Raw genomic sequence first — 121896 nt, 5'->3', positions numbered from 1 at the left:
TAACTTCGGGGCCCACTTACCTTTCTGGAGTCATGTTTCCTCAATATTTTTAGCTGCTAAATATTCCTCTTGTTTTTTTATGGATTTAAAAATAATGCATTTAATTATGAAAAGTTGCGTTTAATCTCAGAAGAGTGAACTTATATAGGAGATGTGAATCATGTAAAGAAGTTGTCAAAACCACATTGCAGTTATGGATTATTAATATTCAGGTATTTACTCACAAAAAGAAAAACTTTTATTTTCAGGAAAGAAAAAATTAGCCAACAACTCATATTGATAATTTTTAAAACTTTATAATGGCATTTGAAAATTCAGTTAAAACAATTGCATCATCCAGGAGTTATACAATATTGCATTGTCTCTCATTTCATGCGATTTATGATTCTAAAATGCCCATTATGCTCATATCTTCCAAACCAAAGATTATTTTCCCAACAAGTGAATGGTGTAATTTTACTTAATATATTTAGATAGATCACAAAGTTCTATAAAACATTGTACTAAAGTACAAAAATAAGTGCTTTATGCACACTTTTTAATACTGTCTTTGTCTCTTTTTTGGTACCTCAGCTAACTAACTTCACATAAATAAAAATAATAACAAAAAAGAAAAGAAGAAAGAGATTGCTTAACATCTGGAAACTATAAATGCATTTTGCTGACAGTTTGCTTTTCATTAAGATATAGGGAATAACAATATTGGGCTGTATTGCAGTCAGAAACATAGAAGAAAAGGAGAATTCTGTGAAGGAATAAGAATAAAAATTCCAATGGTTACATTAAATATTAAACCAGTGATAATGATGAATTGATTTAAATAGATTTATCTGTAGTCTGTGTGCCCAAAGATGTCTTAGGAATTATAAAGAAAATGCCAAGTTTCAAAATAAAATTCACATTTGTAAAAAGGTATATATACTTCATTGCAAATCATTTATTGCAAAGAAAGGCATGTCTAAGGCTTGTGATATAGATTTTAAAATTTTATAAACACAAGTATATTTAGAAAACAGAAATAGTTAATGGCCAAAATGTTTTCAAGTAAATAAAATGTATAGGTACCTGCTCATCAACATCACAAATCAGTATGTGAATTTTCAATTCCATGTTTTAATTCTCCTTCTAGACCTCTAACTAACCTTTTCCTCCTTCTTCGATTTTTTGCATAGTCCTTTATATTTCTCCTGGGGGAAGTCTTTGAAAATTCATTTTACTTAAATAACCATAATAGGTCAAGTGTTAAATTCACCTTTTAAAAGGCTTATTGTATCAGTCTAGAGCTTGGCAATAATAGTGGAAACTTAAGGTTTAGAACAGAGTTGATTTATTTTCAGAATTCTAAATGGCAAACCTATCAGGTGATGCAATTATATTCAATTTTGAAAAATGCAGAATGGGTCCATGAGACTGTGTGTCCCATTAAAGAGAGAAGTAGGAAATATATGTATTTGTATTCGCAGTTTCTGGTATAAGAGTAGATGCATAGTAAATATAGGCTGATCATATATTCTCTGAAGAATAGATTTGTGGGTTAATAACAATAGAGCCTGTAAAATTTGTTTAATTTCCAATGTTAGTAAAGAGAGTAGAGGGAGGGGAAAAGGGAAATTTTATGAAAAAGGAAAATAATCTGTCAATGTTATTTTCCATTAAAAATAATAAAACCTTTATGTGAAATGATGTGAGAATTTTTCGTGAAGAATGGTTGATGAACAATCATAATGATGAAATCAAATGCAAGGGAATTAGCGTTGGAGCAAATTTGTGAAGCAGAAGGAAAAAAGGCAATATGCTTTTTAAGGTGAAGGTTTACATAAGACCTGTCTGTTTTGGGATAAAAGTAACTTGACTCAAGGAAGAAAGAAACCAGTAAATGCTCTAATACCCTACTAGTGTCCTGTGGGTCTCTACAGACCAAGCAAGTGTTCCCAAGAGCTATCTTTTGTCTTGCCCCGCTGCCTAACCTGGCATAATAATGGCTAGCTTGCTCTGCCACATGAAGGCAGAACTCAGGACTCACAGCCCAGGAGTAATGAGAGGAAAATTAGGACCGAAAATGGGCTGGGTAGAGAGAGAGTTAGACAGAAAGTGGATTGATGGAGATTTCAGAGGAGGAGGTGATCCATTCTTCTCTGTTTACTATGACCCTGCTCAGTCAGAAAGAAGTAGCTGGGCTCTTTAGTTTAAGCTGTTATCTGCTTTGGAGAGGGCAAAGCCAATTCTACGAAATTAAAAACAAGAAAACAACAACCCATAAAGATGGTGGTGGTGTGTGTGTGTGTGTGCGCGTGTGTGTGTGTGTGTTGGGGGGCGAACACTGTATAATTTGTTGTCTAAACTGAGACACATTTGGAAATAAGAGGGACCATTGTTAATACTTATAGAAGGACAGTAGACCTAAGCCAGGACCGTCCTGGAAAATCAGGATGTATTATCACCTCAGAGAGACATTGCTAAGCCCTGAATGGCGCTGATATTTTTCAGTCTCCAAGAAGGCCTGTGGGTAGCTTACTTTATTTAAGGTACTGTTTCTTGGTATCTCCTATTCCCTTAGACAAAGTATTATTTGTGGAGAGAGAAAAATCTGTATTATTCTTCTTGAATTTCTCTCTCAAAATAGGAGAAAAGTCTGTAAGCGGGAGGTAGGTACAGAAGTATTCCATATTTTATTCCAGGCATGTTTAAATGAATGAGGTCTTTTGCTTTTCAGGTTATTTTCCCTTTCTAAATTGGTTATGAATTTCATTATTAGTGAGAGTACAAGTTTTTCTTTTAGCTTTCCTACAAAACCAAGGAGAACTGGGGGGCACATAAAGTTTGCAATCTCCCACAAATGAGCCTACATATACATTGCTATCTATATTAAACCTATACATTCTATTTTCTGTATAAACTTTGTTAGACAACATGGCTTTAAAAATATTGGACATTTGGAGGGTAATAGAGTATTCTGTACCAATTTTTCATTTAATAAAAAAAGTTTAAATATTTTACTGCTTAAATAAAGAGAAGGAATGAGAGTCAGAAAAATCTCATTTTCCTTAGTTTCACTCATTATAGCTCAACTTACTTTGTTTTTCTAATGTTGGCAGACACAAACATAGAGCCTGGTAGATACATTACATTTTCTATGAATATGTTCTAGCAAAATTCAGAGCATTTTCAAGATATTATTCGAGTAAACTAAAATTTCAAAATCAAATTTGACAATTTAGCAAAACCTATTTGACAATGGTTGCGTGTCAGGTAGGAATATTTACTGCCTAGTTTCTTTCTGTTTTCCAATAAGTATACACAAAATGTTAAGTTATCCTATTAATATTCTCTTTTTAAAAATATTTATCCAAAGTTTCCTTGTAGTCCTATGTTAGAAACTTAGCTTTATCTTTAACAGATGTATTTACAATATATGAAAGTGTATCTACAATATATGAAAGTATATCTACAATATATAAAAGTGCCAAGTTTCTAGTCTAATTTTTAGATACATTTTCATATTTTCATCCCCCTGGGAACTTTTATATGAATGCAAGAAGAGAATAATCATGACTTTATGTGACTATTGAGCACATTGTCCTTTTTTTTTTTTTTTTTGGTAAGTTTTTACTTTTAGGAAATCTTAGTGTTGGAGTAGTTCAATGATCATATACTTTATCAAACTTCATAGGTTAAAATGCAATGAAAATTTACCCCAAATAATAACTTGATTGCCCTTTATTCTACAAATGGCACACCTAAGAACATCCCTGTCTATGTGCATTCGAATTGTGGCCCAGTTATCCAAGACAGAATTATAAAACAGTCATTAGAATATAACAAAAATTAATGAAAATGGAAAATTATATTGATGCAATATTTTGCTAATCTATGCAATCAGAAGAATATTTTTTCTTAAAAAAACTTTTAAGTAAAATAAAAAACAATTTCCTGCACAGCTGTTATCAGTATATACTTATAGTTTAATTTCTATTCCACCTTGAAAAAGTTAAGAAACTGTGATTTGGAAACAGGTCCCTTTTTGTTAGATGTTTATTTTTGCTTGTTTTGAAGGCAGAGTGTTGCTCTGTCACCCAGGCTGGAGTGCAGCGATGTGAACATGGCTCACTGCAGCCTTGCCCTCTGGGGGCTCCAGCAATCCTCCTGCCTCAGCTTCCCAAGTAGCTGGGACCACAGGCCCACACCACACCTGGCCAATTAAATTTTTTTTTGGAGAGGTAGGCGTCTTTCCATGTTGCTCAGGCTGGTCTTGAACTCCTGGCCTCCAGCAATCCTCCTGCCTTGGCCTCCCAAACTACTGGGGTTATAGGCATGGGCCACTGTGCCAGGTATTTTTTGAAATCCATATTTTCTTGACATGAGGTAGCTTTTTAGCAGCATTTTGGGTGCTGTTCCCCAAACACAGTGTTGTTTGGCATGATACCAGATTGCAGGATATCCTAGTCAACTAGGAGAATTATATGTTGTTGCAGTTGCAGGTGCTGTTACTAATGCAGTAGGCGAGAAGTAAAGCAATTTGAAAAGAGGCAGATTTTTACAGGAAAGAAAATAGATACCCAATCTCATTGCTGATCAATTTCCTCCTACTTAAGCAACATTAAGGGGATTTTATTTATCAATAAGCTATTAATTACCAACATTTACAGAACCAATTCAAATTTACCGGATGCTCCTAAATTATTGTTTTGTTATTATCACCTGGTTAGCTGACTAATTTTAATTTTCTCCGTAAGGAATTAGGAAGCATTCAAATAAGAAATTATAGAAAAATTGATAGTGATGCAGAAGGTATGAAGGTATTAAATAGGTGCTACTATCTTAAGTCTAAAAATATAAACCTTATGCAGAATTAGCCTTTGGTTCTACCAGCAATTTAAAAAAACCTGTTGTCTTAACAGTTTTAAACTTACGGTAGCAGGACTTGCTTTATCTACTTAACTTGGGGAAAATAAAAATAAACATATCCATGGTAGATACATTAACACTTTCTATGAATTTATTTTAATGGAATTCAAAGTATTCCCTAGATATTACTAAAACAAGGTAAAATTTTAGCAAAAAAAACAAAACCACATCTACCTACTTGTAGAAAACTGGCTCCAAAGAGGTAAATGGTGTGATAACTTGAGATGGTGTTCCAGTGGTAATTTTCTCAATATTTTGGTATTATTGTATGTTTAGGTGTTTGCTCTTAATCTTGCAAAAAAGCAATTATGACTTTATCCAGAATGATGATTTTTTTCCCATAAAGAGATTCCTGTATTAACTAATCTTTTCATTTTGATTAAATTTAAAACTTCTTTAAATCAAACCTAATTTGCATTGACAACACAAAAAACCTTTGCTATTTATTTGCAAAGATTTTAAGGAAAATCAGAACTTTTGCTCCTAGAATTTGGAATGCTTTTTAGACGGAGTAGAAATTTTCCTGCTCCAATGGGTATTTGTTATGTCAATGTAATTACTGTCTTTGAGAATAAAAGCAGATCTGTAGGGGAGTGTAAATTTGGATCTAAGAATTGTTTTAGGACAAGGTTGTTTTACTTTCTCATTTTTAGAGTTAGTTTGAAGCCTACATAAGTTATATTTAAATTCATACTATTTAAGGGACAAATATGATTTGGCTATTTGTCTTAACTTAGATGATTTTTTAATTGCACTTTTTCTACTTAATAAAAGTGAAATAAAAAGGAAAAGAAATTAAGAGATAGAGTATAAATACAAGAATATAGCAATTCCCAAACCTAGGTGCACATTGAAATCACCTAGGGATCATTAAAAAATACTGATGCCAGGCACCCATCCAAAGAAATTCTAGTGTAAATGTTATGAGATATGATATTGGCATTAGCATTTTTAAAAGCTCTCCAGGAGATTCTAATGTACAACCTACTTTGGGGACTACTGTCCTAGAAAATATTAGAAGCTAAATGTAAAATAGAAAGCACAGGGCCTTTCAGAGTTTCAGCTGTAGACTTGGAGGCTTTGTTATCTCATTGGAGTTAGGACAACTGAAATGTTACAAGTACTTCTGATTGTGATTGAAATTTACCTGATTTTGATTAGAATCTTGCCTGCTTTTGGATTACAGAATTCTATTAAGGAGTTGACAAAATTTTCCATGTCTTTGTGTTTATGTTTTCCTTTGTGTTCTGTAAATTTTTGTTTAAGGGCCAAGGGATTTTTTTGTTTGTTTGTCTGTTTTTTGAGACGGAGTCTCGCTCTGCCGCCCAGGCTGGAGTGCAGTGGCGCTATCTCCACTCACTGCAATCTCCGCCTCCCGGGTTCACGCCATTCTCCTGCCTCAGCCTCCCGAGTAGCTGGGACTACAGGCGCCCGCCACCGCGCCGTGCTAATTTTTGTATTTTTGGTAGAGACGGGTTTCACCGTGTTAACAAGGATGGTCTCGATCTCCTGACCTCGTGATCCGCCCACCTTGGCCTCCCAAAGTGCTGGGATTACAGGCGTGAGCCACCGTGCCCGGCAGCCAAGGGATTTTAAAAAATGAAAATTCTAGTACTGTGTCTTAAACCACTAATGAGACTGATGTAGGAGTAACAGGTATTTGGTGTTGGACTTAGATTATTTATGTTTGAACAAAGCAATCATTTACAAGTATGGCAAGAAAGTAGTGCCTTCCCTTTACCTCAGTTCCGGGTTTTGTGGCGCCGTTGCCCTCCCCAACTTCATCATCAGATGTTCCTGGAGAAGAGGTCCAGGACTCTAGGGTGAATATCGTAAATAACACCCATGCTGATTGTCTGAAACAGTTTCTAATCAGCAATGATTGATGTAAGATTTTTCTGTGGCAGCTTCAAGACAAAAGGACTCAGGTATGGTGAAGCTGCCTGATACTTATTGAAACAAAAAGGAAGGAAAGTTAGAGGATTTCCTGGCAGATTTAAAATAAATGGGTTAGATAATTCAAAGCTAACCCCAAGTTAATATAACTGTCTCTGATTGCTAGTTGGTGGGGTGGATACTGCAACAATATCAAAGAAATGAGAGCAAATCTGCACTTCTCTCTTTAAAATGACTTTTCAGTCAATTTGCTGAAAGGAAGAAGTATCATAAATGATATTCTGTATATCTGATTTACTTTTTTATGATATTAGGTAGGAAAAAAATGAGTCTGAGATGATGAAAATCAATCACTATGAACAAGTCAAAAAATTTTAAATTAGAAAAGGTCATCTCATGTTGGCATGATTATTGGAAAAGGTAGGAGTTCTAGGGAAAAATAGGTGTGGACTAATGAGCTGAATAAACAATGGGGCCTGTATTTGTTTCGACCATATCTACAACATATCATATCTATTTCTAGGAAGTCCCCATGGGCTGCAGGGGACAGGAAGATCCTGATCTGTGACAAATGGACTGGATGGAATTTTCATGCTGAAGAGAAGTTGAACCCACAAAATCTTGGATAGTCTTTCATGAGCTCAGCCCTGCAATCACGCCCCATACAGTGAGCCATGGTGCATGCATTTTGAAAAGCAGCCTCCTCCCTTCCCTTTTCCTCTTTGTGACTTTGTGTATCACAAAAGCAGCTGTGAGCCAGAGGTAAGACTCTGGAGTTTACTTGGCTTCCCTTGATTGTTACTGACTGCCCAGGTCTGCTCCGTCCCTCCCAACTCTTGCCAGCTAAAAGATCTCTCTCCACTCTGGCAGGATTTGTAAACATGCTCCCCAAACACTCAGGAACATTGGAAGAACAACTTTTGGGGCAGTGGCTCTCCAGCTTTCTGTTAAACAAAATGCTCTTTAACATTTGATTTCATTTCAGAATAACGTTCTTACATTCTTCTGATTCTACAGTCGTGAACGCTCTTCACCATTCTACAATTGATATAAACTATACTGTCTCTGGAAAGGCATTTCTTTAGGAAAGATATTATTTATGATCATTGGGGGACCGAGTTAGAGGTTTTTTTTTTTTTTTTTTTTTTTTTTTTTTTTTTTTTTAATAGAGTTTTGTGTGTCTTATTCTTAAATTTAAAAAAGTATCTTCAGAAGGCGCCATATCCATCCCCTCGAGCAGTCACTGCAAAAGTTGGGTAGACCTCATAGGTTGTATATGCTGCTAAGTCTTGTCCAAGGGTTACCGCTTGCTTGAGCTGGGCAGCAGACACAGGTGCAGTTGCATTAGGGACAGCATATCCTGGAGGAAGAGGCAGAGAAAACTTCATGAAAGGAATTCACATTTGCTCCCTTTTGGCTTATTTGTCTTCTTTTAGACATACGAACTTTTAACATATTACTTAAAGCTAAAAGTTAATATGTATGTTTTAAAAAGTGCCCTTAAGGACACAATATGTGGACTCAGTGATTTTCAATCACATTCAAAAAGTCCTAGGACAATGTTCCCAAAAGTGGGATCAACCACCTGTGTCAGAATCACTTCATACTTAAGAGAATTAAAGATGCTTGGGATAGGGCCCAAGAAAGAGAAACTTAACAGGAGGTTGAGTTGATTAAAGCTTGTGATTTATAACTTTTTGAAGGTTTCCAAATTTATAAATGAGAAAAGGTGACTGAGGGGCTGGCCGGGCATGGTATGTGGGGAGGTGGGGCTCTGTGGGACCGGTTCTCCTGCAACCCCACACCTGCCTAAATGAAACATTTAAAACATTTGCCTTTACCCGAGAAGATGTGTAGAGACTGGGAGATCAGTAGGAGAAATACTGTAATGGTTAAGTGTAGTTCTCCATAATACCTTAAAAGCAAATGCCTAACCTGTCCATATTTAGATCTAACTATGAATGGCAGAAGACCTTCGTACCTCCCAAGCCCCTCATCAAGCCTGTGCTTGGTGTATTCAGAGGCCTTGATGCTGGTTCTCCCCCTCAGAGAACCAAAGTATCCAAGAATTAAAAAAAAAATCTATGCGCTTTCATGTTAGCATTGTGTCTAGTGGATGAACATTCACTTTTGAAGAAGAGAGCATGTTAGCTACCATCTAAAGCATTATTTCTCTGCATTGTTTTAGTCTAAAAACCTGAGTATTTCTGAGATGATCCAGAAATTATAAAAGATAACAAGAGAAAGACAGAAGTGTACTTAAGTACAAATGGACACCTGTTTTTCATTGTTGTTTTAAACCTCATTTGGTTTATGTGCGGTAGAAGCCTGCCCAACCCCAGACACATTGATTTTTTTCTGGTGGCTTCTCAGAAAGTGGTGGCAGGAAGCTGGTTGGATTATTTTGAACAAAAATTGAATCCATTCTTGGCGCATTCACTTTGGTCAGTAATGCTGATTAATGCACTAGAGAAGTTTGGTCCATTTTCCAAGGATAGGAGACATGTGTTAACAGTTACTTTCATAATTTTGGAAACAGTATTTCTAAACTAAGTGAGTAATATAATTGTGTGAGCGTGTGCACACATGCATGCATGTGTTCGTGGCACAGATTTTACCTTTAGGGATTTTGAATTTTGTTTTTCAACTTGGTCAATTTGTTAAGTGCCAGGGTGTTTAGGTTTCAAACCTATTCTTCCCTTGGAGCCTATTATTCTTTGCTTGACTCCACAGCAAAGTTATAAGAGAGGCTCTCAGATTCTTAGGCATTCCCCAGACAACACTCATACCCCAAATATTTTTAACTTTTCACAGAAGCCAATAGAAGTGAGAATAAGATAAAACATTCTTGGGTAAAAGCAAATCCTTTCCAACGTGAAAGCAAACTTTGAAATTCTTCTGACAGTGGCTCATTAGTTTAATAGTACATTTGTTAGATGTCTTTGGGGTGCAGCTTTCTGCAAGACAGGGGCTCAACTTTCTCTAAGAACTGAGAAGCCCTAGCAGGCGTCCTGAGTACATGGACATGTAAACACCCTGTTATGTGGAAAGCAAGCACCGGCTGCTGGCCCCGCACTGCCCAGGAAGGACCTTGTCCTCTGCAGTGTCAGCTATTACCTTGGTAACCTCCGAGGGACTCACCACAGAGCGTCTCCATGTTCTTACAGAGAAACAAAGCCAGAATTGAGGTCACTTTCAGATGTGAAATATCATTAATATTAGCCTCACTGACCAGAATGGAGGATATATTCACAACTTTTGAGAAAACAAAACAAAACAAAATGCTGAGAATGAGCCCCAGGTGCAGTGGGTGTGAGGAAAATATAAAATTTCTCACACCTACACATGACCAGTATATGAATTAATTAATCGATAAGAATGTCATGTTTCTAGGTATACTTAGAGCTCTAATTTGGACTTATGTGGAACATGCTGACACAATGACAAATCAAAATGATAGATTTCTTCAATAGAAATAATCTTTTACTAAAAAAAAAAAAAAAGGATAAAATTTTCATCTGAGAAAAAATTTTCTAAACAACTTTCTTCGTGGTCCCCTTCAGTCTCTAAAGGATTCATTTTTAATTGTTACCATTTGTTGTGGGTACATAATAAATGGGGACAAATCTTTTAACATGTGACCTCTGAACGCATTGTTGATCCACAGATAGGCTTTGCTTTAAGCAATCAGCATATGCCCCAGACCAAAATTATAGAACAAATAAGTTGAGTCCTGATTATTCACATATTGAAAGGCTCTCTGTCTGTCTCTCACTCTCACACACACAATTTTTGACTTTAAAAAATCTCTTTTGGAATCAAATTAATAAAAGTAGATTGAAGATTGGAGAGGGAGAAAAAAATTGCTGAAAAGCTAATTGCCATTGGCCAAATTACTTAATCTTTTCATACATGGGCTCTTCATTTGTGTACTGGACTTGCTGATGGAACCTAACTCTTGGTGGTATCATGAGCGTTACTAAGATATTATAATGCTTCCTGACCATTTAGGTGAGTGCCTAGCACACAGTAAGAGCTCCAGTAAACATCATATATCTACAGGTAGTTTCAAACTCTCTTACTAAAAGTAAAAACCAAAACAAACCAGACTCAGAGAGACTGACTCATTCAAGATCACACAGCAGTTTAAAGCTGAGCCGAGACCAGAACCCACTCTGTTGCCCAGCTTGATTTTCTTGCCTTGTGTTTTAATGAGTCACTCGTTTGGGAAACTCTTTTTGGTCCCAAGGTGGTGCAAGTCAGATTGCCGTAAGTGGGGTACACAAACATTTCTATGATTCAGTGGTACCAAAAAAGGGTTTCCCAAATACTCTCTGCAGGGCGCCATTTCTGGCACAATTTTCCCATACCTGGGAAAGCAGTAGCAGCAGTAGCCATGGTGCCAGCATCGCCTCCATCAGTGGGGATGCCCAGGGTCTGCAGGGTGTATTCGGCTGCGTACGTCTTTGCTTCATCCACATAGGCACTCAGCTTCGGAGGTGTGAAAGGGTGGCTGGAAAGCAAGTCAGTCAGGGTAGGCATTTTTAAACTGGTACAACTGAGTCAGGTGAAAACCTAAGGCACTATCAGTTTTGTAAAATGACTGGATGGTGGTTTTTTGAGTGGGTGTTTTACATTCTGTTTGCTATTAAAGCTTCTAAATATAGGTTGCATGTAGGAATATTTACAAATTGATCTAGAACATCAGTGGTTTATGACATTCCTGGGACATACAAATAATTCACTACATGCCTTTTCTAAAGCACAAGTGAAACAAATTGTTTCTAAAAGATATAGAAATGCAGGCTCATGGTAAAATTCAGGAGGTGATATCCGCTAACAGAGAGGTCATATATTTGGTCCCAAATTAAATGATGGGCCATTGTCTTATTATGTATAAAAATGGTAATTTCATATGCTTCAACTTAAACATTGCACAGATGAAATAATGGGCTATAGCTTTGTTTGTTTGAAATGGAGTCTCACTCTATTGCCCAGGTTGGAGTGCAGTGGCATGATCTCAGCAACCTCCACCTCCCAGGTTCAAGTGATTATCCTGTCTCAGCCTCCCTAATAACTACGACTACAGGCGCCTGCCACCACACCCGGCTAATTTTTGTATTTTTAGTAGAGATGGGGTTTCACCATGTTGGCCAGGCTGGTCTCAAACTCCTGACCTCAAGTGATCTACCTGCCTCAGCCTCCCAAAGTGCTGGGATTATAGGCATGAGCCACCGCGCCCAGCCAAGAATGGGCTATAGTTTTTATTTCTATTACATTTTACACTACTGACTGTTTTCCAATGGTTGGTGATACTACACAACCTTCATTGTGTATATGAAATTTGGGGGCCTTTATATGCCAGCTTCATGGCTGGCACATCCCAACTATACATTTCAATGCTTACATTTAATGACAAATGAGTAGGTAGTAGACCTCAGTATCTTGTTTAGATGGTGATTAAGTGCATTTAATTTACAAGCGTATCCTGCTCTAAAATGGTAAGGAATTTGGAGAAGTTACGCACATTGCAGGATTCTGGCTGGCTAGGGCAGGAATGGTTATTTTGTATAAGAATAGTTGTCTTTGGTCTTGTCCAATGGCAGAGTGCAGCTGGTACACTGGCTGTCCCCAGTTATTTTTCTGGCAAATCTCTTCTAATATCTACAAGAATAAAAAAAGTTATTTTCCCCTCAAATGACACATTCACATTATATCCCAAGTTTTCAGATTTTTAAACTCTAATTTTCAGAGTTCAAGCTAATATCAGAAGATATAAAATGCCACATGGTTTAATGACTCATAAAATTTAAGATGAACTCAATTTGAACTCCATTTAAAATGTTAGGTCTATTAGTTCATAAAATCACTTTCACACCATTTACTGTAATGTATTTTTAGTTTAGTCCATTAGCTGTAACTTTTTACCAAAAGCTTAATTTTATGATTTGTTTGGAATATTTGTTTTTGTAAAAACTGTTGCTCCAACACTGTGTGCATAGATTTGTATAGATTTACTCATTATTACCCTCAGTCTCTGTGTTTATAATCATTTAGAGATGATAACCTAAGAATATATTTTTATTTCATGTCATTTGCCATAGGGTTTTAATCTCACAATTTCATAAAAATAGAATTAAAAAGTTTAATGGATTGGTATTTACTGAGCATTCCTAGACGGGTGTTGACAGTGGTAATGTTTTTATTTGTTTGGTAAGACACTATTTCTGGCTTTTTTTTTTCTTTTGCTTAATGACAATATGCTTTTTAGCATCCTCCTGCACGTTGTTTTCTTCTGTAATTACTCCAAACTGAATATTTTCTAAAGATTCATAGTTTCTTTATTCTGAAGCAATTTTTGGTTGTCCAGAGGTCCTGACGCTCTCGTTAGTCAGCAGATTCAGTAGACTGTGGAAAGCAGGGCATAAGGCTGAGAAAATAACTCTGGAAGACAGAACAGTGCCTCAGGATGTGTCTCTGGGGTTTCTTACCTCATTTATGCTAACTAACCCAGCTGCAATAGCATGATATTTTCCAGTTTATTAATTTGTAGATTGTTCCTATTTTCTCTATTGACATTTTCTTTTTAATACTCTAGTTGTGTAGGATCTCTTGTCATCCTCAGAGCATTCTCTACAGTTCTTGGGCAATAATAATGGAGCTTTTGCTGGTAGATATGATGCCTGCCTGTTTATGCCAGGTGAGCAAACCCGGGTGGAAGGAACACCAGCTCTCACTGCTGACTTTGCAGGGCAGTATTTGTCTCTGCTTCTGGCTGGAAGTTCATAACTCTACTTTGGGGTTGTTTAGGCCCCATCTATATTGGTTGGTGGTGGTATGGTGTTCATTTCTAAGCCATAGTTGTAGAAGGTCAGAGAACAATATTATTAATTTGTCTTTTGTATAAGAATAGTTGTCTTTGGTCTTGTCCAATAGCAGAGTGCAGCGGGTACACTGGCTGTCCCCAGTTATTTTTCTGGGGACAGAGACACTTTTATTAATTGATAGAGATTATTACTGACATATTAATATAAGACATGATGAATTTCTAACTTGAGTTTGATGTGAAACGAAGAGATCTCTTTTCATACTATCACAGCTATCAGAACTGCTATTATACAGAATTTGTGTCTATTATTTTTTATTTTCTTAAAAGATTTCTAAGGATTCCAGTACTTTAATCAGGTTCTTGGTTTTGGGTTTTAACCCAAGAGAAACTGGGTGACTGGCTTTTATATTTTCTGAACAAACTTCATCATATCACTTCCAGATTTCATTATGGTTATATGTTTATGTGTCAGTTTTTTTCCCACTGGATTGCCATCTAATTTTTAGTGGTAAGGATTTCTTTATATTCACTTCTGCATCTCCAGCACCTAGTGCACTACATGGTGCATAAGAGAAGTTTACTAAATCTTTTGTGAACAAACAAATGATTGCTGTTTAGCACTCTGGTAGGCTTTCTTTTTTTTTTTTTTAATTCCCTGGGTGGGGCTAGCAGAAACCTTAGATAAGCTAATTTGTGCATAAAAGAAAGTCAGAAATCCCATTGAAAAATTACCCCAGATGAGCTTTTAGAAAACCAAGTTTTCTTCTGGATTGAAATTATAAGGGCTACTTCCATAAATGTGGGGCTATAAGCCCACCTTTGTCATGGGAATAGGGAAGTTTCCTTTAAGACACACAAACTGTAACTGATTATTCAGCCAAAATATATTTCAGAGAGATCAGCACCTATCACACTCCCACAGGGAACAGTCTCAGGGTTAGCATAGACCCTGTTTTGTTTTATTTTTAACCCTGGGAGTCAGTTTCCGTATTGAAACTTGTATAACTTTTAATTTTCCAATAATAAAAAACACAGGTTAATGTTGAAGTATGGAAACTTAGAACTCTTAAATGAACACAAAAAAACCCCTCTCTGTAATGCCACTGCCGCAATATAACTATGGAGGAAGAGTTAATTTGGTATGACTGACGACATCTCCTAGTTAGTAATTCACCTAGATATCATGGTGGAGTTTTCTCTTAGATACAGTATTTCCAAGCAAAGATGTCCTAAATGGTCTTTTCAGGGCTCTGCCATAATGCCCTTCATTTGCCAACCAACCTGGCTCACATACAATAGGCATTTATTCTGAGATGGGGTCTTTGCCTCATTTTATTTTCATTTAGGGTATGGGTTGATAATTCTTAATAGCTCTCAGATTCTTTGCATTTCAGTGGAATATTGTTCAAGGTGTTAAGCTTTAAGATTTTTTTAAAAAGAGAAAGGACCTATAATAGAATAACGGCACCTGATGCCCAGCATTCCCTCAAAGGGTGTGACATTGATTGAATGCTTTATATATTAAAAGAAAAAAAAAAACCCATAGCTTGAGTAGCGATCAAGTCAAATCATTTGGTAAAAGTGAATGATGCTCATTGGCACAACTTAAAGAAACTATTTCTGGAATAACATTACCTACCTGGGGAGCGAGTTTAATTCCTTGGGGTTTTAACGTGACAGGATTCATTGGCGTGAGCTCCATCCCAGGTAAAATGTCGTAGAGTTTGTCTTCTCTTTTGTCTCCTTTGGCCTGGTATCCTCGACCCAGGCCTGTGTATGCCAAATAGCCACGGCCGCCCAGTCCTCTCACTCCCGCAGCCCCTACAGGTACATTCATGTAAATTTCTAGGAATGTAAGAAGGCATTAAACTGAATCAAACCACCAGAAAATCACCCTGAATCTTACTGTAATGGAAAAGTTAGCCCAATTCACGTTGATTATTGCCCTGAAGATGGGTGGGAAACTCTAGGATTCTAATGTAATGAAACTCAACATAAGGTAAGGTTTAAGATAGATGTCTTTCTCTTTTTTGAAAAACTACCTTCAGAAGAAAGCCATGCCACTGATAAGTACAATACTGTTGATAAGTACATAAGCAACTTAAAAATGTTGGGAGAGAAATTTTGCAATTTTTGTCTTTAGGTTACCTTTTCTTGATATTTTCTAATATAGACTAATAAAGACTGGGAATGTATTTATTACAACATTCCAACATAATGCGACCACTTGTTTTGAAATCAGTCTTGCATAGAGACTGTCGCTGATCAGTATATTAGAAATAAATTCTGGCATCTCTAATTATCCCACCTCCAGTGACTTATTGGAAAACAAGCATTTAGAAAGCATGCTTTTAGGTTCACCATCCTCTCTCTGATGTTCGGTCAATGTGAGGCTTAAGTTTCCATTGAGTTTCATGCATAGATTCCTTTTGATTTTTGTTTTGCCATGTTGCTACTTTGATTTTATGTTGGTGGCATAGAGATACAAAATTAAATTGATTACCCTTCATCCATGAATATCATTCATTGATTCCTTTCTTGTTATAAGATAGGCATTTTTTTCCATTATAGTGGAGTTTGTTTTTTTCTACATCATAACTGGTTGACAATTTGTATTTAATGTATGGATTGGTTAATGATGTGATTTTTCATTATAAATGCATAATGTTACAATGATATAATTTATTGTCACATAGACAAGTTATCCTAAAGGAAATCCTGATTATTTAATTTGCATTAAAATTTTGGGGCAAGTAATTATGAGTATGAAACTTTTAAGGCCGTTGAAGACTAGAGCTCCTAGCATGATCAATTCAGTTATACTGAAAAATAGTAAAACATAGTAAGATAATTGTTTCCACAGTAATCTAGATTTGCCTCTTTGCTTCTAAGTCAAACCCAAGAATAGACCTAAATACACAGTTTATTTATCAAATTGCCCAGATTCATGTCGTATTTAGAGGACAGAACTGGGATTCAGTTAGCATTAGCCATATCCTAGAAAAACTAATCTGAAGGAGCCAAAAAGGCAGGGACAAGCTAGTTTCTTGGAAATAAAATAAAGGCTTTCTTTATCTTCTAGTTTCCTTGAAGAAATGGAGCTTGGAAAACTACTCAAACATTTAGAATTCTTACAGGATTCAAATGTGAAATGTTTATTGTTTTATTAGCAGTCTGAGGGTTTTTTTCTATTTGGTGTTTATTTAGTTCTCCATGTACTAAAGAAATACAGTAATTTCCTTAATAATTTGGTTTTTAAGAAAGTATAACACATATTTCTTGGAGGACGTCAGATGAGAACCTCTCGTGTGTCTGTTAGATTATATTTATAACAATTTGTGATTTGTATATTAAGACAATGCCACTGAGTCACCATCAAATACACACATGCCTTGAAAGGGTTTTGCTATTTGAGGTAATTGGTTTCCACTGGACTATACTAGTCTATTCCAGAAGTGTTGTAATGAGTCACAGATGACTGCACAATGGTGGACAAGTGATACAAAAGAAGCTAACAGTTATAGAACTAGGTTTTAGTTTGTGCAAATTTTATGGACCCATGTAAAGTTTGAATCTGTGCACTAGGCTCATTTGCACAATGTTCTGACCACGTTTTTTCAATAACCAGTTGTAATGTGAAAAAAGACTCCTATCAAAGGAAAACTATTGATATAATACTTGATTTTTAATAAAAAATTTTCAGTGCTTTTCTCCCAGTGGACCCATCCAATGTATCTAAGGCTACTGCAATTCGAGTCATTTGAAATCGTGGGATTACCCTAAAGCAAGATCTGACCGGAGTTACCTCTAATAGAAGGGGCTCGGATAATGGCTCTGTTGCTGAGGTGTCCTTTGGTGGCTGGGAAATGAAGACTGGGAATTGCTGCATAAGCCTGAGGGGCATAGAAGACAGGAGCTCCAAGGTAGGTTGTGGTGGGATCATAAACTTGGCCCAAAGAGTAGGTATACTCTCCTTGCAGCATGGTGCCCCTTCCACCTGTGCCTCGGGTGTACCTAACATAACTGTCCTTGTCCACTGGTTTTGCTAGGGTGACTTCAATGGGGGAACCGTCCAGCACCTGTTGTAGAGAGCAAAGAAAAATCAACATGAGATGATACAAAGATAACCAAGTGTGGCTGAGCCCTAATAACATGATTCCTTCTAAGTGTTAGACTACTTGCTGTAGGTTTATTGATTGTATCTTGTCATTTTATAGGTTTGTGTTTGTATGCCAGTTGAATTTTTTATGACCCATTTTGTTGGTAAGATGCATAAGATGCCAACAGGTTTGACAGTGACATATTGGCCGGTGTCCATTGACATATTCATTATAAATTTATAATCTGGTTACAGTCACTGAGACAGAAACTTATGTAATATTTTTATTAGGTCATATATGTGTTTTAAATTACATATCTATATAATTATATAACTACAATAAAATTTAGTTTTGTTATGGGTGGTATAAAATCTCCATTACCTAGCACAATAAGATGAAGGTGAAAGGAAACCAATAACGAAATCTTATCAATTATTAGCATTTAGCATGGGCAGCCAAATCAGGCCCATCCAGCTGATAGCCTACTAACTGCCTTGCTCCTTAAGTCAGCCGCACAAGTAAATTTTCACAGGAGAAGAAAGGCATACTGTGGCTCTACCAAAGGAAGAGGAATCTGGGAGGCTGTTGCATTGCCTGCCACAGGTTCTTCCTTGTGAAGCCACCTTTTGATCTGCTGAACAGTTGGGAACTAATAAACAGGGATGACAGTGGTCAGGAGTAGTTGGGAGTGAGAGTAGTATTGAGGTTCTCAGATCATGCACCGCTTAAAACTTGTCCTCAAAAATTATTGCCACAAATTTTGAGATTGTGAACAGCTCCAGATGTCGAAGATAATGAATGTATGTAGATCTACATGTGCTACTAACTTCTATGTATTGCTTACCTACACAAGAAACAAACATGGCTCTCAACAAATTCTTGATAGATTGATGTATTTATTATCAAAGGAACAAAGTATTGTCAGAAAGCATTTGTGGCTTTTTTTTTGAATAAGAATGTGATGATCCTCTGTTTTATATACAGAATACTTTTATTTAAAGTGTTTCTACAGAAATTCACATTCACAGCAGCTGAGTGTGCACCCTTACCCTCTGATTTCAACCGTGACTCAGTGGTTCCTGGATTATCGAAGTCTGCTGGACAAAGCTTGTGCTTCATGGTCATCCTGACCATTTTGTTCAGCCTGTGGGTCGGTTTGTCTCCAGTATTACGTATTTACCTTACTTTTTAGTAGCAGGAGCCAGTGTCAAATAAGTTAGATGGAATACTCTGATAGAATCCAGCTGATATTCAACAATCTTATATTGATGTTGATGTAATTAGAAAAAATAGAACTGGCATACTGAAAATAGGGGAGGACCTTGGGTATAAGATTATTTATATCTTCAGTCTGATCTTGAGGAAGATGAGAGACTCAAATAGGTCTCTGCTTATAGGCACTTCCATATCAAGATACATTTTGCATGGAATGATTCTTTGCTGCAAATTCAGATTTCTTGTAATAAATTTTGTTCTGCCTTCCTCTGTCCCATCCAAAAGCATTTTAAACTCAATATTGTATTTTAGTTATTTAGTTTAGATATTTCAAGAGCTAGGACAACATCTTATTAATCAGTATAACCCAAGCTTAGTAAAATTTCTTTCACTTCACAGACTTGGAATAAATGAATAATCATTCTGAAGCTCAATTCATTATTTTTCTCTCTGAATAGGCTTCCCTTCCTGAATTTCATAACAACCTCCCATATTGGAAGCTTATAATGACTTCTTCTTTTTCACCCCTATCTCCAATCAGTTCCTGGGTCCTTTGAATTTACCCCTACTGTTCTGTACATGGTTGTCTCCTGCATTCCATTCCTACCTAAGTTCAAGACCTTATTTTGTCCCATTTGGGTGACTATAATAGCTTTATAACTAGTTTCTATGACATGTTTCTCTCACCTGTATTAAAAAGGCAATTCTTACTAGGTTAATTTTCCTAAATTGTAAATGTGATAATTACTGCACAAAAAAATTCAAGATCTCACCTCATCTAATAAATTAAATATAAATTTCTATATATATGCTCAAAAACCATAGTTCCTAGGAAAACTTACTTTAGATTTTTCCATACCGTATTATAGTCAAGTATAATATTAAATATATATTTAACTAAATAATATGTGTAAATACTACTATAAAAATATCTAGCTGCAAAAATTGGGAATAATTTGAATATGTTTCCATTGTAATTATTCCAATGTAATTATTGGCATTTAATTTGTGATGGCTGTTCCTTCCCAGCAATCATCGTGTATACTCAGGAATGTTTCCATATAGAGAAAATCGAACTTATAGATTGTTTTCCAAGTAATAACACTTTATGATATTAAATGTGATAATCAATGAAGATGAAATAATGCTTTTCTTTATAGACATGTATTTAACTATGCATTAGTTTTTGCTTTGCAGTTGTCTTTTTTGTATTTCAGAGTGAATACATTCTCCACCCCACCCTCCAGCACTCAAATATTTTTGAGTTTGAGTGGGCCCTTGAGGAGCTAATATGCAAGAGGCTTCACAGTGTCTGAAGGGTCTAGGCTAAGAGATCCTCCCTTTGCCATCTGGATCCACTCCCTATGGAATTCACCACCTACCAGCTCCAGCCTGCTCTCTGCTCTGGGAGACTATTCTACATGGGGTCCTCTTTAGCCTTCTAGATTGTGATTGGATTTAGCCAATGGGGAATGCTGGTAGGAGGTTGGAGAAAGAGACAACAGTGAATTTGGGGCATTTATTCTGCTGGATCCCTCTTTGAAAGGTCACCTTGGGCTGACTGTGTCCTTTGACCAAAATCACTACTTCTTTCTGTTCTCTTTTCTTTTTTTCCTTAATGATGGGGTTGCACTCTGTTGTCCAGGCTGAAATGCAATGGCACAATCATAGATCACTGCAGTCTCAGCCTTCTGGGATCAAGAGATCCTCCCACCTCAGCCTCTGGAGTAGCTGGGACTACTATAGTAGTCCATGCCACCATGCTTGGCTAATTTTTTGTAGAGATGAGGTCTTGCCATCTTGTCCAGGCTGGTCTCGGAGTCCTGGGCTCAAGCAATCCTTCCACCTCAGCCTCCCAAAGTGCTGAGATTACAGGTGTGAGCCACTGCACCCAGCTACTTCTTGCAAAGAGATCTGCTCTACACAGTTCTCTCCGCTTTCAGGATTTCTATTAATTCTCCAGCCCCTTGTACCTTTGACTCCAGAATGCTGTGAGCCCCAAATTCTGACACTCTTTTTTTGATTTCCCTAGCCCCAACTCACACTTTTGTAATTAATTCCTTTGCTATTTGTTTTCTTTTGGGACCCTGGCTGATGCCAGATCCGATAGGTAAAACAGTCCCATGTGCATTATGTTCCAACCAAGTTACTCCACATTTTCCTGTTCTCCAATCTTGTCTTGCTCTTCTCAAATTCTGTGCCTCTGTCTAAGACTGCCTGTCTTTCCATATTTTGATTTTTGAAATTATACCCAATTTTCATGGCTTCTTTGAAATATTATCTTCTCATATCCATGAAGATGTTTTATTCTTTATGGCCCACTTCTTCCTTCGAACTTGCTCACCACGTTGATCTCTTTTTATGATATTTACTTGACTGTACTTTGCACGTGTTTGTGTAGTTGTCTTATTCCTCCAACCAACTTTTAACTGTTTGTTAAACATCTTTGATTCTTTTTGTATCCTAGCATGATAAGTGGTCTATAGAAGGTTTTAAATGTTTATTGGCTTGATACATAAATATTATATTGGTTTCTGTATACAACTCAGTAGTGAGGATATAGAAGCTTCCCCAGCCCCGACTCTTGGCAAGGTGAGAGACTCTAAGCTTTCCAAGTGGAAGATCAAACTATGAAGGCAGAATAACAGCTATCTTGACATGTTTTTAATTCATCAGCTTCTAAAATACTGCAATAAAATGATGATAATCTCTTTGAAGTAATGAGAGAAAACTGGAATTGTGAAAAACACCTTGAAATAATCTACTTCAATCTCCTCTTTCCATGGAAATTGAGTTTCAGTGCCTTGTCCAAATTAGAAAAAAAATAGAGCTAAAGTTGGATATATTAGGTACATCTCCAATTTCCATTGTATTTTCCATCATTTCTCTTTAGTACATCTTAAATGGACTGAGGCAGCCATGTCAGAGAAGGCTGGAGTGAGACAGACTCGCAGGACTGTGCTTTTGAATGTAATGTCCGCACCAAACTTGGATGGAATCTGCATATTTTTTTCTTTGTTCTACCTTACCTTGCCATTTAAAGCTTTCATAGCCTCAACTGCATCTTCTCGGTTACTGAAGTGCACAAAAGCATAGTCTCGAATTTTCTTCACCCTCTCCACAGCACCTGTAAAATAGAGTGAAAGTTGCCCCATTAACAAACTTAAGAGAGGCCTGAAAGTGATATATTTTAGCACCTAGCTGCAAAGAGTATTGGATTTTTTCATGGATATCTCATATTTAAGAAAGGATCTCATCAAGAACATTCAACTGAAGATTTTTTTTTGCAGTTTTAAAAATAAAATTTATATTCTGACTTATTATAATTTGTTATGGATTTGTGTTTTCCACTTCCTAGATTATAAGGTCTCTAAGGGTAGGAATTCCATCTTCCTTTGCATCTTATGTAATGTAAAAGATAGTACCTTTTGCATGGCAAAATATTTGTTGAGTTGAACTCAATTATTGATCATTTTACAAACGTATATTTAGGTGATTACTTTTTTAAGCTTTATGCTTTTCATCCCAGCAAAATGTCTTTATCTCTTTTGTCTTATATAATTAACTTTAATTTACTTTTTAAAACTTAAATATTAGGTAACTACAGTTCTGATAAGGTAACTGAGATTTAGAGTCCACACAGAGAGGAACTACAACTGTATTCCCTATATCCTTATCCATTAATCTTTAAATAGAAAAGCAAAAAGAAGAAAAAGAAAGTTGTTTCCATAAGAACATCTGGGAACCAAGATAAGTTGCCTGCCTTGCTGTCATGATAGCTAAAGACTGGAAACAATGTAAATATCTACTATTCTACTTTGAGGAATGTCTCATACAGAAACACTCACACACATGTACAAGAATCATGCATAAGAATATCAATTACACTACTGTTGAAAGAGCAAAAATAAAACAATTTAATGTCTATTTTCATGAGTGATTAAATCTGCTACATTTATACCAACACCAAGGAGTCTATACAGAAAATAGACCTGTATGTGATTACATGCAAAGATTAAAGACGTATACATATATTTTTTTCAGACAGAGTTTGCTCTTGTTGCCCAGGCTAGAGTGCAATGGCGCGATCTCAGCTCACTGCAACCTCCGCCACCCTGGTTCAAGCGATTCTTCTGCCTCAGTCTCCTGAGTAGCTGGGATTACAGGCATGTGCCACCATGTGCCTGGCTAATTTTGTATTTTTAGTAGAGAAGGAGTTTCACCATGTTGATCAGTCTGGTCTCGAACTCCGGACCTCAGGTAATCTGCCCACCTCGGCCTCCCAAAGTATTGGGATTACAGGCATGAGCCACTATGCCTGGCCCAAGATCTACTGTTAAGTTTTAAAAAGTTATAAAATAGTAAGTACAATATTATAGCATTTGTGTTTTTAATAATCCAAAACTGTATATATATATGCACAAAATTTAAATACACTTATACAGAAAGCAAACTGAAAAGATAGAGACCAAACTCTTAACAGGGGTTACTTCAGGAATGGGGAGAAAAGTTGGGAAGAATGAGGGGGATTTTCATATTGTAATTGATATATTTGGCATTTTACAAATATTTGCAAAATTTATTTATGTTATTTGTGTAGAAAACCCAAACAAACCATCTATTTTTATGTAAAGGAACTGCTGAACATGATAGCAACATATAAAAATGAAAAAGATAGTTGTACCGAGATAGTTGGATGTTGTATTTTTAAAATGTTGTTGCTTACTCAATTTTAAAAATAAACCTTTTGCTTAGAGTGAAGGTAAGGTGGAAATTTGTTTAACCACTGTTAGTTTAGCATGCCAATTATCTTCTTTTACCCTACACTCACTTGGGTGTACCTTGAGAGTCTAGGGAGACAACATAGGATGAGACATTATTCCAGGGAAAAGAAGAGGGGGAAGTCCTTTCTGTCCCTATCAAAGTTTCATTATCCTCTTAGATTCAAGGTAACAAAGGTAATTAGAGTTTTTACTCTCTCACATGGTTCAATGACTAAGAATTATCTTCCTTTGGAATAATAGTGAACCCGTAACATAAGGACAATTTAAAGACATTGTGATACTTCTCTTTACACTCCCTTCAACATTCGACCCTTGACTTCTTATGGCAATGGTTATACAGAGCAAAATCATCTGGCCAGGCTAAGGATAAATAAAGCTCTCTGAGACCATGAAGCATGGGACATATAATTAACTGAATATCCAATATAGTCTCTTCACTCCTTTCAGTGTCACACGGGGTGATGATCATGACTCAATCCCACGACTCGTTTTTGTAATTGAGAAGAAAGACATTGGCCAATGATGACCTTCACCTTTCCAGTCTTTGCTCAGTTCATATTTCAATGTCATTCTCCACCTAGACTCCCTGGACTGTTATCTCCCTGAGACGAGGACCTGCTTCAGAGACTTTGTGGTATCATCTTCACCTGGTTCCTGTCTACTGCCTTGGACACAGGAGTTACTCTATAAATACACATGGAATAAGGGAATATTATCAGTTAATTCACACCCCAACTTCTGTCATCTACACCAGTTAGGTGGCATTTCAGATGATAATGAATTTAGATTTTCTGAAATTCTGTTTGCAGATATTTCAAATTATCTTACACTGTTGGATAATTTCCAGATGCATCTGGTTTTGGAAAATTTGATATTTAAAAATTTAGTCTTATAAAACAGACAAGTTAAAAAGTTAGAGTTTGTGTCATAAAAGTTGGTTTTCTCCACAATAGCATTCACCACATGGCTTATTTTAATATGTTTCTTCTTTAGTGCATAGGAGTTTGTTTAATAATTATCATTTATGTCTCTGAGTGGCAATATAGTATTATTCAAGTTCATCATGGTTAAAATGATACATGGTCAAATATTTTGAGGTAATAGGTAGGTTCCTCTGAGGGACCTAAACTTTAAATGGAATTTTTAAAGAGTCATTTTCCTGTTTCTTTTCATAAATTTTTCTAGATAAGTATAGCCTTGGCACAGTACATACTTTCCAAGATAAAACAAACTAGTTAGCTCTGACGTTTCCCTCTCAATGCAGCAGATGTCTGCTAGTTGTTCACCTTCAGCAATTCATATTTTTTTTTTGCAGAGGGCCAGGAAGAACAAGCCACACATCATTATATAGCCCTGAGAGTTGTGCCACCAGCTGCAGACTATGACCTGAAATCTCTGGACACACTTTAGTCCCAAGAAGAAAGAGAAAGTGAGAGAGCAAGCAACAGAGAGATATGTGACGTTCATTATTTTCACGATAATTAGTAGGATTCTGGCACACATGTCTCTTCAATATATGCCAATACACAGACTGGGAAAGCTAATGACCAGGGACTAGGAAAGGAAGCAGCCTTTTAGTAGTTTCTCATTCTAACCCTTGGCAAAAAAAGGGTGCTGTTTTAATTAGATAAAAATAAGAAGTATTATTCACTCTGGGAAGGTAGAAAGTCAACATGCAATGAGGGGAGAATAGTGGGCAATATTTATACACACACATTATGGTTCCTATGCCTACAACTGCATCAACATTCAGATCTCAGCTTAGATGTCACTTCGAAACACAAATCTTCTCTTCACTCCAAGAGTAGTCTGCCTAAGATGTATTTTTTCTGGAATTTCTTAAACTTTTTCCACGCACACATCATACTTGTTGGTTCCTTCCCCAGTGCCTCGCACATAGGAGCTACCGAAGGAAAGACAGTTGAATGAATGAGTGAGTGAATGCAATAAAGATTGGGCATGAGAGTATTAAAGTTTTTAAGAACATGTCCTTTACCAGATTCGAGTTCAAATCCAGGATCTGCCACCTGCTAGCTGTGTGACCCTGGGCAAACCACTTAACTACTCTGGGTCCTGGTTTTCTTATCTATAAAGTAATGGAATGAATAAAGCAACCTGTATTATAGAGTTGTGATGAATAAATGACACATGCTGTGAAAGGGCCCACTGCAATGCTTGGCACACAGTAAGGTAGTCCATCGTTTGCAGTTTCTAGCTTAGTCATGGATTCACAGCTGTTGGTGTGGAGCCACACCATGACACTAATATTTCAGGGAAGGCAGAGTTCTTGAGGCTGGAGAAAGATCCTTGGTGAGTCTTTCAAAATGGAGCAGTGACATCCTTAATGAATATCCTTCAGAGCAAATCATCAGCTTATCATTCTGTTCTATCTGAAATAGCACCCAGAGTTGGAAACAGACAATGTGAGTATGTGCAAGTGAATATTCTCAGGGAGCTTTAACATGACAGTACCATGGCCTATGTTTATTAACAACCTAGAGAATTTGCCAGGAGGCTGGGACATTCTCAGTTATGAAAGGATATTACTACTATGATAACCCTAAGCCACTGCTGCCCAGAGTGTGTTTAAAGACACAGTAATCCCACAAGATGATATGCCAACAAAGAGCAGTCGTGCTTCAGAAATTTGAAAAATGAAGCTTTCTGTATCTCGGAGAATTTCAAAGCATGTCAGAAGGCTAAAGACTGATAAGTTCCACAATGAAGAAATTAATTTAATTTTGCAGAATCTGGTGTTTACAAGTTTATTTGACCATGAAGCACTTTTATCAGTATCATCTACCAAAAGATTATAGAATTAATGTTCTGAACTGTTTTTGGGAAATGGTAATTTGCACATTGTTTCTTGAAATGCTCTACCTCTCTCAGTGCTGTAGCTCCTATATGAAGAAGAAAGAGATGGGAAGTCAATCTGGTGGCTTAGAATTGATACTGAAAAATATTGGCAAGATGAGTAGCAACTAACTATCCTCTTCCACCTTCCCTTTATTCCTTTCCCTTCCTCTTCATTTAAATGAGGTTCCTAGGATTGTCACCTTTTACTTATGTCACAAGTGTATTCCGTTAGGCCAGTGGTTCTAAACTGGGGCAATTTTGCCCACCCATAGAGTATATTTTGCAATGTCTGAAGGCATTTTTGATTATTACATCTTGGAGGTTGCTACTGGTATCTAACAGGGACGGGCCTGGGATGCTGCTAAACATCTTACAATCCACTGGACAGACCCCTACAGCCAAGAATGATCTGTTCCAAAATATCAATAGTGGTGAGGCTGAGAAACCCTGCATCAGACATATAGTTATGGCATGCATTGTTTATTACAGTAAATATTTATTGAGCAATCATTGTACCCCAGAGCTTAAATGTCCGAGGAAGGAGGAAACAATAAGAGGGGAAAAAAACTCATGAAATTTATAGTTTAGTGAAGAAAATAGGTATTCATTAAATAATCACATAGATAAATATAAAATTATAATATTGATAAATATTATAGGACCATATGGCTTGATTTTCTAATCCAAAGTTAGGAACATAGTTTGAGAGGTTTGCATGCAATTATGAGATGAGCTAAATAAAAGCATTTCTACTTAAGGTTATGGGAAGTCATCTCAAGCATAGGTGCTTTTAAAGAATGTTTTGAAAAACTAATCTTGTATATATGTCCTACCTGGTTTGATATTGTTGAATTCCTTTTCAATCATCTCTTCAGAGGTAGACAGCATAAGATTTCTTACATATAGGATTTTCACTGAAGACATTGTATCTTCATCAACTTCTACTTCTGGCTCTGCCCAGTCTACTGCAATAGGATGTCCCCATAACTGAATTCTTCCTGTTGAAAATGATCACAATTATGATTAATTATGTACAAATCAGGACAACATCATCTCAGTTTATACCGATGGTCTTTTAAATTGGCCTGACCCTTGAGGTCTTGAATGAGCAAGAAGACCATTAAAATTGGTGAGTATTGATCTTAAGAGACATTCCAAATAAATGGAGTAACTGACTAGAAGGGAGTTCTGTGTGACCAGTGACTTGTTATAACTATTGATTATAAGGGGAACCAGGATGCGGTTTGAGGTTGAACAGAAATGAGGCAGCAGAGGGCACATTTGGCTCTTACAACAACACTCATTGGATGAAGGTAGTCACTTAAGGTAAGATAGCAAAAGGGAGAAAGGAAAAGTATGGATTTAGGGTCCAGATATAGAGTCTGACTCCACAGAACATTAAGAAGGTTACTAGGAAAAGTATTTACTGCTGTTTGAATCTGTGGTGTTAATTAGGCTAAGTACCACAATTGAAATGTTCAAAAGGTGTTTCGGCAAAGGTGGGTGGGGCTCAGGCATCCTTAGCTTGTTTTCTGTCCCTCACACTTGGTCAAGGCTTAGACCAGCTGTGTTCCCTCTTAATCCTCTTTCACAACATGAATAAATCTGGAATCTGGAGACATTTTTTAAAAAATCCTAATTAAGAAGACAGATGACAAGCAATGGAAGAGTCTATGATGAAAAATTTAACTCTTCTGAAAAGGGTAGTTGTTCTCCATGGCTACATATATTTTTGTATTACTATGAACACATTTTATTGAGTGTCTTGTACTGTACCATCTGTTTTTCATGTGCTATCTCAGTTCCTTCTCACAGTAACCCTGTGGGGAAGTGAATGACTCCCAATTTTACAGAATGGGAAATGAGCTTTAGAGAGGATAACTTTCCCAGACCTGTTCTACTTAACCGCCTCCCCCTTTTTTGTTGTTGTTTTGGTTTGGTTTTTTGGTGACTCTGCTCCTGTACCCCTACACAGTGCAGATCTTGTTGAAGTGATGAGAGGGGAGTGAGAGTCAACCCAAGTTCTAAATTTCATTGGAAATCTAGTTTGTTTTTTATTCATTGTTTGGGAACAAACTTTATCCCATAAGCAATACAAAGCTTAAGAGAACAAAGTCAGGAATACTCAGTATTGGTAAGGGTTTATTTGTTTAATTACTACACATGGGAAGCAGTTATTTTCAATAAGAATGTATCTTTATATTCCTTGAAAAGCAGTCAGTAAAAGTGTCCGCGACACTGGCATTCTAAAACCCAAATGAAGAATAGGCATGTCTTAAGAGATAACCGACCTTAGAGAAGCTGGCTCTTGTTACCCTAGCTGTGACCGTCTTGTTCTGTATTGCATTCCAGGGGCTAGTTTTCTTCATTACTCTCTTCCCTTCCCCTTTTATGCTTTACATTAGACTTTTTTTGTTTGTATTATCCCAAGATCCCCAAGATCCCCAAGGCTCCCATGTAACTCTGGTTTTGGTAGCTCTGGTTTTGGCCAAGCTCATCCTTGGCCCCATATTGGGTGAGGTTTAAAAAATAATGAAACCTGGATTCCACCCAATGATGTACTAGAGCCAGTTCTTCTCTACTTGCAAAAATAGATTATTTTTGCATTTCTCCTTCCACGCTTTTTAAAGTTACGATTAGTCAAAATTGCATCTATTTATGGTATACAACATGATGTTTTGATACATGTATACATTGTAAAATGATTAAATGAAGTTAATTAACATATCCATCACCTCACATACTTTTTTTTGTGGTGATAACATTTAAGATCTACTCCCTTAGCAATTTTCGAGTATACAAATACATTAACTATAGTCATATTATACAATAGATTTCCAGAAATTATTCATTTTAATGGAAACTTTGTATCATTTGACGAATATCTCTCCATACCTCTGCCTCCTGCCCTGGTAACCACCATTCAACACTGTGCTTATATGAATTCAACTTTTTAGATTCCACATATAAGTGAGATTATGCAATATTTGTCTCTCTGTGCCTGGCTTATTTCACTTAATATAATGTGCTCCAGGTTCACCCATGTTGTTGCAAATGACAGAATTTCCTTCTTTGTAAAGACTGAATAATATTCCATTGTAACTAATAAGCTCAGTACAGCTGTAAAATACAAAACTAACATACATAAGTAGCCTTTCTATACACTAACAACAAGAAATCAAGAAAACTGAAAAAGAAATCAAGAAAACAATCTCATTTATAATACCATCCCCCCCACAAAAATACTTAGAAATAAATTTAACCAACAAGATGAAAGATCTGTATACTTAAAACTATAAAATATTGATAAAAAAGTAAAGAAGAAACAAATAAATGGAAAAATAGCCTATGTTCATGGATTGGAGGCATTATTATTGTTAAAAGGTCCATGCTACCCAGAGCAATCTACAGATTCCACGCAATCTCTATCGAAAATCCAGTGATGTTTTTCACAGAAATAGAAAATACAATTCTAAAATTTGTATGGGGCCACAAAAAACCTTAGCCAAAGAAATCTGAACCAAAAGAACAAAGCTGGGGTCATCACACTACTTGATTTCAAAATATACTACAAAGCTATAGTAATCGAAACAGTATGATACTGGCATAAAAACAGACATTTAAGCCAGTGAAACAAAATAGAGTCCAGAAATAAATCCACACACTTAAGGTCAACTGATCTTTGCAAAGATGCCAAGTACACACAATGGGGAAGGAACAGCCTCTTCAACAAATGATGTAAGGAAAATTGGATATCCATATGCAGAAGAATGAAATGGGACCCTTATCTTACAACATACACATAAGCCTAGTTAAAATGGAATAAGATTTAAATGTAAGACCTGAAACAGTAAAACTACTAGAAAGAAACAATAAGGGAAAATTTCTTGACATTGGTCTGGAAAATTGTTTCTCGGCTATAACCCCCAAAGCACAGGCAACAAAAGCAAAAATAGATGAATGGGATTGCATCAAACTAAAGTTTCTGCACAGCAAAGGAAACAATCAATGGAGGAAAGAGATAACCTAAGGAATGGGAAAAAATATTTACAAAGCATACATTCGATAAGGAGTTAATATCCCAAATATATAAATAACTCAAACAATCAATAGTAGGAAAACAAATAACCCAATTAAAAATGAGCAAAAGGCCAGGTGTGCTGGCTCATGCCTGTAATCCCACCACTTTGGGAAGCCAAGGCCAGTGGATCTTCTGAGGTGAGGAGTTTGACACCAGCCTGGCCAACATGGAGAAACCCCATCTCTACTAAAAACACAAAATTAGCCAGTTGTGGTGGCACATGCCTGTAATCCCAGCTACTCAGGAGGCTGAGGCAGGAAAATCACTTGAACCTGGGAGGCAGAGGTTGCAGTGAGCCAAGATCATGCCATTGCACTCTAGCCTGGGCAATAAGAGTGAAACTCCGTCTCAAAAATAAAAAAAAAGGTCAATGGATTTCAATAGACATATCTCAAAAGAAGAAATATAAATGACCAACAGGTATATGAAAAAATGCTCAACATCCCTAATCAGGAAAATATAAATCAAAACTAAAATGAGTTATCACCTCACACCTGGTAGAATGGCCATTATGAAAAAGATCAAAGATAATGTTTTCAAGGATTTGGAGAAACGAGAATACTTGCATACTGTTGATGGGAATGTAAGTTGGTACAGCCATTATGGAAAATAATATGCAGGTTCCTCAAAAAAAATAAAAATAGAGCTACCATATGATCCCGCAGTCACCATACTGGGTATATATTCTCCCCAAATGAAATCATTATGTTAAAGAGATACCTGCATTCCCATGTTTATGGAAGCATTATTCATAATTACCATGGTATGGAATCAACCTAAATGTTCATCAACAGATAAATAGACAAAGAAAGTATCAGAATTTTGTGAGCCAGTTAAAGCCACGTTGGTAACTTGAAATCAGCCACAGTGGGAGTGTTAATACCATGGAAATTGGCAAATGCTACAAATCAGGGCTTTTGTTTTTTTCTCTAGGAGCTGGCTGTTAAAGATTTACCAGCTCATTACTGACCTCCGGACTGCCCTTCCCAATTCTGATATAAGTGGGCTGGATCTCAGGAGTTTTACAAGTAGCTTAGTTAATTCTAAAATGCAGCTACAGTTGAGTACTACTGCTCTAGCTTTAGTCTTCTCAGCCTAGGACCATGAACTGCTGCATAAGGCTAAGAGAACAGACATGAGAGTAAATATAGGAAGCAATGATTTCCACCAATATCCTTTTGAAGGCCTCTGGTGAAAGCGAGTGTTACAGAGTGATTTGAGAACATGAACTTGAAGTAAGACAAGTTCAAATGTCAGAACAATGATCCTGGCTAGAAAACATATCCTTTCTAACATCAGTTTCCTTATCTACAACCTACTATTGTTGTGAGGTCAAGAAAAGATGATGCAGATAAGACTTAATAACTTTTAAATGATGATTCAACAATACACTCTCCTTTTAATAATTTTTCCTGTTTTTGTATGTGTATAGTTTTCTCAGAATACGCACTCTTCGAGTGCAATGGTTAGGTACTCCTTTTTTTTTTTTTTTTTTTTTTTTTTTTTTTTTAGAATCTCTCATGTCATTCAGAAGGGAGCAATATATGTTCTAGATGCTTAATAAATATTTACTGACTGAGTGATTCCCAGGTATTCCTATTTACATGCCATGAAGATGAATACCCAGTATCATTAGCTAATAGATTTAGCTGTGAATCACACAATTTGACTGAAGAATAGAATCATCTGGAAAACTTAAAACACCAGTTCCCTAACTTTATATTCCAGTGATGCAGATTCAATTGATTAGAGGCTGACATGGGTACTAATATTGTTTGAAAACATCAGGTAATTCCAATGTGCAGCCTAGGATGGAAAATCATTGATTCAAATAATGGTTTTTCAAATGTGCAGTCCTGGGAGCAGTAGCATCCTGGGAGCTTGTAAATGCAAATTACCTGGCCTGACACCAGACCTACTGAATCAAGAACTCTGGTGGTGGGATCTAGCAATCTGTGCTATAACAAGCCTCCCAGGTGATGCTGATGCAGCCTGATGTTGAGAATCACTGCCAGGACTTTTCTTCAGAGCGTTCTTAGAATGCCTTTCTAGTTTCTGAGTGGGATGCAGCAACTTCGTCCTCTAAAGAGCTCAGTAAAGGTGAGATTTGTCAAGGGGGAACTGCCACTGTTTAGAGAGGAGGTAACTGGCTGAGGAGCAGTTACATCCCTTTAGACAACCATTGTCTCTGTCTCCAAGTCTGGGTCAATTAAGAAAAAGTTTCTTGTTGTCTTCACTTATCATTTTTTCTCAACAGTCTCCTTGTTCTTTTAAACTAGCTTCTCAAAGGGTTGGCAATTACAGAATTCCTTTGTCGTGGGTGAGTCTGCAATGGGGTAACTGGTAGAATGATCCAAATGGGTGATAGGTTTTGTTCTGAGATCTCATTAGAGGCGAAGGAGTTTGCTCTGGCTGGCTTACTCACCACTGTGCCTCATCTTGTTAGTTTGCTGATGAGTTAGTTGCTGACTAAAATCCAGCTGAATGAAATCCACCTGAGACTGACTCAAAGGGCCATAGGTAAGGGGGTTGCATTGGATCATGGTGAATATGAGTAGTGGATGGGGAGGGGAGGTAGCCTCCCTATGGTGTATCCTGGACAGAGAATCCACAAGGAAAAGTCAGGACTGTGCTTAAGAATTTCTAAGCTTATCCGACAGGCCCTGGCCAGCCTAGTCAGCTTGACTTACATAAAGAAGTTCCTTAGTGGGCCAATGTGCCATTCTCTTTGAAGAGATGGGGAAGCTTTCAGGAGGTTGAGCTTCTCCGGGATTACTGGATTGTCTTGACCCTGGAAACTGTCTTTCACCTGTTTTGGACCCTCTTTCACTCTCCTACTCCCCCACACCCAAAATTATTTCACATATCTGTTTTTACAGATAATGAATGGCTTCCTACATTGAGGGAGGAAAGTGACTAATTCGGGCTGGAATACTGGAGGCAGGTTTCTCAAGAAGGTACTGGCTGAACTGGGGTGACTGTCACAAGTGAAGGAGGGGCAGGTATTCCTAGTAGAGGATATAGCATTAGAAATAAAGGAGACAGACATAAGCATGGAAGTGTCTAGGTCATTGCGTTGTCTGTCCTGATAGAAGGAAGAGTTTTTTTTTTTTTTTTTTTTTTTTTTTTTGAGACGGAGTCTTGCTCTGTCACCCAGGCTGGAGTGCAGTGGCCGGATCTCAGCTCACTGCAAGCTCCTCCTCTCGGGTTCACGCCATTCTCCTGCCTCAGCCTCCCGAGTAGCTGGGACTACAGGCACCCGCCACTTCGCCCGGCTAGTTTTTTGTATTTTTTAGTAGAGACGGGGTTTCACCGTATTAGCCAGGATGGTCTCGATCTCCTGACCTCATGATCCGCCCGTCTCGGCCTCCCAAAGTGCTGGGATTACAGGCTTGAGCCACCGCGCCCGGCCTTAGAAGGAAGAGTTTTTATTGGGAAATAGAAGGTAGCAAATATGGTCATAAAAGACCAGGAAATGAATAAAAGGTCTTAAATAATGAAATCACATACTTAGTTCTTATACACAACAAGGAGTTATGAATATTTTTGAACTGGCCAGTTAGTGACAGACACAGGCACCCGCCACTTCGCCCGGCTACTTTTTTGTATTTTTTAGTAGAGACGGGGTTTCACCGTATTAGCCAGGATGGTCTCGATCTCCTGACCTCATGATCCGCCCGTCTCGGCCTCCCAAAGTGCTGGGATTACAGGCTTGAGCCACCGCGCCCGGCCTTAGAAGGAAGAGTTTTTATTGGGAAATAGAAGGTAGCAAATATGGTCATAAAAGACCAGGAAATGAATAAAAGGTCTTAAATAATGAAATCACATACTTAGTTCTTATACACAACAAGGAGTTATGAATATTTTTGAACTGGCCAGTTAGTGACAGACATCATTCAGCCTATAGATAGAGATTGAATTCCTGAGATTGAATTCCTACTGTTTGCAAGAAGGTATTGAAAGGATAATAGGATATTTTGGAAACATTAATCTGGTGGTAATGTTCAGGATGGAGAAGTCGGAGGGTGGGGCACATGGAAGAGAAAGCAGAGCTGGGAGAATAATTAGATCTTGAAAAAAATTACATAAGATTTAGAATATGTGTGTTTATACTTCAGTGGTGGCCTGAGAACAGGATGGATACAAAAGACTTTTCAATGGTAGAGTTGTCGATGTTGAAGAAGAAAGAAGAATTGAAGCAGATAGCAAAATACTATGTCCAGGTCACCAAAAAGTATGCCCCCATGAGGAGTCTTAGTCAGTCTATCTATGGACCTGTGATTTTGATGACTTGACTGCTGGCCGGTGAAGGGGGAAGAAGTTGTGAATGAAAGATTCAACATTAAAAATACCTACTTCTGTAAAAGATTCAGCAATCTTTGGAACTGTCTCCTTTTGTTTTTCACTTTAAGTTGCCTTCATGAAGGTATTATTGAAAGATCTTCCCCAAGCTAGAAGCTGTCTCCTAGTTTTGAGGATATCTAGGGGGCTGATCTAGTATTGGTTTGTTTTGAAGAGTGTGTACAAAGGCAACATAAATGTAGACGTCTTTGTTGTGGTTGTTTTGTTTTGAATTATGGTGGCTCTCTCATAATTTTCATGAGAAAAGTTCATTCCAATATGTCCAGTCTGTCATTCTTGAAATCTTCTTATTTTAGTATTCATTTAAAAACCTGTGTAAGTTGTAGTGAATGTTGTAGAATGAGTCAAGAACCCTAAACAACTTTCCTAAGTTGATCTGACCGAGGCAGTGCTGGGGTGGATAGAGAATTTGCTAGTTATTCAACAAATGGGATCTATCCTGTGGTTGTAATAACTAACAAATAAAGGTGACTTTCTAAAGAGAGTTTTTATCTCTCTTCTCTCAAATTAGACAGAAATTATTAGACAACAGGGAGTCATAATGAAAGTATGTCACCTAGTTGTCATTGGAATAATGTATCACTTGAGGTTTTTATTTCTACATTGTAATGGAGAATATACCCTAATTCTAATAAGCCTGATAACAAAATCTATACACAAAAGTAACTGTGATTGATATACTCAATTTTAAGAAGACTCTTTATTCATCGTAGGATTGCTGTCACTTAAAGTTCTGGGTTTCTTTAGTGCATGTAAATTACCCTCAATGCACAGAACGAATATTTTTCAAAACTGAGTCTGTGAAAACTTCAGGGAATGGAATCAACTGTGAGATAGTGAAGAAGGATAAAAAAATTTAAAACGCAACATAATGAAAGATAGAGAGCCAAAAAAATTAAAAATGCTTATTTTCTTTGTGGAGGCAGGCAGGATAGAGCAGAGAAATCTCATCTTTGAGGAGGGTATTGCTAACCTGGTAGCAGTTTCCTCCTTGCCATGGCAGCCGCTCGATGACTCTCATACTCCACAAAGGCAAAGCCTCGGTTTTTGGTTTTATCTGCAGCGCTTGGGTAGACGATGACATCGACAACACCTTCAGTAACCTTTTTCATCTCCGATAAGATTTCTTCTCTCTTTTTGGTTTTTGGGATGCCCCCAACAAATAATCGGCAGTTGTCCACACTGGCACAAACCCCTAAGAGGCGCCCATTTCTGCAAAAAGAGCAGGGATTTTGATTGATGAGAATCCTTGTAGGATTCAGGTTGAAAATGTATGGCCCTGGGCCAGATGTTGCCTGAAGATGTGGGATGTTTGGATTCATAGTGTTGAAACCATTTTTGTAGAGTTGTGGCTTCTTTTGCAAGATTATTAGATGTGTCAATATGTGCTCTACATTTTCAAAGAAAAAAGCTATTTGAAGCTGAGTAGCATCTGCTTTCTTTGGGCTAGATGTGGATTCAAGAGTTGTGAATCCTCGCCACTCCCTGAAGCAACTCTAACACTGAGGCCCCTACACCTAACCCAGGTTACTGAAGCCACCTGCCTGGCCCTGCAGTCACTTGAGTTTGCAACACCTGACATTCCTTTGTTTTTGCAGCCAAAGAGAAAAGCTGTTCTGATGTGACCTCTGTTAAAAACAGTCTCTTATACTTGAACACATTTTCACATATGATCTTATCTGGCCCACACAAAAAGACTGTGGGATGGGCAGAGTAGATGTTATTTCCATTTACAGATGAACTTGAAACGCCAAGAAATTAAAAGACTTGCTTAAAATGTTATAGAATATAAGGAATGAAACCTAGCTCTGGGATCTTCGTTCCTGTTTCTTCCACTGTTCAGAGTTGCTTCTTAGCAAGTTGAGGTATGTACACCTGCACTGGCAGAGTATACATTGATTAAACTATTATGGAGAACATTTGGCAAAATTTATCAAAAGTCTTAAGTGTGCACAACCTTTGACCAAATAAAGTATCTTCTGGGAATATGTCCCTGGAAAATAAAAATCAGCACTAGAATTTATGTTTAAGGATATTTATTACTGCTCTTTAAAATCTCCCCCAAATTGGAAATGAGCAAAGTACCTCACGGTAAAGAACTGGTTTAATGTCTCTCAACTGAGATGTTACTGGATTTGAACTGGAGATTTTCTCATTGCATACCATAGTATGTTTATCATCTCTAGTTCTTGCCTACTACATGCCAATAGTGACCAATCAGATCATTCAAAAATGCCTCCCCACCTTTCTAAATGCCCCCTTGGGTGGACAGTATTCTCCTGGTTGAGGATCACTGATAAACAAAAGACAGGCATTCATACCATTGCATGCTCTGCAGTCATGAAAAAGAGTAACGTAGAAGAATATTTATTGGTTTAAAAAAACCAGTTCACAATAGGCTGTTGGCTTTAAAAAGCTATAAAATAAGTATATGTGAAGACCATTTTGATTAAAAATGTATAGAAAAATCTGGAAAGACAATAAAATGTCAACATAGTGGTTATTTTGGGGCAATGGAGTTACAGAGAAATGGTTTTAACTTTTATTACTTTATGCTTTTTTTATGTTTTCCATGTGTGACATATTAGGCTGTATGACTTTTGTAATAACACTAAGTTATTAAAAATGGGTGAGGTATGCTTAGCAGAAATGACCCATTTGCAGTGAACACAAGCTCTCAGCCAGCTGCGTGGGCGGGCGATTTGTCTGCTATCCATGGAGCGAATGGCTCTTGGTTGTGTGGCAGGTTTTCTGACCAGGGTTAGGCCACTATCCCAGCTGCCTCCTATGCTTTGCTGAAGAAGCAAGGACTGTGTGTCAGATCTGTGACAGCTCCATCTCAGTCTAGTAAGAATTGTGCCAGGAGCGTGGTTCTCAAGGGCAGGGAAAGGTTGATAAAATAATCTTCCAAGTTTTTTTTTTTTTTTTAACTTCATTTAAAAAAGAAAACACCAAAACCTTTTCCACAGTATTAATGTATTTAGAAATTATATTATTTTTGATAGTTAGGGAGCCGGTCATATATCAGCTACCAGCAGGGGGAGCCTAGAATTCCATATTTTATTTTTAAACTGTTGTGGTTTGTCGGGAGCCTTTGCCGGAATTATTTGGAGACAAAGAGCCATCTCCTCTCAAAAGCTGAGGCCACAACTTTAATGTCTCTAGAAGCCAGACATTTAGATGATGATCAGTGAATATTTGATGAAGTAGAAGCTCATATAATGATATGTGGGTGAGAAATGGTGGATAAAAGCAAATTGAAGTTTTCTTCTCTGCATCAAAAGTTCTCTCCCTGGCAGGACTGACCCAAGGCAGAGTGGAAGTAGGTGAGGTTGTCTATGGGGTGTTTATTCTGGTTTGTCTTATTCCATTTATTCTACCCTCTAATTTTTAAGACAACACTCTGCCTTTACCTTGCTTCTGGCATCCAACCCGTTCTTTGACTGGAATCCTGGCCAGTAACTTTCCCTTCCTAATTTCTGTCATATTTTTCCTTTCCTTTTCCCTTCTCCTCCTCCATCATCACCACCATAACCTTCTGCAAACATTCACAGAGCACCTAGTATGTGTCAGCACTGAGATGTATGTACATTATTTCATTTATTTTTCAAAACACCTCATGAGGTAGGTATATTTTTATCTCTATTTTACAGACAAAGGCACTAAAATTCACAGAGGATACTGTTAATTATCAGTGGCCATGGTGGATTGATTGTATTCATTATTCATATCCTATGAATATTTACAGGCCCTATTGGGTAACAATGTGTTAAGTAGATACAGCAAATCCACTTGATTCCCTACAGAGCCAATTCCATATCCATCTCAACTCAGATACCATTTTGGATATTACTGTTACGATGTCCAGGTTCCATGAAAGACCAAGGAGTGGGGGAACCTTCCAATTCTGGAAATCGTAAAACTATAATGTAGCATTTTGTAGCTGTTTCAAAGCACTTTAGTATATATTCTTTCATATAGTGAATGCTCAGAACATCTCTGTGTTCAGGTGCCAATAATAAAAGTGATGCTCAAAGAGGTTAAAGCATTTGTCCAAAGGAACCTGGGCTGGACCCCAGGTCTCCTGATTCCTACCGCAAACAATCCTCCACATACTACACAAAGCTCTTTCGGGTCTATGGAGGCACCTGTGGGAGCGGAACCTTCTTTATGTTTTCTCCAAGACTCTCTTCTAGAATCCAACCTTGGAACTGAATGGTTAGACTACAAGTAGTTGCTGAATCTAGCTGATCTTCCTGTGGCTAAGGAGTTGTTTGCTTGTTTTTTGAGACAGAGTTTCGCTCTTGTAGCCCAGGCTGGAGTGCAGTGGTGTGATCTCGGCTCACTGCAACCTCCGCCCCGCCAGGTTCAAGCGATTCTCCTGCCTCAGCCTCCCGAGTAGCTGGGACTATAGGCACGCACCACCACGCCCTGATAATTTTGTATTTTTAGTAGAGATGAGGTTTCTCCATGTTGGTCAGACTGGTCTCAAACTCCCAACCTCAGGAGATCCACCCGCTTCAGCCTCCCAAAGTGCTAGGATTATAGGCGTGAGCCACTGTGTCCAGCCCAGGAGTTTTTAATAAAATGAGCCAGTAGTTAATTGATTTACAGACTGTGAGGATAATGTATGACTTCTTTTCATCTTATAGAAAGTGAGAGAAAAATAATTGTGGTAAATCTGCTCTTTCTGCATTCATCAGATTTAAGATCTACCTATTTTAAGGTGCAGCTCTGTTTCACAAAGGGATTAGATATTTTAAAAAACTGCATCTAGAATTGATGAACTGTGCGAAAATATAATTTTTAAAAATCATTTGTCAACCTATTACTGTGTTCCAAACACTGGGTTAAGCACTGTAAAGTTGTTATAATATCACTGCAATAAACCTATGAAATAGATAGTATCCCCATTTTATAGATGAGGAAATTGAGGCTTAGAATGGTGAAGTTACTTGGTGGCACTCAAACGAAGCATGGCTGACTCCAAAACTATTGATCTGTAACTGCTGTACTAATCTTCCTCTCACATGGCTCAGGGCTTCATTTAAGAAATAATTTATGACAGTTCCCTCTCCAAGTGAAGGTTTTAGAAATCAGACAATTTCATGATATCAGTTTTATTTCCAGTTTATCAAAACTGGTTATTGGTTGCACAAAGTCAGTTACATGGGACTCTCCCCTAGTCCCATGGTCTTAATTGCTATCTATATTTAGCTGACCCCCAAATTTATATTCCAACTGTGACCTGTCTCCTGACTCCACTACAATGCAGACAGTCACCTTCTCAACACCTCCCCTGGGATGTTCAATGTGCATCTCAAATGTAAAGGGCCCCAAAGAGTCCTTCCTGTGCTATCCTTCCAGTCTTTTCCATTGCAATGGCACTAGCAAGTTCACAGATACTTGGACGAAAATCCTAGGTTTCCTCCCAAAATTCTGAATTCTCTCACAGTCTAAATCCAACATCTAGCTAGTTTTGTGTACTCGATCTAAAATATATTCCAGATCTCACCCTTTCTTATCTTGTCCACCACTGACCCCCTCATCCAACTACCACCATCTCTTGTCCAGATCTGGACAACTACAGCAGCCTTCTAACTGGTGTCCTCTTTCAAATCTCACTTGCCATAGCACATTCTCAACCCAACAGCAGAGGAACGTTTAAAAAACTGTAAATGTAATCAAAACTCTTTCCTCCCTTCTATTAGAAGAAAATTCAAATTCTTTACCACAGAGACTTCTATACTTCATCTATACTTCCCCACTGAGTACACAGCTCTCCAACTGTATTGCTTTCAGTTCTCCTCTCTACCCTCTCTGGCCACATGGGCTTGCTTTCCGCCCCTCAAACATATCACGCTTGTTTTCACTTTGGGAACTTTACATTTGATGTTCTCTCCTTTCCTGAAATAACCTTCCCAAGGTCTGACTGTCATGACTGGCTCTTTTCATTCAAATCTCAGATTAAGTTTCACTCTGCCAGAGAGTATTTTCTTAAATACACAAAATTAGAGTAGCCACCTTCTCACACAACTTTATCCCATCCCTGTTTGATTTTTTTCATACTATTTTGAGTGATCTTATATATTTGCTGTGCGAGTAGGAAATTATACCTTGATATATTCCCAATATTTTGAACACTGCCCAAAATATATTTATGAAACAGGCAAATTATTAAGTTTTGTTTCTTTGAACACTCATAGAACTTAGTTTGGTACTTCATATAGTATTGATATTAAACAAATATTTAATCAAATTTATTTTTGCCAAGGAAAACTATTAATCTGTTTCATTTCTGGCTTGGCTTTTTTTTGGCATATACCATATTAGATAAACTTGATAGAAAAACAGATACAGGTGCATTGTCTGTTTCACTTTTAATCTAGAAGAGGCAGAGCTTACCTAATTTCATAATTATTAAGTTGCTTGATTGCATTCTTGGCTTCCAGTTTATTTGAGAATGTTACAAATGCATATCCTCTATTGTTGCCATTAAAATCCATCATCATTCTCATTTCATAAATTTTACCGATCTGCAAGTAATAGAAATAGAAAATTTATATGTTTGTACTTCTGAATGTATGTGTGCATGTGCTGATACACACACACACACACACACACACACACACACACACACACACAAAATGTTTTCTGAAGTTTGCCTCCTGCCAGTACTATTTGGCATTTGCATCCCATGTGGAATGGTTTGCATATTTTCATGTGGGTTCAGATCAGTTATCTGATTTGTGAGAGAACTTAAGTTAAATAAAATGTGTCCAAGTGACATTTCAGCCTGAGTTAACAGAATGTGTTTTTAGTAGAGCAAATTACCTTTCATCACATAATTATCTGGAACATCTTAGAGACATGAAAACACATTTTATCATAAGTATAGTTTCTTACACCTGTAATTCCAGCATTTTGGGAGGCCAGGGCAGGTGGATTGCTTGACCCTGGGAATTTGAAACCAGTTTGGGCAAGATGGTGACACCCTGAGTCTACAAAAAATACAAAAATTAGCTGAGCATGGTGGCACGTGCTTGTAGTCCCAGCTACTTGGAAGGCAGAGGTGGGAGAATTGCTTGAGCCCAGGCGATCGAGGCTGTAATGAGCCATAATTGTGCCACTGCACTCCAGCCTGGAAAACAGAGCAAGACACTGTCTCAAAAAAAAAAAAAAAAAAAAAAAAAAGCACTTTTTTGATGTATATGTCCATTCCCTCTAAATTGTCCTCTGAAATCTCCATAGTTTTATTTCCAGTTGGTCCTATTCTATCATTGATCTTTAAAACAAAATACAAGAATGCTCATTCGCCAAACTAACTTCTTAGCTGTCTTTTTCCTCAGCCATGACATCAAAATGAACACAGGTATGTTTCAGGGTATGATCTGGGAGGCTTGTCATTTTCTTAGTCTGCTGGCTGAATATAAATGCTAGCCTAAATGCTACTAACTCAGGGCCAGGGCCTCTAGAGCAGGAGAGCACTCTATTCCCCTGGCTATAGTGACTCTACTTGCCCATATAATACTCCCTTCTACCCCCACAACTGTCCTGCAGCAGTCTAGACTGAGCAATTTACTATTGCTGGCTGCTGTAGGAAGGGTTGCCCAGATAAATATGTTGGGGCATGTCTGGAGAGAAGTGCCATTAAGCACATGCCATTACCTTTGTGGTTGGTCACTTCTCAGCTCAGCCTTACCCTACCCCACCCCCATGTATTCAGTAATGAACACCTATTTCTTCTGGGCTCATTAGGAAAGAGTTTGAGCACGTTTCATCTCTATGTTTCAGGTGTTTCTCGATGTTCATTTTCAGATTCAATGTATAAGATTCTTACAGAATTAAGTCCTCATCATTTGTCCTTGTGCCAACAGGGATTGTATGTGTAAAATTAGGTGCAGTTCTGAATCTGAGGCTGTTAACATACACACACACACAATTTGATTTTGGCATTTAGACAGAGAGCTGAATTATCATATTTACTAAATTTTTCAGGAATTGCTTGTTGCTAAAAACTGCTCGGTAAATTATTAAAAATGAAATTGAATTTCGTATTCTTCCTTTAATTGAAAAGCCATATTCTTAATCTTCTTGATGCATTTAGGTAGATGAAAAATTCAGACTTGGAGAAGATTTCATTCTGGATTATAGGTACATATTGAGCCATGTCAAACGTATACATTCTTTTAAAATGAAAATGTACTTTATAAAATCATATTAAAATGTCAAGTTGGAACAATATCTAATTGTAGACAGGTTGTTGTAGGATTATTGTAGATGGATAGTTTGTAGTTAGATGGAAAGATTGGGGAACAAGATATAGATTTGAAAGTCATTAGAAATAGTAGCAATTCAAGCTGTCAGTAACAGGACAAGAGCTAGGTCAAGGCAGTGATTATAAAGGGACAATCACTAGAAACTTTGTCCATAATTGACGAATGGTAATTTGAACAGAAACAATCATTGACCAAAAAGGCTGAGAATGTAAGCAAAGTGAAGAGAATAGAATTTTTCCCTTGAAAGATAAGAAAAATTAAATGTTAAACTTGGACTCACTTTTTCACATAATGGTATAAGCTCATCCTCAAAAAGGTCTCGGGGAAGTTTTCCAATAAAAATTTCACAGCCTCTTTCAGGGGGTGCAGCATCCCAGCCAGGTGGAGGGCCACCATATTTTCTTTGTCCATTTTCCTGCAAATCCAGGGCAGGTGTGAAGGACAGAAGAAAATGATCAAGTCTTTAATTCAGTTTCCTTGAGTATTTTTCAAAATCATTTCACAATAAGGAATGTATTTATCATTGACAAATAATAATAGTGGACTGGTTAAAGGAGAAAAAATAAAGCTTTTTATGTGGATTATAATACCACACTCTGTGCTTCAGCAGCTTGCTTGAGATAAACATTGTGAAAACTTGTAAACTGCTAGGCCAATTTTTTTTTTCTTTTTTAATTTCATTAAGTAAGAATACTTAAGAGATCTATCTTCTTACCACATCAAAGAGTGAACAGATCAGGGTAATTAGTATATCCATCCTCTCAAACATTTATCATTTCTTTGTGTTGGGAATGCAAGGAATAGCCTTCTTCTAGCTATTTACAACTACATATTGAGAATATATTATTGTTAACTGTAGTCATCCTGCAGTGCTATAGAACACTAGAACTTACTCTGGCTGAGGCGGAAGGATGCTTTGAGCCCAGGAGTTCATTACTAACTTCTACAACTAATATTTTAAGAAGTTTTATGCTATAACATAATACATGTTGTGGAAAAAACATGGTGACATGTAAAGTAAAAAGAAAAATTATCCAATGTATGACTCTACTCATCCTTAGAAGTAGTTACTGTTTAAAATTTCATAGGCCTTTTCAAATATTTTTCTATGTAGATTTTTAAAAGACATACGTTAGTTGTTTAAAGACACTGTTTTGTATGACAGTTGTTTGTTGTTTAAAATTGAAGTAAAGCAGCTTGTGGTGTCCCTGTTGAATCTTCATATACACCAACTTGAGTCTTTCTCAATTATTTTGTAAGTGTTAGCACAAAGGTTCTTTGGATCACATTATTTAATTGATGTCTGTGGTGTCTGTGGTCATGATCACTTTTTTATTTATAATAATTCCTACAACGTTTTTAAAAACTAGTAATTTAAAAAATGTCATATGAGTCTTCTACTTTACCTGGATTCCTTTTTTTTGGTTTGTTTTAAACAACTGAGTATGTTTTTAATCTAACTGAATATTTAAATTTTTGCCTAGAGAGTTCTTGTATTTTTTTCTTACCCTAATATTCTTGTCCAGTAGTAAAACTTTGATATCACAGAGAAACCTGAGAAATGGAAGTCTTTATGCTTATAGAAAAAACCCCAAACCTTGGTAATTTAGTGGTTTATATCTCAACCAATAATTACCTTAAATATGTGCAATCGATATTTTCAGACACATTTATTTACTTATTTTCAAACAAATACCTATGTAACACTTACTATATGTCAGATATTGCTCTATCATTACTTAATGTCATGGATTAAGGACTGTTATTATCCCATTTACATAAGGTACCAAAGCCCAGATAAATTAAGTAATTTGTCAAAGTCACATGGTGGGGAAGTGGAGAAGCCAGAATTTGAACCCAGGCAGTCAGGCATCAGCTTAATTTCTCCGTTTTGCTCCTTTGATGTATGGAAGCCACTTACAACAGATACATACATTAAAATATTCCCTATTGGTGTGGCATGGTGGCTCACGCCTATAATCCCAGGACTTTGGGAGGCCGAGCTGGGTGGACGGCTTGAGCCTAGGAGTTTGAGACCATCCTGGCCAACATGGTGAAACCCTGTCTCTACTAAAAATACAAACATTAGTTGGAAATGGTGGCATATGCCTGTAATCCCAGTTACTTGGGAGTCTGAGGCATGAGAATCACTTGAACCCGGGAAGCAGACGTTGTAGTGAGCTGAGATGGTGTCACTGCACTCCAGCCTGGGTGACAGAGCGAGACTCTGTCTCAAAAGAAAAAAAAAAAAGAGAAAAAGAAAAAAGAAAAGAAAGAAAGAAAGGGCTGGGCACAGTGGCTCATGCCTGTAATCCCAGCATGTTGGGAGGCCGAGGTCGGCGGATCACTAGGTCAGGAGATCGAGACCATCCTGGCTAACACGGTAAAACGCCGTCTCTACTAAAAATACACAAAATTAGCCGGGCGTAGTGGCGGGCACCTGTGGTCCCACCTACTCAGGAGGCTGAGGCAGGAGAATGTTCTGAACCTGGGAGGCGGAGCTTGCAGTGAGCCAAGATCGCGCCACTGCACTCCAGCCTGGGCGACAGGGCGAGACTCTGTCTCAAAACAAACAAACAAAACTCCTTATTTATGAAAAAATATATCATGCCATTAAATAGTAAATACCCTACTACAATTTCAAATCATTTTAATTTCCAATCATTTTATTACATAAAATATTTGGAAAAATGTATCTCATATTTCTAACCCCAAAATCCAAAATTCAAAAATTTTCAGTGTCAACATCATGCCACAAGTAGAAAATTCCACACTTGGCCTCATGTGAGGGGTAACAAAATTATTAAAAGCATTGTATAAAATCACCTTCAAGCTATGTGTGTAAGGTGCATATGAAACATAAATGAATTTTGTGTTTATACTTTAGGTCCCATCCCCAAGATATCTTTATTATGCATATGCAAAAATTCTAAAATTAAAAAAAATCTGAAATCCAAAATACTTCTGGTCCTAAGCATTTTGGCTATAAGATACTCAACCGGAATTGCCAAATTACCATCCTCCTCCCTGGACAAACTCCATTTGGGTGACAATGATTCATCTGAGCCAATTTTTGTATATCTTTGATGTGTATAACATTCAACAGATTATAGAAATAAATTTACTATACATTCGGTGGTATTTTTACCCTTCAAGTTGAGGAAACCGAACTTTCATTCCATAATAGTAAAGTGGTAATTCCAGAAATTCTGCTTTGAAAAGCTTTGGTAGTTTGAAAATAAATAGACAACCCTCAGATTGACCTTTTAAAATGTATCTTCAACTTGCTTGATTGCTATAATTGCTGAAAATGCCAACTATTTATACGTAAGACGTGTATAGCAGGATTTACCTGCTTATAATCTGAAATAACTGGGCAAGAAAGCATATTAATTGTCTTTGTTTTTCATAAACACATGAAAAAAATCTAAAGAATATTTTTTGAGACTGTAAAGAGTCTGACCAGTTCAGGAATGCCCTGCAGTTCACTCAGTGGGGGAGATTTGCTCTGTGAGCCACCCACTGGTCTTGGAATGTACCAGTAATGGAAGTTCAGATCAATTTAAGACAGGCACTGGGCATTAGTCATGGGGTTAGAATAGCTGTCCATTACTCAGAAAGGACAGTTGGGTTCTGGGTTGCTAATATGTCAGGCACTATTTTCTCAGTTGAGGAGTTTAAAATAGATAAAGCCCAGTTATAACTGGTCTTTTCCCTCCTAGCTGATGTCTTCCTCAAGGGAAGCATTCTCCCCAGCAGCACGAATATAATAGTTCAGACTAAAAGAATATAGATTTTTGCTTTTCATGAGAGAATGTTTATTAAACTCTGAAAACTTTTATTTTTCCAATCAAAGACTTAGAAACCTTTGTCTCTCTAGAGTCATATACAAATAGGTGGAAAGTCTTCACCTATGTAAATTAACAATTGAGGACACAATTTCTAACTATAAATCTAGTGGCTTTAATTTAAATATTGGATGCTGAGCCTACCCAATTACTCAGTTTATATGTCAAGATTACTTGGAAATTTCCTCCTATCACAGATATTTCAAGTCCTTCATAATGGAGCCATTGAGTCTTCAAGAGATTATGTCTATCATCTTCTTGACCTTGGCTAAAACCCACAAAACCTTCCTCAATAAATCATTCTAAGCCATAAGTCTTAGCATGGAGGTTGAATGAACTGAGTTAATTTTGGCCACTGAGCATTTGAACTTGTTATATACCTGGGGAATCTGGGCAAAAATTGCCTTCTCCTATAGAACTTAAAAATGACAGACACTTGATTTTTCCAGCCTTCCTTGCAGCTGGGGCCATCATGGTTATTGGAAAACCATGGTTTCCTTTACTAAACCATGGACAATCATGGTTTCCTTTACTAAAATTGAGTTCTGATGCAAAAGTCACAAATGATGCAAACTTTAATTTTGAGCATTCTGTGATGGTAGATAACATTTTCTTATCGTGACAAATATGTGATGTGGTTTTGGGTTTTGTTGTTAAAAGCTTACCCTTGAATCGGATTCTCCACATCTAAAGTTTCTGTGAACCAGTATCCTTTCAATAAACTCTTTCCTACTTAGCCAGTTAGAGTTAGCTTCTGTTAGTTGCACATGATAGTAATGGCAGCAAAAACAACTATCTCCAATTGAATTAGGTATTTTGCTGAGTGTTTTACATTCATTTAATCTTCTCAACAAATCTATGAGGATGCTACTACTATTATTTTCATTTTATAGGCCAGGAATCCAAGGCATAAAATATGTCCAAATTCATACAAGCAGTAAACAGAAGAGACAAAATATGAAGACACTTGTAGTTACATTATCTCTCTTTCATTTTTACATTAACACAATATACTAATTTTATAGAGGAGGAAACTAAGGCCAGAGGTACATAACTTGTCTAATATCACACTGGTTTAATTTATTGTAGAAAACACTAGAATAAAGGTCCTATCATTGATTTTTCCAGGCTTCCTTGCAGTTCTCAATTTGGTGAACTTTATGGCCTATACAGTATTCAAAAATTGTGATGATTATTCTTCTCAGGCTTACCAGCCTCTTAAATCCTCATGTTGTGTGTTACATTTATTTTCCTGCTCAACTTCACCAATCATGGACACCAGATGTTTACTGTTTCCCATAAACAAGCTCATTCATAACTGGAAGGACATTAATTAATGAACCCTCATTCAGCCTGTTTTTTCCTGAGTAGTAATTTCAGTCTCTTTAATGGCTCTTTGGAAAGTTCATATTTCAAGTTTGTAATCATCTTTGTGGTTCTCTTTGGTTCTTTGTTTCTTTTTTCCCCTCTCCGTAAGAGGGAAGAAACTGTGTATTTTTCATAACTAAACTTGTTTCAGATGTTTTCCTATGCATTTTCCAATTGACCAGGTTTGTATTTATTCTTGCTCCTGTTCCCTTGGGTCCTGGCCAATCTACGCTTGCTTAGTAGCACTTCAAGCCTTTACCAGCTTGCCAGTCACCAGGACCATGCCCAGAACAGTGGTTCTGTGACCAAACTCCTGTGTATGGTTCTTAAAGTTGACAACAAGGCATGGAGGTCATCTCTCTTAACTATGTCACTTGTGTTTCATGAGTCTATACTGCATTTTCCTAGTTATTGATTTGTGAAATTTAATAAAAGTATTTATTAGACATTATTTCTATTGTATTCCACCTATATACTAGATCCTTCATTATGTGATAGGTAGTTTAAGGAAAGTCTAGGGGGCCGTAAAATGTACCAACAGGACCCTCTTCAATGTGATTTTGCCTTTAGTCTCTTCCAAAGTTTTTATTGCCTGAGGACAACAAACAGTGATGTAGGGAATATTCATTTTTAAATTGTACATAAAATAATTATCTATTTTGTATAGTTTGTTCACCTTCACATCTTGTTAAAATCAGTGATTTCATGTTGGTAAAATCTGCTTTTAGACTGGAATTTAGAAAGCAGAATTTATTTGGCTTAATATACTGTAGAAGTTGGCATTATTTCTATTAGTTATTTTCTACAATTTTTACAAGGTGTATGCAACATGAATGCCAGATATAATGTTCCTAAAGTATGAAGAGTAATAAAAATTGTGATATAAAGACTAAATGAGTTGTGGAAATTTTGTAGAGATGTAGAATTAGAAACAATGACAGGAAAAGCTAGGATATGAACATAATATTCAAATATTAATTTAGCTTTATCATCATACAGCCTAGAGTTTCCAAAATATATGAGGATGATATTAGGTAGTTTATAGGTCAATATTTCTTATTTTAATAATTATGCATTTATTTTAATGTACATTAGAAAAAGCATAATTAGCACACAAAACCCGTGGGTTTCTTACATAAGTGAAAAAAAGTTTACTTTTAAAATAAATGACTAAAAATAGTGAGTTGATTGAATGAATTCTAAATAAATAATATTGGTGGCATGTATCTATGGCAAAAATCATGAAGAAAGATGCAAATGGCTCTTGGCTCTTGAAAATTCATTTATTGGTTTCACTTTTTACAAAGCCCTGACATTTTATCTTTAAAAAATGTATGATATGGTTCTTCTGAGGAAACAACTATTAGTAAATTATGAGTCACCTTCCTGTTTCACTTTGGAAGGTTGACTATTAAAAGTCTATTTCCAAGGAAATTAATCCTAATTTCACTTGAAGTTGTTAACTATTTTATGGAAGCAGAAGCAATTTATGTTATCAAATTGATGCATTTAATAACGTATTTTAATAATTTCCCTTTATGTTTAAGGATTATTCAGTATCAGCATTTGAAGCATTCAAAAGCAAATAGGCTTTTTAAAATGTTGTGTTTTGCAAAACTTCTTATAATGTAAGATTTTGGTCATTCATAAGAATATTGAATTTGAAAATAGACAAAATTAGAAAACAAAACACTTTTTCTTTCAAAATTACAAAACAGAAAATTTTTTTGAGTGTTTTTCAAAATTAGAAAACAAAAAGCATTTGTGTGTGTGTTTTTCTATAAAAGAGAATCTGTAAAATGCCAAGTCACTTCTACGACCCTCTGCTTACCTTTTCCAGCAAAGTTTGCATAACGATGGACTGCAAAGCATTATTTGCTTTTTTTTGAGGTCAGAAATGGCTGTGCTCATGCTCACTTCTGGCTCTGGGCACGTGCCCAGACACACTGCTTCCATCTATAGGAACCTCTAAATTCCTTCCAAGAAGTAATTAGATGACAACTTTAGTCATTCCTTAATCCATTTGGGGCTTTTATCCTTACAGAATGTGTAATTTATTCAATAGGCCCAATAACATTTTGTTTACTTACAGATACAATTTGCCTTTCGGAATTAATTATTATTATTGTCTCTAGATCTGATTAAGTTATGCGAAACTTCCCATGTGCAGATAAAGACATAATAAAGAACATTTGGTTTGGTTAATTGCTCTTCTGTCTTTTCCTAGTTCAACATATGCCAAGCATAATCCCATCTAATGCACCGGGTTTGAGGCATGTAAGGAATTTTATACAATCATTCTTCTCCTTACAACACCCTTGTGAATTTTAATTTCTGACAAGCTGAGGGACTCGGCAAGGCACTAAATCTTTTCTGACTTTATTTCATTTATGAAGGAGTAGGAGGGTTGACTAGGTGATTGCAGTAGTCCTGTGGGAGTGTGAGGGTGCTTGTGAAAGGAAGGCTGAATTTGATATCATGTTTAATGGAGGAAAATGTTCATAGGATGTTTTGTGAGTTAGTCAATTGGAGTCTTAAGAGGATGTTGTTGTAATTTTAAAAATCAGTGTATCTCCAATTCCATGTCCAATTGACACCTATGCTGTTAATTACCTAATGACTTTATGTGTGGATTCACTTTGTTACTTAAATAAACTTATACCAAAAAGAAAATATATATTGTTCTTATAAGTGGAATATCAGTATCATTTCCCACAAATGGACGGTAATTATAAAAACAATTGCAAACAAGGGAAATCATAATCAACTTCTACCTAGACACTGTCGTCTACTAAAAGCTCTGTACTCTAGTCCTGCTCTCGGGACTTAAAAACGTTAGTAGGGCCTGGAGAGGTGTTTAAATCATACCTCCAACAACTAACTTTCCTCACCTGAAAGCCTGAAAGAGAACTGAAAGTGGAATAATTCTCTCTATATGGGATTGGATGTTATTTAATGATGTGGACAATGTACCATTTAATGTCATCTTGGTTCCTTGCTCAGCACCTCTTTAACAATGTTATAAAGGATCACAGCTGCTGAAATCCTATACAAATTCATGACTGCAAGGCTGTGATCTCAATAATTTCTTCTTTGCCTAGCTTGTTTGAAAGCTGTCTTTGCATCTCATAATGGTAAGCTTTCAGGTTCTGACGTTGAAGAGTCACTTAATTTTATTTGCCAATCAGTACTAACAAATGAATAGCACTTTTAAAAAATTGTGAATTTGTCAGCACGCACAGTCCAAAGTTCACAAGACCTGGTCATGCTTCTGCATGTTTGGCTCATGAGGTTCACACCAATTTTTAAGCCGATAAAATAGAAAAACTCTGTGCTTCTAGCTTAAGGGAAAACACTACCTTGTGTAGTTTATGAAGATTTTGAATCTTATATCAAAGACTTCATGTATAGCCAACACCCTATGAGGCTATTTGAGGAGAAATTCATTGCTATTTGGAAATAATAGCTTCTGGAACATATCTGTGTTCCTTAGGGTAATGAACTTTCCACAAATGTTGGGCACACACCCCCTCCACAAGGGGATTCGCAGAACTGCTCCTTCATTTGGAGTCTTTTGCACCGTGCTATGGCATCTCTGGCTAGTAGAAGAAAGATTGCTTCTGAGCTTTAAAATAAAGTTGGCCTCTGGGTGGCTGGGGTGATAAGCTTAGGGAAGCATGACCCTGCGATGATCTACTGGTCCCATCCTGTTCTGATGCTTATTGCTACCTATTTAAAGAGTTGGTATCCATGCACTTGGTGAATGACCTAAGTCCTTGGATAGCAGGGATGTGAGCAGGTGGCGAGAACAGGCAATAGAGGAAAAAGTAGGACCCAGGAGCTATATTTTGCCATGAAGTCAAATTCCTATTTCTGTCCCTAGGATTTTTTGTGCAGTGGTTGAAAAAGAATGTCAATGCCACAGTGTTTTTCCATCTGCTCCTCTTGGAGCCATTCTAGATGAAGCCAATTAGTAAACCCGAGGCCCTCAGGTTATTTTTATTGTATTATTTATAGGAAAAAAATGCCATTTGAGAAACATTCAATTAAAATTACCTAAATACATTATCTCAAACCGGAAAGATGGAGAGTTAACTTAATTTGGGGCACTCTTAGAAGAGGAACGGTATTCTAGTTAGACTTGATCTAGCGCCATCCTTTGTACCTGATGGCTTGTATTTGCTGAAGAATTGAACAAATTAGAATCAAAACAAGTGATTTCATTGAATTTCCATACAAGAGAGTATACATAGAAAGGAAAGTGTGAGGGGTGGGAATTGAAAATTGTACTTTGTTCCTAGGTTGAGGAGATTGTTCCCAGGACACCAGGTCCATGGCTGATTAATAGAGGAAGGGAAAGATGAAAGCCACCTACTTATCTGCTGTAATCCCACTAGATCTTTGAGATTAAGACACATTAATGTCTTCACTACCCAAAAGTGTTCTGTATTTTATAAATATTTTCTTTAAGGAGTACTGCTTGTGTGTTCCATCTTCCAGGGATACTTGGCTCCTTGCAAAGTACATTTGCTCTCATCTTATAAGTCTTAGCTTCCACTGTCATTTTTCCTAAAGAAGGTCACCTGGCTTTCTGTTTTATACAACCTGGTTTATCACATTCTTGGCACTTACCATGATCTGTAATTACTTTGCTTGTTTCTTTATCTGTTTATTTTCTATCTTTTCTATGAGACTAATCTTCATAAAGGTAGAAACGTGTCTCTCTTTGTGGTGGAATCAACAAATGAATTAATAAATGAATGAGTGAGGGCCCAGTGCTTGAGTTGGTGTGAATAGGCAGCACAAGAAGGGATGCACCTACTTCTTTTACAGAAGATTAAATACTAAATTAAATAATTTTCTTTAAAACCTAGACTCACTTCTAATATAGAGTGCTAGGTTAAGGAATCAGGTTGGAGTCAGCAATTTTTTTTTTTTTTTTTTTGTAAAAGGCCAAATAGTTGTATATTTTAGGCTGTTTTAAAAAAATCCTTAAAATGTAAAAAAACAAAATTCATAGCCTGCAATTACTACATAAACAAGCTGTAGCCACATTTGGTTCATGGGGCATAGTTTGTTGGCCCCTAATTTATAATTGTGTACCTCTGGGGCTTATTTTCTAACTGCAAAACAAAAGGATTGGACTATATCAATATTAAACAAATTTCATGTATATGTAGAATTAGAAAGAATAGTCTAGTGAACCTAGGGACTTATCACCCAAATTTAATCATGAAGTTTTTTTCCATGATTTCTTTTCTTTTTTTTCTTTTTACTCCTGACCAAATGACCCTTAGAAATATTTTCTGCCTCATGAGATTTTTTCCTTGTAATAAAAACGATCTGCATTTATTATAGAAAATTTAGAAAATGAAGAAGAGCATCAGGCAAGAAAAACTAAGAGATTATACTTTATTTTATAATATTCTTTATTATATGTGAATAATTTCTTAAAATATTCTTCACAAATTTATATGTAGCTGTCAGATTTTTAACTAAATGTTAAAACTTGAATACTTCTCCATGTCTTTGAAAATTATTTGAAATCATAATTTTATATTACTATATAATTTGAAAATATAAGAATGATCATAGTTTATTTGACCATTAATATTATATTGGATATTTAGGATATGTTTAAGTTTAAATTTCTAAAAAATTATAAATTTCAGCATGATGAACATTGTTATGCCTAAATGTTTGTCCTCATTCCTCAGGTCAAAGAGCATTGTCACTTTTAAGGCTCTATACAGAAAGTGCTGATCTTTTTGGTACTCACAGCTGGACTGCTCATTTGAGGCTGCCTTATGTTGTTGTTGTAAATTTTGGATGCATTCTTTTTCATTTCACCCACTTTATATGAACTTTAGGTCAGGCACTGCATTTTTATATTCTATAATCCCAAGACCTGGCACTAATACATTTTTCTCAATAATAGGGACTAAGGAAGCAAAAGAGAACAACAAAACAAAACAAAAAATCTTGATGTTTATGTAGGATGATCACTGGTTTACGAAAGCAAGGGGACTATCATACCTCATAAAAATTGTGCTGTAACGATTTTTAGAAAATAGATTACCAATAGGATAACTGGGTAAACAAAGCTAATACATACCACATTTTAAATTTTATATATATTAGATATAATGAGTCTATTTTTAAAAATATTCAGACTACTTGAGGGTGATTTTTATTAAATATACATTTAGGTTTAGTTGCAGTAGAATTAAACTTGATGTCAACAGACACCACATTGGGTGGAAGTGTATATGTTTCTGAGTATGCTCACCTATGAGAATGTATTTTTCTAGTTCTAAGGAGAAAATTTCATGTGGGAGGAGCATCATATATCATAGTTTATGACCCACATCATTAACGCATTCTTGAGGAAAGGCTCATCATAATGTGATTTTTTTTTTGTCTTTAGCTATCAGAGAAGTATATACTAGCTTTTGAAATTTGTAGGTACAGTTAAGAATAAAAAAGTAGAGAAAAGAATTCCCATACATAATTCCATTACCCAGAGACAAAGACTATTCACATGTTAATACTGTAGCATACTTTCTTTAAAAATATTTTTACAAGGCATAATACAATTATGAAGCTTAAAGTTTAACTTAGTAACATTACACAGTTTTCATCAAGAGTATGTATTGAATACTTACTATATGCGGGGTACTGCATTACGTCTCTTTTATTCTCTAAAGTACTTTGATAAAAACTTCAGCCATCAATATCCAAAGATATTTAATTATTTTAAAAAGAGATCACAAAGCATATTTCCAAACCCTTAGAAGCAGGCATTATTGCATCAGTTGCTACATAAAAGCCTGGGTCACGTTATTAAGTAACTCACAAAATTCTATTTTTGATAGCTGTATTTGTCCTGCTAGTGATAAGAGAGCACAAATTCATCACCCTCTGTTTTTTGAATTCTTGTTCTGCAAATATTCAACATTCAATATCAGAGACTGCAAAGATACAGCAAAAGTAAATCCTTCAAACCCTAATTTATAAAATTCTAAACTATCATTTTATGGGTATGCTTCTTGGATTGTATTAGGATGTTTCTTTATCTTAATTTTTGTACAAAAACTTTTTTAAAAAAGTAAACTTGATGTTCTTAATGTTGCCTTTCTTTCTTTCTTTTTGGATAATCGTATTAATCTTTTGTATAATCCAGAGTAGGAAGGCTGAAGTATTAGTAAGACTAAAGGATTTTCCTTAAGTTACAAAGAGTTTGAAGTTGTGTTTCTACATATTTAGGCTACCCTTTTGACCGAATAGTCCAGTGTGCTAACCAGTGAGTAGATTCAGAAGATACTAGAATCACAAAAATCATGGACAAATAGTTGGGTATTGCCTAGCTGATCTTCCAGGAGATTATGGCCTGGAGATGTTAAGGGATTTATTCAAGATCGTACAACTCATATGTGGTAGGGACTAGATTAGATTATAGGCCTTCTGATTTAAAGTCTTGGATAATTTTCCACACTCTGTAGCCAAAATCAGGAGACATTCTTCAATTCATTCAAAATGATTGAATTATATAGGTATTTACATTTTTGATTAGAGGACTTAGGTATAGATAACTAGCTTTTGGAACATTAGGCTTCTACATTATTGAAGCACTTCTGATTCAACAGTCACGCTGCTAATGAATATTACTTAAAGTGAATCATGTTACAAAGTTTAGGTTCCAAAAAAATGTTTTTCATATGCTGTAGCATGCTGATCTCTAAAATTGCAATCTTAAAAGTCACATTGCAACAACATTATAACAACTCTTAGTTTTCTGAGTCTAACCAAAAATTTTGGCCAATAACAACAGAATCTTCATCTCACAAGTTACCTAAATTGTTTGTGCCTTGTTTTCTTCATCAGGAAATTGGGGATAAACATAGTAGCTACCATACAGTGTATTGTAAGGACTAGATGAGTTAGTATACACAAAGCAGTTAGAATATTTTTTGTTATTATTATTATTATTACAATAACTTGTGGTCTAAGTCGTTATTATAAACATTTTCTGAATATTATTGAATAGATAAGATCAACGTAAAATAAAGATTGGCCATATATTTTAGGAGTATTTTATATGTAAATATTTTAAATTATACATATCATTATTTTCTGTATCAGATAAATGTCCTTAAATCATAACATTTGACCTTACAATGGAGTAAAATTTTTTAATGGAGTAAGATTATCTCCATTGTTATTTGGGTCTCTTTTCAAAAAAATTATTTGCAAGCTTTCTTCATAGCTGTAACAGTAATGTGTTACAATTGCCCTTCAGAATTTTTTATATGATTACTGTTAGTAACTGAATACTATTTCATCTGTAACAAGATTTTAAGATGGAATTGGACTTTTAAAATGGATGCATAATGATTGTACACATTTAAGGAGTCCATGTGTGATATTTTAATATATGCATACAATATGTAATGATCAAATCAGGTAAGGATCAAATCAGGGTATAGGATATCCTTCACCTCAAACATTTATTTGTGTTAGGAACATTTCAAATCTTCTCTTCTAGCTATTTTGAAATATGTAATAAATTATCATTAACTCTGGCCTCTGGTTTAGGTATGAAACCAAGTGACTAGAGCGCCAAGCAGGATGAGAAGGTAGCAGGAAACTATTTTTCTATTGTTAACTGTCACCTTACACCCTAAGCTTAGAAAAGAGATTGGAGAGTTTGAGAGGAGTTTTAGAATTTACAGAAAGATATTTGGAGACAACTGCTGTTGTGTTGTGAGTCTTAGTTCCCCCTAAGTGGGAGGGACTGAGAGGCGCCTATCATTTTGCCTAAAGCAAGAGAAACCACTTAGACAGCTTGATGTGTATTCCCTGCCTTTGTGTTTGGGGAACACACTAAGCTGGTGGGTCTAACTCAGTTCTGAAATCTCTCACTGTGAACAATGGGTTGGCCTGCAGCTTTGTTGCTGGCAAGGAGAGGTGTTTGCTTTGTGTCACCTCAACTTCCAGATTTTGCTGGGTGTTTCCAGGGGTGTTTCCAGATTTTCCTAGGTGTTTCCACATTCCAGGGAATGCGTGTTTCCAGGGGACCAGAGTTTGGCCACATGTAGGAATTAATGATTATCTTCCATCCTCTCCATGAGGGCTGCTTCAAATATCAAAGAGAACCCAGCAGAAGGCTAGGTGTCTGAGGATCCTACAAAGAATCTCACAAGCTTCGATAACCTGTTAGGCCCAAGAACCCAATGAAGGTAGCTCAGTAAAAGCTTCCCTTCATCATTTCCTTTGCTTTTATTTCTCCCTTCTGCTTCCATCAGGAGTCAGAAATTGTAGTTACCAAACTGGTGTTGAAAGAGGAAAACACAGTGCAGAAAAACAGAAAAGAAATTATCCTCCACTCTGACATACTTGGGAAAGGGAAATAACTGTAACTTTGAATGATTTTATGTCTTTAGTATTATTCCAAACGATCTAGTTTGGAATAACATCAATATGAAAAAATATCAATTTTTTTAATGAAGGATCTTTTATTACCTGGACGTTACCAGAAAAGTTATGAGACTTAACCTGAATTTCATCTGGGGGAAAAGGAAGAACCAGTATCCAGAATTGAATTTAATGTAATTGACAATGTATATTGTTTTAGGATTATTTTTCATAAATTCTGCTTGTTGAGTATAATAATTACACATTCATAGTTCACTTAATAATTTTCTTATATTTATACATTTAAGTTTGTGATATGCATTACAGCTAATCTCACCCTAGACAGATTTATACATATTTCTATCTTATATTATGGGTCATTAGAAATACAGTTCCAGAAAGGGAACACTCTTATATATAAATATTAACAGATTGCTGTTTGAAAGGGTTGAAATGTTTTCTATTTCCACTGTCTTTGCACAAATGTTTCTAATATCAAGAAGTTCAAAATTTTAAAAAGATTCAAAAACATTCTTGTTTTTATAACATTTATGAAAGTGTTGATTGCAAAAAGAAAGAAAACGCTCTTTTCAAAAGTTTATTAATGAGCCTGAAGTAATTTGACTTTTAAGTATTAAAAAAACTAATATGTCAGTATCTCCATTGACTTAAGTGAAACTTCAAAAAGTCACCTATGAAATAATAGAAACTTTTTGAAATCTTAAAAAAGACTAACACTCTTAATTAGGATGAAGAAAATAACTTTATTATTATATTATGTCTAACAAAGCATGCTATGATTTATAAAAATTAATTAAAAATAAATGTACATTTTGGCTGGGAGCAGTGGCTCACGCCTATAATCCCAGCACTTTGGGAAGCTAAGGTGGATGGATCACGAGGTCGGGAGATCGAGACCATCCTGGCTAACACAGTGAAACCCCGTCTCTACTAAAAAAAAAAAATATATATATATATATATATACACACACACACACACACACACACACACACAAAATTAGTCAGACGTGGTGGCGGGCGCCTGTAGTCCCAGTTACTCCAGAGGCTGAGGCAGGAGAATGGTGTGAACCCAGGAGGCGGAGCTTGCAGTGAGCCAAGATTGTGCCACTGCACTCCAACCTGGGTGACAGAGCGAGACTCCATCTCAAAAATAAATAAATAAATAAGTAAATAAATAAAATAAATGTAAAATTTGCAACTGACAAAGGAGCATCTAATGAAAGGACACTATTGTATATTTTATTGCTAATCACACATGACATTTGAATTCATAGTAGTATCTAGATTTGGTTAAGTTGGGAAAATATGTGAGTGAAAGAAAATAGCTGAGAAATTAAAATATTTTGTCCTACTGTAGAAAAGCACCATTTTTCTCTTTAAATAAGATAATATATGTATCTAACACTACATTTTTTAATGCATTTTAGTTCTCTAAAAGAAGATATCATAAAGATATATATATATACACACAGATAATTTCTAAAAGACAGTGTCTACAAATAGACAGTTTTAAGATTGTGGTGTTTTATTTTTTCCTTTTACAAAATGCTGAACGTGGAGAGAAGTTAGTATTACATATCCTAGACTGGATGAGCAAGTGTTCTGAGAAAATAAACTTCAGCAGCTAGACACAAAGCGTTCATTCCTTGGATCCCACATGTAGAAGTCTTATGTGTGCAGTGATCTCTCTGGAAGCCAAGCCTGGTTCCTGCTGTAGTTTATTTTCTGCTGATTCCTGAAACACCAATGTGGTGCTACTTCACAGTGTTGGGTGGCAAATTCTAGCTGCCTTTTTGTGATAGTCTCTATAACTGTGGACACTGATTCTGCGACAAGTTAAGGTTGAACTGATAACTTAGAGTAGAAAGAAGGTTACATTCAGAAGGTTACATCCTATGAATTCAGGGTCATCTACAAAACAGAAATGTTGCAATTTCCTTCTCTTTTAGAAAGGGACATTTCTTTAAAGAGCTATGTAACTGACCATTCCCATTTTGCATCTTAGGACCACTAATATTCCCACCACTGTGCACATTCAGTGGTGAGTCTCAGCAGATTTCACAAGAAGTTCCTACCTGGACCAAGCTATATCCTGTGCGCTGGACCAGTGCGCGGAGGGCTGCTTCCTTCTGGGTGCCGCTCAATCCATCCCCGGATTTGTGATTTGATTCCATTGAGAGTGATTATCAGCAAAAAATCAGGTTAATTAGGGTTGCTCACTGAAACCAAATTTAAGATAAATTAAGTAAATTACTGTTGTCAAGTCCAAACTTCTCCTTTTTATGAAGGACATCTTTAGGAAATATTCTCTGCAAATGAGTCATTAAAGTTAGAGCAACTAAGAGTAGCATACAAACAAGGCTCTGTAAATGTACTCTAAAAAAAACTTTTAAAAATGCACAATATTAGTTGAAATTTAGAAACAAAAAAAAAAATGAACAATACCCATTCTCCAATTATAATGCAGATTAGCAATTCTGAATCCATTTATCTCAGTATGTCACCAAATACTCCAAAACAGATCAACTCACATCTATTAAAATAATATGAAGGATGTTCCTTACAGATGCAGGAAGAGGGCGCTGTCGCTAATTCTAACGACTAAGATAAGGCATCAGAATTCTCAGAGATTGATCTTTAGTCTATATGTCCACTAATATAGTTATCTACTTATTCTCCAAAGACAAACGTTTAGAACAAAATGTGCCAGTATCATATACACAGAAGTCATCATGCAAAGTACTCTATGTAATAAAAATGTGACATTAATTTTAACAAAGCAAGAACAATGGATGCTTTTGAGTTGACGTGGAAGGTTTTGCTAACATCCAGATCACATACCACAGACGTGTTCAGTAGAGTACAATGAAACTTCTGTAAATTCTAAAAGGTGTTGAAAGTTTACATATGTTCATGTTTGTGTATACAGATATAAATATATAATTTCAGCATTTCATTGTCTATATTTTCTATTTTGGGAACAAGATTTGAATCACATTCCAAATGTGATGGTTGCTCATATCCACAGGTTCCCAGAACAAGATAATGTCCATTTTGAAGGTTCTAAGCTGTGGGAGTGTGAGGCCCTGGAGTTTCCCACATACACAGAGGTGAAGGCTGCCACACTGGGTTGCAGTTATCAGTGGCTCGGGGAAGGTTCTATGCTGGGTTTTCACCCTGCTGAATGTGCTCTGCCAACCAGGACAGAGGAAATATGTTTTACAATGATCTGAATCAAATGCAACCTGAATGTATTTGAATATAGGTACTTTTGAAAATTTTCTGTCATATGCATGTACTGCTTCACATTGTCCTTTAAAGGCTCAGAATGAAGACATCATTTATAATATAAGAAACTGGGTGAAAAATTGGGTGAAAGAAAAAAGTGAAGCTGAAGTGATCATTTCTGAAAAATGCAGCTTTAAGGTATTCTATTACTAAAATTGCTATTACTTGAATGACAGAATAGTAATAGAGTATTACTATTAGTAACAATAACAATATTATTAGGACTACCTACTAATATTAGTATTAATAGTACAACCATTACTAATAACACTAATATTAGTGCTAATATTACTAGTAGCACTAGTATTGCTAATTGTAGCACTATTAGTAATGACAGTGCTAGTATTACTAATAGTAGTAATAATACCAATATAGTAATAGTAGTAGCGATAGCAATATTAGTAGCAATAGCAATACTAATAGTAGTATTACTAATACTATTAATATTACTATTGCTACTATCATTAGAGTATTATAATTACTAGTTATTACTATTACTACTATCATTATGATTAGTACTACTATTAGTAATAGAAATAGGTATTCTACTACTGAAGTAGTATAACTAAATAAATGTCCCCAAGCTAACAGATAAGTATCATTTAGAAAGTAATATTTTTGCCAGGCGCGGTGGCTCATCCCTGTAATCTCAGCACTTTGGGAGGCCAAGGCAGGTAGATCACCTGAAGTCAGGAGTCTGAGATCAGCCTGGCCTACATGGTGAAACCCCATCTCTATCAAAAATGTAAAAATTAGCCAGGAGTGGTGGTGCATGCCTGTAATCCCAAGTACTTGGGAAGCTGAAGCATGAGAATTGCTTGAACCTGGGAGGTGAAGGTTGCAGTAAGCTGAGATCATGCCATTGCACTGCAGCCTGGGCAACAGAGTGAGACTCTGTCTCAAAAAAAAAGGAAGTATATTTTCAGTATAATTTAGAATATCAAAGGAAAACATGAGATTATACAGAGTTAGCTCTTTTTAGGGCAGAACAATGTCATCCTCTTTATATAAACATGGACATTCTTGCCTTCACCTTTCTGATTGTTCTTGCTTGGTGCTGACCCAGGGCAATTCAGTTTGCATTCACTGATTGTTTCAAGAAGCATACAGTTAATGCTCTCTGTTTGCCAGTTCTACCCTCTGCCTGGCTTTAGGGCATTGTGTTTTAGGGGGAATCTGCTAACTTAGTAAGTTAATATGCCAGCTTCAGCGTCTGTACTTTGCAAAAGGCAAAACATTTTGAAGACTTACAAAGGAAACTAGTCTTTCAGATAAAATTTAACCCTTGCTCTTTTCCCAAATGTTACTAAAATTATCTTTTCATGAGGATACTCTCAAACCCTCCCACTGTGCTTAATTAACCTGCAAGAGCAAGGATGGGGTCTGATGAGATTATTTATGTACGTATTACAGCTCTTTGAAGGCAAAGTCTACCGTCTTCTAGCCAAGTTGTAGATTTGTTCTTTGCTGAACTTCATCTTTTCCATCAAAAAGATAACAGTCATGGGGAAATGACAAGTTTGTATTTGTAAAATCTGCCTTTAGTTTTGGTTAATAATTAGTAAAGGTTATTAAAGGTATCTTGAAATCAGAAAGGTCTTTTGATCACATATAAATTCATTCTGAAGTTATTGAGAAAATCGGTATAATATCTCAACTATAGTGTCACGTCATTGGGAATCAGGGCATGGAAATAAAATTCAAAATTTGCCACAAGAAACACTTAATCTTTAATTTTTATTTTGCAAAAACAACCCCCTCTCAAAGTGTTGACCTATTCTAAGGAGTGAACTTGAATCCCAGATAAATATTTCTTTTAAGCAAGTCAAACTTTTATTAAACATATTGGCCAATTTGAAATAAAGGCTTTGCAATACATCTTCTAATTTAGCACCTTGTAAGTTCTTCAGATCAGAATTATGAAAGGATAGTTCTCAAACTATCTTATTGAAGCAATAGAATTTAAAACAAACAGGGCAGGCATTAAGATTTTGGAAAGATAGAGAAAAGCATTCATGAGTATTTATCACCTATTAATTCTGAAATTACTTATTGAATATCTACTGTCTTCTAAGAATTTTCAAGACATAGAGATGGAGATGAGAAAAAAAACCAAACCTCTCATCCCCCAAAATATCATGGAGTTTTATAGGGGGTGAGAGAGATAATAAATAAGATCAATAACTAGAATACAAAAAGTGGATCTCATGGAGGTTAAAAGTATAAAGGTGGTTACCAGAGGCTGAGAAAGGTAATGGGGAGAAGGAGATGAATAGAAGTTGGTTAAGGGGTACAAGGTACAGCAAGACAGAAGTTCTATATTTGATAGTATAGTAGGGAAATTATAGTTAACAATAATTCATTATATATTTTAAAATAACTAGAAGATTCATAATGTTGCAAACATAAAGAGAAAATAAATGTTTGATGTGACATTCTAATTACCCTGATTTCATCATTATACATTGTATAGAGGTATCATAATATCACATGTACCCTCAAAATATGTACAACCAATATATATCAATACAGACTAAGTAAAATATAGTGTACTTATATAATTTCTGTGGAGAAAATCCGCAGGTTTGTGGCACAGCACTGTTATCTAGTTGAGGATGGCTGAGAGCAGAAAGGGTCAAAAAAGATGGAGATTGGATGGAGGGGAAGGCTACAGTCAATATTACAGGAAAGAATCATATATTCACATACTGTCTCTAAGCATCAATTTCCTCATTTGTGAATTGGAGTGATGAGCAGGCTGTGCATCATATTGTTGTGAAGATGAAATGAGAAAACACCTGTGAAGAATTGCCCTAGGTTTGCTAATAGCTCATGTTGGAGGAGAAGCAGAGTAGAGGAACAGCAAAAGAACTCCAGAAAGGGCCTGATGAAATGTCAACTCCTACTTGTATAATTTCCTCCCCTTTCCCTTCTTCTTTATATCCCTTCTAACAATGGGATAAGGAAAGGACACAAAGTATTGAAAGCCAGGGCTTCCTCTAGTTCTTACAGCTTCCATTAACTGGCGATCAGTGTCTCCTTGTCCTCTCAGACAGTATGTTTTTATTAGCAATGGAACACTTGGTTCAAATGTATCCTCACCACCAAACCTGCTATGTAAAAATGGTCACCTCTTTTCTTTCTTTCTTTTCTTTTTTTTTTTTTTTTTTTTGGAGATGGAGTTTTGCTCTTGTTGCCCAGACTGAAGTGCAATGGCATGATTTTGGCTCACCGCAACCTCCGCCTCCCGGGTTCAAGCAATTCTCCTGCCCCAGCTTCCTGAGAAGCTGGGATTACAGGCATGCGCCACCACGCCTGGCTAATGTTGTATTTGTAGTAGAGATGGGGTTTCTCCATGTTGGTCAGGCTGGTCTCGAACTCCTGCCCTCAGGTGATCTGCCCGCCTCAGCCTCCGAAAGTGCTGGGATTATGGGCGTGAGCCACTGAGCCTGGCCAATCCTCCCGGCGGGTCCCATCTTTTCTTCTTCCACTTTCGTCCTAGAGGAAGCTATCTGAGCCTGTTTCTTTACACATAAAATTAGGAGGGGGCCGGATGTGGTGGCTCATGCCTGTAATCCCAGCATTTTGGGAGGTCCAGGAGTTCCAGACCAGCCCGGGTAACCTGGCAAAAGCTCACCTCTACAAAAAATACAAAAAATTAGCCAGGTGTAGTGGCATGCACCTGTAGTCATGCTACCTGGGCTGTGAATCACTTGAGCCTGGGAGGTTGAGCCTACAATGAGCTGCACTGCACTTCAGCCTGGGTGACAGAATGAGATCCTGTCTCAAAATACTAGTCCTAATACTAAATTAATACAATTAGGATAATAATACATCCATCATAATGTTCTTTGAGGAGTCAATATTAATATTGGGAGCTAAATAATGAATATACATTTAAAACACTTAAAATGGTTTCTGGCATTTAATAAATATCCAATAAAAAGTAGCTATTATATCATTTTAATTATTATAATGATCAATCTCTAAATCTAAGAGGCAGAATTTCAAAACCAACTGTGAGAAGGATAAAGTCCCAGGTTCTTAGCATGACACGTTGTCCCTTCAGGACTAGATCCTAGACTCCCCTTTCGGTGTCATTCACATGCCCTGCCACTGGGCCTTCCCATGCTTTCTTACACCTCCGGTTTCCCTGCTTGGAATGCCTTTTCCTTTCCATGCCTCCTAACTTCACCACATTGGCCTTACTGATTCTTCTAGACTTGATTAACATCTTCTTTGCTCTGTGATGCTCTCTTTCTTTGACAACCTCTGTAGGTAACCTTTAAGTGTCAGCTCCTCAGTGCTCTCAAAGAAAACCTGTATGTCCTTTTATTGTTCCACACATGACTGTATTTGTCGGCTTCCATGTCTAACATTCTCACTAAACTGTGAGCTTTCTGAGCACAGGGACTATCTTGTACTTCATCTTTGTTTGCCCAGAAGGCTCAGCTTGACATTATGCTAAGTGCTTAATAGATACTTATAGAAGAAATGCAAAACTTTGGATCAGCAATTTTATAAATTACAGTGACTTGCAGTCAATCAGAAGTAAAATTAATCTGAATTGAAAGTCCTGATACTTATTATTTCTCTTTTTCCAGTTACTTCCTGAAAGTTCTGTCCTGGAATGGATTTGTTTTATATAAGAATTTGATCTTTGTGGTTTCTCCGCGTTTATGAATATGTCATCATACTTGTGAGAGAGACAAGAAAAGTAAAAAAATTCAGAGTGCAGAGTGATTAAAATATAAAATTGATATTTGTACACACTTTTCTATCTCTTTCTGGTTTTATATTTGCAACACCAGTGACTATTTGACCAAGAAAACAAAGATCCAGAAATTATTGGGGGCTCAAGACTTCTGCCTTCCTGAAAGGCAGAGAGGGGTTGGAATGAATAGCTCACCTTGTCACTTGGCTGCAACTACTCAATGGAAATTGGGCAAAGTTGGAGCTGCAGTTCCTGACCCTGTTGGCCTCAGGTGCCAGTGGGTCCAGTTTCAGGGAAGTTGGCAGGGAAACAGATGAGAAGGAAGTTGGAAGAGAGACACAGGCAGAGTAGTACATTCTGACTTTTCTAAATCTAAACCTGTTAGCTGGATAGTATGTCCTGCTCTTTGATTATAACCCTGAGCTAGAAAGAGGAAACACTTTTATCTTCTACCTAAAAAACTGATCCCACATGAAGAACCAAGTCATGGAAAGAAAACTAAGCGAGGATTTTGGGTGAGATTTGTTATCTAGATTTGCCTGAAGTTATGAGAATGGTAGAAGGTCTTACTGCCCTAGTGTACCATTAAGTTGGCAGCTGGGGAAACAGAGAAAGAGGGAAAATGAGTATTTTATTATATATGTATAAATTTTTTTAAAAGAAAATACAGACGGGGCTATCTATGTTGCCCAGGTTGGTCTCGAACTCCTGGGCTCAAGCAGTCTTCCCATCTCGGCCTCCTAGAGTGCTGGGATTACAGGCGTGATCCAACATGCCTGGCCTGTTTTTTTTTTTCTTAAAGTCTTTCAAATGGTAAAGTGGGAAAGATACAAGACAAAGGTAAGAGGAGTACATACTAGAAAAACACATTTAAAGAGTCATGAAAGCATAGCTTGGCAAAAACAGAACTAGAAATGGTAGTTGGGCACTACTGGGTATCTATCCAAAGGAAAAGAAATCAATATATCAGAAACATACCTGCACTCATATGTTTATAGCAGTAATATTCATAATGGCAAAGATATGGAATCAACATAAGTATCCATCAACAATTGGATAAAGAAAATTATATATATATAGTATATATATTATGTATTAATGTATTATATATATAATATATAGTAGAATTTTATTCAGCCATAAAAAATCACGAAATTATTTCATTTTATTTTATCTTTTGCAGCAACCTAGGTGGAACTGGAGGCTATTTTCTTAAGTGAAACAAGTCAGGCACAGAAAAACAAATCTGTTCTCATTCATAAATGGGAGTTACATAATGTGTACACATGGAGGTAGAGAGTGAAATGATAGACAATGGAGATCTGGAAAGGTCATGAGGTGAGAAGGTGGTGGATGATGAGGGATTCCTTCATGGTTACAATGTAGATTATTTGGGTGATGGATACCCTAAAAGTCTTAACCACTCTGCAATCTAGGCATATAACAAAATTACACTTGCACCCCAAAAGTTTATACAAACAAAAGAAATGGTCAGTGTGAATGACAGGCAGAGAAGAACAGAAAGGAGACAAAAGATAAATACAGAATTAAAGTTAGATGGTTTCTTGGTTAAAAATTAAAGTAATTATCCTCGACTTTAACAAAATGGTCAGCAAATATTAATTTAATATCTGCACCGTGGTAAACAATTTAGAGTTAGGAAATAGAGGCATTCTCTTAATAGTATGTTTACCATCTTGATTTGATTTTTCAGAAGAAATTGGATAAGAAAACTGAATGGGGACAAAGACTATTTCTGACTTGGTAAGCAGAGAAGTGTTCTTTTGTAATTGAGTGAGAAGCCACTGGGGCCTGTAGAGTGATGTGCTCCATGTGCATTTCAAATCCATGATGGCTTCACTTGCCACTGGGACCTCTCCAAACTGAATCCAGTCTTTCCTCAAAGTTTAATTGTGCCTTGACATAACTTTTCTGTAACATGCGAGTTGTACAAGTGGTTTTAGCATGAATTTCAGCCCTTGAGTATCTCCTGGGAATTTTACATGAAAGAAATTCTAGATAGTACTGAAATGGTTGGTGAAGGATTTATGACTGAAGTCTAATTTGCCTGATGATGCTAAGTAAATATTACTTTGCATTGCTTGATATAAAGCTCTAATATCCACATTGGAAAAATATTTACAATTGATCTTAAGTCTATTTTGGAAATTAATTCATGTGGTAGCAAGCATTTTGGTCATGCATCATGAGCTGTAGCAAAATTAATAGAGAATACGTATACATAAGATTTCCAAATGTAGCCATGAAGACATCACACAAAGTCCCAATATGCAACATCTTAGTTTTTTAAAACAATACTAGAAAAAAATATTAACCAGAACCTCCTCTATGTTATTAAGGCATTAGTAATAAATCATATATTAATTTGGAACTTGTCAATTTGGGCCAAGACAAGGCTTAAATTAAAGAAAGAAAAGAAATGTAAAAGTTGTTCATAGTGGACATGTTAATTTTACTTATAAGTATTGACAAAAAGTTTCTTCTGTAGTAGGTTTCCACATTTTTAAAGAAGGACAAGCTTACACTGAAATTTCAGTTCTGTTCCTGCATTATCTGTAGCAAACTTACACAGTCACAGAACTGAAATGTAAATGTAAGCATCTTTAAACTTGTGGAACCTGCTGCAGAGGAGGGTAACAGAAAACCAAATACCATATGTTCTCACTTATAAGTGGGAGCTAAGTGATGGGAACACATGGACACATAGAGGGGGACAACACACACTGGTGCCTTTTGGAGGATGGAGGGTGGGAGAAAGGAGAGGAACAGGAAAAATAACTAATGGGTCCTAGGCTTAACACCTGGGTGATGAAATAATCTGCACAACAAACCCCCATGACACAAGTTTACCTATGTAATAAATCTGCACTTGTACCCCTGAACTTAAAAAAAAGTTAAAAAAAAAATTAGTTCTGCCACCATGATTTTAACTTTTCTGAGGTCTGGTTTTCTAGTCTAAAAAAGGATAAGAATACTGATACCTAACTTGAAGATTTTTTTAAGCATGAAATAAATAAAGTAATGAATGTGAGAGTGCCTAACATAGTACCTGGCATGTAGAAGGTGCTATAGAAATATTCCATTCTTATTCTTTATTTGCTGCTTTGTTTAACTCATCTTAGCCATGATCTATGATTTTCTCTTTGGTTATTCTCCTCCTGTTTCTCCAATGCAGAGAAAAATTCAACTTCAAATGCATTATCTTGAGCTCTTTTATGTTGCCTTAATAATGGATCCAGTTATTTCATTTATCTTTGTTTTTGCTGCCTAGTAGAAAAGTCGTTAAGGTCCTAAGATTGTTCATGCTTGTCACCTCTCATAGAATATATTAGTATTGTTATGAAAGGTAGGCACAACTGAAATATCTAATGATAAAGAAATATTTGGATAAGCAGTGATACAGTATAGCTAATCAAATCAATGTTCTAGAAGAATATATAATAATTTAGAGAGATATTTGTGAAATATAGTAAAGTGGAAAAGGCAGGTTACAAAACCGAATGTATGGTCTGATTTCATTTGTATTAATTTTTATATTCAAAAATACTTTGATTACACAAGGCTAATTGGTTATCTCTGGGTGAGTGAATTAACAAATTATTTTTGTTTTCTTCATTCTTGCTTATTTGACTATTTTTAGCTTTCTATGATATATAGCTCTTGCTCATAATACAAAATATAAAAGTTAAAGTTATGTTAATAAATGAATGTTAATGAAAATGTCATGCTTTTCATTAAGATGTGGTCAAGTTTCTAGTCTTGCTTTTCTTTTTAAATTAATACCTAATAGGTGTACATATTTTGAGGGTACATGTGATAATTTAATCCTTTTATATTGTTTGTAAAGCTTAAAACAGTATAATTGGGATATCTATCACTTTAAACATTTGTCTCTTCTTTATGCTGAAAACATTCACATCATTCTCTCTAGCTATTTGGAAATGTACAGTAGATTTTTGTAAACTATAGTCTGTTTATTATTAATTACAAGACAATAAACGCTGAAAATAAGCATTCAACTAAAGAAGCTAGGATAAGAGTGAAATGGACAAAAAGAAATTAGAAGGAATCAAAGATAAAAGTAGAATTAATAAAACAAATCTGTATACTTGATAAATGTATGTAACAGCTGATTGTAGTAGTAAATTAGCATCCAGCTAGCAATCCTGACAAGGTAAAAAGGAGTAAATAAATTTTCAAAACAAGAGAAAAATTGGATATAACCAAAGAGTCATAGACTTTTACAAAAGAGAATACTTTTATCAATAATTTGAAAAATATACATACAGTGGACAAAACCTTAGAAAAGTGTGAATTTTTAAAATTATCTCAAGGATAAGTTTAAAATTTGAATAAACTAGTAATCATAATCTACATTGAAAACATTCAATGTTTTCCTCCCAAATAACACCAGGTCCAGATTGTTTTATTAGGCAAGTTTTATAAATCACTTTAGAAGCAAATTATTCCTTTGCTATATAAAGCCTTTTGGAGAGTAGAAACTAATAGAAAACTCCTGAAATTATCTACAAGCTCATCATATATGATAGAGAAAAATTTACTACAAAGTAGAACACTAGACAAATATAGGAGTATAGATATTAACTATATATGAAAAAGCATACAAAATAATAATATACAATGAGCAAGATGAGAGCAGTACAAAAATATAAAGTTTATTGAACATTAGGGATTCTGGAAGTTTAATTCATTTCATTGATAAAGAGAAAACACGCGATCATCACAGTAAATCTACAAGTGGCACTTAATGAAAGTTAATACCCACTATTGGTTTAAGAAAACATCTTCATAAGTTAGCAGTAGAACAAAACATCCTTAAATTGATAAAAAGCGTCTCTCAGAAACATGAAACAAACATTAGACTTAGTAATGAAACACCACAATCATTTATTCTCATTAAAAACAAGTAAATCAACTATATAATACAATTGAAACTAATGAAAGACTACTACAAAGAAACTTACAAAATAAATGTTCTCTATTTAACAGAAATAGCAAGTGAAGTATAATAAGGTCTAAACAATAGAATAAAAACATAAAATATGAATAAACTTAATAAGAAATGTTTAAACCCTATATAAAAATTATAAAATTTGACTGAAAGATCTAAAGGCCTTAATAAATGGAAGCCTTATTGATGTAAAAAGATCAGTTTTTCCCAAATTATTACTTTAATGCAATTCTAATTTAAAGTCCAATGAAATTATTCTGAAATTTGACAAATTGATTTCAAAGTTCACCTGGCAGGAACAATGTGCAATAAATGCCACAACATATATTGACAGTTTATAATGATTTGGAACCACCCTAATTAACAGTTAAGATTACAACAAGCATAGAAGTAGACAACCAGATGAATGGAGTAAAATAAAAACTCTGGACCCATAGTTTTGTTTGTACTGGAATTCACCAATAGGTGCTATTTCAAATTCATAGGGGGATCATAAACAATTTGAGAAAAAAAATGAAGCGGGCATATCACCTCATTACATGCCAGCATTCTAAATAGAATAAAGAAATAACCTTTAAAAACATTGTGTAACCTCCAGAAGAAAATGTAGGCGTGTTTTTATAATCTCATGGTACAGAAGGTCTTCTGAACCAAGCATATTAAGAACCATAAATGAAAAGACTAGCAGATTTGATTACAAAAATATTACAAACTTCTGTAATGGCAAAATAAATGAAATTTTAAAAGCCCACAGACTGGAAGAGAATAATTGTTATTTATATAGTAGATAGAGAAATATTATCTGTAATATACAGATTACTTTTAAATAAATAATAGACACAAATCAATGGACAAATGAGCAAAGGAAATGAACAGTCAATTTAAAGAAAAGAAATCAGAATAGCTTATAAACTTATGATTTAAAAATGGTAATCTTTAGTGATCAGAAAAAGGCAAATTAAAACAAAAAACCAAGATAACATTTTTTTGCCTATTATGTGGCAATATTTAAAAATATTTTAAGTAAGAATAATAAACATAGCTAACATTTACTGAACACAAATGCTATGTTCTGAAAATTTTAAACATAATTCATTTAATCCTCATAAAAGCTCAGTGGTGTAGCTATTATTATTCCTATGATACGGGTAATAAATCAAGGAATAGAGAGCTTAAAGTGCTTAAGTTTACACTGGTAATGAGTGGCAGACAGATGATCTGAATTTAAGTAGCCTGGAGGCTAAGATTGTGTTCCTAATTACTAATTTTACTTCTTTCCAGTTTCCTCATGTTAAAAAAAGTTAGACAGGAGGTGGAGATTATAGCTACCCTGCCTTCCTTAAAGTGTTGCTGTGAAGAACACAGGACACCGTAATGAGCTGATGAGGGTGATGCTGTGGTCCACATTCTCTTCCATAGGGACACATGGTCTGGAGCATCTGAAGCTCTATGGTAACTTAGCCTCTTTGCCGGAATGAAAGTGAGCTATGGTAATAGCTCCTTTGAGGAGTGTTGTGGGTGGTTTGTCTGATGCTTCACTCGGACACATCAAGGATTGACCCCCTGTGGATATGGTCCAAATGGACTCAGCTGTCTGCTATGCACTGAGTCACATCTCATTGAAATATTACTCCTTGGCAAGTGTGGCACCTTCGTGGTTTACCAAGTGATGTATCATTTGGCAAGATCTGGCTCAGCTTTCATGCTTACTTTTATTCTTATATTTAAATTCTTTTGCTTTTTTTAAAGACAGAATCTCGCTCTATCACCCAGGCTGGAGTGTGGTGGGGTGATCTCAGCTCACTGCAAACTCCTCCTCCTGGGTTCAAGAAATTCTCCTGCCTCAGCCTCCTGGGTAGCTGGGATTACAGATGCATGCCACTATGCTTGGCTAATTTTTGTATTTTTAGTAGAGACGGGGTTTTGCCGTGTTGACCAGGCTGGTCTTGAACTCCTGACCTCTAGTGATCCACCCGCCTCAGCCTCCCAAAATGCTGGGATTACAGGTGTGAGCCACTGTGCCCAGCCATTTAAATTATTTAAGATGTTGATTCTTCTTTCCACTGATTTTTAGTTCTTCAGGATTGTAGATAGCAAGAGAGGAAGAAATTATCTATAGACCAAATATCTCATGAGGTTGTAGTGGAGGTAATCAAAGCCCCAAGTGCTTCTCAAGACACCCAACACAACTACTTTGTGTAGTTGTGTTACATACAGCTACACGCAGGGAATGAGTAGGGTCTTCCCTCTCTCCATTCTCAAATGTCCATGTAATTCATTTTTCCTTCTTCTATCTCATTTTTCCTATCTTCTGCTCTTTTGGTGATATCTATGGCTAAAGAAGTTTCTGAATCCATCTGACACGTATAATGAACTTGCAAGGCAAGATATTAAATGTTGTAAAGGAGTAATGCTGATACAATTTCTAAATAAATTGTTATTTTTGCAAGGATGTATAGGGCTAGCTGATGTTTGATTACTGTTTGTTAAGGTTTAAAATCTATATACCACCCTATTTGGAATCATTCTAAGTCCTAAGTAGAGTAACTTAAGATAGCAAAACCTAAGATACTGGAAAAATTGCACTGTAGTGAAAATATCTATAGAGAAAAGAAAAACTATGTCAGAGAAAAAAAATACCATAGGAACCACTGTCTTAGAGTTTATCAGAGAAAAAGAACAAGCAAATATATAATGAACAAATGATTATTTTATTATAATTTTAATATGTGTTTGTGTATATATGTGTATATCTGTGTATAGGCACATACACACACACACACACCGGTATTAAATCAGGGCATTAAAACATGCAAGGGGTAGAGAAGGCATGTTTTCCCAATTTTTAAAAAACTACATCAAATCAGAAATAATATACAAGCTCATTAAAGGAATAATGTTACCTTAACTCTTAGGAAAGTTAAGCATATTAATCTGGCCAACAGATCATCAGATCATCATTTTTGTAAAACAATCCTGACATCTAGAAATTTTTTTGTTTTGTTTGAGGAAGAAGTAATTTCAAATAGTTGGAACAATTTACTTTCATTTAAAAACTCGTTTAAAATTATATAATTTATGATCCAATAGAAACACATCTTGCTTTTTAGCATATTCTCATTAAGTGGATTTTATAAAGGTACATTTTATCTGTTTCGAAAGACATTTTCCCACTGGTTTAAAATGCCCTTTAAATATCAATGAGAAGCACTTTAAATCCCTAGGATTTAGTTTGAACTATAAATTACACAAGGAAATACCAGAAGAGGAAGCATTCACCTATGCACCTGTGCACATCTTGTCAAAATAGCACGAGATTTAACTGCAAGCGTTCTTAAATTTTAGCAAATAATGTTCATTCCATTAAATCTCTCCTTCCTCTTTTTTATCCCGTGCCCTCAAAACTTCACTGTAATCTGCTCCAACAGAGGTTGTGTCCAGTTTGAGTAAATCCCTTAACTGTTACTTGCAATAACTTGCTTTAAACCCTTATTCTTAAAATATTGTACCACTATTAAAACATACTCCCAATTGGCATTAAAAGATTACTTAAGAACAGCTAGAGCAGAGCCAGGTGCCGATAGCTATGACATACGGGAGCTGTGCACAAAAACCAGGCTCCCTGCCTGGACTCATGGTAGAATCACCTGTGCTTAGGCATCATCTTCCCCACCCCGGAAGGATTCTGATTCAGCTGGTTTGGAATGGGGCCCAGGAAATGATAGATTTTAAAGCTTCTCAGGTGATAACAATATGCAGTTGCATCTAGAACAGCTGACTTAAGCTCTAACTTATACATGTTACAGGTCAAACAAAACAATTGAGAGTAATTGAATTTATTCCACCTGCCAAATAAATGGGCCATACACTCACATAAAAAATCTAATTAAAAAGAAAAAGACTACATGAGAAAGGTAGAAATTAGATAGCAGGAGAAAAGAATAATTCAAAATTTTCTCTAATAATTGTTTTGTCTATGTTTTCATAATTTCGAATGAGTAAATGTTCTCCTAGTTGTTAGTATTTATAAATAAAAACCTTGAACTACCTTAAAAAATCTGACTCTTAGTAGATTCTGGCTCAAATGATTTGTTTCAACTTAGTTTTGATGAGGACTAGACAATAAGATATTTATATGACCACTGCATGCATACAACAAGTATTTGTTGTGTGGTTCTATGTATGGAAAGGAAGCAAAAGCTGTGGGGTAGAAAAAGGACAGAGAGCAAGGAAAGCTCTTATGAGAAAGGAGCCGATGTAGGAACGTTGAGTCAAGTGAATAATGAAGAGCCTGAGCAGTTCTGTGAATTGCTATGAATTCTAACTCTGAAGTCCTAACAGTCTCTTTATCCAGAGCAATTTTCAATATAGGCATCTCATGAAGCCTGGATCTTAACTTGTTTTCTGCTTTCGGTACATACGTATCCTTACCTGTTGCCCCCTCTACACTCCTAGCTCTATTTCCCACCCCATCTTCCATTATTGGACTTAACCAGAGCTCGGCTAAAGTGTAGAGTGAAAGAAACGTCACTGCTTACTACCCTGTAGGCATGGCATATCTGTTCTGCACACCACTGGAAGATCAATCTCCCTAAAATATTCCCTCTAGTATTCTCCTGCCCTAAATCCTTCACTGGACCCATCACTAACTAGAAAGAAACAGTTCAGCCCCTTAACCTGACATTCAGTGCCTGCCATGACCTGGTCCTAACTTGACTTTCCTGATTTTCTTTCAATGCAAGTCTGGAGCTATTCCACGCTCAAGTCCATCAGGTCTCCTAGGCACACCAGTTGCTTTTTATTTTATCTAGGTGCCTTTGTCCTTGTTTCCCATTATTCTTTCTATAATTTCCCTGGCTAAGCCAAATTCATGTCTATTCCATTAGGTCTCTGGTATATGTGATTGTGTGTGTGTATAGATGTATATAGGTACTAGCACACATGTGCAGACATGAATATGTATATATACACAGGGGTGAATAAACTCTGAAAGGTCAGTGTTTGCAGCACAACATCACACAAGAGACCTTTGTATATGCCCCTTTCCTTTTGTAACTGCTCTGCCTCCAATACTCTTATAAATTTTCCAGCCTGTGCTCAACTTGGACAAGCTTATCAGAAACTCAGAAACAGGAATACTCATAAATGTCCTGTCCTTGTCAACACTGAAGATTGAAAGATGAATGATAGGTTTTTTTCACCCCAAAATGATCTTGAAAAATTTTAACAGCAGATGCAATGTTAGTGGGCCTCATCCAGTCAACCGAAGACCTGAATAAAACATAAAAGCTGAGTAAGAGGGAGCTCGGCCTGCATGACAGAGCAGTGACATTGGCCTTTCCTGATCTTCGGACTTGAAATATTGGCTCTTCTTGCATCTGTAACCTGATGGCTTCTGGACTGGAACTTATATCATTGACTTTTCTGGGTTTCAAACCTTTGGACTTGGGCTGGAACTATGCATGGGCTCCCCTGAATCTCCAGCTTGCTTACTGCAAATCTTGGGACTTCTGCTTCTATAATTGCATGAGCCAATCCCATAGAATAAATCTCTTTATTTGTATTTATATGTGTAGTATTACATATTTATATGCCTATTTACATAAATTTATATTTTTATATGTTTTATGCATTTATAAATTTATTGCCTATATATACATATATTACATTTTTTCCAGAGAATGCTGACTAATACATACACATAACTCGGTCTTTGTGCTGTTATTGTTCTAGTACCTGTAAGATCTGACTACTACAGGTGACTGTTGTGGTGTCTTTATTCAGTTATGATACTCAGCTATTCCCAAAATGCCTGACTTCTAGAAGATTCCTAGGAAAGAGAGTTGGCAGAATTTAGAAATTATATAATGGCATGGACTAATGAGAAAAGTAGAATGTCTTTGTATACATGTTTAATTTTTAAGTTGTCTTATGAATCGGTAAAGCAGTAATCATGGCATATAATGTAGATATTCTTCAGCTTAAAAGCGGTTGATTATTCGATAGTCCTGGTACCAATGATTTGCGTGGTATATTATAGAGACCTAATGAGCTGTGTGTGCTCTATTTCATTCATTCTTCTTCTAGTGTTAGGTTTCTCCCTCTCTTTTTAGCCTGAGACTCTGACCTTCTGAACTTAGTTGCTGCATCTAATTTTCTCAGACAATTTGGAGAAGTTTAAGTTGAAAACTCAATTTTCACCAAGTCTGTCAATCACTGACTAATGGAATATATTTGATCTCTGATTGAAGCTTAAAAAAACCCATCTAAAGCTCTGTGTTACAGTGGCACAGAAGCAATCTGACACTTGTAAGGAAAGATAGCCTTATGTTTCTATTTTAAAGCCATATTGTATTTGTTCTGATTTTATACTAATTTACGTGCATCATCATAAGTGGCTTTGAGTACTGATCTTTTCTTTCATAACGATGAAAATGATAAAGTCTTAGAGATTTGCTTTCTGATGGGAGGATCTGTATTTCTCTTTTGCTTCCTCTGATAATTACCCAGGTTCCTTCAAATCATTCTGTACTAATTTAGAAGACCCTGTCTGTGATAGGGAGTGTCTCTGTCTTAGAAAAAAATCTGAAAGAGGGCCAGGTGCAGTGGCTCATGCCTGTAATCCCAGCACTTTGGGAGGCTCAGGCAGGAGGATCATGAGGTCAGGAGTTCGAGACCATTCTGGCTAACACAGTGAAACTCTGTCTCTACTAAAAATACAAAAAATTAGCCAGGTGTGATGGCACACACTTGTAGTCCCAACTACTCAGGAGGCTGAGGCAGGAGAATTGCTTGAACTGGGGAAGCGGAGGTTGCAGTGAGCCGAGATTGCACCACTGCACTCCAGCCTGGGAGATGGACTGAGATTCTTAAAAAAAAAAAAAAAGAAAAAAAAAACACTACAAGAAAATTATGGAGAGACTGTTTCAAATTTCCACTGCAAGCCAGTGATGGGGATAGAGTTAATTTCTAAGCTCATTCTACTCTAAAAAGCACTCTACATTTTTACCTCATGGCCTCTTTCTCATCTATTTTCCTCTAGTAAAGCATTTTGTAATCAACACAGAAATATGATGAGAGTTATAGCTAAATGGCTAAAGTTTATGCACACTTGCTTGGTATTACTCTAAGCACTTTATAATTTCTGATCTAATTATTAAAACAACCCTGACTTTACAGAAGAGGAAATAGTCACAGAGTTCAGTAATTTGCCTAGAGTTAAACGGTGGCAAGTGGTGGAGCCAGAATTTGTATCCAAGAATTCCAAGTCCAGAGCCTTCTGCTTTAACATGTAATTTGTCTCTCACTCTGCTATGCCAACACCACAGGTCAGAGCTTTGGATCCTTGGGCTTTAGGAAATGCTTTGCAATTCTGATTTACTAAATTATTATAGAAAGGATTTAACTTTACAGCTGCTTTTAAATGTCAGAGAAAACTAAGAGTTTCCAGGCATTATAGGTTTTTCTCTTAAAATATCTTAAGGGTTCATATAATGGCATTTCCTGCATGATGTCAATTCAAGTCAATGTACCTGTTTAATATCTGTGAAATAATGAGAAAACTAGACATGGATGAATTAGTATCTTGCAAGTGTGATACTCAAATGACTTTACTGACAAAATTCTCTAATAAGTTAATTATTCCTTAAAGATTGGACAAATACCTGCTACTCATGTCCCTTATATCACCCCCAAGTTACTGGTGACACTTCCTCCCTGGACCATCTGCTCTTGACATCTTCTCTTCGCCATCATCAAAACTTGCTTCCCACAAGGCTTTGCCAGGCTAGTTAGTCTGTTAAGCGATTTTAGTCTCCATCGCTCACACCCCACATCCCAACTAATTTGTATTTTAACAAAACTCGTGGAAACAAACTCTTATTCTAAATGAATAACTCTATTCAGGTTGGTGGAGCTGCTATTTAGGGGCATCTGAGTCTCAATTTAAAGTTCTAAATTAGGTCAGTTTAAATATGGGACTCCCTTAGCAGATACAGACCTGGCAGCCCAATTATTTTTTCCATGGGGAAAACGGTATGTCCTCCAGGTAGGAGGTGCTATGTCCTCTTCAGACACTAACAGAATTTGAGTGTAAGGCAACCAAGTCATTTACAACAATTGCTTTGTATTTTCAGTAATGTCTCCATGGTTTATCCTGTCACTATGGTCATGGTGCCTGTATTAGCCTGTTCTCACATCACTATAAAGAATACCTGAGACTGGGTAATTTATCAAGAAAAGAGGTTTAATTGACTCACAATTCTGCATGGCTGGGGAGGCCTCAGGAAACTCACAATTATGGCGGAAGGCAAAGGGGAAGCAAGCTTGGGCCTTCTTACATGACAGCAGGAGAAAGAAGTAGCATGTGCAGGAGGGAAGTCAAACACTTACAAAACCACCAGATCTCATGAGAATTCACTCATTATCATGAAAACAGCTGGGGAAACCACCCCCATAATCCTATCACTTCCCACCAGGTTCTTTCCTACAGGTCTAAGGATTACAGTTCAAGATGAGATTTGGGTGGGGACGAAAAGCTAAACCATATCCATGCCTATGTCTGCATGTATTTCCTCTGTGATGTGGGCCTGTCAGTCTCTCCAAGTCACAGAATGGGTCTCCTTTAACTGAGTCTCTGGCTACGTCAGTCCATGAGTCTGGGCACAGAAAAGAAGGTGAGACTTGGAGTGAATGGAGTATTCCTCTGTAATCACAGGGGTTCTAGTAATTCATCTCTCAGAATTTTCATAGAGAATCAGCTTGAATTAGACATGCTATACAGTGGGAAGTGGTACAATGGAAAAGCCCCCCTGAGGGTTTGGGTTCTGCCCTTGGGTTTTCATTCTAACAAAAACCTAACTTGGGGAAGCCAACTTGCTTTTCTCTGTCAAATAAAAGATCTCAAAAGTTTTCTTCTAGTTCTAAGCCTCGATGCTTCCCAGTGTTCCATTTGTCCTTTGTTCACAGGGTGGCCTGTGCCAGACTGCCTGGACCCCCTCCTGCACCACTTACTAGTGGTGTGACCTGGGGCAAGTTTCTCTGTGTCCCTAAGCCGTAGTTGCTTTATGGGAAAAATGGCGTAGCAATAGTACCCATTCCATAGAGAGATGGAGGATTAAATGAGTTAACCTATGTGCCTGGCATGTGGCAGGATGTAACAGGATGTAAGGGCTTTTATTAATATCATCGTTATCATCATCATAGAGTGCCAATTATAATTAGTTGGTAATAAGTACATGAATGGCAAGGAGTTGTTAGGGATCTTCAGAAAAGAAGGTTAGAAAGAGGATTCCTGAGATGAACATCTATATGTATCAACACAATTTTCCCCCTATGGAACCAGATTTTGATTTCTGACTTCCATTGCAAAAAGTCAGAGGCATTAGGGTTTAATTACACCTAATAATTTAAAGTACTATTTAGTTCATGCTGAAGGCCCCAGCTGGAAAGATAAGCACTAAGCAGAATCCCAATAGAAGAGGTGGATAGAAGAATACTAAAATCAATAGAAATAAAAAATTTCATTTGTACACAATGCTTTGCCAGTCCCCTGCCAGGCAGGTAGGAGATTTTATAAATCTCTGTTCCTTTATATCTTTCACTGTGTTAGTTACAGCATCTGGACTGAGTTATAATTACATCTTTTTAGGGCTATTTTCTTCTAGGTCCTATATGGGAGTGGTTCCTCTCTCACCTTCCACATGAACCCATATGTCCGCTCTTCACTGTTTTCATTTACCTCTTTTTCTTTCTTTCTTTCTTTTCTTTTTTTTTTTTGTTTGAGATTGAGTCTCACTCTGTTGCCCAGGCTGGAGTGCAATGGCATGATCTAGGTTCACTGCAACCTCTGCCTACCGGGTTCAAGCGATTCTCCTGCCTTAGCCTCCCAGGTAGCTGGGATTATAGGCACCCACCACCAGGCCTGGCTAATTTTTGTATTTTTCTAGAGACAGGGTTTCACCGTATTAGCCGGGCTGGTCTTGAACTCCTGACCTCAGGTGATCTGCCGACCTCGGCCTCCCAAAGTGCTGGAATTACAGGCATGAGCCACTGCGCCTGTCCTCATCTAACCTCTTAATTGATAGGCACATTAATATCCAGTGAAGATGTTAAAGGCCCACTACCTAATCATCATTGTGCTACATAAACAGAGTCGGGCTTATAAACGTTAGGTGGGAGCATCTTTCAGTTAATCAGATTTGTACAATTGGAATGGTGAACATTGACACAGTTACCTTGAAGAAACTAGGCATACTGAATTGACATCAACTATGAAGAAATTTGTCGTTAAAAATCTATATAAGTACTATATGAAAAGCTTTATAAACTAGAATATCCTATAGAAATAAGGTATTGTTGTAGTTAGTTCTATTACTTCAACCTAGTGATTTTTAAATCAATTGGGCATCCTAAAGCAATGATTATTTTTTAATTGCTGGAGGAAGGGAAGGCATCACTACATCATTGCAAGTGAGATTTTATAGAATTACAAACCGATCTGCTCACTTAGACATTCTGTCTGCCTAAATTGTCATGAGCTAATTCTCTTCAGTCATATTATGTCTGGAGCAGAGCATTGCACCTAACTGTGCAAATCAGAGGGATTTATCTTACATCCTTATTAATATTTCCCTCTTAATATTACCAGGGACCAATTCTTATTGAATAAACAAACTTGGAAAATGTTCTTCATGTGATTAATACATATATGCATAAAACTCCACATATAAATCTATATAGGAAAAATATCTTAGCTTACATATGTTTAAAAGAAATCAAATTAGAGCTCTCAAGATACCAGCATGTTTTAGTCAAGACAATAATTTTTTTACAAAAGGACATGTTTTAATTTTGGATTGCATCAATAAAAAATATTCAATACAAAATTTTAGTTTATTAAATTAAAAATTCTAAGTGGTTATTAAAACTGATAACCTAGGCTGCGCGTGGTGGCTCACATCTGTAATCCCAGCACTTTGGGAGGCCGAGGCAAGTAGATCACGAGGTCAGGAGTTCGAGACCAGTCTGGCCAACATAATGAAACCTCGTCTCTACTAAAAATACAAAAATTAGTTGGGCATGGTGGTGTGCACCTGTAATCCCAGCTACTCGGGAGGCTGAGACAGGAGAATCACTTGGACCCAGGAGGCGGAGGTTCTGATGAGCTGAGATTGCACCACTGCACTCCAGCCTAGGCAACAGAATGATATTCCATCTCAAACAAACAACAACAACAAAAAACGGATAAACTAGGTTTTATTTCATCAGAGTAGATTTGATGAAATAAAACAATGAAGTAGCTTTCCTGGTTGAATCAGCAGCAAACATTTGTTAATAACTCTCTGGATTTTACAGGATCAGGCCAAGGAGCAGATGGGATACAGATTTCTAATATGGAATGTCACCGCAAGGGTGCTGCTCCTTTTCCAGATGCTTTTCCTGGGGGCAGTTGGATTGTGAGAGCTGCACTTTGCAGGAGCCTGGTTACTGTTTCTGTGAATAAGATAAAATAGTGTTTATCCTCTGTCGATCAATACTGTCTTGTTTGAACTTATTGAGTCATTTTAGAGACACATAAGGCAATGAAAACCATTGTGCAATAGTACCCACAGTACTACTCAGCTTTCTAAGGGATGACAATATTTTAAAAGACAGTTACTGAAACAGATTTTTAACATCAACTGCCTCCATGATGAAATAAGCATGCCCCGTGTCAGGGTGTCCCACGGGTTTGGGTGAAAAGGTGTTGGGGTTTTATAACTAAGAGTTTTCTTCAGCAATAATCTCTAAAATAAAAATATACTCTGTGTGTGTGCTTTAATACTGAAAAAAATTACCGACTGACTTTCTCTGAATAAATGGAATACTGCTACTATTTGTGATTCATCAAAAATTTTTTATGTACAGTTTATGATTTCAACTTTATTAGTATTGTTTTGACAAACAAGACCTAATAGGTATACTTGGGCAATTTTAGAAAATTTTTCTGGAGGTTATTACAAATAGGAAAGTGAAAAGGGAAGTGGGATTTTTGCTGAATTCTTAAGCACCCGGGACCACATTTCTCTCCTTCGCTTTATCGTCTAATTTAACCTTCACAAAATACTGTGGGTCAGATCTTACCCCCATTTCACATTTGAGGAATCTGAGATTCAGAGGAGTCAAACAATATGCCCAAGGTCACAAACCTAGGGAGTTTTGCAATAGGCGTTTCCACTTAGCTGTGTCGAGGCAAAAAGCCTAGTGTTCTTTCTGTAATTAATTTTAAAAGTTTCTCAGATAGGCGTAGTCCTATTTGGTGGAAGAAGACTAGACTCTAAAGTCCTTTAGATGTTTCAATTGTGATGATTTCAATTGATTCTCATTGTTATGAATGCTGGACATGGGCTATAAAAGCAATTTGTTCTTTCTTCTCCTGTATTCTGAGAAATACTAATTTTGAGAGATATTGATAGATATTCCTGAAAGAAGATGTTCTGTTGTAAATTAAGCCCAGGAAGCAAAACATTGCCTACTCTCTTAGATAATTGTGATAAATGACAATATTTGCATGTGTCATGAGTCCCCAGTGCTTGAGGGTGTGATATAATGGTTACATGCTTGGGCTCTGGATGAGACCGCCAGACAAAGGAGCCTGGCTCTGCCACTTGCTAACTGAGTAGCTGAACCTGTTAGGTAACTTGTCTGTGCCTCCATTTTCCCATTTATAAACTGTTATAATGGTATCTACACCATAGAGTTGTTCTAAGAATAACATGAGATAATGCATGGAGAGAACTTAGAAGTAGACCCACTTGGACACAGGAAGGGGAACGTCACACACCAGATCCTACTGTGGGGAGGTGGGAGCGGGGAGGGATAGCATTAGGAGATATACCTAATGTAAATGACAAGTTAATGGGTGCAGCACACCAACATGGCACATGTATACATATGTAACAAACCTGCACGTTGTGCACATGTACCCTAGAACTTAAAGTATAATAACAAAACAACAACAACAAAAACAAAAAGAAAAAACAAAAACAAAAACAAAAAACAAACAAAAACAAAACAAAAAAAAGAAGTAGACCTGATAATATAGTACTTCATAGATACTTGCTATCATTATTACTCAAAACACTCATGTGGTAACAAGACCTGCTATAACTTTTCTAACACCATTTCCTCAACTTACTTGACAATGGAGTCACTTTTCTTTTGAGCCACATTCATTAACATCCACTGAATATAGTGTCAGAAATGTTGATATTTGAAATGACATAAAACCAACTTGGTATTAGTGCAGTAGAAAATAAGAACTAAGTATTTATAGCGTTTTAATATCCATTATGTCATTTTATAATGTTTGCCCACAACAATATTTCTTTTCCTTGCCAGCTGTCTTCTTTTTTCCCTTAAAATCGATAAATAGTAAAACGGAACAGTAAAATGTTAAGAGTTGTCTAAAATGGGCAGAGTCAATGTTATTCCAGAAAGTATGAACCTTATAAGTCATTTGTCTCTTTCTCTGTATTTAGCAGGGCAAAACCTTACTGCTTTGACAAATCAGTGATATCACTGTCATTTCCAGACCTATACTCCCATTGCATGCTCCATAGCACACATTATAAAGAAAGTTTCAGAGCAGACCAACACATTTTTTGATGATCCTAAATTGTAACTAGAGCTGCATTTACCAAAATATGCTCTACAAAACACTAATCCTGCACAATGTGCAAATAATGCTATGTTCGTCGTCGTCTTGGAGAATTACAATACATATCTGAAAATTCCTATAGTAAATAAACTCGTTTAGTTTGGAATCCAGTCTTCTTGGAACTTACATAGGTAATCATGACAAAAAGTCAGAGAGTTTAGGGGGCTTCTGGTAGAAACGGGATATTTTTGGTAAATGTCCAGATTGATTTCTTTCTTTAAATACCATTATATTCTGATTGTGAATAATGTTTTTGGAGTATAGAAAAAAATGTGAAAATACATCCACCTCAGCACAGTTGCCCAAATTGTGGAAACAATATAATAATTAGCCATTCCAAGATTGAGATATAACACACTGAAAACCAGTCATTTTCCATAATATTTTTTGGGACGGAATCAGAAGTGAATAGTTTAAACATTCCTTTGGTTAGCAAGATAATGGCAGGGGAAATCACAAGAGTTTACCAAGACTTTCTTTTTTATGGTGGTAGTAGCTCAGGAGATAATCGAATACACGAAGTCTAAAGTATGATAGGAATTACGACCCACACACAGAACTGAAAATCTGCCGGTGATACTAAAACTGTTTCTTTTGTTAATTACATTTCTGTTTCTCAGGGTCCTAGGATCTGGACAGGCACTCAACCACAACTCTCCCTGCTGTCTGATTAGAGCTAAATAAACTTCTCACAACATTGGCTCCACTCTTGAACCCTCCGTGGTAAGTCTACAGAAATTTATTAAATCCTGGCAGCTGTCTCATTTTGAGATTATATAATAATTCCAATCTATTCTTTTGTTTTCTGCTTGTTTCATTTGTCTAAAAACAAGCTAGATAATTCCTAGAATTAGGCTCGATAATAGAAGAAGGTGAAAGCTGTTTTTACTGCATTCCCACTGATACCACAATGCACAGTTCCACAGAGTTGAAATAGAAAAAAGCGAAACACATGGATCATACCTGAGTAATTTCAGAGATCCCCACCCGGAAAAGGTTTCCTTGATTATGGCGAATTCAACGTGTTACTCGGGTTATGCTCTAATCGTCATATCAAACTCCAAAGGTTCAGTGGCTTTAGGTTTGGTTTACAATTCCTGGGAGTTAAACTTTAACTCACCCTGTCTCTTGCATCCATGCAGCCCTTTGACCAGATAATTGGGTCACTACAGCCCAGATATAATCTACTAAAACTATCTTTGCTATTTGTTTACAAAATTAAAATAAATGTTGTAAACATATTGGGGTAAATATTATTTTGAAGATATTTTATTGACTTATACGATATATTTAAAAAGTAAAACTTACTGCAATTTGGTATCTAAGCTTTTCTTTATGTTAGTTCCTTTGTTTTTTACTATGCCAAAGTGATATTATGGCTAAGGTAATTTAGGAGAATATTTCTTTGTTTTACACTTTTTATATCACTGTATTACATGGAGTAAAGTATAGAGTTTTAGGTCAAGTACATTGATAAATGCTGGCTTATGAACAGAAAACACACGAAGCATTTATATAACAAAGTAGATAGATTTAGGCCAGATCAGGTTGGGGAAAGCATACTTCTTTGTATACAAGCTGCTCATTTAGATTTTAAGAGGGGGCCACTCTGTGAGAAGCACAATAATCAGCTACAAACTGGGGTTGTATGATAGCTGATGCTATTGTTCATTGCCTGAAATCTCAGTGCTAACTGAATTTCTTGAAAAATAGAGAAATGGTATTTTCAGAAATACAAATTCTATACTCTAAGTTCTCTGGTAAGAGCTGTAGTCTATACAAGAAATCCCTAAGGGTAATAAAGCCCACTATTAAAAAAGGAAGAAGAACCAAAACCTTCCTAATTTTGAGTAAGTTTTGGTTTCAGAGTTTGGAAACCACACATTCCAAAACTAGAATTAAAGGATACCCCTACTTGCCTTTAGTTCTAGTAAGAGGAGCCTAATTTTCTAGGAACCAACTATTAGGGGAGCATTTTTGTCTATAGAAAAGCACAGAACAAACAATCCTTCTATAATATAGATGCAAAGGAAGATCCATCAATTAAGCATATCTATGAATATGTAAGAGAAGAGATGAAAGATACTGTTGAAATGCTAGTTCTGCTTATAGTTTTTAGTTCTCAAACATGAAATTATTTCAGTTCTCAAACATGAAATGATTTACCATTTTCCCATAGCTATGGATGACAGGGTTTAACAAAAACATCCCAGGCACAATTGTTTAACCCCAGAATTGCTCCCCTGATGTTAGACCTAGAGAAAGCATTTATGCCCACCCAGCTTGATAGCTGAATGAGGGACACATCCCTCTACTTCCTTCTTGGGAAGGGATTCCCTCACAAAGTAGACCTGTTGGTTTCCTAGTGAAAGCTCAGTCTGGGGTTGCATGGTTCCCAGTTGAGTGGGGAATTCTTACTTTGAGTTTGCCTAGTGCAACAAAGAACTGTTGATATTGTAAGATGGACAGTTTTGGGAGGGTTTCCTTTACTGTTTTTTGTGATAGGTGCTTAGATGGTGATAAGTGGAGATAAAGAAAGGAAAGCTAGGATTTCTAGGTATCTAAGGAGAACATCAAAACCCAAAAGGTAAAAAGAATGATATTAACTAGTGTCTCAGTTCATTCAGGTTACTATAGTAAAATATCATACAAGGCTGGGTGTGGTGGCTCACACCTGTAATCCCAGCACTTTGGGAGGCCGAGGCGGGTGGATCATGAGGTAAGGAGATCGAGACCATCCTGGCCAAAATGGCAAAACCCTGTCTCTACTAAAATACAAACAAATTAGCTGGGCGTGGTGGTGCACACCTGTAGTCCCAGCTACTCGGGAGGTGGAGGCAGGGGAATCACTTGAACCCGGGAGGTGAAGATCGCAGTGAGCAGAGATCGCACCACTGCACTCCAGCCTGGGCGACAGAGCAAGACTCCATCTAAAAACAAAACAAAGAAAACAGAAACAAAACCATACAATGGGTAGCTTCAACAACAAACACTTGTTTCTCATAGTTCTGGAGGCTGGAAATCCAAAATCAGGCCACCAGCAGGACCCTCTTTTTGGTTATGTCCTTACCTGGCCTTTGTTGGTGCATGCATGCAGAAATAGAGATCTCATGTCTTCTCCTTTTTAAAAATAAGGGCATTAATCTTACCATGAGGGACCTAGCCTCATGACCTACTCCAACCATAATTACTTCCAAAAGGACCTATTTCCAAATACCATCACATTGGGAGTTAGGGTTTCAATATATTAACTTTAGGAGGAACACAAACATTCAGTATTGTAACCAGTTATTTAAAATATGTCAGTTTCTTATTTGATGGATCCTGGCATTCAACAGGGCAGGACTATAATTGCATTAACCCAAAATCTGATGATTTTGGTAGGACAATTCATATATTACTCCTAAGAGCCAATCGTAGTAATGAATTCGGTAGTAATGGATTATTAGGTTATTGCTTTCTGTTTTTATTGCTTTTGTTTTTTAAACCATTTTGTTACAAGGATAGGAATACATTGATCAGGAATAAAAACAAAAACAATGGATCAGCCTTTCTTCTTCTGAGGGCTACTTAGAGAGAAAGTCTGTGGCCCTGGGACAGAGAAACCAATCGATCAGAATGAGATCAAATTTATGACCTTGATCTCATCAGTCTAATCAAGAGAGCTAACTGTACCCAGGATGGCAAGGCTTGCCTTTACGTTGTAAAAATAAACCCAGTTTAGATAGTGGCTGGTAAATATGAATTTTCTATTACTTTATTCTACAAACAATTACTGAGACACTTCTCTCTGCTAAGTGTTGCATTAGAAAGGTGATTACTTAAAATGAGATTTGAGTCTATTAGTAGGCTATAAAATCAATAAAGTGGGTTGTATCTAACATATTAAAATAGAACAGAAAATAGCAAGTGAATTGCATCTGGAAAGGGTAATATTATTTAGAAAACTTTTTTTCTAATTATGTATCTATCTGTGTGTATTTGTTATGAAGTAAACTTTATTTTTTATTGTGGATCACAATTTTAAGTATTTGGAAAATACTGTGCTAGTCTTAAGGGATTCAGTGGTTAACAGACCAGATATAAGGTACACACACTAAGCAAATACCCCAATGATTAACTAATTATAGTTGTAATAAGTGTTATGAAGGAGAAGTACAGAATACTAAACAGAACACAAAACATAGGGACCTAACCTCATGTAGGGCTGGGTGGGTTGGGAGGCACTTGAGGGAAGCCTTCCAGAACACAGGACATTTAAGCTGAGACCTGAAGGATGTGTGGATGGGAAGTGGTCATTCTAGTGAGTGGAAATAGCTCACACAGATGCCCTGAGTTCGCATGAGTTCGGCATATTCAAACAACTGATAGAAGGTCGGTTGTGAAAGGCAAGAGGGAAAATGATGGGGATAGTGACTGGAGTAGGTAGCTAAGTCAGACGATTCATAAAAGGCCATCATGAGATTCCCAGCATTATCCTGGGCCAATGGGAAGTCACTGAGGCATCTGAAGAAGGGGAGCCACATGGATGAACTATTTGTATAGATTCTGGCTGTAGAGTGGAGAATAAATTGCCATGGGATAACATTGCCTGCCTCTCTCCTTTTTTTTTTTCTTGGTTATTTTAGAATAATTTTACTCATGTACATATTCAAGTAAATTGGTGATTTGAACTTGAAGGAGGCAAAGCATCTAAAAGAGACCAGTAAGAGGGGAGGTGGTAGGTGATGGTAGTTAAGATTAGGGTGGTGGCTCTGGGAAGAGAGGAAAGTAGACATGGTCCATGAAATGTGTAGGAGGTAAATCATCAGGAGGATGTGGGAACTGAGGGGGGCATGACATCTAAAGGACAAGTCTCAAATTACTGGATGTGGCCATTGGCTGGATGGTGATACTATTTGCTGAAATGAAAATGCTCAAAAAGGAAGATACTTACAAAAATAGGCTATACCAGGTCCTTAGTAAGTACTCATTCGGTGGTTGCAATGATCAATCATTCATACATGAAATATTTGGCTTATGGATGTCAACAAATCTTGCTTTCAGTATCAGACTACATTTAGGTAAAACTAATTTTTGCTGGTGAAGGTAAAATGTAAAGCTTTTAAAAAAACTATAATATAACTGAAAGTCAAAGATTACCAAGAATAAGAAGCTTCCTTCCCTGCCACCATCCTCCCTGCCCTGGCTCAATAAAAATATCTCTTCTGGGTGGATCACGAGGTCAGGAGTTCGAAACCAGCCTGGCCAAGATAGTGAATGTTGTCTCTACTAAAAATACAAAAATTAGCCAGGCATGGTGGCTGGTGCCTGTAATCCCAGCTATTTGAGAGGCTGAGGCAGGAGAATCGCTTGAATCTGGGAGGTGGAGGTTGCAGTGAGCCGAGATCACGCCACTATACCCTAGCCTGGACAACAGAACAAGACTCCATCTCAAAAAAAACAAAAAACAAAAAAACCCACAAAACTTCATTGATTTCAATCTCCTCGGAATTCAACATTCCATTTTTGAGTGTTTAGTGGGTGGCTGGGGGTATTGAATTCACTGGAAGGGAGCATTTCAAAGAATTGAGGGGGCCACATTAGACACACTGAGTAGTGCAAAAGCCTCATTCCTCTTTCCTTGCCTATTGACTAGAAAGTACTCTGATCTAGGAGTCAGGACCTTAGCATTTCAATCCCAAGACACTATGACTTATGAACTACTTAATCTTGAGCAAGTTTCTGCCCCTTTTCTGAGTCCGAGTTCTTGCCTTTCATGGGGAAAATAACTACATCCCTTATCTACCTCACTGATTGTTGAGAGGGCCAAGGGAATTGATATATGTAAAAATGACTTGAAAATAATAGAGTACCATGTATTTACAGAGTGTGATGATTACAGAGTAGATTAGATCTGTAGCCTTTGAGGTGATGTCAGTGCAACTTCTTGTTTTGATCTGTGAAATAAGAACTTCTAGGATTTATGCCTGTTCCTTTGGAGATTCATAACATTTCAAACCTAAATGCTCAATGCTATTCTTAATGCTTGGAAGACTTTAGAAGACAGCAGAATTTGATTCAGTGGGTTAGAATTCATCTGTTCTTTTAATGTCTTATCCCAGAGTTTTAGATTTTTGAAAATGTATTGGTTTTGTAACTAGAGCCATCTAGTGTTGAGTTGATTAAACATACACACAGGTACACACACACAGGTATACACACACACACACACACACACACATTCTCTGTCTCTCTCTCCCTCTCTCTCTCTCTCTCTCCTTTGTTTTGTGCTTTAGGAAATTGCATCTTGTTCTCCTGGCATGTTGGAACGGTGTTTTAGTATAACATAATTGTAGCATCAGATGAGAACTTAAAAATTAATGTAAAGTCCTGGCTACATCTAAAAACCATAACAGTGGGATGCTAGCCTGGCCCTGACCTTTCACCCTGAGTTAAGTACCTCCCACCTTTCCTTGTTCCTTTTCATCCTTACTCCTTTGTTTAATGAATGTTTTTGAAATTAGAATTTTTCAATGTGGTCTTTTTTTTTTTTTTTTTTTTTTAAAGAAATATTATTTAGCTCAACCAACATAAATGCAAATACTGATTTAGTATAAAAGAGCAACTTTAGAAAAAGAAATCCAGTTACCAAATATGGTGTATTCCTTTTAGTCATGTTAGAAAATACAGATCATTGGGTCTTTAATCTGTACTAGAATCTGCCCCATTCTCTTTACTGTAAATAAACAAATTCTCACAGAAAAATCTGTACTAGCTTTTATATAATGACCTGAGAAAAAGTTATCAAATAACCTCTCTTTTAATAATCATGTCATTACCTATTTCTATGAGTTAATTTTACTAAGTTTTGATAGAAAGAGATATATTCTTTTCAAAAGGTGGGGAACACTGGAGGAAGCAAAGTTAAAATAAGCATACACATGTGTTTGTGTGTGCACCACACACACATTTGACAGATGACTAACAAATGACTCTGAGAAGCTAACTATGGCAATTTAGGCAGTATTATTTCATTTTTTCCCCAATAAAAACTAGATGTAGAGACTATAATTGTCAGAATTTAAATCAGGACTAATTCATCAAATCCATACTTTCTATATCCAAGTAGAAAACATTTATCAATAAAATAAAAAGGGCATTTTTTTCTGATTTTCTTAATAAATACTAGAATAACTTGGGAGTTAAGAGTAACAAAAGTGGAATAATGAAATGCTAATTGTATGCATTCACACGTTTTCAAATGGAAAAAAAGAAAAAGAAATCTGAAACTAATGGCAAGATTTTTGTGAAAAGAGTATTAACCTTTCAAACAAAACTGAGGCTATGTTTGAGGAGCCAAATTCTCAATTTGTGTTATTTGTAGCTTATACAAAATGGAAAATAATCTTTCAAATGTGCTTTGCAGTTTCCATTATACTTTCAGTGGGTCTTAACAATCATGTCAGTATTAGAAGCTGGTAGAGTATAATGTTAAAAAGCCTGGGTTTTACAGCCCAGTTACTTGGGTTAATATCCCAAATCAACTACTCACCGGTTACCTACTTTCAGGTAAGTCACCTCACTCTCAAAGCATCTATTTTCACATCTAGAAATGGGGATAATAATAGCGCCCACTTCGAAGAGTTCCCATGAGACTCAGAGGAGAGATGTGATGGCAAGTGCTTAGTCCAATGACAGATTCATGTTAAATATTTACCTGTATTTGGAAGAGTGGGGAGATAGGAGGGGGATGAGGGATGAGATATTACTTAATATTACTTAACGGGTACAATGTACACTTTTTGGGTCATGGTTACACTAAAAGGCCAGACTTAACTCTATGCAATATACTCATGTAATGGAACTGCATTTCTACCCCTTACATTTAACAAGAAATAAAAAGTATTCACCTATATTAATTTTATACTAATCAGTTTTAAAAGGAGTCTTGAACATTAACTGTATTTCTTCCATTATCCTAGCAAATAAAAATGAAACTGTGATTCAGTGTGGTCTCAAAATACACTGGTCTAAAACCATAGGGTTTTCTGCCACAAGGTCTAAGCCTATCTGCATGGTTTGGTTAAAAACATCATGTATTTACACTGTGGAGTGCTTTGAGCTTTGTGCTTTGAGCTTCATAGATCACTTTGGAAATTAAGACATTGTTATATGTATTTGTATTTTATCCTTATATCAACTGTGGAAAGTAATTAGAGCAGGGGGTGCAATTTCTTCTGTTTTGAAGAAGAGGAGGAAAATGAGATAGTGAGGTTAAATGTTTTGTGCAAAGTATTCTCACACCAGGAACCAGCTTGGGGTACAGAAAAGCATACCGGCTTTGGCCCTCAACTCACTAAGAGGCCGTGGAAGGTGTCTTCACGTCTTTGAATATCAGTGTTCTTATTTGTAAAGTAGGGCTATTAATCTCCAAGTTACATTTTTTAAAATAATTAAATGATCTATGTGTTTGTACCATAAGTGAGCTGTGTGTGTAAAATATATATACACACACATACAGATATACATTTTACATCTGCACACACACACACACACACACACACACACACACACACAGACACATATAAACACACCTTGCCGGTTCTGTTTCTCTGGAGAACCCTTACTAATACAGCTTTCTAGATCATAGAATATTCCAATTGAAAGGAAGTCTAGAAAGCCTGTCTTCTGATCCTGTTTTATAAATGTGGAGAATCACTTGGAGAGGTGAAATGATAGAGCTGGGCACACTGCTCTCTAAAGCCTCACTAAGAGCACTTTGCTAGTGATTTTTGGCACTAGAAAAGTGGGAAACGGGCCCAGGTAGCATGAGGAACCCCAGCACCCAGAGGATGAACTATGTCAACTTCAGCAGTCCTCACACAGCCTCTCTCTCCCTCTCTCTCTTTCTCTCTCTCTCTCCCCCCACCCACTCTCTCTCTCCACACACACACACACACACACACACACACACACACACACTTGCTATAAAACCTACATTTAAAATTTGACAGTAATCAAACAGGGATGATAAATTAAGAAACGAACAGACAAAATTAATAAGTATTTTTAAAACAGCAACTCTGAAACAGAAGCAACAAATTCCAAAGATAGATTGTGAAAGAATTATTCTCAGAGACATTTGATAGAAAGTTGCCTTTGTTTAAAAAAGGTTACTATAAAAGAAAAATCTTGGACAACTAAAAATATTATTTTCAGTATTATTGGAATTTTGACACGAAGATATCTTAGTAGTATCTAGAATATTATTCTAAAAAGTTAAATCTACTGCTATTGGCGATGAGGTTGCTAAGTAAAGTAGTAGGTAAAGAGATGTTTAAACCAATTGAATTTGATATGTTGGAACAGAGTTGGGTCAAAAAAGAGAGAGGACTGGGGTTGCTCACTGCCATTTGTTTTATATTCTTAGTCTGCTGAAGAGTGGCTGTTTACTTTTTACTCTTTTTAAAAAGAATGCTTTTTACAGTGCATAGAGCAGAATGGGCATATTTTAAGTAGCAGGCAAATGTTTTTTCTTCCCCACTCTCTACCAGTAGGGTAGTGGCAGTTGATGTTCTCTTGCCTTCTTTTCTTTTTCATTTTTTTTTGTGATCTTTATTTAGTGTTCACCAATCTCCTTCTCACATTTTGTTCTACTAAAATAATCAGAGAAAGAAACAGAACTTGGGTATAAATGCCTTGATGTGCAGCTAGGTTCAGTCTGGCTTTAGGAAGAAATGGCATTGGGGGCTACTGGCCTCTGCTTTTGTGTTGCCCCTCATCACCTGGGTACTCATCGACACCCTGTAACTATTAACTTCCCTTCCAGTGGTAAGATCTTGTGATTCTTTCATTCTGTGACTGTGATTCTACCAACTTGTTGTACCATGACTCATAGAGGGCAGGTGCACTTGATGAGGTTAAAGTTCTGGTAAGTAGGAAGCTCAGAGTGAACTTGTGTGTGGACCATCAAATCAGAAGTTCCAATCAACAGGAAAAGAGAGAGAATATGAGATTTGAAAAAGTTTTTAGTCTGACCTTCTCTTTCAGTAATTGAGGTAATTGAGTCTCATAAGGAAATGACCTATACAGGGCTGGCAAAAGGATCAGTTTGGAGGAGAACATAGGGAATTGAGATAAGAAACTCCAACACTTCAATTCTGACATTAGAACTTGGTGAGTTCTAGGTTTGACCTGGGAGGTCAGTACTGGAGTGCACTGGGAAGACACGCTGAGAAGTAACACTACTAAGTACCTGGTAGGAAGTTGCAGGGGCTAAGCATTTGGGCCCTCAAGCTAGATTTCCTTCTTACTTCAAGTTTAGAACCCCTATTCATTAGCTGTGAAATCTTGATGAAATTATTTTAATTTCCTTCTCTCTAAAATGGAGTATTTTTGTTTTGTTTTGTTTTTGAGAGGATCATGAACTTCTCTATTTTTCTCTGAATTTGAAAAAAGTTAACAAAGATTATTTTTAAATAGCATTAAAAATGGAAAACCTTATCATAAATAAAAACCTGGATTCATATAGAATTACATGTCAAGATCCTCATGGTTTACTGTTACATGAAAAGAGAAAATTGCACAGCAATTGTATTGTATGATACCTTTTAATAAATAATTCAAAACAAAGCAAAAACACACGCATACCAAACTGCATAATATATTTGCATAAATATATAGTTATATATGTATTAATACATCAAATTTTACTAGTAGTGGTTTGCGAAAGAGGATGTGAGATTAAGGGGATAGATAAAGGAGGACTTCCAAAGCATATATCTGTTAAAATGTTCTCACTCTCTTATTTTCCGGATTCACTACAGTATATCTAGGGCTTCCTCTAAGAGAACTTAGACTTTATTCAATTCTAGAAATGATCAGCTGCTATCTCTTCACCTCTGCACCATTCCCTCTATTCTCTTCTGGATCTCACTTATAGATGATGATAGAGATAGATAGATAGACGATAGATACAGCTCTATTTCAAATCAGTTTTATTGAGATGTAATTCACATGATGTATACTTTATCCACTATTAAATGCATTTTGAAATGTCTCAAGCTACTCTCGATGTTTCTTAACTGCTTTTTAAAATAAAACAGAGTATTTTGAGGATTAAGATAATTCTGTAAAACACTTAACCTATTGTTGGTGTACAGTAAGTATTCAATGAATGTTCACTGTAGATTATTTAAGTAAAACATGAGTTCCAATGATATGATTAGTTCATTATTCAGAAGGATTTAGTAATAAGAGAAGAAGAGAGTCCTTTATTTGTTACTGACAAAAATATAAAAGAGAGAGTGAAAGGGCTCACAGTACATTGAGTTTGTGTCAAAACATAAATTTAAATGTATGTTGGGAGCTCATGGTAGTATTATTATATCTAAATCTTGGAGTAAGAGGATTGGAGAGGAAGGCAGCTCATGGTTTAAAATGCATCCCAGATTGTGTTTGCTTTGGCCAACCAAAATGTTTCTGGGTTTTGTTGCTGGAAATATTTTGCCCTGTCCACATGGATTATTTCTAATGCATTAACTTCACACAATGAAGCACCACTGAAAATGGAACAACCACACTTTACAACCTCACCCAGTTCTGTTCACTCAGTTGGAAAATGAGCTTCGTGTTAATGATAGTTATTGTGGATTCATTTGCTGCAAAAAGGACATTCAAGCAAAGCACCAATTAAAGGCACACTTAAATCAGCAAGACCTCCTTTGCTAAGTTCCTCTGAGTTCAAACATCTGACTGCTGACTTTACGCCAGAGGAATTATTTTTTCACTATACTTAAAAAAATTAGCAGCATTTTACCTCTGTGATCTTCCTACCAAAAACCTGTAATCCGGGTCTAATAATGAGAAAAACATCAGATAAATTCCAATTTTGGGACATTCTGTAACATACTTAATCAGTACCCCTCAAAACTGTCCAGGTCTTCAAAAACAAAGTTTTACACTTCAGGTTATAACCCAATAATATTTTCATTATTCATATTGTTCCAGTTGTGGCTATTGGGAGCTCTTTCAGTTAGTTGCTGCATCCAGGCACACTTTTCTCAGTTGTAGTTTTACATATATTTGTATAACTTTCAAATTTAATGTAGTTTCCCTTCACAAAATCATATACTTTATGGGGAAAGGGTAGGTATCTTATTTTGTTTGAGTGTTTATTGCTGTATCCTCAATACTTGTAAGTGTGCCTGGAACATAGTAGATGCTCAGTGAATATTAAGTGGATAAATGTATGAACGAACGAGTATAAGTATGTATTAACATTGTGTAAGGCACATTATGTATACCACTCCAAAACTTCAAAACACTTGTCAAAGGAAAGCATTAGTAATGTTTTCCCTATTTTATAGATGAAGGGATTAAACTCAGATAAGTTAAGTAAAGTAACTTGCCCAAGGTCACTCAGCCAGTAAGCAAGAACTTGAACCCAGGATTGCCCAACCTTATGCCCTGAATATTGGTATTGAGAAATACTTTATAGATGTTCAAAACCCTAAAGTTATATGCATGTGCCTATAACCACCTCTTTCATTAATTCTCTCTGTCTTTTTCTCTTTGTCCATATTTATATGTAACCAGATATTGTCTATTAAAAATGGACCCCCAAAGTCAGCATAAATTTCAAGAAAATATTTATATGTTGCCAATCCTGTACTCAGTGCCTAAGTTATGCATCTAACAAACATTTCTCCCATATCCCAGTTTGCTGGAGGAACTAAAAAATTTGAGCAGGTTATATATTTAAATCAGTATTAGCTAACTGAACACAACGGAGAGAGTTGAGTAAAGTAGCTTTTTGATCTGCCTGAGAAGACCTAGAAGAGGTCCTTAGGTTTATTATATCACCTTAGAAATTGATGTTGAAAAGTAATGAAGTATAAAGGAAAGCAAATACATGTAGGGTATTAAAAGACCAGGTTTGATTCACAGCTTTGCATTTCCCAACAGAACTGCAGGCAAGTTTTCTAGTACTTTCAAACTTCAGTTTTTTCCTTCATATTTAATAAAATGGTGATATTAAAATTGCCCACTTCATAGGTGAAGATTAAATGGGGCACTGTGTATTAAGTGCATAACACAGTGCCTGTCACATATAAAGAACTAAATATATGATAGCCTTTTAAAATATCTTTTGTTACTGCTGTCATTGTCTTCTGTCCTCTCTAGAGATCAAAATGTATTTGAGAGTTTAAATAATGTTTGGTTTTGGGGAGGACTGTTATGGAATATCAGGAGATTCAGGCTGAAAACTCATTTGCTGTACACAACCGGTTTTGAAGAATATTTAGTTTCAAGATAAGATTATTTCTTTTGTAAAAATAATATTATTAATTGAAATATGTTTACTCTTAACTTGTTGTCTAATTCTAATTTATGAAGATAGCTTCCAGGCTCTAGTTAACTGCCATACCTCATAGTCTATGAAAAATCTACCTCCCACCCCCTTGTTAATGACCCAGAACATAGATCATCACTCACTGTACTTACATAGAATACTACTTTTGAAAATTTTCTTTTAAACTAATAATACCAAATTTGAATTTGTATTAAGATGAGTAATGTCAAATATTACTCAGTTTGGGTGAGTTGGACCACAAATTGTAATATGGCTGTAACTGTGATATCTACTGCCAACCAGTTTCTATGCCCTTTAAGAATTGTTTTTTAATAATGTGGAAAGTTGCAATAATAATTCACCATTCAGACAGCAGATCACTACTGCCTTACAAAATCCTTCAACTCAAACATTCTCCTTGGCTCCAGCTCTCTAGTTGTTCAACGTGGTTCTAAAGACGTAATTCAGCAATGATGACAGGAGGCAGGGTGGCCTCTCAGGGGGCATGTTTTCATGTTGACAGGGTCCACTGAAGTAATAAAAAATAAGGACATTTATTGGCATACATACTGTATTTCAGGAATTCTAAAATATGCATTTTCCATATTTTAATATCTCAAACTGCATCTTATAATCACTGTTGACTAGATAGTGAGTATAATGATGTTATTACTTGGACATGCAAATCAATATTTGAAGGATTAGTTATCACTGGTTTGGAACAAAGTCCTGAAGATAGCAGTGTGTGATTCTTTTTAAAAATGTGTATTCAGTGGTCTTACTGGCACAGGGAGGGAAAGTATGTGGAGAAACCTAGACCTAACGAGAGCCAGACTGAGTGTGAGAAGTTTTGTGATGACCTTAAATTTGTTTTCCATCTGCTCCTTATTATTATGTATAAAAGCCTATGTAATGAAAATCTATATCCAAATAAATCTAAAGAAACTATTTCAGCAAGAAAGATTTTTTAAAAATCTAAGGGATAAGAAAGCATTATGTCACGGGGCAGTGTTTTTCTTGTCTTACTGGTACATAAAGTAGGATATCTTACACTGGCAGTGTATTAGATTTGATAAAATATGGTAGCTGGAGATCCTCAAGTAGCACAAGCTTTGGTTTTGCTATAGAGCTTCTGGCTTCATTTTCCAGCCAATGCTCTTGGTTTCATGTGTCAGCCTCATGCTTAGGTTGGTTCAGGCCTCACATCCTTACACACAGGTCTGGAGGAAGACAATCTTCATGGGTCCATTCTCCTATAAACTCTGTCTGTAGGGAAAAGCTGTACGCTGCTTGGCTTACATCTCATTTCTTTGACTATTGGCAAGAGGGGATGACAGTATAATGATTAAGATTAATCAGTGTACAATTTGAAATCTACATGGGCTGGCACACAAAGGGAAGAGGCTGGAAAGAATGTTGAAAGGCAACCGCATAGTGTCCACTACGATGGTCTTCTTTCCTTTTGTTTAAACTAATAGTGTCAAGGCACATTTTTAAAGTGTATCACCTTTGTTGAAACCTAAATCTCTTCCGATTACTGGATTCAATAAGCATCAAAATTTCTGGTAATTACCTGCACAAAATATAACATATTTTGTGTCTTTCTGCAGATTATATAATATTGTATGTAGAAAAGCCTGAGGAATACACCAAAAAAAACTGTTAGAATTAATTAACAAATTCAGTAAAGTTGCAGAATACAAAATTAACATGTAAAAATCATTTGCATTTCTATATACAAACAATGAAATACGTGAAAAAGATCAATAAACAATTCAATTTATAATAAATGGAGCAACAGGAATAGATTTAACCACTAAAAACTCTAAAGAATTGATGAAATAAATTGAAGAAAACACAAATAAATGGAAAGACATCCTGTATTAATGAGTTTGAAGACTTAATGTTAAAATCTCCACACTACTTAAAGTAATCTGTAGATGCAATGATATCCCAGAAAAATCCTAATGGCATTTTTTTTTATAGAAATGGAAAAAGCAATCCTAAACTTCCCAAGGGAGCCATAAAAGACTGTGAATAGCCAAATCTATCTTGAAGAACAAAGCTGGAGGCATCACACTTCCTGACTTCAAACTATGTTACAAAGTCTATGGTAATTAAAATAGTATACTACTAGCATAAAGACATACAGCCAAATGAAACAGAATAGAGAGCCCAGAAATAAATTCATGTGTATGTGGTCCATTGATCTTTGACAAGGGTGCCATGAATATGTGATGGGGAAAGGATAGTTTCTTCAATAAATGGTGTGGGAAAAACTGAGTATCTATATGCAAAAGAATGAAATAGGTCTTATATCTTCTACTACATACAAAATCAACTCAAACTGGATTGAAGACTTAACACCTGAAACTATAAAACTCTTAGGAGAAAAACTAATGGAAAATTTTCTTGACATTGGTCTTGGCAGTGATTTCTTGGATATAATAGCAAACCACGGGCAACTAAAGCAGAAATAGACAAGTGAAACTGCATCAAATCCAAAAGCTTCTGTACAACAAAGGAGCAATTAGAGTGAAAAGGCAACCTAAAGAATAGGAGAAAATCTCTGCAAACAATTTGTCTGATAATGGTTTAATATGCAAAATATAAGAACCTTTTATAATTCAATAGAAATACTTACAAAACAAAACGTGATTTAAAAGTGAACAAAGAACTTGAATAGACATTTTTCTAAAGAAGACATCCAAATAGCCTACAGGTATATAAAAAGTTGTTCAGTATCATTAATCATTGGGGATATGCAAGTCAAAAATACAGTGAAATAACATTTCACACCTGTTAAGATGACCATTATCAAAAATAGAAAAGAAAACAAGTATTTATGAGGATGTGGAGAAATAGGAATCCTTGTACACTGGTGGTGGGATGTCCAATGGTACAGCCACAGTATGGAGGTTCCTCAAAAAATTAAAAGAATAACTATCATGTAATCCAGCAATCCCACTTCTGTGTATGTATCAAAAGAAATTAAAGTTGAAATTCTGCACTTCCATTGCAGAATTATTCACAATAGCCAAGATATGGAAATGGATTTGTCCACTTGTATTGCTATAAAGGAATACCAGAGGCTGGGTAATTTGTAAAGAAAATAGGTTTATTTGCAAAACAGCATGGTATTGGTACAAAAACAGACACATAGACCAATGGAATAGGATAGAGAACTCAGAAATAAAGCTGCACATCTATAACTCTCTGATCTGCAACAAAGTTGACAATAACAAGCAATAGGGAAATGACTCCCTATTCAATAAATGATGCTGAGAAAACTGGCTAGCCATATGCAGAAGAATAAAACTAGATCTCTACCTTTCACCACACACAAAAATTAGGAATACTTAAAGACTTAAATATAAGACCTAAAACCATAAAAATCCTAGAAGAAAACCTAGGAAGTACCCTTCTGATCTCAGCTGTAGCAAAGAATTTATTACTAAGTCCCTGAAAGTAATTGCAACAAAACATAAAATAGATAAGTGAGATCTAATTAAACTAAGAAGTTTCTGCATAGCAAAAGAAACTATCAACAGAGTAAACAAGCAACACAAAGATAAAGGGAGAAAATACTCATATGTTATGCCTCCACCAAAAGTCTAATATCCAGAATTTATAAGGAACTCAATTGAACAAGCAAAAGACAAAGAATTCCATTAGAAAACCGGCAAAAGACTTGAACAGATACTTCTCAAAAGAAGACATAAATGCAGCCAATAAATATATGAAAAATGCTCAATATCACTAATCATTAGAGAAATCCAAATCCAAAACACAATGACATATCATCTGACACTAGTAAGAGTGGCTATTATTAAAAAGTCAAAATGTAACAGATGTTGGTGAGGTTGCAGAGAAAAGGGAATGCTATGCTTTTGGTGGGAATATAAATGTTTCAGCCACTGTGGAAAGCAGAAGACAGACCATAACAAATGTTGGCGGGGATGTGGAGAAAAGGGAATCCTCATACACTGTTGATAGGAATGTAAATTAGTTCTATAAAACACTATAAAATAACAGTTTGGAGGTTCTTCAAAAAACTAAAAATAGAGCTACTATGTGATCCAGCAATTCCACTGCTAGGTATATATTCCAAATAAAGGAATTTAGTATATTAAAGCGATATCTGCACTTCCATATTTATTGCTGCAGTACGCACAATAGACAAGATTTGGAAGCAACCTAAGTGTCCATCAATGGGAGAATGAATAAATAAAATGTACTACATAACAATATTCTGAGTACTATGCAGCTATAAAAAAGAATGACATCCAGTCATTTGCAACAACATGGATGGAACTGGAGGTCATTACATTAAGTAAAATAAGCCACACATAAAAAGACAAACTTCACATGTTCTTACTTATTTGTGGGAGCCAAAAGTAAACAAACTCATAGAGATGTAGCATAGAATGATGATTACAAGAGGTTGGAATGGGGGTGAGAGGTAGTGGGGATGGTTAATGGGTACAAGAAAATAGTTAAAAAGAATGAATATAATCTAGTAGTTGATAGCACAACAGGATGGCTATAATAAAAAATAATTTAGCTACATATTTAAAGTAACTAAAGGAATATAATTAGATTGTTTGTAACACAAAGAATAAATGCTTGATGTGATGGATATCCCATTTACCCTGATGTGATTATTACACATTGTATACCTGTATCAAAATATCTCATGTGCATAATAAATATATACACCTACTATGTAGTCACAAAAATTAAAAGATAAAATAGTAAAATGGGGAGGAGTGCCAAGATGGCTAAATAGGAACAGCTCCAGCCTCCAGCTCCCAGCATGAGCGACAGAGAAGACAGGTGATTTCTGCATTTCCAACAGAGCTCTGAAGAGAGTAGTGATTCTCCCAGCACAGGAGTTGAGATCTGAGAACGGACAGACTGCCTGCTCAAGTGGGTCCCTGACCCCCAAGTAGCCTAACTGGGAGACATCCCCCACTAGGGGCAGGCTGACACCTCACACCTCATATGGCCAGGTACACCTCTGAGACGACGCTTCCAGAGGTGCAATCAGACAGCAACACTTGCTGTTCAGCAATATTCTCTCTTCTATAGCCTCTGCTGCTGATACCCAGGCAAACAGGGTCTGGAGTGGACCTCAAGCAAACTCCAACAGACCTGCAGCTGAGGGTCCTGACTGTTAGAAGGAAAACTAACTAACAGAAAGGACATCCACACCAAAACCCCATCTGTGCATCACCATCATCAAAGACCAAAGGTAGATAAAACCACAAAGATAGGGAAAAAGCAGTGCAGAAAAGCTGAAAATTCAAAATATCAGAATGCCTCTCCCCCTCTAAAGGAACGCAGCTCCTCACCAGCAATGGAACAAAGCTGGACGGAGAATGACTTTGACGAGCTGAGAGAAGAAGGCTTCAGTCGATCAAAATTCTCTGAGCTAAAGGAGGAACTATGAACCCAGTGCAAATAAACTAAAAACCTTGAAAAAAGATTTGACGAATGGCTAACTAGAATAACCAATGCAGAGAAGTCCATAAACGACCTGATAGAGACGAAAACCATGATATGAGAACTATGTGACAAATGCACAAGCTTCAGTAACCGACTCAATCAACTGGAAGAAAGAGTATCAGTGATTGAAGATCAAATGAATGAAATGAAGCAAGAAGAGAAGTTTAGAGAAGAAAAGAGTAAAAAGAAATGAACAAAACCTCCAAGAAATATGGGATTATGTGAAAAGACCAAATCTACGTCTGATTGGTGTACCTGAAAGTGACGGGGAGAATGGAACCAAGTTTGAAAACACTCTGCAGGATATTATCCAGGAGAACTTCCCCAACCTAGCAAGGCAGGCCAACATTCAAATTCAGGAAATGCAGAGAACGCCACAAAGATACTCCTCGAGAAGAGCAACTCCAAGACACATAATTGTCAGATTCACCAAAGTTGAAATGAAGGAAAAAAATGTTAAGGACAGCCAGAGAGAAAGGCCGGGTTACCCACAAAGGGAAGCCCATCAGACTAACAGCAGATCTCTTGGCAGAAACTCTGCAAGCCAGAAGAGAGTGGGTGCCAATATTCAACATCCTTAAAGAAAAGAATTTTCAACCCAGAATTTCATATCCAGTCAAACTAAGTTTCATAAGTGAAGGAGAAATAAAATCCTTTACAAACAAGCAAATGCTGAGAGATTTTGTCACCACCAGGCCTGCCCTGAAAGAGCTCCTAAAGGAAGCACTAAACATGGAAAGGAACAACCGGTACCAGCCATTGCAAAAACATGCCAAAATGTAAAGACCATCGATGCTAGGAAGAAACTGCAACAACTAACAAGCAAAATAAACAGCTAACATCATAATGACACACATAACAATATTAACATTAAATGTAAATGGACTAAAAGGTTCAATTAAAAGACACAGACTGGCAAATTGGATAAAGAGTCAAAACACATCAGTATGCTGTATTCAGGAGACCCATCTCACGTGCAGAGACACACATAGGCTCAAAATAAAGGGATGGAGGAAGATCTCCCAAGCAAATGGAAAATGAAAAAAGGCAGGGTTTGCAATCCTAGTCTCTGATAAAACAGACTTTAAACCAACAAAGATCAAAAGAGACAAGGTGATTACATATTGGTAAAGGGATCAATTCAACAAGAAGAGCTAACTATCCTAAATATATATGCACCCAATACAGGAACACTCAGATTCATAAAACAAGTCCTTAGAGACTTACAAAGAGACTTAGACTCCCACACAATAATAATGGGAGACTTTAACACCCCACTGTCAACATTAGACAGATCAACAAGACAGAAAGTTAACAAGGATATCCAGGAATTGAACTCAGCTCTGCACCAAGCAGACCTAACAGACATCTACAGAACTCTTCACCCCAAATCAACAGAATATACATTCTTCTCAGCATCACATTGCACTTATTCCAAAATTGACCACAGAGTTGGAAGTAAAGCACTCCTTAGCAAATGTAAAAGAACAGAAATTATAACAAACTATCAGACCACAGTGCAATCAAACTAGAACTCAGGACTAAAAAACTCAATCAAAAACGTTCAACTACATGGAAACTGAACAACCTGCTCCTGAATGACTACTGGGTACATAACGAAATGAAGACAGAAATAAAGCTGTTCTTTGAAACCAATGAGAACAAAGATACAACATACCAGAATCTTTGGGACACATTTAAAGCAGTGTGTAGAAGGAAATTTATAGCACTAAATGCCCACAAGAGAAAGCAAGAAAGACCTAAAATTGACACCTTAACATCACAATTAATAGAACTAGAGAAGCAAGAACAAACACATTCAAAAGCTAGCAGAAGGCAAGAAATAGTTAAGATCAGGGCAGAACTGAAGGAGATAGAGACACAAAAAACCCTTCAAAAAATCAATGAATCCAGGAGCCGGTTTTTGAAAAGATCAACAAAATTGATAGATCACTAGCAAGACTAATAAAGAAGAGAGAAGAATCAAATAGATGCAATAAAAAATGATAAAGGGGATATCACCACCAACCCCACAGAAATACAAACTACCATCAGAGAATACTATAAACACATCTACACAAATAAACTAGAAAACCTAGTAAGAAATGGATAAATTCCTGGACACATTCACTCTCCCAAGACTAAACCAGGAAGAAGCTGAATCCCTGAATAGACCAATAGTAGCTCTGAAATTGAGGCAATAATTAATAGCCTACCAACCAAAAGAAGTCCAGGACCAGATGGATTCACAGCTGAATTCTACCAGAGGTACAAGGAGGAGCTGGTACCATTCCTTCTGAAACTATTCCAATCAATAGAAAAAGAGGGAATCCTCCCTAACTCATTTTATGAGGCCAACATCATCCTGATACCAAAGCCTGGCAGAGACACAACAAAAAAAGAGAATTTTAGACGAATATCCCTGATGAACATCGATGCAAAAATCCTCAATAAAATACTGGCAAACCGGATCCAGCAGCACATCAAAAAGCTTATCCACCATGATCAAGTGGGCTTCATCCCTGGGATGCAAGGCTGGTTCAACATACAGAAATCAATAAACGTAATCCAGCATATAAACAGAACCAAAGACAAAAACCACATGATTATCTCAATAGATGCAGAAAAGGCCTTTGACAAAATTCAACAGCCCTTCATGCTACAAACTCTCAATAAATTTGGTATTGATGGAATGTATCTCAAAATAATAAGAGCTATTTATGACAAACCCACAGCCAATATCATACTGAATGGGCAAAAACTGGAAGCATTCGCCTCAAAAACTGGCACAAGACAGGGATGCCCTCTCTCATCACTCCTATTCAACATAGTGTTGGAAGTTCTGGCCATGGCAATCAGGCAAGAGAAAGAAATAAAGGGTATTCAATTAGGAAAAGAAGAAGTCAAATTGTCCCTGTTTCCAGATGACATGATTGTATATTTAGAAAACCCTGTCATGCCAGCCCAAAATCTCCTTAAGCTGATAAGCAACTTCAGCAAAGTCTCAGGATACAAAATCAGTGTGCAAAAATCACAAGCACACTTATACACCAATAACAGACAAACAGAGAGCCAAATCATGAGTGAACTCCCATTCATGATTGCTTCAAAAAGAATAAAATACCTAGGAATCCAACCTACAAGGGATGTGAAGGACCTCTTCAAGGAGAACTACAAACCACTGCTCAATGAAATAAAAGAGGACACAAACAAATGGAAGAATATTCCATGCTCATGGATAGGAAGAATCAATATCGTGAAAATGGCTATACTGCCCAAGGTAATTTATAGATTCAATGCCATCCCCATTAAGCTACCAATGACTTTCTTCACAGAATTGGAAAAAACTACTTTAAAGTTCCTATGGAACCAAAAATAGCCCACATTGCCAAGACAATTCTAAGTCAAAAGAACAAAGCTGGAGGTATCACGCTATCTGACTTCAAACTATACTACAAGGCTGCACTAAGCAAAACAGCATGGTACTGGTACCAAAACAGAGATATAGACCAATGGAACAGAACAGAGCCCTCAGAAATAATACCACACATGTACAACCATCTGATCTTTCACAAACCTGACAAAAACAAGAAATGGGGAAAGGATTCCCTATTTAATAAATGTTGCTGGGAAAACTGGCTAGCCATAAGTAGAAAGCTGAAATTGGATCCCTTCCTTACTCCTTGTACAAAAATTAATTCAAGATGGATTAGAGACTTAAATGTTAGACCTAAAACCATAAAATCCCTAGAAGAAAACCTAGGCAATACCATTCAGGACATAGGCATGGGCAAAGACTTCATGTCTAAAACACCAAAAGCAATGGCAACAAAAGCCAAAATTGACAAATGGGATCTAATTAAACTAAAGAGCTTCTGCACAGCAAAAGAAACTGCCATCAGAGTGAACAGGCAACCTACAGAATGGGAGAAAATTTTTGCAATCTACTCATCTGACAAAGGGCTAATTTCCAGAACCTACAAAGAACTGAAACAAGTTTACAAGAAAAAAACAACCCCATCAAAAAGTGGGCAGAGGATATGAACAGACACTTCTCAAAAGAAGGCATTTATGCAGCCAACAGACACATGAAAAAATGCTCATCATCACTAGCCGTCAGAGAAATGCAAATCAAAACCACAATGAGATATCATCTCACACCAGTTAGAATGGCAATCATTAAAAAGTCAGGGAACAACAGGTGCTGGAGAGGATGTGGAGAAATCGGAACACTTTTACACTATTGGTGGGACTGTAAACTAGTTCAACCATTGTGGAAGACAGTGTGGCGATTCTTCAAGGATCTAGAACTAGAAATACCATTTGACCCAGCCATCCCATTACTGGGTATATACCCGAAGGATTATAAATCATGCTACTCTAAAGACACATGTGCACATATGTTTATTGCGGCACTATTCACCATAGCAAAGTCTTGGAACCAACCCAAATGTCCATCAATGACAGACTGGATTAAGAAAATGTGGCCCATACACACCATGGAATACTATGCAGCCATACAAAAGGATGAGTTCGTGTCCTTTGTAGGGACATGGATGCAGCTGGAAACCATCATTCTCAGAAACTATTGCAAGAACAGAAAACCAAACACCGCATGTTCTCACTCATAGGTGGGAATTGAACAATGAGATCACTTGGACACAGGAAAGGGAACATCACACACCGGGGCCTGTTGTCGGGTGGGGAGAGGGGGGAGGGATAGCATTAGGAGATATACCTAATGTAAATGACGAGTTAATGGGTATAGCACACCAACTTGGTAATGTATACATATGTAACAAACCTGCACGTTGTGCACATGTACCCTAGAACCTAAAGTATAATTAAAAAAATAAAGAAATAAAATAGTAAAATGAAATGCAATTATAATATTTACATATGGGCAAACTATAAAATATTTTCTTGAAGCAAATATGTACAAAGCATTTCAGACTTATTTGTTAGAATACTCTAGTACTTGAATATTTCTATTGTAACATAAATGATATCAACATTTCAGGGAATCAAAGTTGGGTGAGGATATTTTAGCATAGTACCTAAGAAAATTAAACACTGCTCTCTGGGAATATATTTGTCTAATGTTAACTGGTATCAACAGAGTGTCTTCGTAACCTAGGCCCTTGAAAAAGAATAGTTGCCATTTTCTGAATCTGGGAGAAAAGATGAGATCTGTTCTATACCCTGGGCTTATGTTTTATTATCTGCTCTACTTCTTGGAAAAGATATGAGAAGACACTGACTACTGGTAATTTGTAGATACAGAGAATTATGTTCTTCATTTTTAAGAGATAAGATGATGAAATTATTAAATTATGGACAAAATGGCCAGGAGTGTCTAATTTCATTAACCAAGAGAGGGGTAGTTGGAGCTTCTAGAGTGGCAAAGAAAGTTTGCACTGTCATTTTTCCCTATCACTGTGATGAGCCGCAGGATGGGCTAATGTATTAGTGGTGCCAGGATCAGAGCTTCAGAAATGTGTTCAAACTTATTAGAGCAAAAATGCCTGAAACTGGGAACAAAGGCTTCAAAAATCCTGGGAATATAAGAAAAAAGGTCTCACAGGTGACCAGAGGAGGGCTGTGGATAAATCCCAACTGGATTTCCAATGAAGGCATTTTAGCAGAGTGACTAAGACCATAGGGCCTGGCATTACAGAGACTTGGATCACTGCCACTTACTAGCTATGTGACCCTCAACTAATTGTGTGACCTCCAACTTCAGTTTCCCTATCTGTAAAATAAGAAAAATAGTTCCTACCTCATTCTACTGTGTTTATTTATGTATTTACGTATTTATTTATTTATTTATTTGGACACAGAGTCTCGCACTGTTTCCCAAGCTGGTGTGCAGTGGCGCGATCTCGGCTCACTGCAACCTCCGCCTCCCAGGTTCAAGCAATTCTCCTGCCTCAGCCTCCCAAGTTGCTGGGATTACAGGTGTGTGCCACCATGCCCAGCTATTTTTTTTTTTTTCGTATTTTTAGTAGAGATGGGGTTTTACCATGCTGGCCAGGCTGGTCTCGAACTCCTAACCTCGTGATCTGCCCACCTCGGACTTCTGAAGTGCTGAGATTACAGGCATGAGCCACCGCACCCCGCCATGTTTATTTCTTTCTTAACCTATTCCAGTCATTGCCTGTTTTATTTCATTTGTTGATTTTGTTGTCTGTCTTCCCAAAGCCAACATAAACTCCATGATGGTAGAAGCTTTGTTGGACTCATTCACTGGTATATTTTAAGCACTGGGTACAGTGAAGATATGAGAAAATGAGGAGGTTATTTGAAGACTAATGTCTTTGAGTAGATAAGAGGGGATAGAGTCAAGGAGACAAACTGAAAAAAGATGGGAAGGAAGAGGGTGATAGTTTAGCACTTCTCCAACTTTAATGTGCGTATGACTCTACTAGGATGTTGTTAAAATTGCAGATTATAATTTAGTAGGGCTGGGGTGGGCCTTGAGATCCTGAGTGTCTAACAAGTCTCCAGGTGATGTCAAGGCCATGTCACAGGGACCATACATTGAGTAGCATCTTCTTGAGAAATCACTGAATCAGACGCTGTAGGGATAGGACTGGGAAATTGTGTTTTTAGCAAACTTCCCAGGTGATCATGATGCATATCAAAGTGAGAGGACTACTAGGAATAATGAGAGAGAAAAAAAATGGAGATCTTAGGAAGCACAGAGGGACCGGCAGAGTTAGAATCAAATTAATATCAGTTGACAATCAAAAAGACTAAGATTAATGTATGATAAGGCTTAATTGGGGTTCTGAGAGACTCTGAATTTTTATTTAGATCAAGGAAAAACTGTGTCTTTAGCAGTGATTCCAATATTGCTATACTTTGAATTGCTTAAAATGAGAAATTACATATCCCATTCATTTTAACATTTACGTATTCTGATGAGTTTAACCTGAATGCTCTGAACTGATTGGCAAACACTACACATAAATTGAAAAGGTTTTTAGTACCTGGTACTGCTTTTGTAAAGAACTATGTCTAACAAGTAAAATTTGCTTGTTATTTGAAAGGAGTAGGCCTCTTATTAAAGATAATAAGAAAGCAGTTGCCAGCATGTATTTAGGCTTCAGTAAGATTTTGATTATTTTTAATATTTGTAAATTTGGGCACAAAGTTATATTTAGACTGTAATACCAGTTGCTTAATATTAACTGGAAAAGTTGGGAAGAGAACAAATTAGGTACTATTTTGTAGGCCTTTGGCCTTAGGCCACTGCTGTATACTATTTTTACATGATTTTAATGATGGAAGGAAAGAATAGCTGTTAAACCTGCAAAGGTGGCAGTGCTGGTATCTTATGGATAGAATCCAAATTCAAATTGTACTTAAGACAGTGTAGAAGTGGTCTATTTGTTCACTCTATATAAGTATTTTATTAACTGATTTATTATGCTATATATCTATCGTATCCAAAAACAACTTCAAGGAGGCTCAACAAACATTTACATGTATATTATGTGAAAGGCACCTCGGTAGGCACTGGGTAGAATACAGAGACAGAACAATCGAGTGCTGACTTCAAGGTGCTTACAGCTGCATGAAGAAGGTGAGATAAGTACCTGAATAACATACAAGGCCTAAAGAGATGTATCCTAGTAGAAATGTCAAAGGAAGGCCATGAAAATTCTAAAGAAGTGAAGAGAATTTTCATCAGCATGGATTACAGACATGATTTTAGAATTCAGCAACATCATTCAAAATGTAATATACACATATACTTCGACTCTGCTGTCACAGAACATTTATACTACATCCGGGTGCCGATCTAAGTTCTGTGTACCTTGAAGCACATATAATTTTGCAATTCCCTCATTGTGAGAAAAAAAAAAAAATCAATGAGCCCATATAAGTGAGGGATCCTGAGGCTTGAGCACCATTAGCTTTATTATAAAAATCTTTCTCTGCTGTCTCTAATTATAGTTAGAATGTATAATTTAGCACCATTTTTAGAGGCAAAAGAGTGAACTAATCAACTTGTTAGTAGAGTACTGATTAAATTATGACATATTTTATAATGGAGTATTATGCAGCTGCTAGGAAGGATAAGGGAGTTCTATATATTTGTACTGATATAGATGCATATACACATACATATGTATCCATATGGTGTGTGTATATATACATATATATAGATTCGTGCATTCATATTTTGTGTGTGTGTGTGTATATATATATATTCATGCTTATAGGTGCAATGAATGACACTGGAATCAAATACATCATTGTCTCTGGGAAATTCAGGGAGGTATGGGTGAGTTTCAATGGTGAAAGAAGATACACTTTCTAACTTCATATCCTTTGTACTGTTTGAATATTTACCATGTGCACCTATAGAATTTTAGAAAATAAAGTTTAAAAGCAGCAACAACAACCCAAATGAGGAGCATTTGAGTCAGCCCCTGAGAGAAAAATAGCATGGATGTCTGTTTGGGTGTTGCATAGGGTGATGTTGGCTTCAAATGTTGAAGAAGCTCTTTCATGGAAGTGTTGCAGAGACACCAAGCAGAGGACTCATTTGGCAGTAGCCATAGTTTGCAAATACTCAACTGTCAGTACTGGTGGGTTGCACTGGAGTGAGTAGGTTCTGAGCCTGTTACTATGGACTACCAGGAGAGACATAAACAGGATCTAGACTGTGTTATGCAAGCAAGAGCAGAGGCAAAATGATGAGAGTGGGTGGGAGATTGTGAAGATGGATGCATAGGAGTCAGGGACCTCACAGGGTATGGAGAGAAGCTACGTAGAAAATGGTTACAGGACATTCTGACAAAATAAGGTTAATTTAGTTAGGGAAAGTAGTGTCTGGTTGTGTGTTCTACGTTGTTTTTCTCTGGTGATTGATGACATGTATAAACTGTCTTATACAATGTTTCTTATTTGGAATGACTCCTATTGCCATCAGCCCATTCAAGCTTCTTCCTCTTCTCCATGCCTCAGGGAAAGATAGGTTTTCTTTAGGGTCTAGTCTTTGATGGGAAACCCAGGAGGCATTAGCAGAGTTATTCCCTGATCCTGTCTTCTGAAAACATGGAATGATACATACAAACAAACAAACAAACAAACAAATGCCTCACTGGATCACACACACACAAAATAATAAAGAGGCTCATTGTTCTTCCCCTACCAGCTCCCTCTCTTCCTCCCTCTCTGCTCTTTGGCCATGCCATTGTGGGTTGGCTGCCGTCTTCTCACTCCTACAATACAGGGCTCGCTTCCATCACAGCACCTACCACACTGTTTCATAGATATGTTTACTTGTCTTTCCTCCACTAGACTATATATTCCTTGAGGCCAGAAGCTGAGTGTTTTATTTTTATATAACCTGCTCTAGCATTATAGGCATTGAACACCAAAGAGTTTCTCAGCCTCAAGTGGCTAGAATGATACTAGGGTGAGAATTCTTCTCAATATCAGTGCAGAGCTATGACATTTCAAAAGTGTTGAATTGAAATCAGTTGAGGAGAAATCAGTTCAATGATTTTCTGATTTCTCCTTGGCCTTTTGTGTCCTCAGCAGGTATCTGGTAGTAGCATGTGTGTGAAGTCATTCATGGAGGTCATTTGTGGAGGTGAATCTTGTTTTCTTTGCTTGGCTCTCTCCCAGTCTTCTTTTGCCCACACAATTAGGTCGTGACCCACTTCTGACAATAATTAGAATCATAGGCCACCATTTGCAAGATTCAGATAAGAAAATAGAATGGGCTAACCCTAAGTTTCACACAAAAATTATTCACAGAGCATTGGACTTACATTAACTGCCTATAGTAGAGATGCGAAAATAGGCCAGTGACAAATTTAGGTCCTGATTTAATCAGGTAGTCTGGAAGGCAACCAGCATGTCAGGACGGCTCAGAGAGGGTAGTGCATGTTTTTCCCTCCCTCCCAATCTGTTTGGAGGCATTTAGACTTCATTCTTAAGCAAGAGCCACTAAGTACTTGAGTGGTTTACAAAGTACTTCAAAATTCGTTCTAATCAGGCTTCAGGTGTTAACTATGGGAATCGTTGAACCAATGGCAAACAGGGCTCAGAATCATTTCTAGGATTTATTTTCTTAATCTTTGTCCCTTCAAAAGTCAACTGGGTTTCTCCATACCAGAACTTTTTATGGGCTGAAAAAGTGACGATCTGAAATAAATGAGCTTTTCAAGGGTCCTTAGCATTTGGAAATGTTCTGAGCAGGAGGTAGGGCACCTTCCCACACAATACAGAGAGCAAAGTTCTGGGGTCCACAGAAAGAGGATGGCCTGGCCTTGAGGCCCACAGTGTGGGTGTAGGCTCACCCACTGAGCTCCCTTAGGCTTAGGGCAAGTTGGTTTTCTTCTCACCAAACCTCCCTCAGGTTTTTCAAGCCCTCAATCTTGTGCCTGCTCTATTGTTCTCTCAGAGCTCACCACTGCTTGCAAATAGATTAGTAGTTCAATTCATCAAGCATCCTTACAATCAACTGGATAAGCACATCCAAGACCAGAAAAATGAACTGAAAAGTCCTTCAGGTTTAATTTTTATCTTATCACTTCTATGGAATCCACAGGTGGGGCAGAAGTGGCTCTGCTTCTTTCACCACTAGTTTTTCCAACCCACAGTGAGTGTGGGCCACTCACAACACCTATCCCACAGGGCCCTTTCAGTTAACTACTTTGGCCAATGTCACCAGGGGAAAATTCTTGGGTTTTTTTTTTTTTTAATGCTTTTAAATTTCTACCTCCTCTTCTCTTGTCCTGCCTCTTTTCTGGTGTCAACTTTCAATCATTCAGTTTCATCTTTTCTTTGCAATGTGGACCCACATGAAGTATGTACTGAGGAAGATGCCCAGATCCCTGGTGTAGCATGACAATCAGACCTGGTACTCTGCTATGATGGCCAACATCTTAGAGTTGCTTCCTGGTGTCCTATTCTTTCTTGGCTTTGAGTTTCCTTACCAAATGCCTCTTTTTGCTCTCTGGGTCTTTGAATGTACTGGGCCCCAAGATGCAGGGAGCGGGTTTGGAGTGAGGATAGGTTCCTTCTCCCAGTACACATGTGGACCTGTCTCCTTGGCTGTTCCTCCATATGTAAGATACATGTTTTCTGAGTCTCATTTTTTGGAAGTTATATCTGAAAATATGAATATAGAGACTATAGACCAAAATAACTAAAGAAAGGACTAGGTCTGAAATTTTTGAAATATATGATTGGGTCAATATATTCATGGGCTATGATATAAGATTTTGCTGGCCGGGTGTGGTGGCTCACACCTGTAATCCCAGCACTTTGGGAGGCCAAGGCGGGCAGATCAGAAGGTCAGGAGATCGAGATCATCCTGGCTGACACGGTGAAACCCCGTCTCTGCTAAAAAAAAAAATACAAAAAATTAGCTGGGCGTGGTGGCAGGTGCCTGTAGTCCCAGCTACTCGGGAGGCTAAGGCAGGAGAATGGCATGAACCTGGGAGGCAGAGCTTGCAGTGAGCCGAGATCGCGCCACTGCACTCCAGCCTGGGTGACAGAGAAAGACTCTGTCTCAGGAAAAAAAAAAAAAAAAAAAGGTTTGCTTTGGCTATCAAGCTGACTGTTCTGGGTCTCATTCCCTCAAGTCTCTGCTGGTAACAGGTTACCTTATTTAGGTTTAATGAATGGATGCCATTTTATTAATTCTTAATGTTTTGATGATTTATCCAAGCAGAGTAATATATTTTCATTTGAGGAAAGACTTTGATACTTTAGTATAAAGCCTAAAGGTAAAATATCAAAATTAAATGACAGTTTGATGAAGATTTCAATCAAACTTCAAATTTTGTCCCAGTTTTGGCACTTACTAGCCGTGTTACCTTGTCTCATTTAACTGATCCTCAGTTGCCTCGGGTTACAAACACAAGATAGCAATAGCTGTGTTCTGTGATTTAAAATATGTGCAATTCAGTGCTTATCAAAGTTTAGTGTGAAGACTCATCTGGATAATATGTTAAAACCCAAGATTCCTGGGCCCTGTGCCTGGGACAGATTCTGATTGGTAGGTCTGGGTAGTGCCTGAGAAAATTTGTGTTTCTAATAAGACCTCAGATGATGCTGATAGTGGAACACACATTGAATAATACTAGCATGATCTTCAAGTTAGTGGTTCTCGTACCTGGCTGTGAAACAGGATCGTGTGCTTTTCTATAATGCATAATCTTAGGCTCCATTTCTGGTGAATGTGATTCTATAGTCTCGGGAGGAGCTGGGAAATCTTTTAAAACTCCCAGGAAATTCTTTGCTGTTGTTTATATCCTCAATTATATTGTTTTTTAAAAATAATCTTAGACTTGCAGAAATGTTTCCGAAATTGTAGAGAGTTTATATTCTCTCCAGCCAACTCTGCAGGTCTTGTTCTTAATAAAGGTATTCTACTCAGTGTTGATCCTCAAATACACACACCTCTCTGAGTATATGCGGGAGACACTTTTGAAGGACAGTCATAGCTCTCCTTGAAAAATGGCAGTGAGAAATGAAGGTGTTTTCTGATGTCATGAATGACCACCACTTATTCTAAAGTCCTTGGGAAGGTATGCACCTGCAGGGGGTGGGCAGCCAATATACTCATGGCTGCCTCATGGAGGACTGACTTGGTTCCCTTGATACCTTCCAGGACTGAAATTATTATCTTTGATAGAGCCGGAAGTTATTAGAAAGTTCCAGATGTTCTAGATGTCTACCTTCCCCTGATGTTAACCATTTATCTCATCCCAATACAATAATAGAAACTGGGAAATTAACATTGGTACAATATTGTTAACTATTCACTTCTCAGGAAATTCTGACATGACTAGTCTTTGGTAGACGAATAACAGCCCCTGAAGACGTCCACATCCTAATCCCCAGAACCTGTGTATGTCAACTAGTATAGCAAAATAGACTTTGCAGATGTGATTAAATTAGGAATCATGAGATGGGGACATTGCATGGATCATCCAGGTGACCGGAGGTAATCACAATGGTCCTTATAATCATAAGGGACCCAGGAAGAGTTATGATCAGAGAAGAAGCAATGTGATAATGGAAGTGGAAGGAGAAAAGGCATTGTGATGCAGCCTGTGAACCAAGAAATGAGGACAGCCTCAAAAAGCCGGAAAAGTCAGGCAAATAGTTTATTTATCAGAGCTTCCAGAAGGAGCCAGCCCTATCTCAATGCCTTGACTTTAGCTATGGGAGACTCATGGTAGATTTCTGGCCTCCTAAATGGTAAGAGAATAAGTGTGTATTGTTTTAAGCCACTAAGTCATTTTTATAGAAACAGAAGGAAACTAATACACAGTGTATGGATAGTGTTTGAAGACCACTGAGCCTGGCCAATTTTGTTGAGGAAATTACATAAGACAGCCAATATGAAAATGATGAGACTCATATTGACGTATATATAGTGGGGGCTCAAGAAAAGGTATTTGGCTACCAAAGACAACAAAGGCAACATTAAGACAACTACATACTTGCCTAATTTCCGGGGTTATGTTTTCTGAGACAGTATTTTTATCTTAATTAGGTAAAACTGACAAAGATAACTGTCCTAGAATGTTATAGATGGTCCTTGTTTTGCTCTCTCTACACCTTCCTACAAAGGAATTGGTTTGATGCTTGAGGGCTTCCAGCTACCTCCTTCAGTTGTTTATGTTTTCCTTATCTTTACTGAGAATGTTATTGCTACTATTTAACACACACACACCCTATTTAGAGCTTTGCATTGTTTGGTACACCTTATTTTGAAAAAGGGTTTTTAAAAATAGTGTTTTCTTATTGATTCATAGTATCTTTTTGATCTCTATTTATAACTTATTTTCCTTTTCACTATTCATTTTAATCTGAGATTTTTCATTACCTTTTATCTGTTTGATTTTTTAATTTTTCTTTCTTTATATTGCATTTTGTCCCAGTTCCTGTTTTCTTTTTAATGATAATCTTTTTTGCATTTATTTTGTTCAGTGTATTTTTCTACCAACCACTTTAGCCTACAATTAACTTATTATCTTTGTGTTGATATAGCTCTCGTTTATATTTTCCTTTTATTTTATTTATAATTTTGTAACTTGTTTTTATAATTGTAGCAGGAAGTCTGGTCTTTGGTGGATAGGGGAGCAACTCCACTATAAATGGAACAATTGTGGGCCTCTTTCTCTCCAGCCAACTCTGCAGGTTTTGTTCTTAATAAAGGTCATATTCTACTCAGTGTTGATTCTCAAACATACACACCTCTCTGAGTATATGTCGGAGACACTTTTGAAGGACAGTCATAGCTCTCCTTGAAAAATGGCAGTGAGAAATGAAGGTGTTTTCTGATATCATGAATGACCACCACTTATTCTAAAGTCCTTGGGGAAGGTATGCACCTGCAGGGGGTGAGCAGCCAATATACTCAAGGCTGCCTCATGGAGGACTGACTTGGTTCCCTTGATACCTTCCAGGACTGAAATTATTATCTTTGATAGAGCCGGAAGTTATTGGAAAGTTCCAGATGTTATTCGAAAGCTGAAGTTGTTCTTCTAAATTTTAGTTTCACAAGTCTTTATGAAATCTAGACTTCTGAAGACATACTTCTTTACACTGAAGATTTTGAGACTCAGCCAGCTTTCTTGGCTGTGATAAACAAAAATGGGTCCTGGTTAACCAAAACCAAAACATAATTTACTTGGACTATATTGGAGATAGCACCCAAAGCTTTTGGAAAATTGAAAAACCAGGTTCAAAACATAGGCAGGACTGAGGGAGACTGCCCATCAAGAATTCTTATCCAAGTTCACACCACAAAAACAGTCTGGTTAAGAAGCCACAATTAGTGGTACCTTCACTACTCCATCAAGGCTAAGGAGTCTCCCATCAATAACTTTATAACTGCCTTGGCATCCCTATTTTGCAGCCCCTAAGATCCAAAATCTTGTCCAGGAACATTCAACTAGCCAGTTCTCAGTCATTTTCTCATACTCTAGCTGTTAGGGACAGCAAGGGGGAAAATCTCTATTTGACTTTTATGGTGGGAGGCAGATTCCTAATGTAGAAAGAATGTTAACAATAATGGTCAGTTTAAGTATTGCAGGTGTACACCATAGACGTCCCTTCCACTAACTGTAGTATAAAGACAGCAGATGTTTAGGGTAGGTTCATCTCTGGGCTTTACAGGCCATGCCATATAAGCAGCTATCTACTTTGGCTATATGTCTGCCATCTTGGAGTATCCCTTTTTGAAGTCTTTCTTCTATTGATCCTTAAAATAGTTTACTTATCAATGGGACAACTTTCATTGCTTTTCTCTCTTTTTTGTATAGGATCATATGTTCTTAAAGCTGGCAGGGGTCTTAGAAATAATGGTATCAATGTACTAAGGATACGTTTTTGGCTATAAGTAATGGAATACCTAAATAAAAATAGCTTATGTAATGAGACATTGTTTATTGACTTCTAGGGCTGATGATTCAGCAGCTAAAAAATTTGGCAGGGCTCTGGGTCAGATTCTGTGTAATCTTCTTAGCTATATCATGGTTTGCATAATGGCTTTCACAGTTGCAGCCATGAAAACTTCCAAAGGCATGTAGTTAGGAGGGAAATTTATTTTCAATAGCAATGAAAACCTTTCCCAGAGTGCCCCAGGCAGAATGATCAGTTTCATTTTCTAAGACTGGTTGGGTGCCCATGTCCTAGCTGCAGGGGAGGCTAAAGAAGTGAAAATAATTACGTTTATTTTCTATAGTAGGAGATAAGCTATAACAGAATGAAACAAGGGGAGAGAATAACTCCTGGAACCAACAGTGATTGCTTTAGCATCTAACCCAGTGCTTGACTTTTGAGGAAATTGAGCCCCATAGGAGTTAGGCAATTTGCCAAACTCACAAGATTAGTCAATTATAGATCCAGTAATGGAGCTGGGAAACTTAATTGAGTACTCCTTCTATTTTGTTTACTATTCTTCTAACATTCAGTTCATTCCTATTCATCCAAAAAGTTGTTTCTGAAGGACAGAAATTAGAATTTACTTTTCAAGTTGTCTGTGTCATCAAAGTCATCTTTATGAAATGAGGTGTGTAATATAATCCTATTGGCTAGTTGAATTTAGGGAATGTTGGAGCATTTCATAAGGGAGTTTTTATCAGGGCAGATTTTATTTTATATCTTCCATGGCACAGTTTCTTGGACTACTATGTATTGTGTGCAAGTGAGCAATTTACCCATCTGTAGTAAAATGTTTTGTTTTCTCTCAACAGCTAAGATTAGGGATAACATATTGCGAGGAGGAAGACAAAGAGAAAAACAAAGGGAGATCGAGTTGTAAAGAGATCAGGTAAGTATAGAAAAGATATCAAATTATATTTTGAGGCAGGGCCAGTTCAATCTTGTCAGTTGAAGAGCAGGCAATTCAGAGGCCCCTCAGCTCCTTTCTGGCTATGTTTTTGAAGGGCATTTAGAACATCTCATCCTTTTTGCCCACTTGTCTCTATGATGCACAGTGTTCCGGCCACAGTGTGCCATGACAGATGGATATGGTTTGAATACCTTCTTATCATGATTGCTTTAGAAGTGGGCAATTATAGCCACTAGAGCATCTATGTAGATTTTATTTTGTTTCAGTGCTAACTAGGTTCTGAAGGTTGAGGACCTAAAATGAAGGATAATACAAAAGATGTGGAAAGCAAGCAAACAAATTTACAATGGATTTCAAATTAAATAATAGTGATAATAATTGGAAAGGAGGAAGAGAGGAAGGGCTGAACATGTGAAAACCTACAGATATATTATGATAGGATACAGAGTCCGGGTCCTTTAAAGATATATCATTGCCTGTTCTTATACACAGAGTTTTTAAAACTTCTGCCCTATCTAGATCCTGCTTAGACAGCCCTATCTACTTTGCTGCCTTGATACTTTCTGGGCTAAGAGGAATGCCTTACCCAATATTTGCCTATGCATTAAACTGCAAATTTTGTAGCCTGGTTTGAAGAGATCAGCTGGATTAATCAGACTCTGACTCACATATTTTCCCCCAGTTTCTCTCCCTTCTTCATATTTGAATTGAGGGGCCAAGATTGATACCAGTTAGTGAGGGGTAGAAGACTAGAACTTTATGATATGGAGTCAGGACTGCTGGCTACATTCAGCCATGTGCAAGGTGAATGAGAAGAATCAGCTCTTTGAGAAAGGCAGATGCACCAAGCTCAGAGAGAAGTAGAAATTAGAAACCTTGAGAGAGAAAGAGAGGGATGGAGAACCATCACTCCCTTTGATTTTTCCAGTTTCCAGTAAAAATGCCACTGAATTCCCATCTATTCTTCATTTTCTGTCCTTGGTCCATGAAATACCTGTATTCTCACCATTAATCCTACTTTGTATTAATGTTTGTATATTTCTGCTTTTTGTAAACATAAGAGATTTAACACATCAAGTAGCCATATGCCCCACACTGTGAAAGTTCATTGCTAGAAGCTTTAGCCTGAGCTAAATTTTGTCCTCTCCCAAGGTCCTCTTTAAAAAGTTATATTCCTTGAAAGGCTATACTCCTATATCATTGCATATCTTCTACAATGGTAGATTCTTAGTCTATTGGCGAAAGTGTATTGTAGGTGAAGGTGAAGAGAGTAAAAGGAGAGGTTAGTAGTCAAACAGTAGCTACATTTTAGAGAAGAGCTTTTGGAGAGAGCAAAGGACTGAAAGGAAAAAGGAGAGTTGATGGATTCCAGAAGCAAATGATGATGACTTTCATTGTAAGTAGAGGCACTGATTAGAACCAGCAGTTTTTAAGACTGAATTATTCTAATGGACACTAAGCTGAATACCTGGGAGATACAATAATCTGCACAACAAACCCCTATGACACAAGTTTAGCAATGTAACACACCTGCACTTGTACCTCTGAACTTAAAATAAAAGTTAAAAATAGACTGAGTTATTGTCTTGAAAACAGGAATGGAGTCAACTTAATACCTTCAGATCCTAACACAGTGCTTGGCCTCTAGTAACAGTCAACAATTATCAAAAAATAATTGAAAATACAGAAAACAATGAAGGGGGATGTAGTCAACACTGATGTATCGTATGAGATTCCTGGAGGACTTTTAAATAACACAAGACCCTAGGGGCCCTCTCATGTTTTATTCTCCTCCTTTTTATAATGAGTAAAATTTGAATAGCAAGGGAAAACTCTGCAGAATGTTAAACCACAGACAAAGGACTTTGCACCTGAAAAATATTTTTAACCATTTGAGTAAGCTGATATTTAAAAAGAATTTGCTTTTTACTTCTACTCCCTCTACCTTTAGCATACAGAGAAGACAAGGTGGCCTCTCAAAACAAAGAATTAATCTTGGTTGCCCTGCAAATGACATAGTAATAATTACAATTTTTTTAGAGCTATATTCTTTGCTTATAA

The 121896-nt window shown here is 36.7% G+C and overlaps 1 protein-coding gene across 3 annotated transcripts; it reads right to left on the bottom strand.

The window, feature by feature from the left end:
- Positions 1-276: 276 nt before the first annotated feature.
- On the bottom strand, positions 277-85699 carry A1CF (APOBEC1 complementation factor). Of its 3 annotated transcripts, none has more exons than XM_050805563.1 (12): positions 85616-85699; positions 60034-60177; positions 43588-43722; positions 41434-41564; positions 36002-36240; positions 27419-27583; positions 21975-22072; positions 17436-17709; positions 15270-15475; positions 12329-12465; positions 11172-11314; positions 277-8161 (listed from the first exon to the last, which is right to left on the bottom strand). In XM_050805563.1, the coding sequence occupies exons 2-12, from the start codon at positions 60130-60132 to the stop codon at positions 8010-8012; spliced, it is 1779 nt and encodes a 592-aa protein (XP_050661520.1). In that variant the 5' UTR covers positions 60133-60177; positions 85616-85699; the 3' UTR covers positions 277-8009. The 3 variants fall into 3 exon arrangements, with proteins under 3 accessions (XP_050661520.1, XP_050661521.1, XP_050661522.1); XM_050805564.1 differs by having other exon boundaries at positions 15270-15451; XM_050805565.1 differs by lacking the exon at positions 60034-60177.
- Positions 85700-121896: the final 36197 nt, after the last annotated feature.

The sequence above is a fragment of the Macaca thibetana genome, chromosome 9 (genome assembly GCF_024542745.1).
Source record: "Macaca thibetana thibetana isolate TM-01 chromosome 9, ASM2454274v1, whole genome shotgun sequence".
Classification (NCBI taxonomy): Eukaryota; Metazoa; Chordata; class Mammalia; order Primates; family Cercopithecidae; genus Macaca; species Macaca thibetana.
This window is presented reverse-complemented; position numbering and strand designations above follow the sequence as displayed.

Excerpts from the sequence above, each read along its gene's own strand:
- A1CF (XM_050805563.1), bottom strand. The coding sequence starts at position 60,132 with ATGGAATCAAATCACAAATCCGGGGATGGATTGAGCGGCACCCAGAAG. Across the intron at positions 22,073-27,418 it reads ATTCAACAATATCAAACCAG|GTGCTGTGGAGAGGGTGAAG; the intron begins GTAGGACATATA and ends TCTATTTTACAG. Across the intron at positions 8,162-11,171 it reads TGCTGCTACTGCTTTCCCAG|GATATGCTGTCCCTAATGCA; the intron begins GTATGGGAAAAT and ends CTCTTCCTCCAG.